The 144,179-nt window shown below is 40.9% G+C and overlaps 5 protein-coding genes, 2 long non-coding RNA genes and 1 pseudogene across 10 annotated transcripts; 4 read left to right on the top strand and 4 right to left on the bottom strand.

Moving 5' to 3' along the window:
* Nucleotides 1-60,749: 60,749 nt before the first annotated feature.
* On the top strand, nucleotides 60,750-67,263 carry LOC131737537 (G2/M phase-specific E3 ubiquitin-protein ligase-like). 2 transcript variants are annotated; one of them, XM_059027256.1, is made up of 10 exons: nucleotides 60,750-61,181; nucleotides 62,465-62,680; nucleotides 62,869-63,025; nucleotides 63,201-63,424; nucleotides 63,660-63,761; nucleotides 64,250-64,548; nucleotides 64,624-64,805; nucleotides 65,343-65,518; nucleotides 66,185-66,399; nucleotides 66,602-67,263. In XM_059027256.1, the coding sequence occupies exons 1-10, from the start codon at nucleotides 60,898-60,900 to the stop codon at nucleotides 66,859-66,861; spliced, it is 2,115 nt and encodes a 704-aa protein (XP_058883239.1). In that variant the 5' UTR covers nucleotides 60,750-60,897; the 3' UTR covers nucleotides 66,862-67,263. The 2 variants fall into 2 exon arrangements, with proteins under 2 accessions (XP_058883239.1, XP_058883240.1); XM_059027257.1 differs by lacking the exon at nucleotides 62,465-62,680 and having other exon boundaries at nucleotides 60,751-61,181.
* Nucleotides 67,264-67,946: 683 nt separating this feature from the next.
* LOC131737536 (uncharacterized) lies at nucleotides 67,947-70,374 on the bottom strand. The gene is made up of 4 exons (XM_059027255.1): nucleotides 70,042-70,374; nucleotides 69,666-69,889; nucleotides 69,260-69,404; nucleotides 67,947-68,968 (listed from the first exon to the last, which is right to left on the bottom strand). The coding sequence occupies exons 2-4, from the start codon at nucleotides 69,841-69,843 to the stop codon at nucleotides 68,197-68,199; spliced, it is 1,095 nt and encodes a 364-aa protein (XP_058883238.1). The 5' UTR covers nucleotides 69,844-69,889; nucleotides 70,042-70,374; the 3' UTR covers nucleotides 67,947-68,196.
* Nucleotides 70,375-71,941: 1,567 nt separating this feature from the next.
* On the top strand, nucleotides 71,942-75,381 carry LOC131737535 (uncharacterized). 2 transcript variants are annotated; one of them, XM_059027253.1, is made up of 5 exons: nucleotides 71,942-72,302; nucleotides 72,916-73,061; nucleotides 73,214-73,437; nucleotides 73,699-73,843; nucleotides 74,131-75,381. In XM_059027253.1, exons 1-5 carry the CDS (start codon nucleotides 72,075-72,077, stop codon nucleotides 74,900-74,902), a joined length of 1,515 nt encoding a protein of 504 aa, XP_058883236.1. In that variant the 5' UTR covers nucleotides 71,942-72,074; the 3' UTR covers nucleotides 74,903-75,381. The 2 variants fall into 2 exon arrangements, with proteins under 2 accessions (XP_058883236.1, XP_058883237.1); XM_059027254.1 differs by lacking the exon at nucleotides 71,942-72,302 and having other exon boundaries at nucleotides 72,317-73,061.
* A 452-nt stretch (nucleotides 75,382-75,833) lies between these two features.
* LOC117421629 (G2/M phase-specific E3 ubiquitin-protein ligase-like) lies at nucleotides 75,834-82,444 on the bottom strand. 2 transcript variants are annotated; one of them, XM_034036120.3, is made up of 10 exons: nucleotides 82,006-82,444; nucleotides 80,403-80,618; nucleotides 80,058-80,214; nucleotides 79,659-79,882; nucleotides 79,322-79,423; nucleotides 78,535-78,833; nucleotides 78,278-78,459; nucleotides 77,565-77,740; nucleotides 76,684-76,898; nucleotides 75,834-76,495 (listed from the first exon to the last, which is right to left on the bottom strand). In XM_034036120.3, the coding sequence occupies exons 1-10, from the start codon at nucleotides 82,287-82,289 to the stop codon at nucleotides 76,236-76,238; spliced, it is 2,115 nt and encodes a 704-aa protein (XP_033892011.2). In that variant the 5' UTR covers nucleotides 82,290-82,444; the 3' UTR covers nucleotides 75,834-76,235. The 2 variants fall into 2 exon arrangements, with proteins under 2 accessions (XP_033892011.2, XP_033892012.2); XM_034036121.3 differs by lacking the exon at nucleotides 80,403-80,618 and having other exon boundaries at nucleotides 82,006-82,443.
* A 6,722-nt stretch (nucleotides 82,445-89,166) lies between these two features.
* Nucleotides 89,167-91,907, bottom strand: LOC117419761 (uncharacterized). Its single transcript, XR_004664042.2, has 4 exons — nucleotides 91,742-91,907; nucleotides 91,254-91,401; nucleotides 90,661-90,740; nucleotides 89,167-90,115 (listed from the first exon to the last, which is right to left on the bottom strand). It is a non-coding gene; the product is annotated as an uncharacterized LOC117419761 (long non-coding RNA).
* A 298-nt stretch (nucleotides 91,908-92,205) lies between these two features.
* LOC131737534 (uncharacterized) lies at nucleotides 92,206-97,866 on the bottom strand. Its single transcript, XR_009329180.1, has 5 exons — nucleotides 97,573-97,866; nucleotides 93,585-93,699; nucleotides 92,897-93,133; nucleotides 92,498-92,585; nucleotides 92,206-92,341 (listed from the first exon to the last, which is right to left on the bottom strand). It is a non-coding gene; the product is annotated as an uncharacterized LOC131737534 (long non-coding RNA).
* Nucleotides 97,867-99,733: 1,867 nt separating this feature from the next.
* On the top strand, nucleotides 99,734-102,198 carry LOC131737533 (TBC1 domain family member 2A-like). Its single transcript, XM_059027252.1, has one exon. It carries the CDS (start codon nucleotides 101,065-101,067, stop codon nucleotides 101,536-101,538), a length of 474 nt encoding a protein of 157 aa, XP_058883235.1. The 5' UTR covers nucleotides 99,734-101,064; the 3' UTR covers nucleotides 101,539-102,198.
* A 7,512-nt stretch (nucleotides 102,199-109,710) lies between these two features.
* On the top strand, nucleotides 109,711-128,936 carry LOC131696817 (TBC1 domain family member 2A-like; annotated as a pseudogene).
* Nucleotides 128,937-144,179: the final 15,243 nt, after the last annotated feature.

Raw genomic sequence — 144,179 nt, 5'->3', positions numbered from 1 at the left:
TTATGCAGTACTCCTGACGAACTTCACCCATTGCCCGCATCGTACCGGCTCTTAAGGTAACTTGTGTTGGAGCAGCAGGACAAGCTCGCCATCCCGCCCGCTGCTTTCCTGCATTAATGCTGACCAAAACACAACGCACCCAGGGGAGAGATACCATGGTAAATAGGTAACCTATTTACCATGGTATCCCTCCCCTGCGGCGGCTGGCTGCTCTTGATCTCCGTGATCGCACCCGCTGTCACATTGAAGCGCTTGAAAACACAGCACAACATTCCCTAATAACACTTGCAATGCATTATGACTTCAAAGGTATGACTTTAAGTCTATGACATTATTATTTATTGATTTTATTTTGTTTTATTTCTTTGATCACCAACTGCCACGACAACACACTCGTTTTTTTATGCAGTACTCCTGACGAACTTCACCAATTGACCGCATCGTACCGGCTCTTAAGGTAGCTTGTGTTGGAGCAGCAGGACAAGCTCGCCATCCCGCCCGCTGCTTTCCTGCATTATTGCTCACCAAAACCGTTCGCCGAAACAAAAATAGGTAAATATGTAACCTATTTACCATGGTATCTCTCCCCTGGGTGCCTTGTGTTTTGCGCCGGCTGCTCTTGATCTCCGTGACCGCACCCGCTGTCTCCAAACCTTGCAGAGCAGCACATTGAAGCGCTTGAAAACACAGCACAACATTCCCTAATAACACTTGCAATGCATTATGACTTCAAAGGTATGACTTTAAGTCTATGACATTATTATTTATTGATTTTATTTTGTTTTATTTCTTTGATCACCAACTGCCACCACAACACACTCGTTTTTTTATGCAGTACTCCTTACGAACTTCACCCATTGCCCGCATCGTACCGGCTCTTAAGGTAACTTGTGTTGGAGCAGCAGGACAAGCTCGCCATCCCGCCCGCTGCTTTCCTGCATTAATGCTCACCAAAACACAACGCACCCAGGGGAGAGATACCATGGTAAATAGGTAACCTATTTACCATGGTATCCCTCCCCTGCGGCGGCTGGCTGCTCTTGATCTCCGTGAACGCACCCGCTGTCACATTGAAGCGCTTGAAAACACAGCACAACATTCCCTAATAACACTTGCAATGCATTATGACTTCAAAGGTATGACTTTAAGTCTATGACATTATTATTTATTGATTTTATTTTGTTTTATTTCTTTGATCACCAACTGCCACGACAACACACTCGTTTTTTTATGCAGTACTCCTGACGAACTTCACCAATTGACCGCATCGTACCGGCTCTTAAGGTAGCTTGTGTTGGAGCAGCAGGACAAGCTCGCCATCCCGCCCGCTGCTTTCCTGCATTATTGCTCACCAAAACCGTTCGCCGAAACAAAAATAGGTAAATATGTAACCTATTTACCATGGTATCTCTCCCCTGGGTGCCTTGTGTTTTGCGCCGGCTGCTCTTGATCTCCGTGAACGCACCCGCTGTCTCCAAACCTTGCAGAGCAGCACATTGAAGCGCTTGAAAACACAGCACAACATTCCCTAATAACACTTGCAATGCATTATGACTTCAAAGGTATGACTTTAAGTCTATGACATTATTATTTATTGATTTTATTTTGTTTTATTTCTTTGATCACCAACTGCCACCACAACACACTCGTTTTTTTATGCAGTACTCCTGACGAACTTCACCCACTGCCCGCATCGTACCGGCTCTTAAGGTAACTTGTGTTGGAGCAGCAGGACAAGCTCGCCATCCCGCCCGCTGCTTTCCTGCATTAATGCTCACCAAAACACAACGCACCCAGGGGAGAGATACCATGGTAAATAGGTAACCTATTTACCATGGTATCCCTCCCCTGCGGCGGCTGGCTGCTCTTGATCTCCGTGAACGCACCCGCTGTCACATTGAAGCGCTTGAAAACACAGCACAACATTCCCTAATAACACTTGCAATGCATTATGACTTCAAAGATATGACTTTAAGTCTATGACATTATTATTTATTGATTTTATTTTGTTTTATTTCTTTGATCACCAACTGCCACCACAACACACTCGTTTTTTTATGCAGTACTCCTGACGAACTTCACCCATTGCCCGCATCGTACCGGCTCTTAAGGTAACTTGTGTTGGAGCAGCAGGACAAGCTCGCCATCCCGCCCGCTGCTTTCCTGCATTAATGCTCACCAAAACACAACGCACCCAGGGGAGAGATACCATGGTAAATAGGTAACCTATTTACCATGGTATCCCTCCCCTGCGGCGGCTGGCTGCTCTTGATCTCCGTGAACGCACCCGCTGTCACATTGAAGCACTTGAAAACACAGCACAACATTCCCTAATAACACTTGCAATGCATTATGACTTCAAAGGTATGACTTTAAGTCTATGACATTATTATTTATTGATTTTATTTTGTTTTATTTCTTTGATCACCAACTGCCACGACAACACACTCGTTTTTTTATGCAGTACTCCTGACGAACTTCACCAATTGACCGCATCGTACCGGCTCTTAAGGTAGCTTGTGTTGGAGCAGCAGGACAAGCTCGCCATCCCGCCCGCTGCTTTCCTGCATTATTGCTCACCAAAACCGTTCGCCGAAACAAAAATAGGTAAATATGTAACCTATTTACCATGGTATCTCTCCCCTGGGTGCCTTGTGTTTTGCGCCGGCTGCTCTTGATCTCCGTGAACGCACCCGCTGTCTCCAAACCTTGCAGAGCAGCACATTGAAGCGCTTGAAAACACAGCACAACATTCCCTAATAACACTTGCAATGCATTATGACTTCAAAGGTATGACTTTAAGTCTATGACATTATTATTTATTGATTTTATTTTGTTTTATTTCTTTGATCACCAACTGCCACCACAACACACTCGTTTTTTTATGCAGTACTCCTTACGAACTTCACCCATTGCCCGCATCGTACCGGCTCTTAAGGTAACTTGTGTTGGAGCAGCAGGACAAGCTCGCCATCCCGCCCGCTGCTTTCCTGCATTAATGCTCACCAAAACACAACGCACCCAGGGGAGAGATACCATGGTAAATAGGTAACCTATTTACCATGGTATCCCTCCCCTGCGGCGGCTGGCTGCTCTTGATCTCCGTGAACGCACCCGCTGTCACATTGAAGCGCTTGAAAACACAGCACAACATTCCCTAATAACACTTGCAATGCATTATGACTTCAAAGGTATGACTTTAAGTCTATGACATTATTATTTATTGATTTTATTTTGTTTTATTTCTTTGATCACCAACTGCCACGACAACACACTCGTTTTTTTATGCAGTACTCCTGACGAACTTCACCAATTGACCGCATCGTACCGGCTCTTAAGGTAGCTTGTGTTGGAGCAGCAGGACAAGCTCGCCATCCCGCCCGCTGCTTTCCTGCATTATTGCTCACCAAAACCGTTCGCCGAAACAAAAATAGGTAAATATGTAACCTATTTACCATGGTATCTCTCCCCTGGGTGCCTTGTGTTTTGCGCCGGCTGCTCTTGATCTCCGTGAACGCACCCGCTGTCTCCAAACCTTGCAGAGCAGCACATTGAAGCGCTTGAAAACACAGCACAACATTCCCTAATAACACTTGCAATGCATTATGACTTCAAAGGTATGACTTTAAGTCTATGACATTATTATTTATTGATTTTATTTTGTTTTATTTCTTTGATCACAAACTGCCACCACAACACACTCGTTTTTTTATGCAGTACTCCTGACGAACTTCACCCATTGCCCGCATCGTACCGGCTCTTAAGGTAACTTGTGTTGGAGCAGCAGGACAAGCTCGCCATCCCGCCCGCTGCTTTCCTGCATTAATGCTCACCAAAACACAACGCACCCAGGGGAGAGATACCATGGTAAATAGGTAACCTATTTACCATGGTATCCCTCCCCTGCGGCGGCTGGCTGCTCTTGATCTCCGTGAACGCACCCGCTGTCACATTGAAGCGCTTGAAAACACAGCACAACATTCCTTAATAACACTTGCAATGCATTATGACTTCAAAGGTATGACTTTAAGTCTATGACATTATTATTTATTGATTTTATTTTGTTTTATTTCTTTGATCACCAACTGCCACCACAACACACTCGTTTTTTTATGCAGTACTCCTTACGAACTTCACCCATTGCCCGCATCGTACCGGCTCTTAAGGTAACTTGTGTTGGAGCAGCAGGACAAGCTCGCCATCCCGCCCGCTGCTTTCCTGCATTAATGCTCACCAAAACACAACGCACCCAGGGGAGAGATACCATGGTAAATAGGTAACCTATTTACCATGGTATCCCTCCCCTGCGGCGGCTGGCTGCTCTTGATCTCCGTGAACGCACCCGCTGTCACATTGAAGCGCTTGAAAACACAGCACAACATTCCCTAATAACACTTGCAATGCATTATGACTTCAAAGGTATGACTTTAAGTCTATGACATTATTATTTATTGATTTTATTTTGTTTTATTTCTTTGATCACCAACTGCCACGACAACACACTCGTTTTTTTATGCAGTACTCCTGACGAACTTCACCAATTGACCGCATCGTACCGGCTCTTAAGGTAGCTTGTGTTGGAGCAGCAGGACAAGCTCGCCATCCCGCCCGCTGCTTTCCTGCATTATTGCTCACCAAAACCGTTCGCCGAAACAAAAATAGGTAAATATGTAACCTATTTACCATGGTATCTCTCCCCTGGGTGCCTTGTGTTTTGCGCCGGCTGCTCTTGATCTCCGTGAACGCACCCGCTGTCTCCAAACCTTGCAGAGCAGCACATTGAAGCGCTTGAAAACACAGCACAACATTCCCTAATAACACTTGCAATGCATTATGACTTCAAAGGTATGACTTTAAGTCTATGACATTATTATTTATTGATTTTATTTTGTTTTATTTCTTTGATCACCAACTGCCACCACAACACACTCGTTTTTTTATGCAGTACTCCTTACGAACTTCACCCATTGCCCGCATCGTACCGGCTCTTAAGGTAACTTGTGTTGGAGCAGCAGGACAAGCTCGCCATCCCGCCCGCTGCTTTCCTGCATTAATGCTCACCAAAACACAACGCACCCAGGGGAGAGATACCATGGTAAATACCTATTTACCATGATATCCCTCCCCTGCGGCGGCTGGCTGCTCTTGATCTCCGTGAACGCACCCGCTGTCACATTGAAGCGCTTGAAAACACAGCACAACATTCCCTAATAACACTTGCAATGCATTATGACTTCAAAGGTATGACTTTAAGTCTATGACAATATTATTTATTGATTTTATTTTGTTTTATTTCTTTGATCACCAACTGCCACGACAACACACTCGTTTTTTTATGCAGTACTCCTGACGAACTTCACCAATTGACCGCATCGTACCGGCTCTTAAGGTAGCTTGTGTTGGAGCAGCAGGACAAGCTCGCCATCCCGCCCGCTGCTTTCCTGCATTATTGCTCACCAAAACCGTTCGCCGAAACAAAAATAGGTAAATATGTAACCTATTTACCATGGTATCTCTCCCCTGGGTGCCTTGTGTTTTGCGCCGGCTGCTCTTGATCTCCGTGAACGCACCCGCTGTCTCCAAACCTTGCAGAGCAGCACATTGAAGCGCTTGAAAACACAGCACAACATTCCCTAATAACACTTGCAATGCATTATGACTTCAAAGGTATGACTTTAAGTCTATGACATTATTATTTATTGATTTTATTTTGTTTTATTTCTTTGATCACCAACTGCCACGACAACACACTCGTTTTTTTATGCAGTACTCCTGACGAACTTCACCAATTGACCGCATCGTACCGGCTCTTAAGGTAGCTTGTGTTTGAGCAGCAGGACAAGCTCGCCATCCCGCCCGCTGCTTTCCTGCATTATTGCTCACCAAAACCGTTCGCCGAAACAAAAATAGGTAAATATGTAACCTATTTACCATGGTATCTCTCCCCTGGGTGCCTTGTGTTTTGCGCCGGCTGCTCTTGATCTCCGTGAACGCACCCGCTGTCTCCAAACCTTGCAGAGCAGCACATTGAAGCGCTTGAAAACACAGCACAACATTCCCTAATAACACTTGCAATGCATTATGACTTCAAAGGTATGACTTTAAGTCTATGACATTATTATTTATTGATTTTATTTTGTTTTATTTCTTTGATCACCAACTGCCACCACAACACACTCGTTTTTTTTATGCAGTACTCCTTACGAACTTCACCCACTGCCCGCATCGTACCGGCTCTTAAGGTAACTTGTGTTGGAGCAGCAGGACAAGCTCGCCATCCCGCCCGCTGCTTTCCTGCATTAATGCTCACCAAAACACAACGCACCCAGGGGAGAGATACCATGGTAAATAGGTAACCTATTTACCATGGTATCCCTCCCCTGCGGCGGCTGGCTGCTCTTGATCTCCGTGAACGCACCCGCTGACACATTGAAGCGCTTGAAAACACAGCACAACATTCCCTAATAACACTTGCAATGCATTATGACTTCAAAGGTATGACTTTAAGTCTATGACATTATTATTTATTGATTTTATTTTGTTTTATTTCTTTGATCACCAACTGCCACGACAACACACTCGTTTTTTTTATGCAGTACTCCTGACGAACTTCACCAATTGACCGCATCGTACCGGCTCTTAAGGTAGCTTGTGTTGGAGCAGCAGGACAAGCTCGCCATCCCGCCCGCTGCTTTCCTGCATTATTGCTCACCAAAACCGTTCGCCGAAACAAAAATAGGTAAATATGTAACCTATTTACCATGGTATCTCTCCCCTGGGTGCCTTGTGTTTTGCGCCGACTGCTCTTGATCTCCGTGAACGCACCCGCTGTCTCCAAACCTTGCAGAGCAGCACATTGAAGCGCTTGAAAACACAGCACAACATTCCCTAATAACACTTGCAATGCATTATGACTTCAAAGGTATGACTTTAAGTCTATGACATTATTATTTATTGATTTTATTTTGTTTTATTTCTTTGATCACCAACTGCCACCACAACACACTCGTTTTTTTATGCAGTACTCCTTACGAACTTCACCCATTGCCCGCATCGTACCGGCTCTTAAGGTAACTTGTGTTGGAGCAGCAGGACAAGCTCGCCATCCCGCCCGCTGCTTTCCTGCATTAATGCTCACCAAAACACAACGCACCCAGGGGAGAGATACCATGGTAAATAGGTAACCTATTTACCATGGTATCCCTCCCCTGCGGCGGCTGCTCTTGATCTCCGGCTGCTCTTGATCTCCGTGAACGCACCCGCTGTCTCCAAACCTTGCAGAGCAGCACATTGAAGCGCTTGAAAACACAGCACAACATTCCCTAATAACACTTGCAATGCATTATGACTTCAAAGGTATGACTTTAAGTCTATGACATTATTATTTATTGATTTTATTTTGTTTTATTTCTTTGATCACCAACTGCCACGACAACACACTCCTTTTTTTATGCAGTACTCCTTACGAACTTCACCCATTGCCCGCATCGTACCGGCTCTTAAGGTAACTTGTGTTGGAGCAGCAGGACAAGCTCGCCATCCCGCCCGCTGCTTTCCTACATTAATGCTCACCAAAACACAACGCACCCAGGGGAGAGATACCATGGTAAATAGGTAACCTATTTACCATGGTATCCCTCCCCTGCGGCGGCTGGCTGCTCTTGATCTCCGTGAACGCACCCGCTGTCACATTGAAGCGCTTGAAAACACAGCACAACATTCCCTAATAACACTTGCAATGCATTATGACTTCAAAGGTATGACTTTAAGTCTATGACATTATTATTTATTGATTTTATTTTGTTTTATTTCTTTGATCACCAACTGCCACGACAACACACTCGTTTTTTTATGCAGTACTCCTGACGAACTTCACCAATTGACCACATCGTACCGGCTCTTAAGGTAGCTTCTGTTGGAGCAGCAGGACAAGCTCGCCATCCCGCCCGCTGCTTTCCTGCATTATTGCTCACCAAAACCGTTCGCCGAAACAAAAATAGGTAAATATGTAACCTATTTACCATGGTATCTCTCCCCTGGGTGCCTTGTGTTTTGCGCCGGCTGCTCTTGATCTCCGTGAACGCACCCGCTGTCTCCAAACCTTGCAGAGCAGCACATTGAAGCGCTTGATATCACAGCACAACATTCCCTAATAACACTTGCAATGCATTATGACTTCAAAGGTATGACTTTAAGTCTATGACATTATTATTTATTGATTTTATTTTGTTTTATTTCTTTGATCACCAACTGCCACCACAACACACTCGTTTTTTAATGCAGTACTCCTGACGAACTTCACCAATTGACCGCATCGTACCGGCTCTTAAGGTAGCTTGTGTTGGAGCAGCAGGACAAGCTCGCCATCCCGCCCGCTGCTTTCCTGCATTATTGCTCACCAAAACCGTTCGCCGAAACAAAAATAGGTAAATATGTAACCTATTTACCATGGTATCTCTCCCCTGGGTGCCTTGTGTTTTGCGCCGGCTGCTCTTGATCTCCGTGAACGCACCCGCTGTCTCCAAACCTTGCAGAGCAGCACATTGAAGCGCTTGAAAACACAGCACAACATTCCCTAATAACACTTGCAATGCATTATGACTTCAAAGGTATGACTTTAAGTCTATGACATTATTATTTATTGATTTTATTTTGTTTTATTTCTTTGATCACCAACTGCCACCACAACACACTCGTTTTTTTATGCAGTACTCCTTACGAACTTCACCCATTGCCCGCATCGTACCGGCTCTTAAGGTAACTTGTGTTGGAGCAGCAGGACAAGCTCGCCATCCCGCCCGCTGCTTTCCTGCATTAATGCTCACCAAAACACAACGCACCCAGGGGAGAGATACCATGGTAAATAGGTACCCTATTTACCATGATATCCCTCCCCTGCGGCGGCTGGCTGCTCTTGATCTCCGTGAACGCACCCGCTGTCACATTGAAGCGCTTGAAAACACAGCACAACATTCCCTAATAACACTTGCAATGCATTATGACTTCAAAGGTATGACTTTAAGTCTATGACATTATTATTTATTGATTTTATTTTGTTTTATTTCTTTGATCACCAACTGCCACGACAACACACTCGTTTTTTTATGCAGTACTCCTGACGAACTTCACCAATTGACCGCATCGTACCGGCTCTTAAGGTAGCTTCTGTTGGAGCAGCAGGACAAGCTCGCCATCCCGCCCGCTGCTTTCCTGCATTATTGCTCACCAAAACCGTTCGCCGAAACAAAAATAGGTAAATATGTAACCTATTTACCATGGTATCTCTCCCCTGGGTGCCTTGTGTTTTGCGCCGGCTGCTCTTGATCTCCGTGAACGCACCCGCTGTCTCCAAACCTTGCAGAGCAGCACATTGAAGCGCTTGAAAACACAGCACAACATTCCCTAATAACACTTGCAATGCATTATGACTTCAAAGGTATGACTTTAAGTCTATGACATTATTATTTATTGATTTTATTTTGTTTTATTTCTTTGATCACCAACTGCCACGACAACACACTCGTTTTTTTATGCAGTACTCCTGACGAACTTCACCAATTGACCGCATCGTACCGGCTCTTAAGGTAGCTTGTGTTTGAGCAGCAGGACAAGCTCGCCATCCCGCCCGCTGCTTTCCTGCATTATTGCTCACCAAAACCGTTCGCCGAAACAAAAATAGGTAAATATGTAACCTATTTACCATGGTATCTCTCCCCTGGGTGCCTTGTGTTTTGCGCCGGCTGCTCTTGATCTCCGTGAACGCACCCGCTGTCTCCAAACCTTGCAGAGCAGCACATTGAAGCGCTTGAAAACACAGCACAACATTCCCTAATAACACTTGCAATGCATTATGACTTCAAAGGTATGACTTTAAGTCTATGACATTATTATTTATTGATTTTATTTTGTTTTATTTCTTTGATCACCAACTGCCACCACAACACACTCGTTTTTTTATGCAGTACTCCTTACGAACTTCACCCACTGCCCGCATCGTACCGGCTCTTAAGGTAACTTGTGTTGGAGCAGCAGGACAAGCTCGCCATCCCGCCCGCTGCTTTCCTGCATTAATGCTCACCAAAACACAACGCACCCAGGGGAGAGATACCATGGTAAATAGGTAACCTATTTACCATGGTATCCCTCCCCTGCGGCGGCTGGCTGCTCTTGATCTCCGTGAACGCACCCGCTGACACATTGAAGCGCTTGAAAACACAGCACAACATTCCCTAATAACACTTGCAATGCATTATGACTTCAAAGGTATGACTTTAAGTCTATGACATTATTATTTATTGATTTTATTTTGTTTTATTTCTTTGATCACCAACTGCCACGACAACACACTCGTTTTTTTTATGCAGTACTCCTGACGAACTTCACCAATTGACCGCATCGTACCGGCTCTTAAGGTAGCTTGTGTTGGAGCAGCAGGACAAGCTCGCCATCCCGCCCGCTGCTTTCCTGCATTATTGCTCACCAAAACCGTTCGCCGAAACAAAAATAGGTAAATATGTAACCTATTTACCATGGTATCTCTCCCCTGGGTGCCTTGTGTTTTGCGCCGACTGCTCTTGATCTCCGTGAACGCACCCGCTGTCTCCAAACCTTGCAGAGCAGCACATTGAAGCGCTTGAAAACACAGCACAACATTCCCTAATAACACTTGCAATGCATTATGACTTCAAAGGTATGACTTTAAGTCTATGACATTATTATTTATTGATTTTATTTTGTTTTATTTCTTTGATCACCAACTGCCACCACAACACACTCGTTTTTTTATGCAGTACTCCTTACGAACTTCACCCATTGCCCGCATCGTACCGGCTCTTAAGGTAACTTGTGTTGGAGCAGCAGGACAAGCTCGCCATCCCGCCCGCTGCTTTCCTGCATTAATGCTCACCAAAACACAACGCACCCAGGGGAGAGATACCATGGTAAATAGGTAACCTATTTACCATGGTATCCCTCCCCTGCGGCGGCTGCTCTTGATCTCCGGCTGCTCTTGATCTCCGTGAACGCACCCGCTGTCTCCAAACCTTGCAGAGCAGCACATTGAAGCGCTTGAAAACACAGCACAACATTCCCTAATAACACTTGCAATGCATTATGACTTCAAAGGTATGACTTTAAGTCTATGACATTATTATTTATTGATTTTATTTTGTTTTATTTCTTTGATCACCAACTGCCACGACAACACACTCCTTTTTTTATGCAGTACTCCTTACGAACTTCACCCATTGCCCGCATCGTACCGGCTCTTAAGGTAACTTGTGTTGGAGCAGCAGGACAAGCTCGCCATCCCGCCCGCTGCTTTCCTACATTAATGCTCACCAAAACACAACGCACCCAGGGGAGAGATACCATGGTAAATAGGTAACCTATTTACCATGGTATCCCTCCCCTGCGGCGGCTGGCTGCTCTTGATCTCCGTGAACGCACCCGCTGTCACATTGAAGCGCTTGAAAACACAGCACAACATTCCCTAATAACACTTGCAATGCATTATGACTTCAAAGGTATGACTTTAAGTCTATGACATTATTATTTATTGATTTTATTTTGTTTTATTTCTTTGATCACCAACTGCCACGACAACACACTCGTTTTTTTATGCAGTACTCCTGACGAACTTCACCAATTGACCACATCGTACCGGCTCTTAAGGTAGCTTCTGTTGGAGCAGCAGGACAAGCTCGCCATCCCGCCCGCTGCTTTCCTGCATTATTGCTCACCAAAACCGTTCGCCGAAACAAAAATAGGTAAATATGTAACCTATTTACCATGGTATCTCTCCCCTGGGTGCCTTGTGTTTTGCGCCGGCTGCTCTTGATCTCCGTGAACGCACCCGCTGTCTCCAAACCTTGCAGAGCAGCACATTGAAGCGCTTGATATCACAGCACAACATTCCCTAATAACACTTGCAATGCATTATGACTTCAAAGGTATGACTTTAAGTCTATGACATTATTATTTATTGATTTTATTTTGTTTTATTTCTTTGATCACCAACTGCCACCACAACACACTCGTTTTTTAATGCAGTACTCCTGACGAACTTCACCAATTGACCGCATCGTACCGGCTCTTAAGGTAGCTTGTGTTGGAGCAGCAGGACAAGCTCGCCATCCCGCCCGCTGCTTTCCTGCATTATTGCTCACCAAAACCGTTCGCCGAAACAAAAATAGGTAAATATGTAACCTATTTACCATGGTATCTCTCCCCTGGGTGCCTTGTGTTTTGCGCCGGCTGCTCTTGATCTCCGTGAACGCACCCGCTGTCTCCAAACCTTGCAGAGCAGCACATTGAAGCGCTTGAAAACACAGCACAACATTCCCTAATAACACTTGCAATGCATTATGACTTCAAAGGTATGACTTTAAGTCTATGACATTATTATTTATTGATTTTATTTTGTTTTATTTCTTTGATCACCAACTGCCACCACAACACACTCGTTTTTTTATGCAGTACTCCTTACGAACTTCACCCATTGCCCGCATCGTACCGGCTCTTAAGGTAACTTGTGTTGGAGCAGCAGGACAAGCTCGCCATCCCGCCCGCTGCTTTCCTGCATTAATGCTCACCAAAACACAACGCACCCAGGGGAGAGATACCATGGTAAATAGGTACCCTATTTACCATGATATCCCTCCCCTGCGGCGGCTGGCTGCTCTTGATCTCCGTGAACGCACCCGCTGTCACATTGAAGCGCTTGAAAACACAGCACAACATTCCCTAATAACACTTGCAATGCATTATGACTTCAAAGGTATGACTTTAAGTCTATGACATTATTATTTATTGATTTTATTTTGTTTTATTTCTTTGATCACCAACTGCCACGACAACACACTCGTTTTTTTATGCAGTACTCCTGACGAACTTCACCAATTGACCGCATCGTACCGGCTCTTAAGGTAGCTTCTGTTGGAGCAGCAGGACAAGCTCGCCATCCCGCCCGCTGCTTTCCTGCATTATTGCTCACCAAAACCGTTCGCCGAAACAAAAATAGGTAAATATGTAACCTATTTACCATGGTATCTCTCCCCTGGGTGCCTTGTGTTTTGCGCCGGCTGCTCTTGATCTCCGTGAACGCACCCGCTGTCTCCAAACCTTGCAGAGCAGCACATTGAAGCGCTTGAAAACACAGCACAACATTCCCTAATAACACTTGCAATGCATTATGACTTCAAAGGTATGACTTTAAGTCTATGACATTATTATTTATTGATTTTATTTTGTTTTATTTCTTTGATCACCAACTGCCACGACAACACACTCGTTTTTTTATGCAGTACTCCTGACGAACTTCACCAATTGACCGCATCGTACCGGCTCTTAAGGTAGCTTGTGTTTGAGCAGCAGGACAAGCTCGCCATCCCGCCCGCTGCTTTCCTGCATTATTGCTCACCAAAACCGTTCGCCGAAACAAAAATAGGTAAATATGTAACCTATTTACCATGGTATCTCTCCCCTGGGTGCCTTGTGTTTTGCGCCGGCTGCTCTTGATCTCCGTGAACGCACCCGCTGTCTCCAAACCTTGCAGAGCAGCACATTGAAGCGCTTGAAAACACAGCACAACATTCCCTAATAACACTTGCAATGCATTATGACTTCAAAGGTATGACTTTAAGTCTATGACATTATTATTTATTGATTTTATTTTGTTTTATTTCTTTGATCACCAACTGCCACCACAACACACTCGTTTTTTTATGCAGTACTCCTTACGAACTTCACCCACTGCCCGCATCGTACCGGCTCTTAAGGTAACTTGTGTTGGAGCAGCAGGACAAGCTCGCCATCCCGCCCGCTGCTTTCCTGCATTAATGCTCACCAAAACACAACGCACCCAGGGGAGAGATACCATGGTAAATAGGTAACCTATTTACCATGGTATCCCTCCCCTGCGGCGGCTGGCTGCTCTTGATCTCCGTGAACGCACCCGCTGACACATTGAAGCGCTTGAAAACACAGCACAACATTCCCTAATAACACTTGCAATGCATTATGACTTCAAAGGTATGACTTTAAGTCTATGACATTATTATTTATTGATTTTATTTTGTTTTATTTCTTTGATCACCAACTGCCACGACAACACACTCGTTTTTTTTATGCAGTACTCCTGACGAACTTCACCAATTGACCGCATCGTACCGGCTCTTAAGGTAGCTTGTGTTGGAGCAGCAGGACAAGCTCGCCATCCCGCCCGCTGCTTTCCTGCATTATTGCTCACCAAAACCGTTCGCCGAAACAAAAATAGGTAAATATGTAACCTATTTACCATGGTATCTCTCCCCTGGGTGCCTTGTGTTTTGCGCCGACTGCTCTTGATCTCCGTGAACGCACCCGCTGTCTCCAAACCTTGCAGAGCAGCACATTGAAGCGCTTGAAAACACAGCACAACATTCCCTAATAACACTTGCAATGCATTATGACTTCAAAGGTATGACTTTAAGTCTATGACATTATTATTTATTGATTTTATTTTGTTTTATTTCTTTGATCACCAACTGCCACCACAACACACTCGTTTTTTTATGCAGTACTCCTTACGAACTTCACCCATTGCCCGCATCGTACCGGCTCTTAAGGTAACTTGTGTTGGAGCAGCAGGACAAGCTCGCCATCCCGCCCGCTGCTTTCCTGCATTAATGCTCACCAAAACACAACGCACCCAGGGGAGAGATACCATGGTAAATAGGTAACCTATTTACCATGGTATCCCTCCCCTGCGGCGGCTGCTCTTGATCTCCGGCTGCTCTTGATCTCCGTGAACGCACCCGCTGTCACATTGAAGCGCTTGAAAACACAGCACAACATTCCCTAATAACACTTGCAATGCATTATGACTTCAAAGGTATGACTTTAAGTCTATGACATTATTATTTATTGATTTTATTTTGTTTTATTTCTTTGATCACCAACTGCCACGACAACACACTCGTTTATGTATGCAGTACTCCTGACGAACTTCACCAATTGACCGCATCGTACCGGCTCTTAAGGTAGCTTCTGTTGGAGCAGCAGGACAAGCTCACCATCCCGCCCGCTGCTTTCCTGCATTATTGCTCACCAAAACCGTTCGCCGAAACAAAAATAGGTAAATATGTAACCTATTTACCATGGTATCTCTCCCCTGGGTGCCTTGTGTTTTGCGCCGGCTGCTCTTGATCTCCGTGAATGCACCCGCTGTCTCCAAACCTTGCAGAGCAGCACATTGAAGCGCTTGAAAACACAGCACAACATTCCCTAATAACACTTGCAATGCATTATGACTTCAAAGGTATGACTTTAAGTCTATGACATTATTATTTATTGATTTTATTTTGTTTTATTTCTTTGATCACCAACTGCCACCACAACACACTCGTTTTTTTATGCAGTACTCCTGACGAACTTCACCCATTGCCCGCATCGTACCGGCTCTTAAGGTAACTTGTGTTGGAGCAGCAGGACAAGCTCGCCATCCCGCCCGCTGCTTTCCTGCATTAATGCTCACCAAAACACAACGCACCCAGGGGAGAGATACCATGGTAAATAGGTAACCTATTTACCATGGTACCCCTCCCCTGCGGCGGATGCTCTTGATCTCCGGCTGCTCTTGATCTCCGTGAACGCACCCGCTGTCACATTGAAGCGCTTGAAAACACAGCACAACATTTCCTAATAACACTTGCAATGCATTATGACTTCAAAGGTATGACTTTAAGTCTATGACATTATTATTTATTGATTTTATTTTGTTTTATTTCTTTGATCACCAACTGCCACCACAACACACTCGTTTTTTATGCAGTACTCCTGACGAACTTCACCAATTGACCGCATCGTACCGGCTCTTAAGGTAGCTTCTGTTGGAGCAGCAGGACAAGCTCGCCATCCCGCCCGCTGCTTTCCTGCATTATTGCTCACCAAAACCGTTCGCCGAAACAAAAATAGGTAAATATGTAACCTATTTACCATGGTATCTCTCCCCTGGGTGCCTTGTGTTTTGCGCCGGCTGCTCTTGATCTCCGTGAACGCACCCGCTGTCTCCAAACCTTGCAGAGCAGCACATTGAAGCGCTTGAAAACACAGCACAACATTCCCTAATAACACTTGCAATGCATTATGACTTCAAAGGTATGACTTTAAGTCTATGACATTATTATTTATTGATTTTATTTTGTTTTATTTCTTTGATCACCAACTGCCACGACAACACACTCGTTTATTTATGCAGTACTCCTGACGAACTTCACCAATTGACCGCATCGTACCGGCTCATAAGGTAGCTTGTGTTGGAGCAGCAGGACAAGCTCGCCATCCCGCCCGCTGCTTTCCTGCATTATTGCTCACCAAAACCGTTCGCCGAAACAAAAATAGGTAAATATGTAACCTATTTACCATGGTATCTCTCCCCTGGGTGCCTTGTGTTTTGCGCCGGCTGCTCTTGATCTCCGTGAACGCACCCGCTGTCTCCAAACCTTGCAGAGCAGCACATTGAAGCGCTTGAAAACACAGCACAACATTCCCTAATAACACTTGCAATGCATTATGACTTCAAAGGTATGACTTTAAGTCTATGACATTATTATTTATTGATTTTATTTTGTTTTATTTCTTTGATCACCAACTGCCACCACAACACACTCGTTTTTTTTATGCAGTACTCCTGACGAACTTCACCCATTGCCCGCATCGTACCGGCTCTTAAGGTAACTTGTGTTGGAGCAGCAGGACAAGCTCGCCATCCCGCCCGCTGCTTTCCTGCATTAATGCTCACCAAAACACAACGCACCCAGGGGAGAGATACCATGGTAAATAGGTAACCTATTTACCATGGTATCCCTCCCCTGCGGCGGCTGGCTGCTCTTGATCTCCGTGAACGCACCCGCTGTCACATTGAAGCGCTTGAAAACACAGCACAACATTCCCTAATAACACTTGCAATGCATTATGACTTCAAAGGTATGACTTTAAGTCTATGACATTATTATTTATTGATTTTATTTTGTTTTATTTCTTTGATCACCAACTGCCACGACAACACACTCGTTTTTTTATGCAGTACTCCTGACGAACTTCACCAATTGACCGCATCGTACCGGCTCTTAAGGTAGCTTCTGTTGGAGCAGCAGGACAAGCTCGCCATCCCGCCCGCTGCTTTCCTGCATTATTGCTCACCAAAACCGTTCGCCGAAACAAAAATAGGTAAATATGTAACCTATTTACCATGGTATCTCTCCCCTGGGTGCCTTGTGTTTTGCGCCGGCTGCTCTTGATCTCCGTGAACGCACCCGCTGTCTCCAAACCTTGCAGAGCAGCACATTGAAGCGCTTGAAAACACAGCACAACATTCCCTAATAACACTGGCAATGCATTATGACTTCAAAGGTATGACTTTAAGTCTATGACATTATTATTTATTGATTTTATTTTGTTTTATTTCTTTGATCACCAACTGCCGCCACAACACACTCGTTTTTTTATGCAGTACTCCTGACGAACTTCACCCATTGCCCGCATCGTACCGGCTCTTAAGGTAACTTGTGTTGGAGCAGCAGGACAAGCTCGCCATCCCGCCCGCTGCTTTCCTGCATTAATGCTCACCAAAACACAACGCACCCAGGGGAGAGATACCATGGTAAATAGGTAACCTATTTACCATGGTATCCCTCCCCTGCGGCGGCTGGCTGCTCTTGATCTCCGTGAACGCAGCCGCTGTCACATTGAAGCGCTTGAAAACACAGCACAACATTCCCTAATAACACTTGCAATGCATTATGACTTCAAAGGTATGACTTTAAGTCTATGACATTATTATTTATTGATTTTATTTTGTTTTATTTCTTTGATCACCAACTGCCACCACAACACACTCGTTTTTTTATGCAGTACTCCTGACGAACTTCACCAATTGCCCGCATCTTACCGGCTCTTAAGGTAACTTGTGTTGGAGCAGCAGGACAAGCTCGCCATACCGCCCGCTGCTTTCCTGCATTAATGCTCACCAAAACACAACGCACCCAGGGGAGAGATACCATGGTAAATAGGTAACCTATTTACCATGGTATCCCTCCCCTGCGGCGGCTGCTCTTGATCTCCGGCTGCTCTTGATCTCCGTGAACGCACCCGCTGTCACATTGAAGCGCTTGAAAACACAGCACAACATTCCCTAATAACACTTGCAATGCATTATGACTTCAAAGGTATGACTTTAAGTCTATGACATTATTATTTATTGATTTTATTTTGTTTTATTTCTTTGATCACCAACTGCCACCACAACACACTCGTTTTTTTATGCAGTACTCCTGACGAACTTCACCCATTGCCCGCATCGTACCGGCTCTTAAGGTAACTTGTGTTGGAGCAGCAGGACAAGCTCGCCATCCCGCCCGCTGCTTTCCTGCATTAATGCTCACCAAAACACAACGCACCCAGGGGAGAGATACCATGGTAAATAGGTAACCTATTTACCATGGTATCCCTCCCCTGCGGCGGCTGGCTGCTCTTGATCTCCGTGAACGCACCCGCTGTCACATTGAAGCGCTTGAAAACACAGCACAACATTCCCTAATAACACTTGCAATGCATTATGACTTCAAAGGTATGACTTTAAGTCTATGACATTATTATTTATTGATTTTATTTTGTTTTATTTCTTTGATCACCAACTGCCACGACAACACACTCGTTTTTTTATGCAGTACTCCTGACGAACTTCACCAATTGACCGCATCGTACCGGCTCTTAAGGTAGCTTGTGTTTGAGCAGCAGGACAAGCTCGCCATCCCGCCCGCTGCTTTCCTGCATTATTGCTCACCAAAACCGTTCGCCGAAACAAAAATAGGTAAATATGTAACCTATTTACCATGGTATCTCTCCCCTGGGTGCCTTGTGTTTTGCGCCGGCTGCTCTTGATCTCCGTGAACGCACCCGCTGTCTCCAAACCTTGCAGAGCAGCACATTGAAGCGCTTGAAAACACAGCACAACATTCCCTAATAACACTTGCAATGCATTATGACTTCAAAGGTATGACTTTAAGTCTATGACATTATTATTTATTGATTTTATTTTGTTTTATTTCTTTGATCACCAACTGCCACGACAACACACTCGTTTTTTTATGCAGTACTCCTGACGAACTTCACCCATTGCCCGCATCGTACCGGCTCTTAAGGTAACTTGTGTTGGAGCAGCAGGACAAGCTCGCCATCCAGCCCGCTGCTTTCCTGCATTAATGCTCACCAAAACACAACGCACCCAGGGGAGAGATACCATGGTAAATAGGTAACCTATTTACCATGGTATCCCTCCCCTGCGGCGGCTGGCTGCTCTTGATCTCCGTGAACGCACCCGCTGTCACATTGAAGCGCTTGAAAACACAGCACAACATTCCCTAATAACACTTGCAATGCATTATGACTTCAAAGGTATGACTTTAAGTCTATGACATTATTATTTATTGATTTTATTTTGTTTTATTTCTTTGATCACCAACTGCCACGACAACACACTCGTTTTTTTATGCAGTACTCCTGACGAACTTCACCAATTGACCGCATCGTACCGGCTCTTAAGGTAGCTTCTGTTGGAGCAGCAGGACAAGCTCGCCATCCCGCCCGCTGCTTTCCTGCATTAATGCTCACCAAAACACAACGCACCCAGGGGAGAGATACCATGGTAAATAGGTAACCTATTTACCATGGTATCCCTCCCCTGCGGCGGCTAGCTGCTCTTGATCTCCGTGAACGCAGCCGCTGTCACATTGAAGCGCTTGAAAACACAGCACAACATTCCCTAATAACACTTGCAATGCATTATGACTTCAAAGGTATGACTTTAAGTCTATGACATTATTATTTATTGATTTTATTTTGTTTTATTTCTTTGATCACCAACTGCCACCACAACACACTCGTTTTTTTATGCAGTACTCCTGACGAACTTCACCAATTGCCCGCATCGTACCGGCTCTTAAGGAAACTTGTGTTGGAGCAGCAGGACAAGCTCGCCATACCGCCCGCTGCTTTCCTGCATTAATGCTCACCAAAACACAACGCACCCAGGGGAGAGATACCATGGTAAATAGGTAACCTATTTACCATGGTATCCCTCCCCTGCGGCGGCTGCTCTTGATCTCCGGCTGCTCTTGATCTCCGTGAACGCACCCGCTGTCACATTGAAGCGCTTGAAAACACAGCACAACATTCCCTAATAACACTTGTAATGCATTATGACTTCAAAGGTATGACTTTAAGTCTATGACATTATTATTTATTGATTTTATTTTGTTTTATTTCTTTGATCACCAACTGCCACCACAACACACTCGTTTTTTTATGCAGTACTCCTGACGAACTTCACCCATTGCCCGCATCGTACCGGCTCTTAAGGTAACTTGTGTTGGAGCAGCAGGACAAGCTCGCCATCCCGCCCGCTGCTTTCCTGCATTAATGCTCACCAAAACACAACGCACCCAGGGGAGAGATACCATGGTAAATAGGTAAACTATTTACCATGGTATCCCTCCCCTGCGGCGGCTGGCTGCTCTTGATCTCCGTGAACGCACCCGCTGTCACATTGAAGCGCTTGAAAACACAGCACAACATTCCCTAATAACACTTGCAATGCATTATGACTTCAAAGGTATGACTTTAAGTCTATGACATTATTATTTATTGATTTTATTTTGTTTTATTTCTTTGATCACCAACTGCCACGACAACACACTCGTTTTTTTATGCAGTACTCCTGACGAACTTCACCAATTGACCGCATCGTACCGGCTCTTAAGGTAGCTTGTGTTGGAGCAGCAGGACAAGCTCGCCATCCCGCCCGCTGCTTTCCTGCATTATTGCTCACCAAAACCGTTCGCCGAAACAAAAATAGGTAAATATGTAACCTATTTACCATGGTATCTCTCCCCTGGGTGCCTTGTGTTTTGCGCCGGCTGCTCTTGATCTCCGTGAACGCACCCGCTGTCTCCAAACCTTGCAGAGCAGCACATTGAAGCGCTTGAAAACACAGCACAACATTCCCTAATAACACTTGCAATGCATTATGACTTCAAAGGTATGACTTTAAGTCTATGACATTATTATTTATTGATTTTATTTTGTTTTATTTCTTTGATCACCAACTGCCACGACAACACACTCGTTTTTTTATGCAGTACTCCTGACGAACTTCACCCATTGCCCGCATCGTACCGGCTCTTAAGGTAACTTGTGTTGGAGCAGCAGGACAAGCTCGCCATCCCGCCCGCTGCTTTCCTGCATTATTGCTCACCAAAACCGTTCGCCGAAACAAAAATAGGTAAATATGTAACCTATTTACCATGGTATCTCTCCCCTGGGTGCCTTGTGTTTTGCGCCGGCTGCTCTTGATCTCCGTGAACGCACCCGCTGTCTCCAAACCTTGCAGAGCAGCACATTGAAGCGCTTGAAAACACAGCACAACATTCCCTAATAACACTGGCAATGCATTATGACTTCAAAGGTATGACTTTAAGTCTATGACATTATTATTTATTGATTTTATTTTGTTTTATTTCTTTGATCACCAACTGCCACCACAACACACTCGTTTTTTTATGCAGTACTCCTGACGAACTTCACCCATTGCCCGCATCGTACCGGCTCTTAAGGTAACTTGTGTTGGAGCAGCAGGACAACCTCGCCATCCCGCCCGCTGCTTTCCTGCATTAATGCTCACCAAAACACAACGCACCCAGGGGAGAGATACCATGGTAAATAGGTAACCTATTTACCATGGTATCCCTCCCCTGCGGCGGCTGGCTGCTCTTGATCTCCGTGAACGCACCCGCTGTCACATTGAAGCGCTTGAAAACACAGCACAACATTCCCTAATAACACTTGCAATGCATTATGACTTCAAAGGTATGACTTTAAGTCTATGACATTATTATTTATTGATTTTATTTTGTTTTATTTCTTTGATCACCAACTGCCACGACAACACACTCGTTTTTTTATGCAGTACTCCTGACGAACTTCACCAATTGACCGCATCGTACCGGCTCTTAAGGTAGCTTCTGTTGGAGCAGCAGGACAAGCTCGCCATCCAGCCCGCTGCTTTCCTGCATTATTGCTCACCAAAACCGTTCGCCGAAACAAAAATAGGTAAATATGTAACCTATTTACCATGGTATCTCTCCCCTGCGTGCCTTGTGTTTTGCGCCGGCTGCTCTTGATCTCCGTGAACGCACCCGCTGTCTCCAAACCTTGCAGAGCAGCACATTGAAGCGCTTGAAAACACAGCACAACATTCCCTAATAACACTTGCAATGCATTATGACTTCAAAGGTATGACTTTAAGTCTATGACATTATTATTTATTGATTTTATTTTGTTTTATTTCTTTGATCACCAACTGCCACCACAACACACTCGTTTTTTTATGCAGTACTCCTGACGAACTTCACCCATTGCCCGCATCGTACCGGCTCTTAAGGTAACTTGTGTTGGAGCAGCAGGACAAGCTCGCCATCCCGCCCGCTGCTTTCCTGCATTAATGCTCACCAAAACACAACGCACCCAGGGGAGAGATACCATGGTAAATAGGTAACCTATTTACCATGGTATCCCTCCCCTGCGGCGGCTGGCTGCTCTTGATCTCCGTGAACGCACCCGCTGTCACATTGAAGCGCTTGAAAACACAGCACAACATTCCCTAATAACACTTGCAATGCATTATGACTTCAAAGGTATGACTTTAAGTCTATGACATTATTATTTATTGATTTTATTTTGTTTTATTTCTTTGATCACCAACTGCCACGACAACACACTCGTTTTTTTATGCAGTACTCCTGACGAACTTCACCAATTGACCGCATCGTACCGGCTCTTAAGGTAGCTTCTGTTGGAGCAGCAGAACAAGCTCGACATCCCGCCCGCTGCTTTCCTGCATTATTGCTCACCAAAACCGTTCGCCGAAACAAAAATAGGTAAATATGTAACCTATTTACCATGGTATCTCTCCCCTGGGTGCCTTGTGTTTTGCGCCGGCTGCTCTTGATCTCCGTGAACGCACCCGCTGTCTCCAAACCTTGCAGAGCAGCACATTGAAGCGCTTGAAAACACAGCACAACATTCCCTAATAACACTGGCAATGCATTATGACTTCAAAGGTATGACTTTAAGTCTATGACATTATTATTTATTGATTTTATTTTGTTTTATTTCTTTGATCACCAACTGCCACCACAACACACTCGTTTTTTTATGCAGTACTCCTGACGAACTTCACCCATTGCCCGCATCGTACCGGCTCTTAAGGTAACTTGTGTTGGAGCAGCAGGACAAGCTCGCCATCCCGCCCGCTGCTTTCCTGCATTAATGCTCACCAAAACACAACGCACCCAGGGGAGAGATACCATGGTAAATAGGTAACCTATATAGCATGGTATCCCTCCCCTGCGGCGGCTGGCTGCTCTTGATCTCCGTGAACGCACCCGCTGTCACATTGAAGCGCTTGAAAACACAGCACAACATTCCTTAATAACACTTGCAATGCATTATGACTTCAAAGGTATGACTTTAAGTCTATGACATTATTATTTATTGATTTTATTTTGTTTTATTTCTTTGATCACCAACTGCCACCACAACACACTCGTTTTTTTATGCAGTACTCCTGACGAACTTCACCCATTGCCCGCATCGTACCGGCTCTTAAGGTAACTTGTGTTGGAGCAGCAGGACAAGCTCGCCATCCCGCCCGCTGCTTTCCTGCATTAATGCTCACCAAAACACAACGCACCCAGGGGAGAGATACCATGGTAAATAGGTAAATAGGTATCCCTCCCCTGCGGCGGCTGGCTGCTCTTGATCTCCGTGAACGCACCCGCTGTCACATTGAAGCGCTTGAAAACACAGCACAACATTCCCTAATAACACTTGCAATGCATTATGACTTCAAAGGTATGACTTTAAGTCTATGACATTATTATTTATTGATTTTATTTTGTTTTATTTCTTTGATCACCAACTGCCACGACAACACACTCGTTTTTTTATGCAGTACTCCTGACGAACTTCACCAATTGACCGCATCGTACCGGCTCTTAAGGTAGCTTCTGTTGGAGCAGCAGGACAAGCTCGACATCCCGCCCGCTGCTTTCCTGCATTATTGCTCACCAAAACCGTTCGCCGAAACAAAAATAGGTAAATATGTAACCTATTTACCATGGTATCTCTCCCCTGGGTGCCTTGTGTTTTGCGCCGGCTGCTCTTGATCTCCGTGAACGCACCCGCTGTCTCCAAACCTTGCAGAGCAGCACATTGAAGCGCTTGAAAACACAGCACAACATTCCCTAATAACACTGGCAATGCATTATGACTTCAAAGGTATGACTTTAAGTCTATGACATTATTATTTATTGATTTTATTTTGTTTTATTTCTTTGATCACCAACTGCCACCACAACACACTCGTTTTTTTATGCAGTACTCCTGACGAACTTCACCCATTGCCCGCATCGTACCGGCTCTTAAGGTAACTTGTGTTGGAGCAGCAGGACAAGCTCGCCATCCCGCCCGCTGCTTTCCTGCATTAATGCTCACCAAAACACAACGCACCCAGGGGAGAGATACCATGGTAAATAGGTAACCTATTTACCATGGTATCCCTCCCCTGCGGCGGCTGGCTGCTCTTGATCTCCGTGAACGCACCCGCTGTCACATTGAAGCGCTTGAAAACACAGCACAACATTCCCTAATAACACTTGCAATGCATTATGACTTCAAAGGTATGACTTTAAGTCTATGACATTATTATTTATTGATTTTATTTTGTTTTATTTCTTTGATCACCAACTGCCACGACAACACACTCGTTTTTTTATGCAGTACTCCTGACGAACTTCACCCATTGCCCGCATCGTACCGGCTCTTAAGGTAACTTGTGTTGGAGCAGCAGGACAAGCTCGCCATCCCGCCCGCTGCTTTCCTGCATTAATGCTCACCAAAACACAACGCACCCAGGGGAGAGATACCATGGTAAATAGGTAACCTATTTACCATGGTATCCCTCCCCTGCGGCGGCTGGCTGCTCTTGATCTCCGTGAACGCACCCGCTGTCACATTGAAGCGCTTGAAAACACAGCACAACATTCCCTAATAACACTTGCAATGCATTATGACTTCAAAGGTATGACTTTAAGTCTATGACATTATTATTTATTGATTTTATTTTGTTTTATTTCTTTGATCACCAACTGCCACGACAACACACTCGTTTTTTTATGCAGTACTCCTGACGAACTTCACCAATTGACCGCATCGTACCGGCTCTTAAGGTAGCTTCTGTTGGAGCAGCAGGACAAGCTCGCCATCCCGCCCGCTGCTTTCCTGCATTATTGCTCACCAAAACCGTTCGCCGAAACAAAAATAGGTAAATATGTAACCTATTTACCATAGTATCTCTCCCCTGGGTGCCTTGTGTTTTGCGCCGGCTGCTCTTGATCTCCGTGAACGCACCCGCTGTCTCCAAACCTTGCAGAGCAGCACATTGAAGCGCTTGAAAACACAGCACAACATTCCCTAATAACACTTGCAATGCATTATGACTTCAAAGGTATGACTTTAAGTCTATGACATTATTATTTATTGATTTTATTTTGTTTTATTTCTTTGATCACCAACTGCCACCACAACACACTCGTTTTTTTATGCAGTACTCCTGACGAACTTCACCCATTGCCCGCATCGTACCGGCTCTTAAGGTAACTTGTGTTGGAGCAGCAGGACAAGCTCGCCATCCCGCCCGCTGCTTTCCTGCATTAATGCTCACCAAAACACAACGCACCCAGGGGAGAGATACCATGGTAAATAGGTAACGTATTTACCATGGTATCCCTCCCCTGCGGCGGCTGGCTGCTCTTGATCTCCGTGAACGCACCCGCTGTCACATTGAAGCGCTTGAAAACACAGCACAACATTCCCTAATAACACTTGCAATGCATTATGACTTCAAAGGTATGACTTTAAGTCTATGACATTATTATTTATTGATTTTATTTTCTTTTATTTCTTTGATCACCAACTGCCACGACAACACACTCGTTTTTTTATGCAGTACTCCTGACGAACTTCACCAATTGACCGCATCGTACCGGCTCTTAAGGTAGCTTCTGTTGGAGCAGCAGGACAAGCTCGCCATCCCGCCCGCTGCTTTCCTGCATTATTGCTCACCAAAACCGTTCGCCGAAACAAAAATAGGTAAATATGTAACCTATTTACCATGGTATCTCTCCCCTGGGTGCCTTGTGTTTTGCGCCGGCTGCTCTTGATCTCCGTGAACGCACCCGCTGTCTCCAAACCTTGCAGAGCAGCACATTGAAGCGCTTGAAAACACAGCACAACATTCCCTAATAACACTGGCAATGCATTATGACTTCAAAGGTATGACTTTAAGTCTATGACATTATTATTTATTGATTTTATTTTGTTTTATTTCTTTGATCACCAACTGCCACCACAACACACTCGTTTTTTTATGCAGTACTCCTGACGAACTTCACCCATTGCCCGCATCGTACCGGCTCTTAAGGTAACTTGTGTTGGAGCAGCAGGACAAGCTCGCCATCCCGCCCGCTGCTTTCCTGCATTAATGCTCACCAAAACACAACGCACCCAGGGGAGAGATACCATGGTAAATAGGTAACCTATTTACCATGGTATCCCTCCCCTGCGGCGGCTGGCTGCTCTTGATCTCCGTGAACGCAGCCGCTGTCACATTGAAGCGCTTGAAAACACAGCACAACGTTCCCTAATAACACTTGCAATGCATTATGACTTCAAAGGTATGACTTTAAGTCTATGACATTATTATTTATTGATTTTATTTTGTTTTATTTCTTTGATCACCAACTGCCACGACAACACACTCGTTTTTTTTATGCAGTACTCCTGACGAACTTCACCAATTGACCGCATCGTACCGGCTCTTAAGGTAGCTTGTGTTGGAGCAGCAGGACAAGCTCGCCATCCCGCCCGCTGCTTTCCTGCATTATTGCTCACCAAAACACAACGCACCCAGGGGAGAGATACCATGGTAAATAGGTAACCTATTTACCATGGTATCCCTCCCCTGCGGCGGCTGCTCTTGATCTCCGGCTGCTCTTGATCTCCGTGAACGCACCCGCTGTCACATTGAAGCGCTTGAAAACACAGCACAACATTCCCTAATAACACTTGCAATGCATTATGACTTCAAAGGTATGACTTTAAGTCTATGACATTATTATTTATTGATTTTATTTTGTTTTATTTCTTTGATCACCAACTGCCACCACAACACACTCGTTTTTTTATGCAGTACTCCTGACGAACTTCACCAATTGACCGCATCGTACCGGCTCTTAAGGTAGCTTCTGTTGGAGCAGCAGGACAAGCTCGCCATCCCGCCCGCTGCTTTCCTGCATTATTGCTCACCAAAACCGTTCGCCGAAACAAAAATAGGTAAATATGTAACCTATTTACCATGGTATCTCTCCCCTGGGTGCCTTGTGTTTTGCGCCGGCTGCTCTTGATCTCCGTGAACGCACCCGCTGTCTCCAAACCTTGCAGAGCAGCACATTGAAGCGCTTGAAAACACAGCACAACATTCTCTAATAACACTGGCAATGCATTATGACTTCAAAGGTATGACTTTAAGTCTATGACATTATTATTTATTGATTTTATTTTGTTTTATTTCGTTGATCACCAACTGCCACCACAACACACTCGTTTTTTTATGCAGTACTCCTGACGAACTTCACCCATTGCCCGCATCGTACCGGCTCTTAAGGTAACTTGAGTTGGAGCAGCAGGACAAGCTCGCCATCCCGCCCGCTGCTTTCCTGCATTAATGCTCACCAAAACACAACGCACCCAGGGGAGAGATACCATGGTAAATAGGTAACCTATTTACCATGGTATCCCTCCCCTGCGGCGGCTGGCTGCTCTTGATCTCCGTGAACGCACCCGCTGTCACATTGAAGCGCTTGAAAACACAGCACAACATTCCCTAATAACACTTGCAATGCATTATGACTTCAAAGGTATGACTTTAAGTCTATGACATTATTATTTATTGATTTTATTTTGTTTTATTTCTTTGATCACCAACTGCCACGACAACACACTCGTTTTTTTATGCAGTACTCCTGACGAACTTCACCAATTGCCCGCATCGTACCGGCTCTTAAGGTAACTTGTGTTGGAGCAGCAGGACAAGCTCGCCATCCCGCCCGCTGCTTTCCTGCATTAATGTTCACCAAAACACAACGCACCCAGGGGAGAGATACCATGGTAAATAGTTAACCTATTTACCATGGTATCCCTCCCCTGCGGCGGCTGCTCTTGATCTCCGGCTGCTCTTGATCTCCGTGAACGCACCCGCTGTCACATTGAAGCGCTTGAAAACACAGCACAACATTCCCTAATAACACTTGCAATGCATTATGACTTCAAAGGTATGACTTTAAGTCTATGACATTATTATTTATTGATTTTATTTTGTTTTATTTCTTTGATCACCAACTGCCACCACAACACACTCGTTTTTTTATGCAGTACTCCTGACGAACTTCACCCATTGCCCGCATCGTACCGGCTCTTAAGGTAACTTGTGTTGGAGCAGCAGGACAAGCTCGCCATCCCGCCCGCTGCTTTCCTGCATTAATGCTCACCAAAACACAACGCACCCAGGGGAGAGATACCATGGTAAATAGGTAACGTATTTACCATGGTATCCCTCCCCTGCGGCGGCTGGCTGCTCTTGATCTCCGTGAACGCACCCGCTGTCACATTGAAGCGCTTGAAAACACAGCACAACATTCCCTAATAACACTTGCAATGCATTATGACTTCAAAGGTATGACTTTAAGTCTATGACATTATTATTTATTGATTTTATTTTGTTTTATTTCTTTGATCACCAACTGCCACGACAACACACTCGTTTTTTTATGCAGTACTCCTGACGAACTTCACCAATTGACCGCATCGTACCGGCTCTTAAGGTAGCTTCTGTTGGAGCAGCAGGACAAGCTCGCCATCCCGCCCGCTGCTTTCCTGCATTATTGCTCACCAAAACCGTTCGCCGAAACAAAAATAGGTAAATATGTAACCTATTTACCATGGTATCTCTCCCCTGGGTGCCTTGTGTTTTGCGCCGGCTGCTCTTGATCTCCGTGAACGCACCCGCTGTCTCCAAACCTTGCAGAGCAGCACATTGAAGCGCTTGAAAACACAGCACAACATTCCCTAATAACACTGGCAATGCAATATGACTTCAAAGGTATGACTTTAAGTCTATGACATTATTATTTATTGATTTTATTTTGTTTTATTTCTTTGATCACCAACTGCCACCACAACACACTCGTTTTTTTATGCAGTACTCCTGACGAACTTCACCCATTGCCCGCATCGTACCGGCTCTTAAGGTAACTTGTGTTGGAGCAGCAGGACAAGCTCGCCATCCCGCCCGCTGCTTTCCTGCATTAATGCTCACCAAAACACAACGCACCCAGGGGAGAGATACCATGGTAAATAGGTAACCTATTTACCATGGTATCCCTCCCCTGCGGCGGCTGGCTGCTCTTGATCTCCGTGAACGCAGCCGCTGTCACATTGAAGCGCTTGAAAACACAGCACAACGTTCCCTAATAACACTTGCAATGCATTATGACTTCAAAGGTATGACTTTAAGTCTATGACATTATTATTTATTGATTTTATTTTGTTTTATTTCTTTGATCACCAACTGCCACGACAACACACTCGTTTTTTTTATGCAGTACTCCTGACGAACTTCACCAATTGACCGCATCGTACCGGCTCTTAAGGTAGCTTGTGTTGGAGCAGCAGGACAAGCTCGCCATCCCGCCCGCTGCTTTCCTGCATTATTGCTCACCAAAACACAACGCACCCAGGGGAGAGATACCATGGTAAATAGGTAACCTATTTACCATGGTATCCCTCCCCTGCGGCGGCTGCTCTTGATCTCCGGCTGCTCTTGATCTCCGTGAACGCACCCGCTGTCACATTGAAGCGCTTGAAAACACAGCACAACATTCCCTAATAACACTTGCAATGCATTATGACTTCAAAGGTATGACTTTAAGTCTATGACATTATTATTTATTGATTTTATTTTGTTTTATTTCTTTGATCACCAACTGCCACCACAACACACTCGTTTTTTTATGCAGTACTCCTGACGAACTTCACCAATTGACCGCATCGTACCGGCTCTTAAGGTAGCTTCTGTTGGAGCAGCAGGACAAGCTCGCCATCCCGCCCGCTGCTTTCCTGCATTATTGCTCACCAAAACCGTTCGCCGAAACAAAAATAGGTAAATATGTAACCTATTTACCATGGTATCTCTCCCCTGGGTGCCTTGTGTTTTGCGCCGGCTGCTCTTGATCTCCGTGAACGCACCCGCTGTCTCCAAACCTTGCAGAGCAGCACATTGAAGCGCTTGAAAACACAGCACAACATTCTCTAATAACACTGGCAATGCATTATGACTTCAAAGGTATGACTTTAAGTCTATGACATTATTATTTATTGATTTTATTTTGTTTTATTTCGTTGATCACCAACTGCCACCACAACACACTCGTTTTTTTATGCAGTACTCCTGACGAACTTCACCCATTGCCCGCATCGTACCGGCTCTTAAGGTAACTTGTGTTGGAGCAGCAGGACAAGCTCGCCATCCCGCCCGCTGCTTTCCTGCATTAATGCTCACCAAAACACAACGCACCCAGGGGAGAGATACCATGGTAAATAGGTAACCTATTTACCATGGTATCCCTCCCCTGCGGCGGCTGGCTGCTCTTGATCTCCGTGAACGCACCCGCTGTCACATTGAAGCGCTTGAAAACACAGCACAACATTCCCTAATAACACTTGCAATGCATTATGACTTCAAAGGTATGACTTTAAGTCTATGACATTATTATTTATTGATTTTATTTTGTTTTATTTCTTTGATCACCAACTGCCACCACAACACACTCGTTTTTTTATGCAGTACTCCTGACGAACTTCACCCATTGCCCGCATCGTACCGGCTCTTAAGGTAACTTGTGTTGGAGCAGCAGGACAAGCTCGCCATCCCGCCCGCTGCTTTCCTGCATTAATGCTCACCAAAACACAACGCACCCAGGGGAGAGATACCATGGTAAATAGGTAACCTATTTACCATGGTATCCCTCCCCTGCGGCGGCTGGCTGCTCTTGATCTCCGTGAACGCACCCGCTGTCACATTGAAGCGCTTGAAAACACAGCACAACATTCCCTAATAACACTTGCAATGCATTATGACTTCAAAGGTATGACTTTAAGTCTATGACATTATTATTTATTGATTTTATTTTGTTTTATTTCTTTGATCACCAACTGCCACGACAACACACTCGTTTTTTTATGCAGTACTCCTGACGAACTTCACCAATTGACCGCATCGTACCGGCTCTTAAGGTAGCTTCTGTTGGAGCAGCAGGACAAGCTCGCCATCCCGCCCGCTGCTTTCCTGCATTATTGCTCACCAAAACCGTTCGCCGAAACAAAAATAGGTAAATATGTAACCTATTTACCATGGTATCTCTCCCCTGGGTGCCTTGTGTTTTGCGCCGGCTGCTCTTGATCTCCGTGAACGCACCCGCTGTCTCCAAACCTTGCAGAGCAGCACATTGAAGCGCTTGAAAACACAGCACAACATTCCCTAATAACACTGGCAATGCATTATGACTTCAAAGGTATGACTTTAAGTCTATGACATTATTATTTATTGATTTTATTTTGTTTTATTTCTTTGATCACCAACTGCCACCACAACACACTCGTTTTTTTATGCAGTACTCCTGACGAACTTCACCCATTGCCCGCATCGTACCGGCTCTTAAGGTAACTTGTGTTGGAGCAGCAGGACAAGCTCGCCATCCCGCCCGCTGCTTTCCTGCATTAATGCTCACCAAAACACAACGCACCCAGGGGAGAGATACCATGGTAAATAGGTAACCTATTTACCATGGTATCCCTCCCCTGCGGCGGCTGGCTGCTCTTGATCTCCGTGAACGCAGCCGCTGTCACATTGAAGCGCTTGAAAACACAGCACAACATTCCCTAATAACACTTGCAATGCATTATGACTTCAAAGGTATGACTTTAAGTCTATGACATTATTATTTATTGATTTTATTTTGTTTTATTTCTTTGATCACCAACTGCCACGACAACACACTCGTTTTTTTATGCAGTACTCCTGACGAACTTCACCAATTGACCGCATCGTACCGGCTCTTAAGGTAGCTTCTGTTGGAGCAGCAGGACAAGCTCGCCATCCCGCCCGCTGCTTTCCTGCATTATTGCTCACCAAAACCGTTCGCCGAAACAAAAATAGGTAAATATGTAACCTATTTACCATGGTATCTCTCCCCTGGGTGCCTTGTGTTTTGCGCCGGCTGCTCTTGATCTCCGTGAACGCACCCGCTGTCTCCAAACCTTGCAGAGCAGCACATTGAAGCGCTTGAAAACACAGCACAACATTCCCTAATAACACTTGCAATGCATTATGACTTCAAAGGTATGACTTTAAGTCTATGACATTATTATTTATTGATTTTATTTTGTTTTATTATTTTTGATCACCAACTGCCACCACAACACACTCGTTTTTTTATGCAGTACTCCTGACGAACTTCACCCATTGCCCGCATCGTACCGGCTCTTAAGGTAACTTGTGTTGGAGCAGCAGGACAAGCTCGCCATCCCGCCCGCTGCTTTCCTGCATTAATGCTCACCAAAACACAACGCACCCAGGGGAGAGATACCATGGTAAATAGGTAACCTATTTACCATGGTATCCCTCCCCTGCGGCGGCTGGCTGCTCTTGATCTCCGTGAACGCACCCGCTGTCACATTGAAGCGCTTGAAAACACAGCACAACGTTCCCTAATAACACTTGCAATGCATTATGACTTCAAAGGTATGACTTTAAGTCTATGACATTATTATTTATTGATTTTATTTTGTTTTATTTCTTTGATCACCAACTGCCACGACAACACACTCGTTTTTTTTATGCAGTACTCCTGACGAACTTCACCAATTGACCGCATCGTACCGGCTCTTAAGGTAGCTTGTGTTGGAGCAGCAGGACAAGCTCGCCATCCCGCCCGCTGCTTTCCTGCATTATTGCTCACCAAAACCGTTCGCCGAAACAAAAATAGGTAAATATGTAACCTATTTACCATGGTATCTCTCCCCTGGGTGCCTTGTGTTTTGCGCCGGCTGCTCTTGATCTCCGTGAACGCACCCGCTGTCTCCAAACCTTGCAGAGCAGCACATTGAAGCGCTTGAAAACACAGCACAACATTCCCTAATAACACTTGCAATGCATTATGACTTCAAAGGTATGACTTTAAGTCTATGACATTATTATTTATTGATTTTATTATGTTTTATTTCTTTGATCACCAACTGCCACCACAACACACTCGTTTTTTTATGCAGTACTCCTGACGAACTTCACCCATTGCCCGCATCGTACCGGCTCTTAAGGTAACTTGTGTTGGAGCAGCAGGACAAGCTCGCCATCCCGCCCGCTGCTTTCCTGCATTAATGCTCACCAAAACACAACGCACCCAGGGGAGAGATACCATGGTAAATAGGTAACCTATTTACCATGGTATCCCTCCCCTGCGGCGGCTGGCTGCTCTTGATCTCCGTGAACGCACCCGCTGTCACATTGAAGCGCTTGAAAACACAGCACAACATTCCCTAATAACACTTGCAATGCATTATGACTTCAAAGGTATGACTTTAAGTCTATGACATTATTATTTATTGATTTTATTTTGTTTTATTTCTTTGATCACCAACTGCCACGACAACACACTCGTTTTTTTATGCAGTACTCCTGACGAACTTCACCAATTGACCGCATCGTACCGGCTCTTAAGGTAGCTTCTGTTGGAGCAGCAGGACAAGCTCGCCATCCCGCCCGCTGCTTTCCTGCATTATTGCTCACCAAAACCGTTCGCCGAAACAAAAATAGGTAAATATGTAACCTATTTACCATGGTATCTCTCCCCTGGGTGCCTTGTGTTTTGCGCCGGCTGCTCTTGATCTCCGTGAACGCACCCGCTGTCTCCAAACCTTGCAGAGCAGCACATTGAAGCGCTTGAAAACACAGCACAACATTCTCTAATAACACTGGCAATGCATTATGACTTCAAAGGTATGACTTTAAGTCTATGACATTATTATTTATTGATTTTATTTTGTTTTATTTCTTTGATCACCAACTGCCACCACAACACACTCGTTTTTTTATGCAGTACTCCTGACGAACTTCACCCATTGCCCGCATCGTACCGGCTCTTAAGGTAACTTGTGTTGGAGCAGCAGGACAAGCTCGCCATCCCGCCCGCTGCTTTCCTGCATTAATGCTCACCAAAACACAACGCACCCAGGGGAGAGATACCATGGTAAATAGGTAACCTATTTACCATGGTATCCCTCCCCTGCGGCGGCTGGCTGCTCTTGATCTCCGTGAACGCACCCGCTGTCACATTGAAGCGCTTGAAAACACAGCACAACATTCCCTAATAACACTTGCAATGCATTATGACTTCAAAGGTATGACTTTAAGTCTATGACATTATTATTTATTGATTTTATTTTGTTTTATTTCTTTGATCACCAACTGCCACGACAACACACTCGTTTTTTTATGCAGTACTCCTGACGAACTTCACCAATTGACCGCATCGTACCGGCTCTTAAGGTAGCTTCTGTTGGAGCAGCAGGACAAGCTCGCCATCCCGCCCGCTGCTTTCCTGCATTATTGCTCACCAAAACCGTTCGCCGAAACAAAAATAGGTAAATATGTAACCTATTTACCATGGTATCTCTCCCCTGGGTGCCTTGTGTTTTGCGCCGGCTGCTCTTGATCTCCGTGAACGCACCCGCTGTCTCCAAACCTTGCAGAGCAGCACATTGAAGCGCTTGAAAACACAGCACAACATTCCCTAATAACACTGGCAATGCATTATGACTTCAAAGGTATGACTTTAAGTCTATGACATTATTATTTATTGATTTTATTTTGTTTTATTTCTTTGATCACCAACTGCCACCACAACACACTCGTTTTTTTATGCAGTACTCATGACGAACTTCACCCATTGCCCGCATCGTACCGGCTCTTAAGGTAACTTGTGTTGGAGCAGCAGGACAAGCTCGCCATCCCGCCCGCTGCTTTCCTGCATTAATGCTCACCAAAACACAACGCACCCAGGGGAGAGATACCATGGTAAATAGGTAACCTATTTACCATGGTATCCCTCCCCTGCGGCGGCTGGCTGCTCTTGATCTCCGTGAACGCAGCCGCTGTCACATTGAAGCGCTTGAAAACACAGCACAACATTCCCTAATAACACTTGCAATGCATTATGACTTCAAAGGTATGACTTTAAGTCTATGACATTATTATTTATTGATTTTATTTTGTTTTATTTCTTTGATCACCAACTGCCACGACAACACACTCGTTTTTTTTATGCAGTACTCCTGACGAACTTCACCAATTGACCGCATCGTACCGGCTCTTAAGGTAGCTTCTGTTGGAGCAGCAGGACAAGCTCGCCATCCCGCCCGCTGCTTTCCTGCATTATTGCTCACCAAAACCGTTCGCCGAAACAAAAATAGGTAAATATGTAACCTATTTACCATGGTATCTCTCCCCTGGGTGCCTTGTGTTTTGCGCCGGCTGCTCTTGATCTCCGTGAACGCACCCACTGTCTCCAAACCTTGCAGAGCAGCACATTGAAGCGCTTGAAAACACAGCACAACATTCCCTAATAACACTTGCAATGCATTATGACTTCAAAGGTATGACTTTAAGTCTATGACATTATTATTTATTGATTTTATTATGTTTTATTTCTTTGATCACCAACTGCCACCACAACACACTCGTTTTTTTATGCAGTACTCCTGACGAACTTCACCCATTGCCCGCATCGTACCGGCTCTTAAGGTAACTTGTGTTGGAGCAGCAGGACAAGCTCGCCATCCCGCCCGCTGCTTTCCTGCATTAATGCTGACCAAAACACAACGCACCCAGGGGAGAGATACCATGGTAAATAGGTAACCTATTTACCATGGTATCCCTCCCCTGCGGCGGCTGGCTGCTCTTGATCTCCGTGAACGCACCCGCTGTCACATTGAAGCGCTTGAAAACACAGCACAACATTCCCTAATAACACTTGCAATGCATTATGACTTCAAAGGTATGACTTTAAGTCTATGACATTATTATTTATTGATTTTATTTTGTTTTATTTCTTTGATCACCAACTGCCACGACAACACACTCGTTTTTTTATGCAGTACTCCTGACGAACTTCACCAATTGACCGCATCGTACCGGCTCTTAAGGTAGCTTGTGTTGGAGCAGCAGGACAAGCTCGCCATCCCGCCCGCTGCTTTCCTGCATTATTGCTAACCAAAACCGTTTGCAGAAACAAAAATAGGTAAATATGTAACCTATTTACCATGGTATCTCTCCCCTGGGTGCCTTGTGTTTTGCGCCGGCTGCTCTTGATCTCCGTGAACGCACCCGCTGTCTCCAAACCTTGCAGAGCAGCACATTGAAGCGCTTGAAAACACAGCACAACATTCCCTAATAACACTTGCAATGCATTATGACTTCAAAGGTATGACTTTAAGTCTATGACATTATTATTTATTGATTTTATTTTGTTTTATTTCTTTGATCACCAACTGCCACCACAACACACTCGTTTTTTTATGCAGTACTCCTGACGAACTTCACCAATTGCCCGCATCGTACCGGCTCTTAAGGTAACTTGTGTTGGAGCAGCAGGACAAGCTCGCCATCCCGCCCGCTGCTTTCCTGCATTACTGCTCACCAAAACCGTTCGCCGAAACAAAAATAGGTAAATATGTAACCTATTTACCATGGTATCTCTCCCCTGGGTGCCTTGTGTTTTGCGCCGGCTGCTCTTGATCTCCGTGAACGCACCCACTGTCTCCAAACCTTGCAGAGCAGCACATTGAAGCGCTTGAAAACACAGCACAACATTCCCTAATAACACTTGCAATGCATTATGACTTCAAAGGTATGACTTTAAGTCTATGACATTATTATTTATTGATTTTATTATGTTTTATTTCTTTGATCACCAACTGCCACCACAACACACTCGTTTTTTTATGCAGTACTCCTGAGGAACTTCACCCATTGCCCGCATCGTACCGGCTCTTAAGGTAACTTGTGTTGGAGCAGCAGGACAAGCTCGCCATCCCGCCCGCTGCTTTCCTGCATTAATGCTGACCAAAACACAACGCACCCAGGGGAGAGATACCATGGTAAATAGGTAACCTATTTACCATGGTATCCCTCCCCTGCGGCGGCTGGCTGCTCTTGATCTCCGTGAACGCACCCGCTGTCACATTGAAGCGCTTGAAAACACAGCACAACATTCCCTAATAACACTTGCAATGCATTATGACTTCAAAGGTATGACTTTAAGTCTATGACATTATTATTTATTGATTTTATTTTGTTTTATTTCTTTGATCACCAACTGCCACGACAACACACTCGTTTTTTTATGCAGTACTACTGACGAACTTCACCCATTGCCTGCATCGTACCGGCTCTTAAGGTAACTTGTGTTGGAGCAGCAGGACAAGCTCGCCATCCCGCCCGCTGCTTTCCTGCATTACTGCTCACCAAAACCGTTCGCCGAAACAAAAATAGGTAAATAGGTAACCTATTTACCATGGTATCTCTCCCCTGGGTGCCTTGTGTTTTGCGCCGGCTGCTCTTCATCTCCGTGAACGCACCCGCTGTCTCCAAACCTTGCAGAGCAGCACATTGAAGCGCTTGAAAACACAGCACAACATTCTCTAATAACACTTGCAATGCATAATGACTTCAAAGGTATGGCTTTAAGTCTATGACATTATTATTTATTGATTTTATTTTGTTTTATTTCTTTGATCACCAACTGCCACGACAACACACTCGTTTTTTTATGCAGTACTCCTGACGAACTTCACCCATTGCCTGCATCGTACCGACTCTTAAGCTAGCTTGTGTTGGAGCAGCAGGACAAGCTCGCCATCCCGCCCGCTGCTTTCCTGCATTAATGCTCACCAAAACACAACGCACCCAGGGGAGAGATACCATGGTAAATAGGTAACCTATTTACCATGGTATCCCTCCCCTGCGGCGGCTGGCTGCTCTTCATCTCCGTGAACGCACCCGCTGTCACATTGAAGCGCTTGAAAACACAGCACAACATTCCCTAATAACACTTGCAATGCATTATGACTTCAAAGGTATGACTTTAAGTCTATGACATTATTATTTATTGATTTTATTTTGTTTTATTTCTTTGATCACAACTGCCACGACAACACACTCGTTTTTTTATGCAGTACTCCTGACGAACTTCACCCATTGCACGCATCGTACCGGCTCTTAAGGTAGCTTGTGTTGGAGCAGCAGGACAAGCTCGCCATCCCGCCCGCTGCTTTCCTGCATTAATGCTCACCAAAACACAACGCACCCAGGGGAGAGATACCATGGTAAATATGTAACCTATTTACCATGGTATCCCTCCCCTGCGGCGGCTGCTCTTGATCTCCGGCTGCTCTTGATCTCCGTGAACGCACCCGCTGTCACATTGAAGCGCTTGAAAACACAGCACAACATTCCCTAATAACACTTGCAATGCATTATGACTTCAAAGGTATGACTTTAAGTCTATGACATTATTATTTATTGATTTTATTTTGTTTTATTTCTTTGATCACCAACTGCCACGACAACACACTCGTTTTTTTATGCAGTACTCCTGACGAACTTCACCAATTGACCGCATCGTACCGGCTCTTAAGGTAGCTTCTGTTGGAGCAGCAGGACAAGCTCGCCATCCTGCCCGCTGCTTTCCTGCATTATTGCTCACCAAAACCGTTCGCCGAAACAAAAATAGGTAAATATGTAACCTATTTACCATGGTATCTCTCCCCTGGGTGCCTTGTGTTTTGCGCCGGCTGCTCTTGATCTCCGTGAACGCACCCGCTGTCTCCAAACCTTGCAGAGCAGCACATTGAAGCGCTTGAAAACACAGCACAACATTCCCTAATAACACTTGCAATGCATTATGACTTCAAATGTATGACTTTAAGTCTATGACATTATTATTTATTGATTTTATTTTGTTTTATTTCTTTGATCACCAACTGCCACGACAACACACTCGTTTTTTTATGCAGTACTCCTGACGAACTTCACCCATTGCCCGCATCGTACCGGCTCTTAAGGTAACTTGTGTTGGAGCAGCAGGACAAGCTCGCCATCCCGCCCGCTGCTTTCCTGCATTAATGCTCACCAAAACACAACGCACCCAGGGGAGAGATAGCATGGTAAATAGGACCTATTTACCATGGTATCCCTCCTTTGCGGCGGCTGGCTGCTCTTGATCTCCGTGAACGCACCCGCTGTCACATTGAAGCGCTTGAAAACACAGCACAACATTCCCTAATAACACTTGCAATGCATTATGACTTCAAAGGTATGACTTTAGGTCTATGACATTATTATTTATTGATTTTATTTTGTTTTATTTCTTTGATCACCAACTGCCACGACAACACACTCGTTTTTTTTATGCAGTACTCCTGACGAACTTCACCAATTGACCGCATCGTACCGGCTCTTAAGGTAGCTTGTGTTGGAGCAGCAGGACAAGCTCGCCATCCCGCCCGCTGCTTTCCTGCATTATTGCTCACCAAAACCGTTCGCCGAAACAAAAATAGGTAAATATGTAACCTATTTACCATGGTATCTCTCCCCTGGGTGCCTTGTGTTTTCCGCCGGCTGCTCTTGATCTCCGTGAACGCACCCGCTGTCTCCAAACCTTGCAGAGCAGCACATTGAAGCGCTTGAAAACACAGCACAACATTCCCTATTAACACTTGCAATGCATTATGACTTCAAAGGTATGACTTTAAGTCAATGACATTATTATTTATTGATTTTATTTTGTTTTATTTCTTTGATCACCAACTGCCACGACAACACACTCGTTTTTTTATGCAGTACTCCTGACGAACTTCACCCATTGCCCGCATCGTACCGGCTCTTAAGGTAACTTGTGTTGGAGCAGCAGGACAAGCTCGCCATCCCGCCCGCTGCTTTCCTGCATTAATGCTGACCAAAACACAACGCACCCAGGGGAGAGATACCATGGTAAATAGGTAACCTATTTACCATGGTATCCCTCCCCTGCGGCGGCTGGCTGCTCTTGATCTCCGTGAACGCACCCGCTGTCACATTGAAGCGCTTGAAAACACAGCACAACATTCCCTAATAACACTTGCAATGCATTATGACTTCAAAGGTATGACTTTAAGTCTATGACATTATTATTTATTGATTTTATTTTGTTTTATTTCTTTGATCACCAACTGCCACCACAACACACTCGTTTTTTTATGCAGTACTCCTGACGAACTTCACCAATTGACCGCATCGTACCGGCTCTTAAGGTAGCTTCTGTTGGAGCAGCAGGACAAGCTCGCCATCCCGCCCGCTGCTTTCCTGCATTATTGCTCACCAAAACCGTTCGCCGAAACAAAAATAGGTAAATATGTAACCTATTTACCATGGTATCTCTCCCCTGGGTGCCTTGTGTTTTGCGCCGGCTGCTCTTGATCTCCGTGAACGCACCCGCTGTCTCCAAACCTTGCAGAGCAGCACATTGAAGCGCTTGAAAACACAGCACAACATTCTCTAATAACACTGGCAATGCATTATGACTTCAAAGGTATGACTTTAAGTCTATGACATTATTATTTATTGATTTTATTTTGTTTTATTTCTTTGATCACCAACTGCCACGACAACACACTCGTTTTTTTATGCAGTACTCCTGACGAACTTCACCCATTGCCCGCATCGTACCGGCTCTTAAGGTAACTTGTGTTGGAGCAGCAGGACAAGCTCGCCATCCCGCCCGCTGCTTTCCTGCATTAATGCTCACCAAAACACAACGCACCCAGGGGAGAGATAGCATGGTAAATAGGACCTATTTACCATGGTATCCCTCCCCTGCGGCGGCTGGCTGCTCTTGATCTCCGTGAACGCACCCGCTGTCACATTGAAGCGCTTGAAAACACAGCACAACATTCCCTAATAACACTTGCAATGCATTATGACTTCAAAGGTATGACTTTAGGTCTATGACATTATTATTTATTGATTTTATTTTGTTTTATTTCTTTGATCACCAACTGCCACGACAACACACTCGTTTTTTTTATGCAGTACTCCTGACGAACTTCACCAATTGACCGCATCGTACCGGCTCTTAAGGTAGCTTGTGTTGGAGCAGCAGGACAAGCTCGCCATCCCGCCCGCTGCTTTCCTGCATTATTGCTCACCAAAACCGTTCGCCGAAACAAAAATAGGTAAATATGTAACCTATTTACCATGGTATCTCTCCCCTGGGTGCCTTGTGTTTTGCGCCGGCTGCTCTTGATCTCCGTGAACGCACCCGCTGTCTCCAAACCTTGCAGAGCAGCACATTGAAGCGCTTGAAAACACAGCACAACATTCCCTAATAACACTTGCAATGCATTATGACTTCAAAGGTATGACTTTAAGTCTATGACATTATTATTTATTGATTTTATTTTGTTTTATTTCTTTGTTCACCAACTGCCACCACAACACACTCGTTTTTTTATGCAGTACTCCTGACGAACTTCACCCATTGCCCGCATCGTACCGGCTCTTAAGGTAACTTGTGTTGGAGCAGCAGGACAAGCTCGCCATCCCGCCCGCTGCTTTCCTGCATTAATGCTGACCAAAACACAACGCACCCAGGGGAGAGATACCATGGTAAATAGGTAACCTATTTACCATGGTATCCCTCCCCTGCGGCGGCTGGCTGCTCTTGATCTCCGTGAACGCACCCGCTGTCACATTGAAGCGCTTGAAAACACAGCACAACATTCCCTAATAACACTTGCAATGCATTATGACTTCAAAGGTATGACTTTAAGTCTATGACATTATTATTTATTGATTTTATTTTGTTTTATTTCTTTGATCACCAACTGCCACCACAACACACTCGTTTTTTTATGCAGTACTCCTGACGAACTTCACCAATTGACCGCATCGTACCGGCTCTTAAGGTAGCTTCTGTTGGAGCAGCAGGACAAGCTCGCCATCCCGCCCGCTGCTTTCCTGCATTATTGCTCACCAAAACCGTTCGCCGAAACAAAAATAGGTAAATATGTAACCTATTTACCATGGTATCTCTCCCCTGGGTGCCTTGTGTTTTGCGCCGGCTGCTCTTGATCTCCGTGAACGCACCCGCTGTCTCCAAACCTTGCAGAGCAGCACATTGAAGCGCTTGAAAACACAGCACAACATTCCCTAATAACACTTGCAATGCATTATGACTTCAAAGGTATGACTTTAAGTCTATGACATTATTATTTATTGATTTTATTTTGTTTTATTTCTTTGATCACCAACTGCCACGACAACACACTCGTTTTTTTATGCAGTACTCCTGACGAACTTCACCAATTGACCGCATCGTACCGGCTCTTAAGGTAGCTTGTGTTGGAGCAGCAGGACAAGCTCGCCATCCCGCCCGCTGCTTTCCTGCATTATTGCTCACCAAAACCGTTCGCCGAAACAAAAATAGGTAAATATGTAACCTATTTACCATGGTATCTCTCCCCTGGGTGCCTTGTGTTTTGCGCCGGCTGCTCTTGATCTCCGTGAACGCACCCGCTGTCTCCAAACCTTGCAGAGCAGCACATTGAAGCGCTTGAAAACACAGCACAACATTCTCTAATAACACTTGCAATGCATAATGACTTCAAAGGTATGGCTTAAAGTCTATGACATTATTATTTATTGATTTTATTTTGTTTTATTTCTTTGATCACCAACTGCCACCACAACACACTCGTTTTTTTATGCAGTACTCCTGACGAACTTCACCCATTGCCCGCATCGTACCGGCTCTTAAGGTAACTTGTGTTGGAGCAGCAGGACAAGCTCGCCATCCCGCCCGCTGCTTTCCTGCATTAATGCTCACCAAAACACAACGCACCCAGGGGAGAGATACCATGGTAAATAGGTAACCTATTTACCATGGTATCCCTCCCCTGCGGCGGCTGGCTGCTCTTGATCTCCGTGAACGCACCCGCTGTCACATTGAAGCGCTTGAAAACACAGCACAACATTCCCTATTAACACTTGCAATGCATTATGACTTCAAAGGTATGACTTTAAGTCTATGACATTATTATTTATTGATTTTATTTTGTTTTATTTCTTTGATCACCAACTGCCACGACAACACACTCGTTTTTTTATGCAGTACTCCTGACGAACTTCACCAATTGACCGCATCGTACCGGCTCTTAAGGTAGCTTGTGTTGGAGCAGCAGGACAAGCTCGCCATCCCGCCCGCTGCTTTCCTGCATTATTGCTCACCAAAACCGTTCGCCGAAACAAAAATAGGTAAATATGTAACCTATTTACCATGGTATCTCTCCCCTGTGTGCCTTGTGTGTTGCGCCGGCTGCTCTTGATCTCCGTGAACGCACCCGCTGTCTCCAAACCTTGCAGAGCAGCACATTGAAGCGCTTGAAAACACAGCACAACATTCCCTAATAACACTTGCAATGCATTATGACTTCAAAGGTATGACTTTAAGTCTATGACATTATTATTTATTGATTTTATTATGTTTTATTTCTTTGATCACCAACTGCCACGACAACACACTCGTTTTTTTATGCAGTACTCCTGACGAACTTCACCCATTGCACGCATCGTACCGGTTCTTAAGCTAGCTTGTGTTGGAGCAGCAGGACAAGCTCGCCATCCCGCCCGCTGCTTTCCTGCATTAATGCTCACCAAAACACAACGCACCCAGGGGAGAGATACCATGGTAAATAGGTAACCTATTTACCATGGTATCCCTCCTCTGCGGCGGCTGCTCTTGATCTCCGGCTGCTCTTTATCTCCGTGAACGCACCCGCTGTCACATTGAAGCGCTTGAAAACACAGCACAACATTCCCTAATAACACTTGCAATGCATTATGACTTCAAAGGTATGACTTTAAGTCTATGACATTATTATTTATTGATTTTATTTTGTTTTATTTCTTTGATCACCAACTGCCACGACAACACACTCGTTTTTGTATGCAGTACTCCTGACGAACTTCACCAATTGACCGCATCGTACCGGCTCTTAAGGTAGCTTCTGTTGGAGCAGCAGGACAAGCTCACCATCCCGCCCGCTGCTTTCCTGCATTATTGCTCACCAAAACCGTTCGCCGAAACAAAAATAGGTAAATATGTAACCTATTTACCATGGTATCTCTCCCCTGGGTGCCTTGTGTTTTGCGCCGGCTGCTCTTGATCTCCGTGAACGCACCCGCTGTCTCCAAACCTTGCAGAGCAGCACATTGAAGCGCTTGAAAAAACAGCACAACTTTCCCTAATAACACTTGCAATGCATTATGACTTCAAAGGTATGACTTTAAGTCTATGACATTATTATTTATTGATTTTATTTTGTTTTATTTCTTTGATCACAACTGCCACGACAACACACTCGTTTTTTTATGCAGTACTCCTGACGAACTTCACCCATTGCACGCATCGTACCGGCTCTTAAGCTAGCTTGTGTTGGAGCAGCAGGCCAAGCTCGCCATCCCGCCCGCTGCTTTCCTGCATTAATGCTCACCAAAACACAACGCACCCAGGGGAGAGATACCATGGTAAATAGGTAACCTATTTACCATGGTATCCCTCCCCTGCGGCGGCTGCTCTTGATCTCCGGCTGCTCTTGATCTCCGTGAACGCACCCGCTGTCACATTGAAGCGCTTGAAAACACAGCACAACATTCCCTAATAACACTTGCAATGCATTATGACTTCAAAGGTATGACTTTAAGTCTATGACATTATTATTTATTGATTTTATTTTGTTTTATTTCTTTGATCACCAACTGCCACGACAACACACTCGTTTTTTTATGCAGTACTCCTGACGAACTTCACCAATTGACCGCATCGTACCGGCTCTTAAGGTAGCTTCTGTTGGAGCAGCAGGACAAGCTCGCCATCCCGCCCGCTGCTTTCCTGCATTATTGCTCACCAAAACCATTCGCCGAAACAAAAATAGGTAAATATGTAACCTATTTACCATGGTATCTCTCCCCTGGGTGCCTTGTGTTTTGCGCCGGCTGCTCTTGATCTCCGTGAACGCACCCGCTGTCTCCAAACCTTGCAGAGCAGCACATTGAAGCGCTTGAAAACACAGCACAACATTCCCTAATAACACTTGCAATGCATTATGACTTATTGATTTTATTTTGTTTTATTTCTTTGATCACCAACTGCCACCACAACACACTCGTTTTTTTATGCAGTACTCCTGACGAACTTCACCCATTGCCCGCATCGTACCGGCTCTTAAGGTAACTTGTGTTGGAGCAGCAGGACAAGCTCGCCATCCCGCCCGCTGCTTTCCTGCATTAATGCTCACCAAAACACAACGCACCCAGGGGAGAGATACCATGGTAAATAGGTAACCTATTTACCATGGTATCCCTCCCCTGCGGCGGCTGGCTGCTCTTGATCTCCGTGAACGCACCCGCTGTCACATTGAAGCGCTTGAAAACACAGCACAACATTCCCTAATAACACTTGCAATGCATTATGACTTCAAAGGTATGACTTTAAGTCTATGACATTATTATTTATTGATTTTATTTTGTTTTATTTCTTTGATCACCAACTGCCACGACAACACACTCGTTTTTTTATGCAGTACTCCTGACGAACTTCACCAATTGACCGCATCGTACCGGCTCTTAAGGTAGCTTCTGTTGGAGCAGCAGGACAAGCTCGCCATCCCGCCCGCTGCTTTCCTGCATTATTGCTCACCAAAACCGTTCGCCGAAACAAAAATAGGTAAATATGTAACCTATTTACCATGGTATCTCTCCCCTGGGTGCCTTGTGTTTTGCGCCGGCTGCTCTTTATCTCCGTGAACGCACCCGCTGTCTCCAAACCTTGCAGAGCAGCACATTGAAGCGCTTGAAAACACAGCACAACATTCCCTAATAACACTTGCAATGCATTATGACTTCAAAGGTATGACTTTAAGTCTATGACATTATTATTTATTGATTTTATTTTGTTTTATTTGTTTGATCACCAACTGCCACCACAACACACTCGTTTTTTTATGCAGTACTCCTGACGAACTTCACCAATTGCCCGCATCGTACCGGCTCTTAAGGTAACTTGTGTTGGAGCAGCAGGACAAGCTCGCCATCCCGCCCGCTGCTTTCCTGCATTACTGCTCACCAAAACCGTTCGCCGAAACAAAAATAGGTAAATAAGTAACCTATTTACCATGGTATCTCTCCCCTGGGTGCCTTGTGTTTTGCGCCGGCTGCTCTTCATCTCCGTGAACGCACCCGCTGTCTCCAAACCTTGCAGAGCAACACATTGAAGCGCTTGAAAACACAGCACAACATTCTCTAATAACACTTGCAATGCATAATGACTTCAAAGGTATGGCTTTAAGTCTATGACATTATTATTTATTGATTTTATTTTGTTTTATTTCTTTGATCACCAACTGCCACGACAACACACTCGTTTTTTTATGCAGTACTCCTGACGAACTTCACCCATTGCCTGCATCGTACCGGCTCTTAAGCTAGCTTGTGTTGGAGCAGCAGGACAAGCTCGCCATCCCGCCCGCTGCTTTCCTGCATTAATGCTCACCAAAACACAACGCACCCAGGGGAGAGATACCATGGTAAATAGGTAACCTATTTACCATGGTATCCCTCCCCTGCGGCGGCTGCTCTTGATCTCCGGCTGCTCTTTATCTCCGTGAACGCACCCACTGTCACATTGAAGCGCTTGAAAACACAGCACAACATTCCCTAATAACACTTGCAATGCATTATGACTTCAAAGGTATGACTTTAAGTCTATGACATTGTTATTTATTGATTTTATTTTGTTTTATTTCTTTGATCACCAACTGCCACGACAACACACTCGTTTTTGTATGCAGTACTCCTGACGAACTTCACCAATTGACCGCATCGTACCGGCTCTTAAGGTAGCTTGTGTTGGAGCAGCAGGACAAGCTCGCCATCCCGCCCGCTGCTTTCCTGCATTATTGCTCACCAAAACCGTTTGCCGAAACAAAAATAGGTAAATATGTAACCTATTTACCATGGTATCTCTCCCCTGGGTGCCTTGTGTTTTGCGCCGACTGCTCTTGATCTCCGTGAACGCACCCGCTGTCTCCAAACCTTGCAGAGCAGCACATTGAAGCGCTTGAAAACACAGCACAACATTCTCTAATAACACTTGCAATGCATAATGACTTCAAAGGTATGGCTATAAGTCTATGACATTATTATTTATTGATTTTATTTTGTTTTATTTCTTTGATCACCAACTGCCACGACAACACACTCGTTTTTTTATGCAGTACTCCTGACGAACTTCACCCATTGCACGCATCGTACCGGCTCTTAAGCTAGCTTGTGTTGGAGCAGCAGGACAAGCTCGCCATCCCGCCCGCTGCTTTCCTGCATTAATGCTCACCAAAACACAACGCACCCAGGGGAGAGATACCATGGTAAATAGGTAACCTATTTACCATGGTATCCCTCCCCTGTGGCGGCTGCTCTTGATCTCCGGCTGCTCTTGATCTCCGTGAACGCACCCGCTGTCACATTGAAGCGCTTGATAACACAGCACAACATTCCCTAATAACACTTGCAATGCATTATGACTTCAAAGGTATGACGTTAAGTCTATGACATTATTATTTATTGATTTTATTTTGTTTTATTTCTTTGATCAACAACTGCCACGACAACACACTCGTTTTTTTATGCAGTACTCCTGACGAACTTCACCAATTGACCGCATCGTACCGGCTCTTAAGCTAGCTTGTGTTGGAGCAGCAGGACAAGCTCGCCATCCCGCCCGCTGCTTTCCTGCATTAATGCTCACCAAAACACAACGCACCCAGGGGAGAGATACCATGGTAAATAGGTAACCTATTTACCATGGTATCCCTCCCCTGCGGCGGCTGCTCTTGATCTCCGGCTGCTCTTGATCTCCGTGAACGCACCCGCTGTCACATTGAAGCGCTTGAAAACACAGCACAACATTCCCTAATAACACTTGCAATGCATTATGACTTCAAAGGTATGACTTTAAATCTATGACATTATTATTTATTGATTTTATTTTGTTTTATTTCTTTGATCACCAACTGCCACGACAACACACTCGTTTTTTTTATGCAGTACTCCTGACGAACTTCACCAATTGACCGCATCGTACCGGCTCTTAAGGTAGCTTGTGTTGGAGCAGCAGGACAAGCTCGCCATCCCGCCCGCTGCTTTCCTGCATTAATGCTCACCAAAACACAACGCACCCAGGGGAGAGATACCATGGTAAATAGGTAACCTATTTACCATTGTATCCCTCCCCTGCGGCGGCTGCTCTTGATCTCCGGCTGCTCTTGATCTCCCTGAACGCACCCGCTGTCACATTGAAGCGCTTGAAAACACAGCACAACATTCCCTAATAACACTTGCAATGCATTATGACTTCAAAGGTATGACTTTAAGTCTATGACATTATTATTTATTGATTTTATTTTGTTTTATTTCTTTGATCACCAACTGCCACGACAACACACTCGTTTTTTTATGCAGTACTCCTGACGAACTTCACCAATTGACCGCATCGTACCGGCTCTTAAGGTAGCTTCTGTTGGAGCAGCAGGACAAGCTCGCCATCCCGCCCGCTGCTTTCCTGCATTATTGCTCACCAAAACCGTTCGCCGAAACAAAAATAGGTAAATATGTAACCTATTTACCATGGTATCTCTCCCCTGGGTGCCTTGTGTTTTGCGCCGGCTGCTCTTGATCTCCGTGAACGCACCCGCTGTCTCCAAACCTTGCAGAGCAGCACATTGAAGCGCTTGAAAACACAGCACAACATTCCCTAATAACACTTGCAATGCATTATGACTTCAAAGGTATGACTTTAAGTCTATGACATTATTATTTATTGATTTTATTTTGTTTTATTTCTTTGATCACCAACTGCCACCACAACACACTCGTTTTTTTATGCAGTACTCCTGACGAACTTCACCCATTGCCCGCATCGTACCGGCTCTTAAGGTAACTTGTGTTGGAGCAGCAGGACAAGCTCGCCATCCCGCCCGCTGCTTTCCTGCATTAATGCTCACCAAAAAACAACGCACCCAGGGGAGAGATACCATGGTAAATAGGTAACCTATTTACCATGGTATCCCTCCCCTGCGGCGGCTGGCTGCTCTTGATCTCCGTGAACGCACCCGCTGTCACATTGAAGCGCTTGAAAACACAGCACAACATTCCCTAATAACACTTGCAATGCATTATGACTTCAAAGGTATGACTTTAAGTCTATGACATTATTATTTATTGATTTTATTTTGTTTTATTTCTTTGATCACCAACTGCCACGACAACACACTCGTTTTTTTATGCAGTACTCCTGACGAACTTCACCAATTGACCGCATCGTACCGGCTCTTAAGGTAGCTTCTGTTGGAGCAGCAGGACAAGCTCGCCATCCCGCCCGCTGCTTTCCTGCATTATTGCTCACCAAAACCGTTCGCCGAAACAAAAATAGGTAAATATGTAACCTATTTACCATGGTATCTCTCCCCTGGGTGCCTTGTGTTTTGCGCCGGCTGCTCTTGATCTCCGTGAACGCACCCGCTGTCTCCAAACCTTGCAGAGCAGCACATTGAAGCGCTTGAAAACACAGCACAACATTCTCTAATAACACTGGCAATGCATTATGACTTCAAAGGTATGACTTTAAGTCTATGACATTATTATTTATTGATTTTATTTTGTTTTATTTCTTTGATCACCAACTGCCACCACAACACACTCGTTTTTTTATGCAGTACTCCTGACGAACTTCACCCATTGCCCGCATCGTACCGGCTCTTATGGTAACTTCTGTTGGAGCAGCAGGACAAGCTCGCCATCCCGCCCGCTGCTTTCCTGCATTAATGCTCACCAAAACACAACGCACCCAGGGGAGAGATACCATGGTAAATAGGTAACCTATTTACCATGGTATCCCTCCCCTGCGGCGGCTGGCTGCTCTTGATCTCCGTGAACGCACCCGCTGTCACATTGAAGCGCTTGAAAACACAGCACAACATTCCCTAATAACACTTGCAATGCATTATGACTTCAAAGGTATGACTTTAAGTCTATGACATTATTATTTATTGATTTTATTTTGTTTTATTTCTTTGATCACCAACTGCCACGACAACACACTCGTTTTTTTATGCAGTACTCCTGACGAACTTCACCAATTGACCGCATCGTACCGGCTCTTAAGGTAGCTTGTGTTGGAGCAGCAGGACAAGCTCGCCATCCCGCCCGCTGCTTTCCTGCATTATTGCTCACCAAAACCGTTCGCCGAAACAAAAATAGGTAAATATGTAACCTATTTACCATGGTATCTCTCCCCTGGGTGCCTTGTGTTTTGCGCCGGCTGCTCTTGATCTCCGTGAACGCACCCGCTGTCTCCAAACCTTGCAGAGCAGCACATTGAAGCGCTTGAAAACACAGCACAACATTCCCTAATAACACTTGCAATGCATTATGACTTCAAAGGTATGACTTTAAGTCTATGACATTATTATTTATTGATTTTATTTTGTTTTATTTCTTTGATCACCAACTGCCACGACAACACACTCGTTTTTTTATGCAGTACTCCTGACGAACTTCACCAATTGCCCGCATCGTACCGGCTCTTAAGGTAACTTGTGTTGGAGCAGCAGGACAAGCTCGCCATCCCGCCCGCTGCTTTCCTGCATTACTGCTCACCAAAACCGTTCGCCGAAACAAAAATAGGTAAATAAGTAACCTATTTACCATGGTATCTCTCCCCTGGGTGCCTTGTGTTTTGCGCCGGCTGCTCTTCATCTCCGTGAACGCACCCGCTGTCTCCAAACCTTGCAGAGCAGCACATTGAAGCGCTTGAAAACACAGCACAACATTCTCTAATAACACTTGCAATGCATAATGACTTCAAAGGTATGGCTTTAAGTCTATGACATTATTATTTATTGATTTTATTTTGTTTTATTTCTTTGATCACCAACTGCCACGACAACACACTCGTTTTTTTATGCAGTACTCCTGACGAACTTCACCAATTGACCGCATCGTACCGGCTCTTAAGCTAGCTTGTGTTGGAGCAGCAGGACAAGCTCGCCATCCCGCCCGCTGCTTTCCTGCATTAATGCTCACCAAAACACAACGCACCCAGGGGAGAGATACCATGGTAAATAGGTAACCTATTTACCATGGTATCCCTCCCCTGCGGCGGCTGCTCTTGATCTCCGGCTGCTCTTGATCTCCGTGAACGCACCCGCTGTCACATTGAAGCGCTTGAAAACACAGCACAACATTCCCTAATAACACTTGCAATGCATTATGACTTCAAAGGTATGACTTTAAGTCTATGACATTATTATTTATTGATTTTATTTTGTTTTATTTCTTTGATCACCAACTGCCACGACAACACACTCGTTTTTTTATGCAGTACTCCTGACGAACTTCACCAATTGACCGCATCGTACCGGCTCTTAAGGTAGCTTCTGTTGGAGCAGCAGGACAAGCTCGCCATCCCGCCCGCTGCTTTCCTGCATTATTGCTCACCAAAACCGTTCGCCGAAACAAAAATAGGTAAATATGTAACCTATTTACCATGGTATCTCTCCCCTGGGTGCCTTGTGTTTTGCGCCGGCTGCTCTTGATCTCCGTGAACGCACCCACTGTGTCCAAACCTTGCAGAGCAGCACATTGAAGCGCTTGAAAACACAGCACAACATTCCCTAATAACACTTGCAATGCATTATGACTTCAAAGGTATGACTTTAAGTCTATGACATTATTATTTATTGATTTTATTTTGTTTTATTTCTTTGATCACCAACTGCCACCACAACACACTCATTTTTTTTATGCAGTACTCCTGACGAACTTCACCCATTGCCCGCATCGTACCGGCTCTTAAGGTAACTTGTGTTGGAGCAGCAGGACAAGCTCGCCATCCCGCCCGCTGCTTTCCTGCATTAATGCTCACCAAAAAACAACGCACCCAGGGGAGAGATACCATGGTAAATAGGTAACCTATTTACCATGGTATCCCTCCCCTGCGGCGGCTGGCTGCTCTTGATCTCCGTGAACGCACCCGCTGTCACATTGAAGCGCTTGAAAACACAGCACAACATTCCCTAATAACACTTGCAATGCATTATGACTTCAAAGGTATGACTTTAAGTCTATGACATTATTATTTATTGATTTTATTTTGTTTTATTTCTTTGATCACCAACTGCCACGACAACACACTCGTTTTTTTATGCAGTACTCCTGACGAACTTCACCAATTGACCGCATCCTACCGGCTCTTAAGGTAGCTTGTGTTGGAGCAGCAGGACAAGCTCGCCATCCCGCCCGCTGCTTTCCTGCATTATTGCTCACCAAAACCGTTCGCCGAAACAAAAATAGGTAAATATGTAACCTATTTACCATGGTATCTCTCCCCTGGGTGCCTTGTGTTTTGCGCCGGCTGCTCTTGATCTCCGTGAACGCACCCGCTGTCTCCAAACCTTGCAGAGCAGCACATTGAAGCGCTTGAAAACACAGCACAACATTCCCTAATAACACTTGCAATGCATTATGACTTCAAAGGTATGACTTTAAGTCTATGACATTATTATTTATTGATTTTATTTTGTTTTATTTCTTTGATCACCAACTGCCACCACAACACACTCGTTTTTTTATGCAGTACTCCTGACGAACTTCACCCATTGCCCGCATCGTACCGGCTCTTAAGGTAACTTGTGTTGGAGCAGCAGGACAAGCTCGCCATCCCGCCCGCTGCTTTCCTGCATTAATGCTCACCAAAACACAACGCACCCAGGGGAGAGATACCATGGTAAATAGGTAACCTATTTACCATGGTATCCCTCCCCTGCGGCGGCTGCTCTTGATCTCCGGCTGCTCTTGATCTCCGTGAACGCACCCGCTGTCACATTGAAGCGCTTGAAAACACAGCACAACATTCCCTAATAACACTTGCAATGCATTATGACTTCAAAGGTATGACTTTAAGTCTATGACATTATTATTTATTGATTTTATTTTGTTTTATTTCTTTGATCACCAACTGCCACGACAACACACTCGTTTTTTTTATGCAGTACTCCTGACGAACTTCACCAATTGACCGCATCGTACCGGCTCTTAAGGTAGCTTGTGTTGGAGCAGCAGGACAAGCTCGCCATCCCGCCCGCTGCTTTCCTGCATTATTGCTCACCAAAACCGTTCGCCGAAACAAAAATAGGTAAATATGTAACCTATTTACCATGGTATCTCTCCCCTGGGTGCCTTGTGCTTTGCGCCGGCTGCTCTTGATCTCCGTGAACGCACCCGCTGTCTCCAAACCTTGCAGAGCAGCACATTGAAGCGCTTGAAAACACAGCACAACATTCCCTAATAACACTTGCAATGCATTATGACTTCAAAGGTATGACTTTAAGTCTATGACATTATTATTTATTGATTTTATTTTGTTTTATTTCTTTGATCACCAACTGCCACGACAACACACTCGTTTTTTTTATGCAGTACTCCTGACGAACTTCACCAATTGACCGCATCGTACCGGCTCTTAAGGTAGCTTGTGTTGGAGCAGCAGGACAAGCTCGCCATCCCGCCCGCTGCTTTCCTGCATTAATGCTCACCAAAACACAACGCACCCAGGGGAGAGATACCATGGTAAATAGGTAACCTATTTACCATGGTATCCCTCCCCTGCGGCGGCTGGCTGCTCTTGATCTCCGTGAACGCACCCGCTGTCACATTGAAGCGCTTGAAAACACAGCACAACATTCCCTAATAACACTTGCAATGCATTATGACTTCAAAGGTATGACTTTAAGTCTATGACATTATTATTTATTGATTTTATTTTGTTTTATTTCTTTGATCACCAACTGCCACCATAACACACTCGTTTTTTTATGCAGTACTCCTGACGAACTTCACCCATTGCCCGCATCGTACCGGCTCTTAAGGTAACTTGTGTTGGAGCAGCAGGACAAGCTCGCCATCCCGCCCGCTGCTTTCCTGCATTAATGCTCACCAAAACACAACGCACCCAGGGGAGAGATACCATGGTAAATAGGTAACCTATTTACCATGGTATCCCTCCCCTGCGGCGGCTGGCTGCTCTTGATCTCCGTGAACGCACCCGCTGTCACATTGAAGCGCTTGAAAACACAGCACAACATTCCCTAATAACACTTGCAATGCATTATGACTTCAAAGGTATGACTTTAAGTCTATGACATTATTATTTATTGATTTTATTTTGTTTTATTTCTTTGATCACCAACTGCCACGACAACACACTCGTTTTTTTATGCAGTACTCCTGACGAACTTCACCAATTGACCGCATCCTACCGGCTCTTAAGGTAGCTTGTGTTGGAGCAGCAGGACAAGCTCGCCATCCCGCCCGCTGCTTTCCTGCATTATTGCTCACCAAAACCGTTCGCCGAAACAAAAATAGGTAAATATGTAACCTATTTACCATGGTATCTCTCCCCTGGGTGCCTTGTGTTTTGCGCCGGCTGCTCTTGATCTCCGTGAACGCACCCGCTGTCTCCAAACCTTGCAGAGCAGCACATTGAAGCGCTTGAAAACACAGCACAACATTCCCTAATAACACTTGCAATGCATTATGACTTCAAAGGTATGACTTTAAGTCTATGACATTATTATTTATTGATTTTATTTTGTTTTATTTCTTTGATCACCAACTGCCACCACAACACACTCGTTTTTTTATGCAGTACTCCTGACGAACTTCACCCATTGCCCGCATCGTACCGGCTCTTAAGGTAACTTGTGTTGGAGCAGCAGGACAAGCTCGCCATCCCGCCCGCTGCTTTCCTGCATTAATGCTCACCAAAACACAACGCACCCAGGGGAGAGATACCATGGTAAATAGGTAACCTATTTACCATGGTATCCCTCCCCTGCGGCGGCTGCTCTTGATCTCCGGCTGCTCTTGATCTCCGTGAACGCACCCGCTGTCACATTGAAGCGCTTGAAAACACAGCACAACATTCCCTAATAACACTTGCAATGCATTATGACTTCAAAGGTATGACTTTAAGTCTATGACATTATTATTTATTGATTTTATTTTGTTTTATTTCTTTGATCACCAACTGCCACGACAACACACTCGTTTTTTTTATGCAGTACTCCTGACGAACTTCACCAATTGACCGCATCGTACCGGCTCTTAAGGTAGCTTGTGTTGGAGCAGCAGGACAAGCTCGCCATCCCGCCCGCTGCTTTCCTGCATTATTGCTCACCAAAACCGTTCGCCGAAACAAAAATAGGTAAATATGTAACCTATTTACCATGGTATCTCTCCCCTGGGTGCCTTGTGCTTTGCGCCGGCTGCTCTTGATCTCCGTGAACGCACCCGCTGTCTCCAAACCTTGCAGAGCAGCACATTGAAGCGCTTGAAAACACAGCACAACATTCCCTAATAACACTTGCAATGCATTATGACTTCAAAGGTATGACTTTAAGTCTATGACATTATTATTTATTGATTTTATTTTGTTTTATTTCTTTGATCACCAACTGCCACGACAACACACTCGTTTTTTTTATGCAGTACTCCTGACGAACTTCACCAATTGACCGCATCGTACCGGCTCTTAAGGTAGCTTGTGTTGGAGCAGCAGGACAAGCTCGCCATCCCGCCCGCTGCTTTCCTGCATTATTGCTCACCAAAACCGTTCGCCGAAACAAAAATAGGTAAATATGTAACCTATTTACCATGGTATCTCTCCCCTGGGTGCCTTGTGCTTTGCGCCGGCTGCTCTTGATCTCCGTGAACGCACCCGCTGTCTCCAAACCTTGCAGAGCAGCACATTGAAGCGCTTGAAAACACAGCACAACATTCCCTAATAACACTTGCAATGCATTATGACTTCAAAGGTATGACTTTAAGTCTATGACATTATTATTTATTGATTTTATTTTGTTTTATTTCTTTGATCACCAACTGCCACCACAACACACTCGTTTTTTTATGCAGTACTCCTGACGAACTTCACCCATTGCCCGCATCGTACCGGCTCTTAAGGTAACTTGTGTTGGAGCAGCAGGACAAGCTCGCCATCCCGCCCGCTGCTTTCCTGCATTAATGCTCACCAAAACACAACGCACCCAGGGGAGAGATACCATGGTAAATAGGTAACCTATTTACCATGGTATCCCTCCCCTGCGGCGGCTGGCTGCTCTTGATCTCCGTGAACGCACCCGCTGTCACATTGAAGCGCTTGAAAACACAGCACAACATTCCCTAATAACACTTGCAATGCATTATGACTTCAAAGGTATGACTTTAAGTCTATGACATTATTATTTATTGATTTTATTTTGTTTTATTTCTTTGATCACCAACTGCCACCATAACACACTCGTTTTTTGATGCAGTACTCCTGACGAACTTCACCCATTGCCCGCATCGTACCGGCTCTTAAGGTAACTTGTGTTGGAGCAGCAGGACAAGCTCGCCATCCCGCCCGCTGCTTTCCTGCATTAATGCTCACCAAAACACAACGCACCCAGGGGAGAGATACCATGGTAAATAGGTAACCTATTTACCATGGTATCCCTCCCCTGCGGCGGCTGGCTGCTCTTGATCTCCGTGAACGCACCCGCTGTCACATTGAAGCGCTTGAAAACACAGCACAACATTCCCTAATAACACTTGCAATGCATTATGACTTCAAAGGTATGACTTTAAGTCTATGACATTATTATTTATTGATTTTATTTTGTTTTATTTCTTTGATCACCAACTGCCACGACAACACACTCGTTTTTTTTATGCAGTACTCCTGACGAACTTCACCAATTGACCGCATCGTACCGGCTCTTAAGGTAGCTTGTGTTGGAGCAGCAGGACAAGCTCGCCATCCCGCCCGCTGCTTTCCTGCATTATTGCTCACCAAAACCGTTCGCCGAAACAAAAATAGGTAAATATGTAACCTATTTACCATGGTATCTCTCCCCTGGGTGCCTTGTGCTTTGCGCCGGCTGCTCTTGATCTCCGTGAACGCACCCGCTGTCTCCAAACCTTGCAGAGCAGCACATTGAAGCGCTTGAAAACACAGCACAACATTCCCTAATAACACTTGCAATGCATTATGACTTCAAAGGTATGACTTTAAGTCTATGACATTATTATTTATTGATTTTATTTTGTTTTATTTCTTTGATCACCAACTGCCACCACAACACACTCGTTTTTTTATGCAGTACTCCTGACGAACTTCACCCATTGCCCGCATCGTACCGGCTCTTAAGGTAACTTGTGTTGGAGCAGCAGGACAAGCTCGCCATCCCGCCCGCTGCTTTCCTGCATTAATGCTCACCAAAACACAACGCACCCAGGGGAGAGATACCATGGTAAATAGGTAACCTATTTACCATGGTATCCCTCCCCTGCGGCGGCTGGCTGCTCTTGATCTCAGTGAACGCACCCGCTGTCACATTGAAGCGCTTGAAAACACAGCACAACATTCCCTAATAACACTTGCAATGCATTATGACTTCAAAGGTATGACTTTAAGTCTATGACATTATTATTTATTGATTTTATTTTGTTTTATTTCTTTGATCACCAACTGCCACCATAACACACTCGTTTTTTTATGCAGTACTCCTGACGAACTTCACCCATTGCCCGCATCGTACCGGCTCTTAAGGTAACTTGTGTTGGAGCAGCAGGACAAGCTCGCCATCCCGCCCGCTGCTTTCCTGCATTAATGCTCACCAAAACACAACGCACCCAGGGGAGAGATACCATGGTAAATAGGTAACCTATTTACCATGGTATCCCTCCCCTGCGGCGGCTGGCTGCTCTTGATCTCCGTGAACGCACCCGCTGTCACATTGAAGCGCTTGAAAACACAGCACAACATTCCCTAATAACACTTGCAATGCATTATGACTTCAAAGGTATGACTTTAAGTCTATGACATTATTATTTATTGATTTTATTTTGTTTTATTTCTTTGATCACCAACTGCCACGACAACACACTCGTTTTTTTATGCAGTACTCCTGACGAACTTCACCAATTGCCCGCATCGTACCGGCTCTTAAGGTAACTTGTGTTGGAGCAGCAGGACAAGCTCGCCATCCCGCCCGCTGCTTTCCTGCATTACTGCTCACCAAAACCGTTCGCCGAAACAAAAATAGGTAAATAAGTAACCTATTTACCATGGTATCTCTCCCCTGGGTGCCTTGTGTTTTGCGCCGGCTGCTCTTCATCTCCGTGAACGCACCCGCTGTCTCCAAACCTTGCAGAGCAGCACATTGAAGCGCTTGAAAACACAGCACAACATTCTCTAATAACACTTGCAATGCATAATGACTTCAAAGGTATGGCTTTAAGTCTATGACATTATTATTTATTGATTTTATTTTGTTTTATTTCTTTGATCACCAACTGCCACGACAACACACTCGTTTTTTTATGCAGTACTCCTGACGAACTTCACCCATTGCCTGCATCGTACCGGCTCTTAAGCTAGCTTGTGTTGGAGCAGCAGGACAAGCTCGCCATCCCGCCCGCTGCTTTCCTGCATTAATGCTCACCAAAACACAACGCACCCAGGGGAGAGATACCATGGTAAATAGGTAACCTATTTACCATGGTATCCCTCCCCTGCGGCGGCTGCTCTTGATCTCCGGCTGCTCTTGATCTCCGTGAACGCACCCGCTGTCACATTGAAGCGCTTGAAAACACAGCACAACATTCCCTAATAACACTTGCAATGCATTATGACTTCAAAGGTATGACTTTAAGTCTATGACATTATTATTTATTGATTTTATTTTGTTTTATTTCTTTGATCACCAACTGACACGACAACACACTCGTTTTTTTATGCAGTACTCCTGACGAACTTCACCAATTGACCGCATCGTACCGGCTCTTAAGCTAGCTTGTGTTGGAGCAGCAGGACAAGCTCGCCATCCCGCCCGCTGCTTTCCTGCATTAATGCTCACCAAAACACAACGCACCCAGGGGAGAGATACCATGGTAAATAGGTAACCTATTTACCATGGTATCCCTCCCCTGCGGCGGCTGGCTGCTCTTGATCTCCGTGAACGCACCCGCTGTCACATTGAAGCGCTTGAAAACACAGCACAACATTCCCTAATAACACTTGCAATGCATTATGACTTCAAAGGTATGACTTTAAGTCTATGACATTATTATTTATTGATTTTATTTTGTTTTATTTCTTTGATCACCAACTGCCACGACAACACACTCGTTTTTTTTATGCAGTACTCCTGACGAACTTCACCAATTGACCGCATCGTACCGGCTCTTAAGGTAGCTTGTGTTGGAGCAGCAGGACAAGCTCGCCATCCCGCCCGCTGCTTTCCTGCATTATTGCTCACCAAAACCGTTCGCCAAAACAAAAATAGGTAAATATGTAACCTATTTACCATGGTATCTCTCCCCTGGGTGCCTTGTGTTTTGCGCCGGCTGCTCTTGATCTCCGTGAACGCACCCGCTGTCTCCAAACCTTGCAGAGCAGCACATTGAAGCGCTTGAAAACACAGCACAACATTCCCTAATAACACTGGCAATGCATTATGACTTCAAAGGTATGACTTTAAGTCTATGACATTATTATTTATTGATTTTATTTTGTTTTATTTCTTTGATCACCAACTGCCACGACAACACACTCGTTTTTTTATGCAGTACTCCTGACGAACTTCACCCATTGCCCGCATCGTACCGGCTCTTAAGGTAACTTGTGTTGGAGCAGCAGGACAAGCTCGCCATCCCGCCCGCTGCTTTCCTGCATTAATGCTCACCAAAACACAACGCACCCAGGGGAGAGATACCATGGTAAATAGGTAACCTATTTACCATGGTATCCCTCCCCTGCGGCGGCTGGCTGCTCTTGATCTCCGTGAACGCACCCGCTGTCACATTGAAGCGCTTGAAAACATAGCACAACATTCCCTAATAACACTTGCAATGCATTATGACTTCAAAGGTATGACTTTAAGTCTATGACATTATTATTTATTGATTTTATTTTGTTTTATTTCTTTGATCACCAACTGCCACCACAACACACTCGTTTTTTTATGCAGTACTCCTGACGAACTTCACCCATTGCCCGCATCGTACCGGCTCTTAAGGTAACTTGTGTTGTATGAGGGGCCGTTTCGGACAAAAGTCTGTCAAAATCGGCGAGTGATGGGTCACGTTTCTGCGCGCAGGGAATCAGGTTTCTGCGCGCAGGGAATCACGTTTCTGCGCGCAGGGAATCAGGTTTCTGCGCGCAGGGAATCACGTTTCTGCGCGCAGGGAATCAGGTTTCTGCGCGCAGGGAATCACGTTTCTGCGCGCAGGGAATCACGTTTCTGCGCGCAGGGAATCACGTTTCTGCGCGCAGGGAATCAGCAGGCTATGCTGCTAGAGGGGAGGGGTTACTTTTGTCGTCACACAAACGTATTTTGCCAGAGGAGGCGATAAAAAAAACTAAGGAGCTAGACATGTCTTCACATTCGAATAGTAATGTAGCCCGGGGAATCGCCGAAGAAATAATTAACAACCCGGAAATCCTTCAACGCCTGGAAAGTGCCCTGAATGGTAAAAACAATCGTATGCCTACTACAAGACAGGAGACATCAACTATTGATGAAGAAGTTCGTCAATTGTTTCAAGGGCGGAATGTGGTCGCTGATCGTCCCGCTCAAAATAATTCCCCTGCATTCAATATGCAAAGAAACTTTATCACAGCCGGAGCAGTTCCAGGGATTTTAAATAGAAGGGCCAGGTAATTATTATTATTTCTAAAAACATATATGCAATTCATTTCTTAGGTTATGCTGCTAAGGACTATTTTAATTTGATTCAGAAATACATACCTCCAACTCATGATTAATACTTCTACTCTAGTGAAAGTCTACTCATTAGTATATGCAAAAAGATAAATAAAATAAAATAAATAAATAAATAAACGATGTAAAAGAACCGATTTAACATCCCGTATTACACAGAATAATGTACAAATGCAATGTTTTGGACACAGTAGTAATAAAGTAATTAATACCCATTATCTTTGCTTTGTAGTCGCCCTGGGTAAGGGCATCTTCTAGTACTACTAATAATAACAAATGTAGGCCTATTATTCTTTCTTTTATTTGTATTTATTATTTACGAGCTGTATTTGTATTTTAGTAGCTGTATTTACATATTACAAACGGAAGGTAGGATTACAATGGCACCAACAATTGTAAAGCTTTTAGTAAGTTAATTTCTAATAATGAGGCCTACTGTTCAATTTAATTCAACTGCTAACTGCAACCCCCCCCCCCAAAAAAAAGGCCTCCATGAAAGCAAATATTTTGTCCAGGGCGACTTATAATTATTGTATTATTTTTACATACAATTACCCAGTACTACTGCAGTGAATTATATTTGGGGGGGGGGGGGGGGGGGGTTAATATAGGCTATATTAATATTAAGTGAATATGAGGCAAATGTAACCAGATCTTCATTTCCTGCAATGCAAAAAAATTAAAAATCTGCTCATGGAAGTAATTTATGGGCATTGTCATATCATTGTAGTTTGTACAACTGCATGTCCGTTTGCTTTAGGAACAGATGAGAAATAAACGAGTTGCCATTAAGTGATATATGTTAAATCTACTGGGTTGATGTTTTGCTTTTACTGTATATATTTTAATTAATTTCTTAGCTGACGTCCTTATCCAGGGCGACTTACAATTGTTACAAGATATCACATCATTTTTATATACAATTACCCATTTATACAGTTGGGTTTTTACTAGAGCAATCTAGGTAAAGTACCTTGCTCAAGGGTACAGCAGCAGTGTCCCCACCGGGGATTGAACCCACGACCCTCCGGTCAAGAGTCCAGAGCCCAGAGCCCTAACCACTACTCCACACTGCTGCTCTTTCCTTATAGGTATATCATGAATTATACTAAACAATATACTATTTTGAGTAGATAATCCTATTTTAAGGCTAGTTAGTCCTGAGTAATATAATGAATGCAGTGGTCATAACATTTTTAAATATATATATTTTGCACAGAAAGAGACCCAGAAATGTTTGTGGCCCTTTCCACAAAGATGTTTGTCTACTAACGGGTCCCAATGACACAGACATCCCGAAAGGCAAAATACGCTTATACCTGGCAGAGCAAGGGCATCTGGTTTTAGGTGTGAGATTTATGAAGGAGTGGGAGCCACATGAGGTGCAAAACCACTTGCACACAGTCTTTGAAAGAATCCTGACAGAAAACATTCAGTGAGTAAAGGAAGGCAGTCTTTGTAAACATAAGCACTTCATCATTTGTGTTAATATAATGATAATTGGTAGTTAAGATTTAAATATATATTATAATGTTGCATTTTGAAGAAGTGTGCTTTAGCTTATGATGTATTCGGTTTCCTAAGACCATGATATATTTTAGCTTGCATTCTCTATTCTTGTAGATTTGAAATAATGGTGACACTCCACAACAAATTAATAAAGCCAAGTCTGGAGCGAGACCAAAAGATGAATGGACTGTTACTAAATAACATTTTCAAGGACAAAACTGTGTACCTTCGTCCATCTTTACAACTGCTGGTCGTTCCTGCAAATGCAAAGGTAACAGTCAATGACTGTTTCTATTTGTTCGAATGTACAGTATATAGAAATAGCAATTGTTAAAGATTGTAGTCATTCATTCACAGTCTTACTGTATTTATTTTTAAAAGCAACTAATTCAGGCACTTTAGTTTTCTAAACTTAATTCACTACAGGAGATTTTTTTTTTTTGCAGAAGAACAGAGGTACTCTGTCAAATAATGATGATGATGATATTGAAATAGATTTGACTGATTCCAGTCCACCAATGAACAGCCTGAATGTAACAGTTCTTCAGGTCATTGAGGATGCTCCTTCAGAACTCATAGATGCTCCATATTCGACAGCAGGTTCAGATGGGCCTCTTATCATAACAGAAGAAGAAAATGCCACAGTTTCCAGGGTTCTTGATTGTCCAAGGTAAGAAATCACAACTATAGTAATGTGCTTACACTTTATTTGATCCAGATTGTGTATTATGTCCCAGTTGTACGATAAAAAAAAAGTGCTAGTTTTTTATTTTTACAAATATTAAGACTTTAGCTATTAGTATATCACAACAGGTCATAGTTTTTCTTGAATAGCAACAGATTTGCAGGTCATGCTGTGAAATCGGTGCCACAATACCTGGACTCCTATCAAATCTATTTTCTAGTGAATGGCAGTATGCTGCTTTATTTGTTGATGAAGAGCTCAGCGAAAGCTTTGAAGATCCAATACCCCGTTCCACTGGTATTGAAACATCCCACCATGAACGGTAAAGTTGCATTTGTGTTTCATACTTCCTTCCTTATAATCAGGGCCCTGTGTTTTTCGCTACTTGTTTTTTTAAACCGTGTTTCAGTTGATTAAAGTAACGCAATGGGGTGAGTGTTAATAATTGCTTAAGTGGTAGTTTCATGAGGACACTGTATCGGCATCTTGCGGTGCAGGTTGGAATAAAACGCAGGGCTCTACTTGTAATACATTCAAATTTTAACTGTTAAAAGGGGGACCATTGTAGCTTTTATCTGTAAACCATTTAAAATTAAAGACAACTTTTTATTATCTTTCCTTTTATAGGCATTTAGTTTGATGTATAGGTATATATTCTTATGAGTTAATGTAGTTTTATTTGTCAGGTATTTCTTTGATTTTTACATTTATAGTATCACAGTCAAGTGTTTCTGACAAGATATTTGATACAATAATATCTGCTAAAAATAAATAATTATTTTCTTTTAATATTTCTTATTATTTCACCAGAGACATTGGGGATATTCTCTGTGAGCTGGCCTCCCAGATTGATACAGAAAATGTCTCCCTGTTTAATATCAGCCGGAATCACCTATGGGACGGAGTGAAACGAGGCTTTAAAAAAAAAACTTTCTTACCTTGCAAAAGGCTTTCGGTGAAATTTATGGACGATATAGGAGTGAGCGAAGGAGCCGTCGACCTCGGAGGACCAAGGAGAGAATTTTTAACCATGCTAATGGAGTCCTTGCACCAAGGAAGCCTCTTTGTGGGACCAGACCATGCCAAGTTCCTAAACTACATTAGTGGATGTAATGAATCCATGCTTTTTTAATTCTTTATCATTAAGTTTTCAGTCTGTCTAAGTCTAACATTCTTTATTTCAGTGATGGTCTCGGATGACTATTTTTATGCGGGTATGACTATTGCAACATCACTGGTTCATGGTGGACCTGGCCCACAGTTCTTATCACCAGTACTTTTTGAGGCGCTTTCAAGTACACCCGAGTCCACATTTGTGGCAGTGCAAGATATCCCTGATATGGACATAAGGAACTATCTGGAGAAGGTAAATATTTGCCAATTGTGTTTGCAAAAGTAATCTACCATCATATTTACAGCTTTTTCTAATCTTATTCATCAATGTATCTATTGATTAGAACAATTATTCACGTTATATTGCACAGGTATGGAGTGAGATTACTGTAAAATAGTATGTACTTGTATTTACCATTATGAATAAAAAATACGACTATGAATCGTAAATACGACCACAAAAAAAAAAAAACAGGAGTGCGAGTAAAAAAAAACAAAAAACTACATTTTGGATGAAGATTATACGCTCAGAAGTCCTAATCAATTGTTCCCACCATTAACAATCTGTGGCTTCTGTGATGTATTTTTGACAGTGATATCACACTCCATCCAACTCGTAGCTTTTTTGATTCATAGTCATATTTTTTTTTATTCTTGTAAATAGTACAAAATATTTGACAGTAATCTCACTCCATAACCGATTGCCTGGAAATGAATATAAGTAGTCTTTTCTTTGCAAAATGTAATATGAAAGATTTATAAAGACAAATTGCATTTTTATTTTTTACAGCTTCTAACTTACCAGGAAGAACATTCAAACACAGCAGACTTATTTGAACCAATCCAAACTCTGATGCAGCTGGCTGGAACACACAAAGTTATCCGTAATGCTGATGATTATCGCAAGATTGCTGAAGAAACTGCACATTGGTACATTTTTGGAAGAACACGGGCAGCATTTGAGAGGTACACTCATTCTGCTCGGCCCTGCCCTGTCCTGCTCGGCCATCCCCGGCCATGTGCACTTGGCCCCCTACGTGGCTCTGTTCTGCCGTTCTGCCCTGCTCTGCCCCGCTCTGCTCGGCCATGCCCTGCGTTTGGCCCTGCTTTTAATTCTTATTAAACAATGCAAAGCTGCAATGTAGATTTTATGTTTGTTGGTTAACTTTGCTTTGCATTATAAATGAAAGGTAATTGGTTTTTAATTAATGTTTAATTCATTTTGATGTTTATTTTTCATTTTTAAGAGGGCTGTAGTGGGGTCATTAAAAACAATGTGCTTGTTCAGGCTCGGTTTATGGTTGGGCTCTTTGTTCTCTGGCACTGTACGATATCCATATTTCACACAGACTTCACTCCAGTGGTCTGCTCTTTTTATCTTGTGATTTTGTACGAAATGATTGTTTTAGTAATTGTTATTTTTAACACACAGTAAGGCAACTGTGGAAGGAAGCACCCTTCTGAATATTAAATACCTCCCTCCTAGTGTCATTTGCATACATTTCAATGGCATTTGTCCCCGGTATATAGTCCATGTGTTAAAAAGCAGATAGAGCATGGAAAGCAGATAGCACATGGTAAGCTGAATCAGGCCCTATGTTTTTAATTCTTAAAATGTCCATTCTTTTTCAGATTAAAGGAAGGGCTGAAAACTCTAGGTGTACTGGATGCTATGACCAAGTATCCCAATGCATTCAAGCATGTCATGTGCTACACAGAAGACACCCTCACAGCCAAGACATTTGATAATATCTTCCGCCCTGTTCTACACCCATTGGGCTCCAATAAAAGGGGAACAGAAAATCTTGTATTGTCTCACTGGAAAGACTTTATACAAGAACTACAAGGTGACTGTACTACTGTTGTTCACTAGAAAAAAATACATACTTCTTTGTAGTTAGGTTACTTTTCTAACTTGTTTAGGGGATTCATCTTTCACTCAGCTGGGCACACTGTCTTTGGAAGTATTTTGATTATGTTGATGTTGGCCACACAAACACAGTAAGTAACAAGCTTGCTTTATTTATTTATTTATTTTATTAATTTCAGATGAGCCATCAGATGTCACATTGAAGTCACTACTATTCTTTATTACTGGCTGCAAGACCGTACCACCACTGGGATTCAGACCAGAACCCACTGTAGATTTTTTACATGATGCTGAGGACAATGGAGAGAAATCAAGATTTCCAAAGGCAAATACATGCAACTGCACGCTGTTTTTACCAACTATACATGTAGTTTATGAAGAATTCACTGAAGCCATGAGATATGCTGTTCTAAATTGTCAGGGCTTTGGCTTTGCATAGTCAACTATTGATCTTCTGGTGTGCTGGATGGTAGGGACGCTCCAGATAAAACCAAAGAAAGGAAAAATCAAAAAAAAATGAGAAAAAAAATACAGTATACTTGGGATTTCTTGTTTTTCCTGGTCCTGGGGAGATCTGTGTGTTCTGTTTTTTTTCCCCCAACTCAATGATTTAATTGCACCCTTCATTTAACTAATACTTTACCTAATCTGAGCTTTTTCTTTTCTTTGGAGCTCTTAAAGTTAATTTGAAGTTACAGGTATAGAAAAGAATTGTGAAACACTGCTTTAACCAATTCATCAGTTTCAAACAACAAACACTAAATGGGCAACTGATTTGATCATTTATTATTTCCATGGCAAATGCAAATTTATTTATATTAAATATTATTTGTATTAAATATATTTGGCTCAGCACTACTTTTTATTATTAGTCATAACACAAAATTGAATGTTTAATAATGGTTTTGAAAAAAAAACTGACAAGCAGGGGTGTGCTCTAAATTACTTAAGTGGGCCAATTATGTATGTATTTATTTATTTATTGATATTTATATAGCGCTTTTATCAAAGTGCTTTACAAAGTGTAACAGTACAGTATAGGATAAATGAAAATTGTATTAAACAAAGGAAACTGACAAATATGTAAATAAATGAATGCTGGGAAGGGCAGGAGAGGACAATAGACAAACAAAAAGACAACAACAAATCTAATTGGAAAGATGGTATGGAAGGATTCGGAGGAGAATTAGGGTAGGCCACAGAAAATAGGTGGGTTTGAGGGAGGAACGGAATGTCATTGGGTTGGGAGACTGCTTAATATTAAGGGGGAGCCTGTTCCATTGAAGGAGGGAGGGGGGGGGGGGGGGCAAGAAGAGAAAAGAGAAACCACAGTAGTACGTTAACAGAGGTAAGATTGAATCCAAGATAAAGGTGTACCAGAAATACCAAGATTAGACAGAGTGGTAGAGAGGACAGAATGATCCACGGTGTTGAAGGCTGGCGAAAAATCAAGAATAAGACTAGAGGAAAGGTTTGCATGCACAGCATTAGCAGATGGTTGTAAGTGATCAGGTAGAGGAGAGAGATGTGGCAGAGATGGAGTTGAAGATAACAGAAAGGAATTATTGGAAAAAGGAAGAAGAAAGAAAGAGGACAAACAAAGGAGGTTTGCTAGGAACTATGGGGATTGAAGCTTTTGACCTGGACAGGCTACTAACCCAACTTAAAAGGGACAGGGGGATGAGTATCCACCCACATATGTAGCATCGGGAGTGATACAACAACACCATTTTTGCAATTAATTGAGTTGGAACGTAATTATTTGTATACAACACTATCTAACATTGTTTATCACATAATCCAAAACAAATAAATAATGATTAATACCACTATTGTCATCATCTGATAATGGATCACAAAGAGATAGAAGCTCCCTGTGGTTTTCAGCGCTCATTTGTACTGTATTATGTGGAACATGAATGTATGTGTCTGCCTCATTTGCTGTAATTGGGCCTGCATGGTCAATTCCATAATTATCTATGCCACTCAGAAGATCTTGTGAATTTACTGTAGTAAGATCTGAAAGTATTCCAGAATGCCATAATGCTAAGGGAGACATTGACTGAACAGTGCTAAGTCGATGGTAATTCCACTGGCGAGTGAATTCTTGCACAGAATTTCCTATTCTTGGAATGTAAACAAAGTGTAATGCACATAAATCAACTTCATTTGTAGAATCTAAGATTCCAATGTTTTCCATGTACATAAACAATTGCCTATAAAACTCAGAAACCACTCTGTTCACTTCACCCCAAAGACGCTCTATTCTCTGGTTGTGAACACTTCTGCCTGCAATAAAACTTCCTCTGTTTCTGCCACGGCTCATAATCATGTATCTAGCAACATCAATGTTTTCACCACCTCGATCCCCTCTAACTCTCAGTGGTAACCCATACCTTGATACACCCTCTTCAAAGAAATGCAAAACAGTAGCTGCACAATTGTTTGTGCAGCATGTCAGGTATATAATCATTCTACTGTAACCATCAATGCATCCATGGTACACAAATCTCCATGAAATAAGCTTGTGATTTGAATCAATGTGCCTGAAATGACAAAAGAAAAAATAGAAGTTTTAAGTATTAGGTTTCCATGGTTTCCAATAAAACAATTTACACATAATGTACACAATGGACCTTGTGAATCCACAACCAAATAGTGTTATTTTTATATATATATATATATATATATATATATATATATATATATATATATATATATATAATTTAAAATCCTTAATCCCTAGCAGTACATGACTGCTGGATTTATAATTTACCTTAAACTTTATTTTTACCTTAAACTTTCCTTAATCATTATATAAATGTTTAAGTTCCTACCATAAATGATTAGGTCCTCTGACATTATATATTCTCCTTCTAATTGTATGCCGTCTTCTAAGGGCTCTGCCAACTGGGTCCAGGGCATTTAATCGATCTCTAATTCTCCTTCTCTGAACTCTTAATCCTCTGGCTAGGACACCACCTTAGAATAAGAGCAATAGTTCATAATGTTGTTTAGTTCGAATTAAATAAACCTAATCATAACTACATGCAAGTACACTTTCACCTGTATTGCCTAAAATAACATGCAATATATATAACAAATAACTATTGAAATGTGTATTTTTTGTGAAACCTCTAAGTTGCACTGGGTAAGAGGATATGCACTGATTGAGACCTATGCTTTATTACACACCTTTGATGAACAAATACCAAAAATTCTACAGCGAAAAATTTATTTTACCTTGAACATAGTTGCCTCCTGCATTTGGCGTTTCTCTCAGGATTTCCCTTATAATATTATCCAGTTCACTATTTGAGATGTTGGCATAATTTTCTCCTGTCATTCCATATTGCTGCCTTCTGCGAAACAGTGTCCGCTCACTTGTGCAGAGGCAAGCTGCAATTGAACACCATGGCATTCCTGTTGCACGTAGTTGCTGTAGTTGATCTTTGGTTATGCAGTATCTGCAACATTAAATGTAATTTGTTTAATAATAAAATAACACATATTATTATTACTCTGATTAAATATGGTAGTGCATTTTCTCAGCATAAAATGTAGCAATAGCAATACAATAAGCATTTAAATCAATATACTTTAATGCTTTTAACCATACCTTGGGCGACCTCTTGTGCTTTCAAGGGGACTGTTGAAAAGAAATTCAAATTGGGATCGAGGAGCCAATCTTTGGTCAACTTCACCATACACTGTCCTCACAGCGTCAAATAATCTATTTATCAGCAAACATACTTGATCCACTCCCTGTTGAAAAATCAAGATTAAAATTAGTTATTTGTTTGAAATAAATGCAAGGAAAGAAAGCCAGAAAGAAAAACATGTTTCCTTGTGTCCAATGTTTGTATTTATTTTTAAGTCTTAAATGAAGTCCTTACTGCGCCTTAAAAATGATGTCCAAACAAACACAACCAGGTGTGTAGATCTCCAAATGCATTTTGAAGAATGGCGATGAAAAATCACTGATCAAAACCATGTGAAAAAATATTATTTTATTGATTAAAGAGCAGGCAAATAAAGTGATGACGTGCAGAAAGTGCTCAGTCCAAACTGATTATTAATTAAGGACAAATATCGGTCAGGTGTTCAGATAAAATACCATGTAAAACAGTCCAATTCAGTTAAATACCATGTAAAACAGTTTTTTTTTCTGTAACTTGTCCTATAATGAAATCCTGCAATAGTATTTACTAGTGTATTCCTTTTAATGTCTGTCAATGTATGAATTGGTCTGTGTACAGTCATCCAGCTCCAAAAAATATAAATTTAGATCCTCGATATTGTCAGTAACGGAACAGATAGCGCACAATACTATAATGAAAAAATGTATACAAGTAGCCATTTTTCTTCTGTTTATGACGATTTACTGATTTCCTTGTGTCAATTCATAAAGGCGACTCCTCCCTCAAAGAAACCTGATTCCCTGCGCGCAGAAAACCTGATTCCCTGCGCGCGGAAACGTGATTCCCTGCGCGCGGAAAACATGATTCCCTGCGCGCGGAAACGTGATTCCCTGCGCGCGGAAACCTGATTCCCTGCGCGCGGAAACCTGATTCCCTGCGCGCGGAAACCTGATTCCCTGCGCGCGGAAAACATGATTCCCTGCGCGCGGAAACCTGATTCCCTGCGCGCGGAAACCTGATTCCCTGCGCGCGGAAACCTGATTCCCTGCGCGCGGAAACCTGATTCCCTGCGCGCGGAAAACATGATTCCCTGCGCGCGGAAACGTGATTCCCTGCGCGCGGAAACCTGATTCCCTGCGCGCGGAAACCTGATTCCCTGCGCGCGGAAACCTGATTCCCTGCGCGCAGAAAAGTGACCCATCACTCGCCGTTTTTGACAGACTTTTGTCCGGAACGGCACCCTATCGTGCAACCTGATTCCCTGCGCGCGGAAACGTGACCCTTCACTCGCCGTTTTTGACAGACTTTTGTCCGAAACGGCCCCTCATAATTCCCTGCGCGCAGAAAAGTGACCCATCACTCGCCGTTTTTGACAGACTTTTGTCCGGAACGGCACCCTATCGTGCAACCTGATTCCCTGCGCGCGGAAACGTGACCCTTCACTCGCCGTTTTTGACAGACTTTTGTCCGAAACGGCCCCTCATAGGGAATCAGGTTTCCGCGCGCAGGGAATCAGGTTTCCGCGCGCAGGGAATCAGGTTTCCGCGCGCAGGGAATCAGGTTTCCGCGCGCAGGGAATCACGTTTCCGCGCGCAGGGAATCATGTTTTCCGCGCGCAGGGAATCAGGTTTCCGCGCGCAGGGAATCAGGTTTCCGCGCGCAGGGAATCAGGTTTCCGCGCGCAGGGAATCACGTTTCCGCGCGCAGGGAATCATGTTTTCCGCGCGCAGGGAATCAGGTTTCCGCGCGCAGGGAATCAGGTTTCCGCGCGCAGGGAATCAGGTTTCCGCGCGCAGGGAATCAGGTTTCCCGCGCGCAGGGAATCAGGTTTCCGCGCGCAGGGAATCAGGTTTCCGCGCGCAGGGAATCAGGTTTCCGCGCGCAGGGAATCAGGTTTCCGCGCGCAGGGAATCAGGTTTTCTGCGCGCAGGGAATCACGTTTCTTTGAGGGAGGAGTCGCCTTTATGAATTGACACAAGGAAATCAGTAAATCGTCATAAACAGAAGAAAAATGGCTACTTGTATACATTTTTTCATTATAGTATTGTGCGCTATCTGTTCCGTTACTGACAATATCGAGGATCTAAATTTATATTTTTTGGAGCTGGATGACTGTTTAGAACAAGTTCAACAGGCATTAGATACTAATGATTTTAATACATTTGACCATCTACATCGTTTACTCGAAGAACATGTAAGGATTTTGTCAACTTTAGCATCCGTCCTGGACAGTTGTGAAGTAAGAACAATACCTTAAACTGGTTGTCTCAAAAATCTACTCTTTATTTGATGAATAGAGAAATGTAATGCATTTCTTAAAAAAAAAATACATTAAGTAATAATACCAAAAAAATAACATGTACACAGACCAATTCATACATTGACAGACATTAAAAGGAATACACTAGTAAATACTATTGCAGGATTTCATTATAGGACAAGTTACAGAAAAAAAAAACTGTTTTACATGGTATTTAACTGAATTGGACTGTTTTACATGGTATTTTATCTGAACACCTGACCGATATTTGTCCTTAATTAATAATCAGTTTGGACTGAGCACTTTCTGCACGTCATCACTTTATTTGCCTGCTCTTTAATCAATAAAATAATATTTTTTCACATGGTTTTGATCAGTGATTTTTCATCACCATTCTTCAAAATGCATTTGGAGATCTACACACCTGGTTGTGTTTGTTTGGACATCATTTTTAAGGCGCAGTAAGGACTTCATTTAAGACTTAAAAATAAATACAAACATTGGACACAAGGAAACATGTTTTTCTTTCTGGCTTTCTTTCCTTGCATTTATTTCAAACAAATAACTAATTTTAATCTTGATTTTTCAACAGGGAGTGGATCAAGTATGTTTGCTGATAAATAGATTATTTGACGCTGTGAGGACAGTGTATGGTGAAGTTGACCAAAGATTGGCTCCTCGATCCCAATTTGAATTTCTTTTCAACAGTCCCCTTGAAAGCACAAGAGGTCGCCCAAGGTATGGTTAAAAGCATTAAAGTATATTGATTTAAATGCTTATTGTATTGCTATTGCTACATTTTATGCTGAGAAAATGCACTACCATATTTAATCAGAGTAATAATAATATGTGTTATTTTATTATTAAACAAATTACATTTAATGTTGCAGATACTGCATAACCAAAGATCAACTACAGCAACTACGTGCAACAGGAATGCCATGGTGTTCAATTGCAGCTTGCCTCTGCACAAGTGAGCGGACACTGTTTCGCAGAAGGCAGCAATATGGAATGACAGGAGAAAATTATGCCAACATCTCAAATAGTGAACTGGATAATATTATAAGGGAAATCCTGAGAGAAACGCCAAATGCAGGAGGCAACTATGTTCAAGGTAAAATAAATTTTTCGCTGTAGAATTTTTGGTATTTGTTCATCAAAGGTGTGTAATAAAGCATAGGTCTCAATCAGTGCATATCCTCTTACCCAGTGCAACTTAGAGGTTTCACAAAAAATACACATTTCAATAGTTATTTGTTATATATATTGCATGTTATTTTAGGCAATACAGGTGAAAGTGTACTTGCATGTAGTTATGATTAGGTTTATTTAATTCGAACTAAACAACATTATGAACTATTGCTCTTATTCTAAGGTGGTGTCCTAGCCAGAGGATTAAGAGTTCAGAGAAGGAGAATTAGAGATCGATTAAATGCCCTGGACCCAGTTGGCAGAGCCCTTAGAAGACGGCATACAATTAGAAGGAGAATATATAATGTCAGAGGACCTAATCATTTATGGTAGGAACTTAAACATTTATATAATGATTAAGGAAAGTTTAAGGTAAAAATAAAGTTTAAGGTAAATTATAAATCCAGCAGTCATGTACTGCTAGGGATTAAGGATTTTAAATTATATATATATATATATATATATATATATATATATATATATATATATATATAAAAATAACACTATTTGGTTGTGGATTCACAAGGTCCATTGTGTACATTATGTGTAAATTGTTTTATTGGAAACCATGGAAACCTAATACTTAAAACTTCTATTTTTTCTTTTGTCATTTCAGGCACATTGATTCAAATCACAAGCTTATTTCATGGAGATTTGTGTACCATGGATGCATTGATGGTTACAGTAGAATGATTATATACCTGACATGCTGCACAAACAATTGTGCAGCTACTGTTTTGCATTTCTTTGAAGAGGGTGTATCAAGGTATGGGTTACCACTGAGAGTTAGAGGGGATCGAGGTGGTGAAAACATTGATGTTGCTAGATACATGATTATGAGCCGTGGCAGAAACAGAGGAAGTTTTATTGCAGGCAGAAGTGTTCACAACCAGAGAATAGAGCGTCTTTGGGGTGAAGTGAACAGAGTGGTTTCTGAGTTTTATAGGCAATTGTTTATGTACATGGAAAACATTGGAATCTTAGATTCTACAAATGAAGTTGATTTATGTGCATTACACTTTGTTTACATTCCAAGAATAGGAAATTCTGTGCAAGAATTCACTCGCCAGTGGAATTACCATCGACTTAGCACTGTTCAGTCAATGTCTCCCTTAGCATTATGGCATTCTGGAATACTTTCAGATCTTACTACAGTAAATTCACAAGATCTTCTGAGTGGCATAGATAATTATGGAATTGACCATGCAGGCCCAATTACAGCAAATGAGGCAGACACATACATTCATGTTCCACATAATACAGTACAAATGAGCGCTGAAAACCACAGGGAGCTTCTATCTCTTTGTGATCCATTATCAGATGATGACAATAGTGGTATTAATCATTATTTATTTGTTTTGGATTATGTGATAAACAATGTTAGATAGTGTTGTATACAAATAATTACGTTCCAACTCAATTAATTGCAAAAATGGTGTTGTTGTATCACTCCCGATGCTACATATGTGGGTGGATACTCATCCCCCTGTCCCTTTTAAGTTGGGTTAGTAGCCTGTCCAGGTCAAAAGCTTCAATCCCCATAGTTCCTAGCAAACCTCCTTTGTTTGTCCTCTTTCTTTCTTCTTCCTTTTTCCAATAATTCCTTTCTGTTATCTTCAACTCCATCTCTGCCACATCTCTCTCCTCTACCTCTGATCACTTACAACCATCTGCTAATGCTGTGCATGCAAACCTTTCCTCTAGTCTTATTCTTGATTTTTCGCCAGCCTTCAACACCGTGGATCATTCTGTCCTCTCTACCACTCTGTCTAATCTTGGTATTTCTGGTACACCTTTATCTTGGATTCAATCTTACCTCTGTTAACGTACTACTGTGGTTTCTCTTTTCTCTTCTTGCCCCCCCCCCCCCCCTCCTTCAATGGAACAGGCTCCCCCTTAATATTAAGCAGTCTCCCAACCCAATGACATTCCGTTCCTCCCTCAAACCCACCTATTTTCTGTGGCCTACCCTAATTCTCCTCCGAATCCTTCCATACCATCTTTCCAATTAGATTTGTTGTTGTCTTTTTGTTTGTCTATTGTCCTCTCCTGCCCTTCCCAGCATTCATTTATTTACATATTTGTCAGTTTCCTTTGTTTAATACAATTTTCATTTATCCTATACTGTACTGTTACACTTTGTAAAGCACTTTGATAAAAGCGCTATATAAATATCAATAAATAAATAAATACATACATAATTGGCCCACTTAAGTAATTTAGAGCACACCCCTGCTTGTCAGTTTTTTTTTCAAAACCATTATTAAACATTCAATTTTGTGTTATGACTAATAATAAAAAGTAGTGCTGAGCCAAATATATTTAATACAAATAATATTTAATATAAATAAATTTGCATTTGCCATGGAAATAATAAATGATCAAATCAGTTGCCCATTTAGTGTTTGTTGTTTGAAACTGATGAATTGGTTAAAGCAGTGTTTCACAATTCTTTTCTATACCTGTAACTTCAAATTAACTTTAAGAGCTCCAAAGAAAAGAAAAAGCTCAGATTAGGTAAAGTATTAGTTAAATGAAGGGTGCAATTAAATCATTGAGTTGGGGGAAAAAAAACAGAACACACAGATCTCCCCAGGACCAGGAAAAACAAGAAATCCCAAGTATACTGTATTTTTTTTCTCATTTTTTTTTGATTTTTCCTTTCTTTGGTTTTATCTGGAGCGTCCCTACCATCCAGCACACCAGAAGATCAATAGTTGACTATGCAAAGCCAAAGCCCTGACAATTTAGAACAGCATATCTCATGGCTTCAGTGAATTCTTCATAAACTACATGTATAGTTGGTAAAAACAGCGTGCAGTTGCATGTATTTGCCTTTGGAAATCTTGATTTCTCTCCATTGTCCTCAGCATCATGTAAAAAATCTACAGTGGGTTCTGGTCTGAATCCCAGTGGTGGTACGGTCTTGCAGCCAGTAATAAAGAATAGTAGTGACTTCAATGTGACATCTGATGGCTCATCTGAAATTAATAAAATAAATAAATAAATAAAGCAAGCTTGTTACTTACTGTGTTTGTGTGGCCAACATCAACATAATCAAAATACTTCCAAAGACAGTGTGCCCAGCTGAGTGAAAGATGAATCGAAAAGTAACCTAACTACAAAGAAGTATGTATTTTTTTCTAGTGAACAACAGTAGTACAGTCACCTTGTAGTTCTTGTATAAAGTCTTTCCAGTGAGACAATACAAGATTTTCTGTTCCCCTTTTATTGGAGCCCAATGGGTGTAGAACAGGGCGGAAGATATTATCAAATGTCTTGGCTGTGAGGGTGTCTTCTGTGTAGCACATGACATGCTTGAATGCATTGGGATACTTGGTCATAGCATCCAGTACACCTAGAGTTTTCAGCCCTTCCTTTAATCTGAAAAAGAATGGACATTTTAAGAATTAAAAACATAGGGCCTGATTCAGCTTACCATGTGCTATCTGCTTTCCATGCTCTATCTGCTTTTTAACACATGGACTATATACCGGGGACAAATGCCATTGAAATGTATGCAAATGACACTAGGAGGGAGGTATTTAATATTCAGAAGGGTGCTTCCTTCCACAGTTGCCTTACTGTGTGTTAAAAATAACAATTACTAAAACAATCATTTCGTACAAAATCACAAGATAAAAAGAGCAGACCACTGGAGTGAAGTCTGTGTGAAATATGGATATCGTACAGTGCCAGAGAACAAAGAGCCCAACCATAAACCGAGCCTGAACAAGCACATTGTTTTTAATGACCCCACTACAGCCCTCTTAAAAATGAAAAATAAACATCAAAATGAATTAAACATTAATTAAAAACCAATTACCTTTCATTTATAATGCAAAGCAAAGTTAACCAACAAACATAAAATCTACATTGCAGCTTTGCATTGTTTAATAAGAATTAAAAGCAGGGCCAAACGCAGGGCATGGCCGAGCAGAGCGGGGCAGAGCAGGGCAGAACGGCAGAACAGAGCCACGTAGGGGGCCAAGTGCACATGGCCGGGGATGGCCGAGCAGGACAGGGCAGGGCCGAGCAGAATGAGTGTACCTCTCAAATGCTGCCCGTGTTCTTCCAAAAATGTACCAATGTGCAGTTTCTTCAGCAATCTTGCGATAATCATCAGCATTACGGATAACTTTGTGTGTTCCAGCCAGCTGCATCAGAGTTTGGATTGGTTCAAATAAGTCTGCTGTGTTTGAATGTTCTTCCTGGTAAGTTAGAAGCTGTAAAAAATAAAAATGCAATTTGTCTTTATAAATCTTTCATATTACATTTTGCAAAGAAAAGACTACTTATATTCATTTCCAGGCAATCGGTTATGGAGTGAGATTACTGTCAAATATTTTGTACTATTTACAAGAATAAAAAAAAATATGACTATGAATCAAAAAAGCTACGAGTTGGATGGAGTGTGATATCACTGTCAAAAATACATCACAGAAGCCACAGATTGTTAATGGTGGGAACAATTGATTAGGACTTCTGAGCGTATAATCTTCATCCAAAATGTAGTTTTTTGTTTTTTTTTACTCGCACTCCTGTTTTTTTTTTTTTGTGGTCGTATTTACGATTCATAGTCGTATTTTTTATTCATAATGGTAAATACAAGTACATACTATTTTACAGTAATCTCACTCCATACCTGTGCAATATAACGTGAATAATTGTTCTAATCAATAGATACATTGATGAATAAGATTAGAAAAAGCTGTAAATATGATGGTAGATTACTTTTGCAAACACAATTGGCAAATATTTACCTTCTCCAGATAGTTCCTTATGTCCATATCAGGGATATCTTGCACTGCCACAAATGTGGACTCGGGTGTACTTGAAAGCGCCTCAAAAAGTACTGGTGATAAGAACTGTGGGCCAGGTCCACCATGAACCAGTGATGTTGCAATAGTCATACCCGCATAAAAATAGTCATCCGAGACCATCACTGAAATAAAGAATGTTAGACTTAGACAGACTGAAAACTTAATGATAAAGAATTAAAAAAGCATGGATTCATTACATCCACTAATGTAGTTTAGGAACTTGGCATGGTCTGGTCCCACAAAGAGGCTTCCTTGGTGCAAGGACTCCATTAGCATGGTTAAAAATTCTCTCCTTGGTCCTCCGAGGTCGACGGCTCCTTCGCTCACTCCTATATCGTCCATAAATTTCACCGAAAGCCTTTTGCAAGGTAAGAAAGTTTTTTTTTTAAAGCCTCGTTTCACTCCGTCCCATAGGTGATTCCGGCTGATATTAAACAGGGAGACATTTTCTGTATCAATCTGGGAGGCCAGCTCACAGAGAATATCCCCAATGTCTCTGGTGAAATAATAAGAAATATTAAAAGAAAATAATTATTTATTTTTAGCAGATATTATTGTATCAAATATCTTGTCAGAAACACTTGACTGTGATACTATAAATGTAAAAATCAAAGAAATACCTGACAAATAAAACTACATTAACTCATAAGAATATATACCTATACATCAAACTAAATGCCTATAAAAGGAAAGATAATAAAAAGTTGTCTTTAATTTTAAATGGTTTACAGATAAAAGCTACAATGGTCCCCCTTTTAACAGTTAAAATTTGAATGTATTACAAGTAGAGCCCTGCGTTTTATTCCAACCTGCACCGCAAGATGCCGATACAGTGTCCTCATGAAACTACCACTTAAGCAATTATTAACACTCACCCCATTGCGTTACTTTAATCAACTGAAACACGGTTTAAAAAAACAAGTAGCGAAAAACACAGGGCCCTGATTATAAGGAAGGAAGTATGAAACACAAATGCAACTTTACCGTTCATGGTGGGATGTTTCAATACCAGTGGAACGGGGTATTGGATCTTCAAAGCTTTCGCTGAGCTCTTCATCAACAAATAAAGCAGCATACTGCCATTCACTAGAAAATAGATTTGATAGGAGTCCAGGTATTGTGACACCGATTTCACAGCATGACCTGCAAATCTGTTGCTATTCAAGAAAAACTATGACCTGTTGTGATATACTAATAGCTAAAGTCTTAATATTTGTAAAAATAAAAAACTAGCACTTTTTTTTTATCGTACAACTGGGACATAATACACAATCTGGATCAAATAAAGTGTAAGCACATTACTATAGTTGTGATTTCTTACCTTGGACAATCAAGAACCCTGGAAACTGTGGCATTTTCTTCTTCTGTTATGATAAGAGGCCCATCTGAACCTGCTGTCGAATATGGAGCATCTATGAGTTCTGAAGGAGCATCCTCAATGACCTGAAGAACTGTTACATTCAGGCTGTTCATTGGTGGACTGGAATCAGTCAAATCTATTTCAATATCATCATCATCATTATTTGACAGAGTACCTCTGTTCTTCTGCAAAAAAAAAAAATCTCCTGTAGTGAATTAAGTTTAGAAAACTAAAGTGCCTGAATTAGTTGCTTTTAAAAATAAATACAGTAAGACTGTGAATGAATGACTACAATCTTTAACAATTGCTATTTCTATATACTGTACATTCGAACAAATAGAAACAGTCATTGACTGTTACCTTTGCATTTGCAGGAACGACCAGCAGTTGTAAAGATGGACGAAGGTACACAGTTTTGTCCTTGAAAATGTTATTTAGTAACAGTCCATTCATCTTTTGGTCTCGCTCCAGACTTGGCTTTATTAATTTGTTGTTGAGTGTCACCATTATTTCAAATCTACAAGAATAGAGAATGCAAGCTAAAATATATCATGGTCTTAGGAAACCGAATACATCATAAGCTAAAGCACACTTCTTCAAAATGCAACATTATAATATATATTTAAATCTTAACTACCAATTATCATTATATTAACACAAATGATAAAGTGCTTATGTTTACAAAGACTGCCTTCCTTTACTCACTGAATGTTTTCTGTCAGGATTCTTTCAAAGACTGTGTGCAAGTGGTTTTGCACCTCATGTGGCTCCCACTCCTTCATAAATCTCACACCTAAAACCAGATGCCCTTGCTCTGCCAGGTATAAGCGTATTTTGCCTTTCGGGATGTCTGTGTCATTGGGACCCGTTAGTAGACAAACATCTTTGTGGAAAGGGCCACAAACATTTCTGGGTCTCTTTCTGTGCAAAATATATATATTTAAAAATGTTATGACCACTGCATTCATTATATTACTCAGGACTAACTAGCCTTAAAATAGGATTATCTACTCAAAATAGTATATTGTTTAGTATAATTCATGATATACCTATAAGGAAAGAGCAGCAGTGTGGAGTAGTGGTTAGGGCTCTGGGCTCTGGACTCTTGACCGGAGGGTCGTGGGTTCAATCCCCGGTGGGGACACTGCTGCTGTACCCTTGAGCAAGGTACTTTACCTAGATTGCTCTAGTAAAAACCCAACTGTATAAATGGGTAATTGTATATAAAAATGATGTGATATCTTGTAACAATTGTAAGTCGCCCTGGATAAGGACGTCAGCTAAGAAATTAATTAAAATATATACAGTAAAAGCAAAACATCAACCCAGTAGATTTAACATATATCACTTAATGGCAACTCGTTTATTTCTCATCTGTTCCTAAAGCAAACGGACATGCAGTTGTACAAACTACAATGATATGACAATGCCCATAAATTACTTCCATGAGCAGATTTTTAATTTTTTTGCATTGCAGGAAATGAAGATCTGGTTACATTTGCCTCATATTCACTTAATATTAATATAGCCTATATTAACACCCCCCCCCCCCCCCCCCCCAAATAGGCCCATAAACCATACATTTAGTTCCACATTTCAATATGTATACATATACATTATAATAGTCATATTTACTGTATTATACAACCAAAAGATAAATATTGTATAATTCACTGCAGTAGTACTGGGTAATTGTATGTAAAAATAATACAATAATTATAAGTCGCCCTGGACAAAATATTTGCTTTCATGGAGGCCTTTTTTTTGGGGGGGGGGGGTTGCAGTTAGCAGTTGAATTAAATTGAACAGTAGGCCTCATTATTAGAAATTAACTTACTAAAAGCTTTACAATTGTTGGTGCCATTGTAATCCTACCTTCCGTTTGTAATATGTAAATACAGCTACTAAAATACAAATACAGCTCGTAAATAATAAATACAAATAAAAGAAAGAATAATAGGCCTACATTTGTTATTATTAGTAGTACTAGAAGATGCCCTTACCCAGGGCGACTACAAAGCAAAGATAATGGGTATTAATTACTTTATTACTACTGTGTCCAAAACATTGCATTTGTACATTATTCTGTGTAATACGGGATGTTAAATCGGTTCTTTTACATCGTTTATTTATTTATTTATTTTATTTTATTTATCTTTTTGCATATACTAATGAGTAGACTTTCACTAGAGTAGAAGTATTAATCATGAGTTGGAGGTATGTATTTCTGAATCAAATTAAAATAGTCCTTAGCAGCATAACCTAAGAAATGAATTGCATATATGTTTTTAGAAATAATAATAATTACCTGGCCCTTCTATTTAAAATCCCTGGAACTGCTCCGGCTGTGATAAAGTTTCTTTGCATATTGAATGCAGGGGAATTATTTTGAGCGGGACGATCAGCGACCACATTCCGCCCTTGAAACAATTGACGAACTTCTTCATCAATAGTTGATGTCTCCTGTCTTGTAGTAGGCATACGATTGTTTTTACCATTCAGGGCACTTTCCAGGCGTTGAAGGATTTCCGGGTTGTTAATTATTTCTTCGGCGATTCCCCGGGCTACATTACTATTCGAATGTGAAGACATGTCTAGCTCCTTAGTTTTTTTTATCGCCTCCTCTGGCAAAATACGTTTGTGTGACGACAAAAGTAACCCCTCCCCTCTAGCAGCATAGCCTGCTGATTCCCTGCGCGCAGAAACGTGATTCCCTGCGCGCAGAAACGTGATTCCCTGCGCGCAGAAACGTGATTCCCTGCGCGCAGAAACCTGATTCCCTGCGCGCAGAAACCTGATTCCCTGCGCGCAGAAACCTGATTCCCTGCGCGCAGAAACGTGACCCATCACTCGCCGTTTTTGACAGACTTTTGTCCGAAACGGCCCCTCATAGTACTCCTGACGAACTTCACCAATTGACCGCATCGTACCGGCTCTTAAGGTAGCTTGTGTTGGAGCAGCAGGACAAGCTCGCCATCCCGCCCGCTGCTTTCCTGCATTATTGCTCACCAAAACCGTTCGCCGATACAAAAATAGGTAAATATGTAACCTATTTACCATGGTATCTCTCCCCTGGGTGCCTTGTGTTTTGCGCCGGCTGCTCTTGATCTCCGTGAACGCACCCGCTGTCTCCAAACCTTGCAGAGCAGCACATTGAAGCGCTTGAAAACACAGCACAACATTCCCTAATAACACTGGCAATGCATTATGACTTCAAAGGTATGACTTTAAGTCTATGACATTATTATTTATTGATTTTATTTTGTTTTATTTCTTTGATCACCAACTGCCACCACAACACACTCGTTTTTTTATGCAGTACTCCTGACGAACTTCACGCATCATACCGGCTCTTAAGCTAGCTTGTGTTGGAGCAGCAGGACAAGCTCGCCATCCCGCCCGCTGCTTTCCTGCATTAATGCTCACCAAAACACAACGCACCCAGGGGAGAGATACCATGGTAAATAGGTAACCTATTTACCATGGTATCCCTCCCCTGCGGCGGCTGCTCTTGATCTCCAGCTGCTCTTGATCTCCGTGAACGCACCCGCTGTCACATTGAAGCGCTTGAAAACACAGCACAACATTCCCTAATAACACTTGCAATGCATTATGACTTCAAAGGTATGACTTTAAGTCTATGACATTATTATTTATTGATTTTATTTTGTTTTATTTCTTTGATCACCAACTGCCACGACAACACACTCGTTTTTTTATGCAGTACTCCTGACGAACTTCACCAATTGACCGCATCGTACCGGCTCTTAAGGTAACTTGTGTTGGAGCAGCAGGACAAGCTCGCCATCCCGCCCGCTGCTTTCCTGCATTAATGCTCACCAAAACACAACGCACCCAGGGGAGAGATACCATGGTAAATAGGTAACCTATTTACCATGGTATTTACCTATTTACCATGGTATCCCTCCCCTGCGGCGGCTGCTCTTGATCTCCGGCTGCTCTTGATCTCCGTGAACGCACCCGCTGTCTCCAAACCTTGCAGAGCAGCACATTGAAGCGCTTGAAAACACAGCACAACATTCCCTAATAACACTTGCAATGCATTATGACTTCAAAGGTATGACTTTAAGTCTATGACATTATTATTTATTGATTTTATTTTGTTTTATTTCTTTGATCACCAACTGCCACCACAACACACTCGTTTTTTTATGCAGTACTCCTGACGAACTTCACCCATTGCCCCCATCGTACCGGCTCTTAAGGTAACTTGTGTTGGAGCAGCAGGACAAGCTCGCCATCCCGCCCGCTGCTTTCCTGCATTAATGCTCACCAAAACACAACGCACCCAGGGGAGAGATACCATGGTAAATAGGTAACCTATTTACCATGGTATCCCTCCCCTGCGGCGGCTGGCTGCTCTTGATCTCCGTGAACGCACCCGCTGTCACATTGAAGCGCTTGAAAACACAGCACAACATTCCCTAATAACACTTGCAATGCATTATGACTTCAAAGGTATGACTTTAAGTCTATGACATTATTATTTATTGATTTTATTTTGTTTTATTTCTTTGATCACCAACTGCCACCATAACACACTCGTTTTTTTATGCAGTACTCCTGACGAACTTCACCCATTGCCCGCATCGTACCGGCTCTTAAGGTAACTTGTGTTGGAGCAGCAGGACAAGCTCGCCATCCCGCCCGCTGCTTTCCTGCATTAATGCTCACCAAAACACAACGCACCCAGGGGAGAGATACCATGGTAAATAGGTAACCTATTTACCATGGTATCCCTCCCCTGCGGCGGCTGGCTGCTCTTGATCTCCGTGAACGCACCCGCTGTCACATTGAAGCGCTTGAAAACACAGCACAACATTCCCTAATAACACTTGCAATGCATTATGACTTCAAAGGTATGACTTTAAGTCTATGACATTATTATTTATTGATTTTATTTTGTTTTATTTCTTTGATCACCAACTGCCACGACAACACACTCGTTTTTTTATGCAGTACTCCTGACGAACTTCACCAATTGACCGCATCGTACCGGCTCTTAAGGTAACTTGTGTTGGAGCAGCAGGACAAGCTCGCCATCCCGCCCGCTGCTTTCCTGCATTATTGCTCACCAAAACCGTTCGCCGAAACAAAAATAGGTAAATATGTAACCTATTTACCATGGTATCTCTCCCCTGGGTGCCTTGTGTTTTGCGCCGGCTGCTCTTGATCTCCGTGAACGCACCCGCTGTCTCCAAACCTTGCAGAGCAGCACATTGAAGCGCTTGAAAACACAGCACAACATTCCCTAATAACACTTGCAATGCATTATGACTTCAAAGGTATGACTTTAAGTCTATGACATTATTATTTATTGATTTTATTTTGTTTTATTTCTTTGATCACCAACTGCCACGACAACACACTCGTTTTTTTTATGCAGTACTCCTGACGAACTTCACCAATTGACCGCATCGTACCGGCTCTTAAGGTAGCTTGTGTTGGAGCAGCAGGACAAGCTCGCCATCCCGCCCGCTGCTTTCCTGCATTATTGCTCACCAAAACCGTTCGCCGAAACAAAAATAGGTAAATATGTAACCTATTTACCATGGTATCTCTCCCCTGGGTGCCTTGTGTTTTGCGCCGGCTGCTCTTGATCTCCGTGAACGCACCCGCTGTCTCCAAACCTTGCAGAGCAGCACATTGAAGCGCTTGAAAACACAGCACAACATTCCCTAATAACACTTGCAATGCATTATGACTTCAAAGGTATGACTTTGTGACGACTGTCACACAATGTGTTGTAATAAGCACAACACCTGTTTAATTCGTACCTGAATTGCAGATGGTCTGGACGTGTTACTTCTTTACTTTCTATGTTCTATATTCTGTGCTTCTAACAAATTAAATATACTTTTGAATATCATCCATGGCTAAAAAATATATATATAATCTGTCAAGTATTTTATTTGATCAGATTTTCTAATATATATGACGTGGTGTGGTTAGCAGTAGTTATTTGACTAAGATTGCCTTGCTTAATTTTTTCACTTGGAATTACTGCTACGCTTTTTTCAATTCTGTCCCTTTCGGCTTGCCATACTTTTTTTTACACAGGTCTCGTTTCCTGACTGGTAGCCGGGTAATTTAAAAGATGGTAGAAAATTATTTTAGAGAGTTCTTTGTTCTCAGCTGGTGCTCTCAGGACTTGCCATTCTTTTGGAACCTTTGGCTAAGTTTATTTACTTCTTTATCTATTTCGTTAGTCTGGGTTTTAGTATGTCTATTGATTTTTAAGATGTAGTTTCCTTTGTTTAGGATTAGATATTCAGTCTTTTTCATGGACATTATCTTTTACTCGGCTTTACTAACGTTTGTTAATAGTAAGTTTAATGTTTTGTTTTGCTTTGATACTTTCGTGTTTGCTAGTCGTGTTCTTTTTCTATATTTGCGTTGGATTTGGTGTGAACGCACTATTTTCAATCGCTGGTGCGAGTTTTCTTTTTTCTCAAGCATGGATTAAAAGGAACATTGCAGCTCTATTAAGAAGTTTCATCACCGTGGACCTGAACAGTAGAATTGGGTGAGATCAATCCTTTTGGGGTTTTGTTTTTTTTCTTTTTTCTGCTGCTATTGGATTACAATTTTTTGAATGGCCATTTTTTGTTTTGTTTTCTGGGACATTGTTTTTTTTTCTTGTTTGAGTTTTATGGATCTTTGGATTAAGACTGTGTTTGTTTTTTGTTTTTGAACATTATTTTTTTTTTCTCTGTGCTATCTCTTGAGTGGATTATATTATTGGGTCTCTAACCTGTAATTGTTAGTTACTCTTATTGTTGGGTGAAGGGATATCAATCTCTAAAATCTGTATAAGTGATTGTTTTTCTCTCGGTGGTGTTAACATCTAAAGGGTGCATATAATTGTTAAACTTTGCCAATTTAGTCAATATACTCCTGGGTTGTGATATTATTGTCTTATATATCCCTAAACAAATAGTATTTTCTGAGTTACTTATATTTATATAGCTAACTCAGAAAAATATGAGTTACCTTTCTTTGTAGTGGATTTTGTTTATCTTTTGTCAGGGGTTGCCAGACTTATTAATTACTATTTACATAAGATCTGAGGGTTAATTGTATAGTTTCGCTATTGGCTGGATAAGTAATAAATCTTATATTTTGCTTCTATCTGTTACTTGCCCTGGATTCCCTTTTTTTGTGCTGTGGCTGATTTCTGACTGAGTTGTTTTATCTTTTTTGTAAAGAGAGATTTTTAACTTCTGTTAATTCTTTGGAACAAAGTGTTTTAGCAATTCAGTTTAAGAAATCTGTTACAACTTTAAGTCTATGACATTATTATTTATTGATTTTATTTTGTTTTATTTCTTTGATCACCAACTGCCACCACAACACACTCGTTTTTTTATGCAGTACTCCTGACGAACTTCACCAATTGACCGCATCGTACCGGCTCTTAAGGTAACTTGTGTTGGAGCAGCAGGACAAGCTTGCCATCCCGCCCGCTGCTTTCCTGCATTAATGCTCACCAAAACACAACGCACCCAGGGGAGAGATACCATGGTAAATAGGTAACCTATTTACCATGGTATCCCTCCCCTGCGGCGGCTGGCTGCTCTTGATCTCCGTGAACGCACCCGCTGTCACATTGAAGCGCTTGAAAACACAGCACAACATTCCCTAATAACACTTGCAATGCATTATGACTTCAAAGGTATGACTTTAAGTCTATGACATTATTATTTATTGATTTTATTTTGTTTTATTTCTTTGATCACCAACTGCCACCACAACACACTCGTTTTTTTATGCAGTACTCCTGACGAACTTCACCAATTGACCGCATCGTACCGGCTCTTAAGGTAGCTTGTGTTGGAGCAGCAGGACAAGCTCGCCATCCCGCCCGCTGCTTTCCTGCATTATTGCTCACCAAAACCGTTCGCCGATACAAAAATAGGTAAATATGTAACCTATTTACCATGGTATCTCTCCCCTGGGTGCCTTGTGTTTTGCGCCGGCTGCTCTTGATCTCCGTGAACGCACCCGCTGTCTCCAAACCTTGCAGAGCAGCACATTGAAGCGCTTGAAAACACAGCACAACATTCCCTAATAACACTGGCAATGCATTATGACTTCAAAGGTATGACTTTAAGTCTATGACATTATTATTTATTGATTTTATTTTGTTTTATTTCTTTGATCACCAACTGCCACCACAACACACTCGTTTTTTTATGCAGTACTCCTGACGAACTTCACGCATCATACCGGCTCTTAAGCTAGCTTGTGTTGGAGCAGCAGGACAAGCTCGCCATCCCGCCCGCTGCTTTCCTGCATTAATGCTCACCAAAACACAACGCACCCAGGGGAGAGATACCATGGTAAATAGGTAACCTATTTACCATGGTATCCCTCCCCTGCGGCGGCTGCTCTTGATCTCCAGCTGCTCTTGATCTCCGTGAACGCACCCGCTGTCACATTGAAGCGCTTGAAAACACAGCACAACATTCCCTAATAACACTTGCAATGCATTATGACTTCAAAGGTATGACTTTAAGTCTATGACATTATTATTTATTGATTTTATTTTGTTTTATTTCTTTGATCACCAACTGCCACCACAACACACTCGTTTTTTTATGCAGTACTCCTGACGAACTTCACCAATTGACCGCATCGTACCGGCTCTTAAGGTAACTTGTGTTGGAGCAGCAGGACAAGCTCGCCATCCCGCCCGCTGCTTTCCTGCATTAATGCTCACCAAAACACAACGCACCCAGGGGAGAGATACCATGGTAAATAGGTAACCTATTTACCATGGTATTTACCTATTTACCATGGTATCCCTCCCCTGCGGCGGCTGCTCTTGATCTCCGGCTGCTCTTGATCTCCGTGAACGCACCCGCTGTCTCCAAACCTTGCAGAGCAGCACATTGAAGCGCTTGAAAACACAGCACAACATTCCCTAATAACACTTGCAATGCATTATGACTTCAAAGGTATGACTTTAAGTCTATGACATTATTATTTATTGATTTTATTTTGTTTTATTTCTTTGATCACCAACTGCCACGACAACACACTCGTTTTTTTTATGCAGTACACTCTTAGAAAAAAGGGTACAATATAGAACCCTAAAAGGTTCTGTCTGCTGGTATAGATTTGGAACCATTTTGAAGTGCTATATGGAACCTTTTAAAATGGTTCTTTGGAAGAACCCTGCATTAGAGGTTTAATAAAGTACCACCATGGTTATTATATTAATGGCATAATACAGAACCATATTGGTTCCTCTGAAGAACCTTCTATTGAGGTTTAATATAGAACCATAAGAGTTACACTATTGAACCTTACAATTAACATTCTATGGAGGGTTGTTTGGTTCATCTGAGAAAAAACAAATGTATACCTTTAAGAGCTCTTCACATCCTTTAGAATCCCCCAACCTCAGAAGTGTAAGTGCTTTGATAAATCACTCAATTCAGGATGCCAACAATTTATTTATTAAACATTTATATAACAATTTATTGTTTTTACAGGTTAAACCATTAGAGTAGTTTCAGTTTCAGGTTTAGTTATATACAGTTTTACACAGTTTTATTCAACCTGTGTGTTTTTAATAATTAAACCATATTATTTACACAGTGAAAAAAAGGGTCTCGCAGCAAACTGGAAAATAAATCTATGCATCCTACAGATTTTCCTGAAACTTACACAAAATGCATTTTCAAGAACATGTAATAGACCTTGAAAAAGCTGAGAAAATGTATATTGAAACTGATGAACGTGGGTTTCTTTTTTCTTATACATTTTTTGGTGGCACAAATTAGAAGAGCTACAGTACAGTATTTAGATCAGAGCTTATTATGAGTTTATGATATCTATAAATTAAGACTGAATGTTTATTAGTTTTTTGAGATCAAAACTTCTATTAAAAACAATTTACATTTGTTATAAACAATTAATTTTCTAATCAGCCATTTACATTTAAAATAAATACTTTTTTTGATATGTACAATTACATTTTTATATCAAACATTCTGTTTTTGTAATCAAATTAAATAGTTGACATAATAAATTCATTTAATTTCAGATTAAATTTAAAATGGCATTCCATCAGATCAATATAATTATTCCCCAAGTAAAAGTGCAGTTATTTGACTGTACATCTTTAACACTGGCAAAGGTACTTTGTCAGAGGTACTCAGCTTCATGAAGTACCTTTCCATGAAAGTCAGAACATTTTTTAGAGCTTTAGGATACTCAATGCCCAAGGAAAAATAAAGATAAAAAATACATTCAACAGCAAGGGTGATATCCATTCCTGGATAATCACTGAGTATCTCAATTCCATCAACACAAACAGAGATGTCATCTGCTGCCAATGGGCTTGTTGTTCCCTTGAAAACGATAGTTGGCGTAGGTGATGGTGGTACCTGTATAGATTTTAAAATAATAATTAATAACTTTATTCAACAATAAATTGTGTGAAATTGTACTTCAGCAGCATCTCACCATACCTACAAGCAGTGGCGGCTCGTGTGGTGGGGCTGCGGCTACTTTAAAGGGATTTCGTAATATTCCTCCCTTTAAAAACATTTTAACTGTCGGATCTCACTTAAAACAGCGAGGAACATCTTAAACTCCTGTTAATTGCCTACAAGTCTCCCTCATAATTCATTAAGTACACATTTATGGCAAGCCAAATTAAGAGATACCTTTAAATATTTAACAGATATCTTTAAATATTTCAAAATATCCTTAAATCAGTTGAATATATCTTAAAATATTTTGAAATAATTAGAGATATCTTAACATATTTTAAGATATCTCAAAATGGTTTACAGATACCAGGAATTAATTTGGAGATATCTCAAACTCATTTTGAGATATCTCTAAATGATAATTTGACTTTGTATTTAACATTGAAAACATCAATTCAGTTAAGCTACATTTAAAAAGTAGAGCTCAATTAACTTACTTGGTCAACAACAAACAACAGATTTTCCCTCTCTCGAAACAAAGTTGGCAACAGCAACAATGCAGCATTCATTCTCAGTCCTACAAATAGGGTATCAGATCATATACAAAGTATAAAGCAAACGGAAGAATGTTGAGCAACCCTGGTCTGAGAGGTACAGGATCTTTGGCTTTGCATTCCACCAGTGCTCTCAGTCACATTCATGAATTCATTATTTGCTAAACTGCACAGATAAAGAATAGTTTAAATGATTTAAAGGTACCTAAAAAAACACACACACGACTGTAGCTCTCCAGGACCAGGACTGACCACCACTGATACAAACGTTATTGTGGATTGGAGCAAAAAAATGTTAAGAACAGTATCAACAAAGTTTCTAAAAATCTGTTCATGCAGGTTTTTCGCATTGGTTTTTATGCCCCTGTGAGAGTTAAATACCAGCTATCTTCCCCATGAAATATTATGCTCTAAGTGTATGAAATGAAGTTGCATCATTTTCTGAAATGAAGTTGCATCATTTTCTGATCTTATAGATCCTATTCTGAGATAGGTCAAAACAATTTGATGTACAATAAATATTTCTTATACATTACCATTTTCCTGTGTCTTATCTGAGGACATCACAGTAGTTAGAAGATGCCCACTAGAAAGTCTGAAAATCGGATCTACCATTCTGGATAGGCCACTCATTAGGTTCCGTTCCAAGTTTACTCCAAAACGTAGTTCTAATTCGTGCAACAGCTAAAATACAGATGCTAAAGTTATTATTATATTTATTTATTTATCATATGCCTTTATCCAAGGCGATATACACAGCTGTAAAAAAGAGTTGAATACTTACAAATAATGTAGTTGTTAAAAAAATCAATAAATAAAACAAAATCAAACTAAACTGAATGCTAGCAGAAAGAAGTTGCATGGGAAAAACCAGGAGCAGTGGAGTTTTGTAAAAGCTGGAGCAGGTGGATTGCTGATGCAGAAAGGCCACCTAAGAGGACTAATTAAAGTGATTATACATGCTTATAACTAAAAATATTAATTTCTGATCAATCACCATAGTAGAATAAAAACTAGTACCTACCAGTTTAGGATGCTTTAGGAATGGAAACAGACCAAGGACTTCTTCAGTGGACTTCTTCTCCATCATTCTTTCCCGAGTGTGTACAGTTCTATTCATGCTGTCACATATGGCTTCAATGTTCGGCCTCAATTTCGTTATTTCTTTTCTTATGGAGTCCAAGTGTTTGGCAATACTATGCTCGTCTTCTCCTGGGAACCCCTCACTTTGCAGCTGCAATATGTATCATAACGTTAAGTAATTCAATACTTATGATCAGGCATTTACTGCATGTATTCTCTGTGCTTTTCTTTACTCTGGAAAAATGCTAAAGATCAAGTACTCTCCATGAAAGCCAATTAGCTAATAAACTACACAATCGCATGTATGTACATATATAAAGTATGTAATTCTATTTCAATCTATTTCTGTCAATGCAGATCCAAGAGTTAGGCTTACAGATTCTCTTCTCTTTTTCATGAGCGGTTGCTGTTGCTCTGGTGCACGCTTCCTTCCTCGACCCACAGCACCAAACTTTTTTTTCATGTCTTCTACAGTCTCCACTGAAATAAGTGTCTTTCTCTCTTTTTTGAATTTATTTCTCAGTATTTCAAGTAGAGTAGCCTGAAACAATGATAGAAAGTTAAACCTATGTCCATTATCTGGCTATAAAAAATACATATCAACTAGTAAAAATATATTTAACGTTGCATAATTTTGACAAATTAATGTTTATTCGACTATTTCTTTTATGAATATAACTACCAAATGTATACTCACATATCCAGTTTGGCTGTCATCCCTTAGAAATCTGTACTTACAGCACAAAGTACTTAGCACAGTACTGTACATTATGTGGTCTGGATACCTAAATATACAGATTAGAAAATAATATAGGCATATGAATTGTAAGTGAATTGTAAAATATATATTTGAGAAATAATGTCATGAAATACAGTTGCATTTTACAATTGCTTTAATTTACAAAAAAACATGCTGAAAAGCATAATCAAAATGAATTTAATAAAACTTTTTCTCTTGAATAAAATATTGCTGTTATGATAGATTTAAAAAAAATAGTAATCCTTTTAAAAATGAATATGCTATTTTATGTTATGTAATTATTCTAAAATTGGTTGCCTATGTATCTAAAACAAACACCGAAATCTCAGTTCTTACAGCGTATATTTGCTGAGGTCATCAAACAGAGTCTGTATTAGAGCTGCACGAAGGGCAGATTTGTCTTTTGATTTGAAACCAATGTCCTTTCTATCAAGGGCCATCTGTACAACTGGAGGAAATATAGGCAATGTATAACATGCGGTCCAAACATGAACACTTGTTGAGGTTTGTGGCACTTCTCTGCATTCTACTGGTAGCACCTTCTCTGAAACAATATGCTCATTTGCTTTTGTTCTATGAAAATACAAAAAACAACAAAAAAAAACAATATTTCATAATTTTAATCACCTGAAAATATCTAAAGACTTGATATTTAAACAGAGCCTTATAATATAACAGCCATATTAATTTTCTACACAGAAGTTTAAAACCATACATTCCCAGTCCTCATTTTCAGGAATTAAACTAGTGAAAATACCTCTCTCTCTCTCTCTCTCTCTCTCTCTCTCTCTCTCTCTCTCTCTCTCTCTCTCTCTCTCTCTCTCTCTCTCTGTGTTTCCATAAAGAAATGTACTCCCATAATATACATCTTTCTTACAATACAACATTTCAATACAAAAAGCGTACTGGTAGTAGTAATTTATACTTTTCAAAGTGATTCCTGTATAGTATGTGGTATTTAAATGTAAATACTAAAACACAACAATAGACTAACATAATGTATAATATATTTGTCATTACATACCTTTTAAGGTTCTCGAGAGCCTTTAAAAATTTGACTTGGTCCTTCATAGTTCGGAAGATTTTTCCAATCATATGTTCTGTCAGACCTAAAAGAGTCTCACCATCTATTTCTTCACCTAATGAACAAAAAAACATAAAATTAATCAGAAAAATAAGCACCAATGTTAACCTGCCATTGTAATTAATATCACAGTTTTAAATGCAAGCAGTACCTTATACACAGTATGATGAGGTGCAATATATAAACATCCATCACTGTCTTCATAAGCATCGAGTGCATGGTAGTCAACTTCATTGCCAGGTGTTAATGTACACCACTCATGTAAAGCCTCTATTTTGAAGGCATGAAGGTGAGAATTAAATTCCAGAGCAAAATACAGTTTCCCACACAAAATCCATGTACACCTAAACTGAATGATATGCAAGATTTTGAAAAAAATGGGTAAATCCTCATGGACTACATCGACAATGAAGTAATCCTTGACTTCGTATTTCACGTGATCCACAGTTAGTTTCTTTACTTTCAGTATGGTTTCATCAGCTTCAAGTTCACTGGCTTGAATATTGCATTTTTCAAGAATAATGTCTTTCAAAGATGTAGATGATAGCTGAACAACACAAGACCCTTCTTGCTCATATGACTGATGCAAAGCATCTGCACAACAAAAATCCCAACACTGTCTTTGTTGATGTCTTTTTGCTAAAGTAAAGCAGATGTTCCGGAAGTTGCACACATTTCTTGCAAGCCGCTTAAAGTACTGGTGCTTTCCTTCAAAACGTAAGCACCAAAGTGATCGAAGTGGTCCAAATTCAGCTAGCAATCTGGGGTAGTGTACCAAGTAATGCAATTTTGGTATAAAATTACCAGGATACAGTCTATTAAATTCACTGAGAATAAAATCTGCAAATGTGAAAGTGACGACTTTTTCACAACAGGAGACATTACAAAGTCTACTATTTCACGAAACAGAAGGTAGTGCTGCCAGTGTTCATCTTCTGTTGGGACAAAATGGCCAATTAGAAATGGAAGAAATTTAAACATGCACCATTTTTGAATGGCAGTGCCAGGAAAAGTACCAGCATTTAAATGCTTTAATGACAATTTAACTGCCTTTCCTTTCTTGTCATTTTGTCCAAAGGAAAATAAATCAAGTTCAGTGTTAATGTTTTGAACAGAAACAATTTGTCTTGAATGCAACGTGAGCAAAAGTTGTCGTAAAAGTAATGGAATAACTCCTTCAAGGATATCATGCATAACATCTGGAGGGAAAGAAGTTGTAGTGTCAAAATACGGTAGCTGTTCAAACGTACATTCAGCAACAACTCCATACTGGCAACTTCTGCATTAACCTCCCGTGAATGCAAATGTGATCTGTGAGCATCAGATGCTCGAATTATCAAATCATCCTCAGAGTACTTGTCTGAAATCTCTTCATGCAATATCATGCAAAATCTGCATATACGCCCACAGTTAAATGAACGTTTAAATCCTGCCAAAGCATGAGATGAAAGGTTGTCCCCTGATATAGTTACTACAGCTCCACAAAAATGTCTAGTTTCACCATTTACTGTTACTTGAATACCATCTGTGAACAACACTTTTAGGTCATTTATTAAAGGTTATAGTATGTCACTATAACTGTATTTTGTCTGCAAAAGTTTGTATTTTACTAGAACACACAAATAAATGTGACTTAGTTGTGATCTGTATTTCACAGATGCATTTCCTAAAGTAAAATAGAAAGCACAAACTTTATGAATTGTTTTTTTTGGAGCCCAAGGGGTTAACAACCTCAAATTCATCTGTATATAGGTGAATCCTAAGAAAGTGAGAATTTCGGGGAAATTGTTTCTGAAAAATGTCACTGTCACAGAAGTCACATAAGTAATCGCCAGGTTTTGATTCAGTTTCTCTGTTTACACATTCCCAGATGTCTTCCTGTTTAAGAAGGTCCAAGATCGGTACATAATAAAAGGAAAATGTGATACAGGTTCAACAAGTCCCAGAGTTTCTTTGCAAAACTCAACCAATTTATAGTCTGTGGCAACAAAGTCTACTGCTTTGTTCAGGACATTTTCTTCAGCTAATAGTTTGCTAAGCTGTTCATAACCTGGCGTGGAGCAACCTCCACACCTCACCCTCTCTTAACTGGAGTCCCCCAAGGGTCAGTCTTGGGTCCTCTCCTGTTCTCTCTCTACACCCGCTCCCTGGGCCCCCTCATCGCATCCTATGGTTTCTCATACCATTTCTATGCTGATGATGCTCAGATTTTCCTCTCCTTCCCCACCTCTGACTCCACCATCTCCTCCCGTATCTCTACCTGTCTGTCTGCTATTTCCTCCTGGATGCACTCGCATCACCTCAAACTCAACCTCTCTAAATCTGACCTCCTTTTCTTTCCCTCCTCCTCCCCCCTCCTCTGATCTCTCTATCTCTGTTCCTCTGGAATCTACCACACTCTCTCCCTCTTCCTCAGCTAAGAACCTTGGAGTCACCCTGGACCCCTGCCTCTCTTATTCCCAGCACATCTCCACTCTGGCACGCACTTGCCGATTCTTCCTGAGCAACATCCGAAGAATCCGACCCTTCCTCACAAACTATGCTACCCAGCTCCTGGTCCAGGCCCTGGTACTCTCCCGCCTAGACTACTGCAACTCCCTCCTGGCTGGCCTCCCTGGGTCCGCCACCCGTCCGCTCCAGCTCATCCAGAACTCTGCTGCCCGCCTGGTGTTCTCTCTGCCTCGCTTCGCCCACGCTACTCCACTACTCCGCTCGCTCCACTGGCTCCCGATCACCGCTCGCATCCAGTTCAAGACTCTTGTACTAGCCTACAGATGCCTTGATCAGACTGCACCCAGCTACCTCCAGACCCTCATCTCTCCCTACACCCCCACTCGACCTCTCCGCTCCGCCTGCACTAGAAGACTGGCTCTACCTCCGCTACGCTCCCCTGCCTCCCGAGCCCGCTCCTTCTCCACCCTTACTCTGCAGTCGTGGAACGACCTTCCTACAGATGTCAGGACTGCCCAGTCCCTGACCACATTTCGGCGCCTCCTTAAGACTCACCTCTTCAAACAGCACCTGTAGAACTCCTCTGTTGTATCCTGGGACACTATCACCCTTCATTTAAATATGCTTTATTTTGCTCTTATCTGCCCCCTATTTTACTGCATTTAATCCTGTACCTCAGAATATTGTAATCTGCCAAGTGTTTAATCTGTAGTATTTTGTACTTAATCATATCCTGATGTAACTATCACTATTTAATCATATCCTGATGTAACTTTCACTATTATCTGCTGTATTATTGAATTGTGGTTTGTCACACTTGAAAAAATTATTGTATTTCTTGTTCTTATTGTATGACTTGTATTGTAACACTTTAATGTATTTGTATTTGCTTGCGATTGTAAGTCGCCCTGGATAAGGGCGTCTGCTAAGAAATAAATAATAATAATAATAATAATAATTCTCTTCAACACTGAAGCCTGCTTCATTTAAACACTGTCTAATTAGTTGTGAATAATTTTCATGAAAATAATCTAGAATTAATTGTAAATTATGAACCAAGCTGTCCTGGAATACTTTAGGTAGTAAATGCTTTTCTTAGATTTTTAAAATAAATGTGGCAATATTTTTTGTTAGCTCAAACTGGAAGTCATGCACAGACACCTGACTGAAATTTTCACTACAGACAGAAAGCAAAGCAGTGTCAGAGTCTCTATTAATTTCTGGATCTGCATAATCATTGTTACAATCCAAGGATGTTGACTGCTGTCCTCTGATGTAATTTGTGTGATGTTTATAATAATGCTTTCTCAAAGAATTGACGGTTCCAAACTGTTTTCTGCAGTTTTCCACACTACATCTGATAGTGAAATGAGGAATGTGTTGGTGAGCAAGCTCTAAATGAGACAAATATTTTTTAACTGTGTACTTTATGACACTACAATAAATACATTTGTAGACTGGCATATCAATTTTGCACCTGTAAATGTTGCCGTGAAGTTGCCCAGACCTAAGCCAGAAATCCACTCCACTACATTTTCAACAGTTCATTCCTCCACAGCTGACTTTTCCATATTGTGCTACCAGGCATTCACCTTTGAATCTGAAAAAAATGACAAAACCGTTTACATGAGTATTATGTTGGAAAGATACATCTTATAAGTTTTCAATTAAAAGTTTTTTCAAATTTGGAAATACAGTTTTATTGTAAGCTTACATTCTGTGTTATTATTAACTATGATCATTATGCAGTTTAATGGCTTTTTTGAGACCGATATAACCGATTTTCTATGAGTTTTCAACTCTTAAGTCTAATAATAATACTGTAATTATTACTGCTGCTCTTCAGTTTGAGATTATATATATATATATATATATAACTGCTCATTGCTAATTGGTGTTGAACAAGGCTAGCCTACATACGACTCCTCCCCTTCAGTCGCTTCAAAATGTAAAACCCGGACTTAAAATATGTGAATTTTTTTTTTTTTTCTCAAAAAACATTAAAATGACAAATATGAAATAAATAATAAAAATAGGTTTAGAATTTACCCGCAACCACCACAGCGAGCCGTTAGCCTTTTTGAAAGTGAACGTTCTCCAGCTCTGAAACTGGAGCGGCCAGTGTGCTCGAGCGCTCCGAAATTCAACGGTTTAGGAACGGTTAGACTGCGCTCTGGCACAGATTGAGTTTACGAACGCATTTATATATATATATATATATATATATATATATATATATATAATATTTTTTAAAGAAACGGGCTAGTCCTAACTAATGAATGTCTTATATAATATATATATATATATATATATATATATATATATATATACATTACATCACTACCACAAATTAAGCCACACTCTACAGTACAGTATCTTAACGTTATTATTTTACAATATTACAAAGTAAATACAAGTAATGGGAAGCTATCGAAGATTGTTTCAGATTGTATGGGTGACAAATTAAACAGTGTAGCTTTAAAAATTCATCATTAAAAAGTATATTTTCCCCCTAAAAAACACAGTAATTTGTGTGTGCCTCACTGACTTTGTAACATAACAGAGGTTGAATCTTTAATCGTAGTCTACTTACAGTGAAGCCATTAAAGTTACAATATTAGATACAATATTTTTCTCTATGCATTCTTTTCTGTTGAGCACTCCTGACACCGTTGAAACGGCGAGTCTCAGGTCGCCTGCGGATACATAAATCCAATCATTGCGTCTGAACCTGGTGTGTAATCCCAAAGTAACTGCTCACTTTTAACACGATTTAAGACGTTAATTCACGTTTTAAGTAATACACTGTCCCCTTCAAACATGGAGAGATTCGGAAATAACATTCAAAACTATGCGCGAGTAAATACCATCCTAACTCCTAACATCCAAAAAAAAAAAAGATAAAAGAAAAAAAATAACAATTATATATATATATATATATATATAATTGCATGCCCCGCTAGCTACGATATGGAGTCTTTCCATCCACCTCCGGTTGCTTCATTCCGGAGGTGCATGCAATATATATATATATATATATATATATATATATATATATATATATAATTTTTTTTTTGCATACCCCGGTAGCTAAAAGCTTAGTTACGGCTCTGGGCAAAACCAAAGCCCATGGCCAGTATACAATATTTTTCTCTATGCATTCTTTTCTGTTGAGCACTCCTGACACCGTTGAAACGGTGAGTCTCAGGTCGCCTGCGGATACATAAATCCAATCATTGCGTCTGAACCTGGTGTGTAATCCCAAGGTAACTGCTCACTGTTGTAATTGTTTGCCACAAAGGTCAGTGGTGTCTGGGATTACGCAAGCACGGAAGACGTGACATTGCTAAAATTCCCAAAACACTATCAGCAAGGAACAAAGAAACAGATTTGTAATAAGGAAGACCCTTTAAATAACCCTCCCAAAGGAAATGCATATACAAAACCATCGTCAAAGAGGAGATAAAACAAGTCCATTGACCTAAACTGTCACCATAGCACGGGGAACAAGTTTAAACTGTCGTTGTGAAACATTGAGGAGCACAAAGTTCATACGAAGTTTCTAGTATTACGACAACACGAAGCTTCTAGTATTACGACAATGAAGAAGTCGTTTCTGTAAGTGAATGAGGTAAGAACCAAGAGAAGTGTTATTCATTTATAAGTGCTCTCTCAAGTTACGGGATTCAGAGGTTGTTTACTGAAGAAAAAAACGAAAGTTGAATATATTGAAGCTGCAGTTGATAGTAAATGTGTACTTGCAATGAAGAATGATCGTGGTTAAGACGTGAGCTGTTTTGTATTACTGTACATGAAGGGTGTGTGTTCTTGTTAGGAGTATGTATCGTAATTGCACAAGTGGAACTGTACTGTGTCTTGTAATTAGTGAAACTAAAACATTATTCCCAACACTCTGATACGTCTAACCATGGTCAGTTTACCAAATAAGTCTAGGAAATGCCAATTGTTTTCACAATATTTCAGTTTTAGATCCCAAATTCATTTTCTGAAGGAGTCTAATAATAGCTGGGATCAAAGCCCACTCCAGTAAAGTATTAGGGCAAGGGCGTTTATGCTGAAGTATCCAATGCGTACAGTTCACATTGTCAGGCAGCTTTAAACCCTTTTTTTGATAACAGGACAGTAGCCTGCTACACATTAATACGCTTTGTTCCTTGTCATTGGGCTTTGGTGTTTTTTCCTTATGGAGGCCACCTTCAGTCTTAACTACATCAGAACACTCCAATTGTCTATTGCTGATTCAAGATTTGGTTTATTTATTTAATAAAATGAACTGTGCTACTGCAGCATTTTACTCCAGTATTTTGCTGTAAACACTATACTTTAAAGTGGTAATTTTTATTATACAACAGTAAACTGTAGTGGCCATACTTAGTACTGTAGTCTACTATAACATCCTTGAATAGTGCATACTTCAGTGGTTATAGAAATTTTCAGAATTTACTATAGCATACTTTCAAGGAGGTGTAATTGCCAGTAGTATTTACTACAGTGCCTGTATGTTATACAGTATTAAAAAAAGCATTTACAGCAAATTTACTCATTAACAATAGAATCCTGTATTAAAATATGTGTTTTAAAAAAGTTGCAATAATTTAAAGTTGTGTGAAGTTTAGATTTTATTTTTCATAGAACATAATCCTGAATAAGGGACACTGCAATCACCACAGAGAGCATAGGGAAACTAGTACCTCTTCTGCAGACCTTCATAGCTGATAGCTTCTTTTTTTTGTACTAATTGTTACTCACATGGGACTGTAAGGATGTAACATTTTATTTACAAATTCGTCCCTCGCTGAAGCTGGTGTTTGTGAAAGTTTAACTAACTGACAAGGGGCAGGGAAAAGCTAATAAAGGGAATGAAAATTGATTATACCATACTACACCTCTTTTTAATAGCCAAAGACAAACCAGTTAACATCTTTTCTTTGAAATCTGGTGAGGACACATGGTGAGGACTGTTAAGATGGAGCAGGACTGTCAAGTCGGAAAACCCATGCCTGCAGCTGATCCCAATCTGTCAAGCCCAGACAATCATCATGACCTCACTGCCAGTGCAAGAGAGGAAGTGGAAAGCACCAAGGAGAACGAGGGTGATTCCACACACATGGACCAGAGCAATGCCCAAGAGAAGCCAGTCATGAAAACTAAGATGGAACCCTCCTCCACAAAACTGTGTGGGTACCTGAACAAACTGGGGGGGCCCTTGAAGGCCTGGAAAGCCCGCTGGTTTGTTTTCGAAGAGAAGAAGTGCCAGCTGTACTACTACAGAACGTCACAGGATGTCAATCCCTTGGGAAGCATTGACCTGGCTAACGCTACCTTTGTCTATCCAGCTCAAGCTCAGGAAGGGACCTTTCAAATTCAAATCCCAGGATGGGTTGTTGTGGTGAAGGTATGTCTTTTTAAAATTAAAGCATAGGAAATCCCCTAATCTGTGAAGGTACGTGAAGCAGTAACAAGCCAGCCAATAAAACTTAATCATATACATCTTGCACTTCCATTCGTTGAGTAGAACACACAAGTGCAGTTCTGAGTTGAAACAAACACAAGTTACAGCAAACATGTATTTTCATTAACAAAAAAAAAAAAAACACTATTTGTGCCTATACTGATGTCTTAATTAAGTTATTTTGTTAGATACAACCGCTTTGGTTGAGGATACACTAATCAGTTTGGACATCCACTTACTGTCATTTTTTTTTCAAATAACCTTAAAAAACAATGTATCATTTTAAGAAAGTGCCCTTGTGCAATACCAAGGGTTCCCTTATAAATTTAACCACAGTAAATTTAATGCAGGAATTTAGCATTTTTCCCATGGTTCTACAATGCATTTACTGTAGTTTACCATGGTATATTAATGTTCTTTACCATACCTCTGTGTTCCAGGGATGGAAATAAGACTTCCATTGCATAGCAGTTTGATCCATTCCTGGTTTTACTTTGAGTTTAATATGACACATCGGAACTTGTTACTTATACACTGTGGCTAATCAGGCTAATTTTAACTGCAATGCAATAGGGGTTTGAATGTCTGTCATTTGGTGCAGGGTGTAAAATTAGCTTTTGAGCACTGGGAACCTGAACGTTTTATATATATATATATATATATATATATATATATATATATATATATATATATACAGACGTGCTCAAATTTGTTGGTACCCTTACAGCTCTTTGAAATAATGCTTCATTCCTCCTGAAAAGTGATGAAATTAAAAGCTATTTTATCATGTATACTTGCATGCCTTTGGTATGTCATAGAATAAAGCAAAGAAGTTGTGAAAAGAGATGAATTATTGCTTATTCTACAAAGATATTCTAAAATGGCCTGGTCACATTTGTTGGTACCCCTTAGAAAAGATAATAAATAATTGGATAATAGTGATATTTCAAACTAATTAGTTTCTTTAATTAGTATCACACATGTCTCCAATCTTGTAATCAGTCATTCAGCCTATTTAAATGGAGAAAAGTAGTCACTGTGCTGTTTGGTATCATTGTGTGCACCACACTGAACATGGACCAGAGAAAGCAAAGGAGAGAGTTGCCTGAGGAGATTCAGAAAGAAAATAATAGACAAGCATGGTAAAGGTAAAGGCTACAAGACCATCTCCAAGCAGCTTGATGTTCCTGTGACAACAGTTGCAAATATTATTAAGAAGTTTAAGGTCCATGGAACTGTTGCCAACCTCCCTGGGCGCGGCCGCAAGAGGAAAATCGACCCCAGATTGAACAGAAGGATAGTGCGAATGGTAGAAAAAGAACCAAGGATAACTGCCAAAGAGATACAAGCTGAACTCCAAGGTGAAGGTACGTCAGTTTGTGATCGCACCATCCGTCGCTTTTTGAGTGAAAGTGGGCTCCATGGAAGAACACCCAGGAGGACTCCACTTTTGAAAGAAAAACATAAAAAAGCCAGACTGGAATTTGCTAAAATGCATATTGACAAGCCACAATCCTTCTGGGAGAATGTCCTTTGGACAGATGAGTTAAAACTGGAGCTTTTTGGCAAGTCACATCAGCTCGATGTTCACAGACGAAAAAATGAAGCTTTCAAAGAAAAGAACACTGTACCTACAGTGAAACATGGAGGAGGCTCGGTTATGTTTTGGGGCTGCTTTGCTGCGCCTGGCACAGGGTGCCTTGAATCTGTGCAGGGCACAATGAAATCTCAAGACTATCAAGTCATTCTGGAGCGAAATGTACTGCCCAGTGTCAGAAAGCTCTGTCTCAGTCGCAGATCATGGGTCCTCCAACAGGATAATGACCCAAAACACACAACTAAAAGCACCCAAGAATGGATAAGAACAAAACATTGGACTATTCTGAAGTGGCCTTCTATGAGTCCTGATCTGAATCCTATCGAACATCAATGGAAAGAGCTGAAACTTGCAGTCTGGAGAAGGCACCCATCAAACCTGAGACAGCTGGAGCAGTTTGCTCAGGAAGAGTGGGCCAAACTACCTGTTAACAGGTGCAGAAGTCTCATTGAGAGCTACAGAAAACATTTGATTGCAGTGATTGCCTCTAAAGGTTGTGCAACAAAATATTAGGTTAGCGGTCCCATCATTTTTGTCCATGCCATTTTCATTTGTTTTATTATTTACAATATTATGTTGAATAAAAAATCAAAAGCAAAGTCTGATTTCTATGTGGAATAAACAATAGTGGATGCCAATTACTTTTGTCAGTTTCAAGTTATTTCAGAGAAAATTGTGCATTCTTCGTTTTTTGTGGAGGGGTACCAGCAAATTTGAGCACGTCTGTATATAAATGTAATTTACACACGCATACAATTCCATTAAATTAGCCATTGTATGGTCTCATGTTATGCTTTACCTAAAATAAATACATTCATCCTAAACTGGTATAGAAATGTATTCCCTGTATCTACTGGCATACATTTCATCAAATGGGCAGCAGTGTGGAGTAGTGGTTAGGGCTCTTGACTCTTGACCGGAGGGTTGTGGGTTCAATCCCCAGTGGGGGACACTGCTGTTGTACCCTTGAGCAAGGTACTTTACCTAGATTGCTTCAGTAAAAACCCAACTGTATAAATGGGTAATTGTATGTAAAAATAATGTGATATCTGTATAATGTGAAATAATGTATAATGTGATATCTTGTAACAATTGTAAGTCGCACTGGATAAGGGCGTCTGCTAAGAAATAAATAATAATAATAATAATAATAATAATCAAATGCTCTTGGTTGTGAACACAAAAATAAGCATTACAGTTCTAGTTTTGTTGTTCTCAGTCTTTAAAATGTATATTAACAATCTAACAGCTTGCAGCTAACATGCTTAACACTGTGCGTAATAATGATCTACGGATAAGCTTGATCAATTATGAAAGAGATTGTTGAATTAATTTGAAGCAGTAGCAATTTTATATATAATGTATGTTCCGTTCTAATATCCCAATATATAGTCACTTATAAGTTACGTTGCAGTACTCCACACCATTCTTCCCATGGCCTGAACTCAGAATAAACCAGCTAACAAGTTATAAATTGTTCATTGGCTATGAAAGAAGGGGTTCTTACTAACTTTTCACTTGTAATCTTACATGAGCATCATCCAGCCAGTTGTGCAAGAAAAGGCTCTGATTGTTGTATGATAATGTGGGAGAGGAATGTTTCCAAAGAAAAGACAAAAACTTAGTGTATGGTGTATTGAGGGTTTAGTAAGTTGAAGGTAAAAGATTAAACTTCAAAGTATATTGAATTTGGTATTTGACTGCATTGTGACCACTTTAAAATCCACAGCCTTCCTTTATAGTTTGAGTTAAGCGAACAGAGCAAGGCTATCATTTTAATCTTTTTTTTTTCTTATAAAGCTATAAAATAGCAGCTCTGTAAGTGTTTGCTGTAAAAAGGTTGTCAGTATAACAAAGGGAATCCTTTTCAGATGCTGCTTTGATAATACACAATAGCATCCCCCAAGCAGGTTTCCCTACATCTAAAATTTGTGCAATGATAAAAATGGATTACTGTGAAGGAATGGTTTGCAGTGTGCAGGTGTAGTGATGATGCAGTGCTCCAGAACAAACACACACAAGACAGTTCACAATTAACAGCTCTTTATTTTCAGCTGGGTTGCGTGCCAACAACACTTTAAATAATAAGCATGGGCTCTACCCATCAATGTGTATTGCGCCATGCAAAAGGAGGGTTACAGTCCCGAAATAATAAAAACACTTTTTAAACACACAATACACAGACACAGACATGTCTCCTGACAGTGGGTGCTCTAGTGCAAGTGAATGGTGAAAGACAAACACAGAGGTAACAGTAGGTCAGTGTAGTCCGGGGTTTGGTGCTGGCGTGCAGCGACAGCTCCCGGTTCATGTTAGCCGTCTAGCCAAACAAACAATGACAGTTAGCTGACAAACAAACAAAACACAAAACACTCGCAGTACTTTTAATTCTCCTGTGCATACAGTCCTTATAGTTTAACCATCAAAACTAAGGAACAGATCACTGGGGCCACTTCCCCTTAAAACCCTCCGTCATGCCCTCTTTCGGTGGCGCAGCCAATCACGTCTCCTCCAATCCGTGACTGACACATCACCTACCGCATTAAGGCGCTGACTTCAGGTATCGTGGCCCCACCCCCTTCCTGAATGTCTGGCTTCCGACTGACCCTGGAATGAACTGCAAAAACATCCATTCTGGGGCACTCTGTTCTGGTTATACAGCGCCCTCAGAGATTGAGAGGGAGATTGTTGACGAGGATTCATTCATTCTTTGTCACAATTACTAACCATTTTTATTAGTGGAGCTTGCGAAGCAAGAGTCCCCACATTAAATCTTCAACGTACTTCTTCTTCTTATTATTCTTTGGATAATAGTCGTTCAAACTTTAAAACGTGTAGACCGGTCTGGAATAGTGTGCTTGTATACAACTTTTTGATATCTTTTATACTTTTTAAACTATTAAGCTTTTTATCCTTTTTTTGTCCATCTTCATTCACTTTAATGGGACTTTTTTCAACATTCTAAAGCTCCCCATTGTTTAAAACCCCCCAGACTTCCAACATTCTATTTACTGTAAACGATGTAACTTTTGACACAAATCAGCTACTTTGACCACTTTCCCAACAAGTAAGACAAAAAGTTAGAGCATATGGAATCTTCCTCTGCTTCTCTGCTATTCAAAACAGAAATAACTTTTACCAATCAAGAGATACATCTGTTTTAGTAACCGCATCAACTAAAATTCTCTAACTTTTTATAAACAACTGAAATTTTGACCACTTTCCCAACAAGCTAGACAAAAAGTTAGAGGGTATGACATCTTTCTCTACTTCTCTGCTATTCAAATTTGAAATCAAAACAGAAATAACTTTTACCAATCAAGAGATACATCTGTTTTAGTAACCGCATCAACTAAAATTCTCTAACTTTTTATAAACAACTGAAATTTTGACCACTTTCCCAACAAGCTAGACAAAAAGTTAGAGGGTATGACATCTTTCTCTACTTCTCTGCTATTCAAATTTGAAATCAAAACATAAATAACTTTTACCAATCAAGAGGTACACCTGTTTTAGTAAGTGCACCAACTAAAATTTTCTCTAACTTTTTATAAACTGCCATTTTGACCACTTTCCCAACATGTTAGACAACTACTTAGAGCAAATGAAATCTTCCTCTACTTCTCAGCTATTCAAATATGAAATCAAAACAGGAATGGCGTCTACCAATCAAGAGGTACAGCTGTTTTAGTAACCGCATCAACTTCTTTCAGTAGGCTACTTCCCACTGTTGAATTAACTGTCATAGAACTTTGAGAAATATCAAATTCTAGCACATTCTAAGCATGAGACAATTAATAAACAATGTGACTTTTGACACAAATCAGCTACTTTGACCACTTTCCCAATAAAGCAAGCCCCACAACTTGTAAAGTTACAATCTAGTTTGTTTTGTTTTTGTTTTACAGGCATTAAACAGCCAAGCCATGCTGTATTGGTTGCAGCAGCTGCAAATAAAACGGTGGCAGCACAATACCAGCCTGGTGAAAATACCTGCAGAGCCCTCCACTACCTCCACACAGCTCTGCCAGCTGCCTTCTGCACCTTGGGAAGGTAAGCTCACTGACAGCCCAGTTTTAATTCTAGCTCAAGTCGACCAAATTGTGTGTGGGGTGGGGTTCTTCAGTTTGTGATCTGATGGAGAAAAGGGTTCCAGGGTAGGTGTTGTGTGCATGCAAAACAAAAGAGCTGAACCGGAATAACCCAATTTAAATTATTTATTCTAAACGCTTACAAAGTGTTGCTATACTCTTGTAACCACCACATATTTTTTCATGTTTTGCCCTTTATTGTAATTATATCTAAGATATTTTCATGAGGTGTAATGTGAAGCAAGAAATGCAATGCTTTAATTAGGTGAGGTAACAAAAGTACCAGGACTTTGTTTATTGTGTCTGGTGTCAGATATCTTAATGAATTCAAACAATCAAAAATGATGATCATACAGGAGAATGTTGGTGCTGTGTGGTGGAAAGAACTCAAAATAACAAAAGGGTGATTTCAATTCTGCCCCATACCCATGCTGAGAATGTTCACAGTGAGACAGTCTCATTTCTGCCGATGACTCACCGGCTCTGTTGTGCTTGAAGCCTTGAAGCAGGCTTAGTTGCTGAGAACACAAACATGGTAACTAGACAGGGATTCACTTTGTGATGTTATCTTCTGCCTTGTTTCCATTTTTATAACAACAGCGTTGTGTGGAGGTGACTCTGGCTGTTCATCTGTCCATCTGTATGTCACCAGGGCCGTGTTAAGCCAATGGGCTACATGGGCTGAAGCCCAGGGCCCCGCCTCCTAGGGGGGCCCCCGCCGTCCCTGTAAAGCAGTGGTCCTCAAAGTGGTGCCCGCTGGCAAATTCAGTGCTGCTCGCTTATGCTGTGCTTGTACGTACTAGACTTTTTTTTTTTTTTTCCTGAAGGATCTCTGCGATACGATCATCCAACTGAATATCTGCATTTTCTCTGCGGTAGCCCAATCATAAATTAGCTGGGTGGGACATTAACTGTGTCTGTTTCAGTTGCAGGTACTGACAGTAAGTTTAACCAATAGGAGAGTCAAATATCTGCCAAGTTTACGCAGTTGTCCAATCATAATTAAGCAGAGGCCGTTCACGGTATTCTGCATGAAAATTGAAGGCGAGCGAGTAGCCAATGGGAAAGTGAAAGATCCGACAGCTGTCCAATCATTCGTGAGTAGAGGCGGGTTGTTAATATGCCGGGTAAACACTGAATTTGGCCGACTGTTATTGAGAAAAATAATACATTTCAGTATTTAGAATTGAATTTTCTCTATATATATTTTTTAATTTCACCAGACAAGGGAAACACCGTAGTGGATTTAGTTACAAATCCACTTTCTCTGAATAATTGTACTGGGAGATGAGCGATCTTTAAAACAGAGTAGTGTTGATTTGACAAATTGACACAAAGCGAGACGCTATCTATCCTCTTATTTTAGTTTATTCATGGTTATCTATGTAAACATGTTATTTAAAAATATTTGCATTGCGTATTTTATATGAATTATTTAAAAAATAAGCGCAGCACACACAATTCCTGCCTTATCACAGTAAACAAAGAATAACTCCGACTAAAACTCTCTATATAACGTTATACTATAAGAACCTGTGCAATAGTCAGCGTGCCCGCAAACAGCCAAGTAAGATCAATTTATGCCCGTGCCCAAATTACTTTGAGGCCCACTGCTGTAAAGTCAAACTGATAACGGTTGGCTAATAAAAAAGCACGTACTAAACTAAACAAATTGCCTATTTTTTAAAACATCTTGTGTCCTTTTGGCATGCCGTAGTTATTTGACGAAATAAAAAAATCTTATGCTAACTCAAATAAGAAAAGATGAGTAGCGGTGCGAAAAAAAGAAAAATCACTAAACTCAAACTAGCTAAATCCGAGGAGGTTATAAATAGTACCCCAAAACTCACTAAACTCTTTAAAAGTCAGTGTCAGAAGAATGAAAGTGAGGAAGAGCCACATGAGTCAGAGGAGCAAGCAGAGAGCAGCGAGTCGGTTAGCGCTGAGTGCACAGCCACTAGTACAGCAGAGGAGAAAAACGAGAGCCAGCCATTGAACTGCCAATTTAAGGCGAGAGAAACTGACGAAACAGATAATGCTATTGCTAGCTCTGATACGGCATGTTGGGGTCCGATAACTGAGGAGGTGAGGTCGCACTAGGTGAGCAAGTGTCCCTTATTTGCCAGTAAGACAGTAATTTTTCCGCCTCAGAGAGAATTTAATGAATTACTGAATTTAATGACTCAATCATTTAACTCTCATGTTCACTGAACATGACCTGCTTCGCCAACTGGACTTCACGGACATTAGTAAGGAATTCTTTTTTTAAGTTTTAAGGCAAGAAAGCATAAGATCTAGCAATGGTCAGTCAAATGTGTCTTTATACTTTGCAATGTTAAGGAGGCTTGAGAGTAGCGCCGATTACACTATGTTTTTGTCTAATGTCATATCATGCTGCGCTGCCTGATAACATGGTCCCACCGACTACAACTCGCGTTGATTTAATTCGAAACGATGCAGTCGGTAATGAGAGCTAGTGGTAGTACCGACTACCATACTATTTTGCATGCCATAGCTACTGTGATGTGAGTGGTAACGCTGTCCACTGTCTATTCGAATGACATGATTGTGTTGGTATTGTATGAGTTTGTGCTTGGGGGGGGGGGGGGGTCTCCAAGGGGGCCCCTGAAATGTCAGTAGCCCTGGGCCCCCAAATACCTTAATACGGGCCTGTATGTCACACCTGTCTAATTCTGGTTAAACTAGGTGTACACATTCTGTGGTAATATTTATTGTGCGTCCATTCATGTCTTGGGACTTTTCAGGAAACTGCATTGCCATTTCATAATGCTTATGTCATGGTCATGAATTTACAGTCATGGTGGGGAATGTATGTTAATGAAATACTTGGTTCATACTTGGATTCAGGTTAACCAAATTGGGTTAATATTGCTCCCTCCCAATGCTGTTTTATTTATTTTTTCTCAATTTACTGCTGTGATAATAAAATTGTCAATTTTTATATTTTACAGTCCTTTTGCCTGTCCAAACTACTCACAAGACAAGCTGTAAAAATGTCTTAACAACACCAGATTTAAATACCACTGAACTCTTTATTAACAACACCCAGTAGACTTACACTATTTTAGATCTGGTGCTGTTTTAGACTAGGTACTGTATACAGGTTTAAAGCTGGCAAGATGTATATGCACCTCCGTATGTATAATAAAATAGACCCAGTATTTACAGCTGACTCTTGTCTTCTGGTATAAGAATGACATATACTTTTAACCTGTACTTTCTTAAGACAGCAGCTTAAACAACACAGCCCACAAACACCGTTTCTGACAGCTGTTGTGAGTGAGACTCTCTAATGTTGCCAGAAACTTTCCCAAGCAAAAGGTGCAGGGAAGGAAATTTTCATTTCACTAAAACATACATATATCTACAGCTTTTGGAAATACGGAGAATGGAACCAAATAATACATTTGTATATCTAATCATTTAATTATATTTACTCCATGAAGTCCAGCAAGTAAGTACAAATGTATTACAGTACATTAGAATGGCATTTCCACATGATAAATGAATATGTATGAAATGTGTACTTTGTTTGAAGGAATGGGCAGTTGAGATGCTTGTGCTCTTTTTCAGGAAGGACAGAGGACTTCCTCCCAGCAGTAAAGACCCCCAAGGGCCTAGTCGGAGAAGCCGCAGCCTGTCTGCCAGACCCTGGCAACAAAATGCACTGCAAAAGCTCTCCCTCAAGCACCCCATCACAGAGATACAGTAAGACACTACCTGCATACCTTGTTTTTTATGTGCCTCTTAATGGGAAAACACACTGAATTAAATGGCTCTCTTACGTACAGTGTAAGTACCAAAATCACGGCAATGGCTGGGTGTCACAAAGACGGCCAGAGTGGGTGGCGTCAGACCGGAAGCAGGAAGGAATACAGAGCATTTAATAAACAGAACAGAAAATAAAAAGGTTTTAAACACAAAAACACGGGACACGGCACTATACGCCAAAATAAAGAGACAAACAAAACAGACTAAACAGTGAACATACAAACGGACAAACACGGTGAGTGAAAACACTTTAACTATTATTCTTCTTATTATTATTATTACCTCCGTCTCCAATCCCGTTCTCCACTCACCGAACACCTAACCCTGACTGAATGAAATGTGCGTCTATATATACTGTTGTGCTGGGATTCAATTACTAATTAATTATTCACTTGAATCCCAGCACGTGAATTAATTCTGTGCAACCCTGTGCTCGCATATTATATTTTAAATGCACGTGTGTGATGTGCAATCCCGTGCCTAAATACAAATACACAATTTACACACGTGAAACACAGACCCGTTTATATCCCATGTACCAATCTATACACCGACATTAACACACGCAACATCCAACATACAACACAGATCACACAAATGCACACAGGGGCGGGGCACTTTGCCACACTGGGGCAATGTCAGTTGCTCATGATTTGCTAGCACCAAATATTTTGTAACCAAAATATATTCCTTGGCTTCTATTTAATAACAGCAAAGTTTTCACTAGTGGGAAGCAACATATGCTTTTATCCTAAGGTCATTTTGTATTTGAAAATTTACAGAAGTTATTCAAACCTGTTATGTAAACTAGTCAGCCCTATCCAGGCAGCTGCCTGTAAGCAAGAGAAGCAACCAGTTGAGCTTTGGATTTTGTTATTTGTTGTGTACTACTTTAGTTTGTGTGTGTGTGTTTGTTTCTATGCATTTAGTTTCGTTTTCTCTGTACTTTGCCTTCAGAAGTCAGTTTGTGTTTCCTCTGCCTTGCCCTTACAGGAACACAGTCCTCAATATCTGTGGAAACAAGCCAGCTCAGGAGCTGAGGCGGAGTGTGTTCAACTTTGACAAGATTCAGCATACTGGGGGAAACAACAGGTGCGTCCTTCAGTTGACAGGAAACTGCCCTGCAAAGTCTGTGTCTCTGCTTAGTTCATGTCTGGATCAGTTCAATGTGGGGACCACCACAGTGGCTCTGAAACTATTACATTCTTCTCATGCAGGGTAAGAACTCTTTCTGCTGTTATAAATGTGCAGAGGTTTCCTGTTCCTAAAAGGTGAACCATGCAGGAGTAAAGCTTGTTAATAAGATAAAGAATGAGTGTCAATAAAGCCTTTTTTGGCACTATGGGTTCTATGATGATTTTTGTGTGTATAACAAATTTGAATTCCAGAAATAATCATTATTTTCTTTTTTTTGTTTAATGATTATGAAGGGTATATTGTCAGGTAGCTGGCTCCAGAATAAAATAAAGAACCAGCAAGTTTAAGAAAAAAAAAAAAATATATATATATATTAAATAAATATTCATGCGTTTCAAATGCTTTCTTTGCTTGCTCTCTTTCCTAGCACCTCCAGCACCGCCTGTACCTCTGACACCCCCAGCACCTACAGTCCTTTCAGCTCCTTCAGTTTCTTCAGTTACAAACGAGTCTGCGCAGGAAGCAAAGACTGGAGGAAAGAGTTCTCCATCAAGCAGCATGAACAAGAGGGAGAAGAAAATGACCAGTTCTCTTCAGCCTTCTGGGGAGAAGGTGTCAGGAAAGGAGGGGAGCCCCATGGACCGTGCATGAGAAAAATGTAATAGTTTGAGCCACTGTGGTGGTCCCCACATTGAACTGATCCAGACATGAACTAAGCAGACTATCCAGACTCCAGCACGAGGTGTTCACGCTCACTGAGGAGCTCAAGTCACAAAAGGTATTTGTTTGGTTTGGGTGACTGAAGTATATTTAAGCACATAACAACTGATAACTGAGTTATTAAATAATATGTCTTGTGAGGCACTTGTACAATGAATGATTGAACCTTATAAATGTTTCCCATAGTAAAATCATAAAGCATAGTGGTACAGCATAGGTCAGCATTGTAAAGACCAGCTAGGTATGGTAAAGCATATTAATAAACATGGAAAGCCAGGGTACACTGTGGGAAAATAACAGTCTAATCACGGGGAAAGCATGGGAAAACTGTAAAAAATACTGTGCAAAAACACAGTGGTAAACCTTTATAAAGTTGTATGATAGTATTTAAATATGATGTTGTATCTATAATAAGCATGGTATGAACGAACATAAGACAGAAACAGTGGATTTAGTCAAGCAGTTACACAAAGTAATACACACTCAAATCCAAGACCAGCAATAATTTTGCCCAAACTGATTAAAGTACTGATCTACTGTATTTACTGTGTGATGTCTTAACTCTTTTTCTATGCAAGTCAGAAACCTGCATGCTGACCACAAATTGGTTGCTTTACTGTGCATTTTCTTTCCTCTTTGGCTAAGGTGTCACTGGGTGTGAAGGCAAACGCATTTAGCAAAATAACTCATGCATTACCTAACAGGAGAGCTTTTTAAAAGTGTGATAACTGTATTGCTGATAATCCAAATTGTTATAAACATGGTGGTATGATGTTCTATAGTAGCTGTGTATGTAAAATAGGGTTGAAGGGCACTTCTGAAACAGTGAAGAGAGTCTGTTGTTGCTTCATTGTCTATAACTGAAACTCTTGTGCTGTACTACTGTTCCTATGAATCCATAAAGGTTACAATGTAGAATTTTTTTATTATTTTGTCATCAACACATACAGTACAAGTGTATTAAAATACAAAATCTCTGGGGCCCCCGAGGGGCTCAGCTGGTAAAGGCATGAGTGCATGGTGTACAGGGTGAGTCAGGAAGTCAAGGGTAATTTTGTGCCCTGTGCAGGGACTGTTTCTGCAGGGCTAGATCTAAACAGTCACAATAGAGCTCCTGAATGCAATTCTGGGTTTTCGCTCATGACTCCTCTGTATCTTATGATGATAAAAAGACAGCTTACATTTTTGCCTGTATGGTCACAAAACTTCCTTTTACATTTTTATGAGCTTCAATAAGCATATTTTATTGCTTCCCAAACATAAACTTTAATCTTGCATCGCCGCCTTCTTGTTTCCTGTTAGTAACCCATACGACTTTTAACACGGTGCTCAAATGCACCTGATCTGCAACATGCAAGAGTTTGTAGCTAATTGTATATTTGATCTAAAATTAGACCAACAGACACAATCTTTATTTGTGCACAGAATTTATTGTGCATGTGCATTTTGACTTATTTTATCATTTGTTTTTGTGTCTTGATTAAAGACACGGTTATCCTTATGAAACCACTTTACAAGACACCATTGCTCATTATTATTGTAATACTGGGACAGTATTTCCAGTGTTTGGTACTTTTATTGCATTATCATTGTTTTCTTCTTTCAGAGTACAAAGAACAGAGCTGCAAAAACAAGGTCTTTTTTGAGCCTGTTAAAAACACACAAGTTAAGCTGATCTCCTGAATGGTTTGAAAAATGACCACCAGCAGGCAGTGTGCAGAATTTTCAGTCATTTTGCTGGTCTTTTCTAAAAACACTTCACTGAATTCATCTTTTATAATTGGTTAAAAAAAAGGACATTGTTATTGAAATAGTAGGCTGTGTGGTCCAGTGGTTAAAGAAAAGGGCTTGTAATCAGGAGGTCCCCGGCTCAGATTCCAGTTCAGCCACTGAGTCACTGTGTGACCCTGAGCAAGTCACTTAACCTCCTTGTGGTCCGTCTTTCAGGTGGGACGTTGTTGTAAGTGACTCTGCAGCTGATGTATAGTTCACACACCCTAGTCTCTGTAAGTCGCCTTGGATAAAGGTGTCTGCAAAATAAACAAAATAGTAATAATAATAATGTCTGATAATTGGTTTTAAGGCCACTGACGTATAATATAGGGCAGAGCTTCAGAGCCTTTTCTCATATGCACTACTAATAAATACTGCAACAGGCTGTTTTTTAGGGAAAATTGCATTGTACAGTAGACTATTGCATTGTACAGTAGACTATTTGAATTTACCTGTAGTCATAACTGTAATTAAATGCATGATGTTAACAGCTGTTCTTATATGATAAGTAAAACTGTATTTTTTTATTCAAAGGGATATTACAGATTTTTCAGGAAATGCAAGAATCAAAAACCTAAAACAAATACTATACCAGGCATTTTTAGTATGGTACAGTTTATTATCAGTACTCCAAACAAATCACTAATCTGAACAGGTCTGATCCCACCTGGTTCAGATTACAAAGAAAGTACAGGTGCATTATTCAGGGACCACCTACAGTATAATTTATTTACGGGACCTCCAACACAGCTCATGAAGCTTCACCTTTAAGAGTAAATGACCATAGTGTTTTTGTTTTGAAATCAGGAGCTGGTGCGACTCCTTCACAAGGCCCTGGAGGCAGCACAGCAGGAGAAGAGGACCAGCAAACAGTTCCTGGCAGCAGCAGGGGAGCAGGAGCGGCTGGAACTGGTGCGGCACAAAGAGAGGTGTATCGCGGACCTGGACGGCCGCCTGGAGGCCCTGCTCAAAGACAAGGAGGAGCTGGAGCAGCGGCTGGCCATGCAGGACTGCCAAGTGAATGAGCTGCAGCAGCACGTGCAGCTCATGATGGAGAAGAACAACGCCAAGCAGGAAGTCATCCTCAAGCTCTCTGAGCAGGTGGCCGCCTGCATGGCTGACCCTCAGCGTACCGTAGCCAACTCCATGGGCACAGAGACCTTCTGCAGGCTGCAGGAGAAGATTGAGCACCTCAAGATTATTTTAAAAGTTACTTTTACATTACAGCCATGGGAAGTACGTCAACTCTTGTTTCAAGAAACACGGATAAAACCGCACTCTTTTTTTTGGTTTTGTTTGACCACCATGTAATCCTGCATGATGTGAAAAAGCAGTAAAGTAACTGATCCATGTTTTCACTGCTGGGGTGTCACATACGGTATTCTGCACCTTCTCTGCATCCAATAAGCATTACAAACATGACATCTTAACTAGCTTTTATTAGCATTGGAGCAGACACACAATTACTGTTTGCCACTCCAGTCTAAGAATGATTCATTTATAGTAGAACCGGTCCAGTGGTCCAGCGAATATATACTAATATTGTATCTCAGAGGAAGACGTTTTAGTATATTGTAGTTTCTTTATTAACGTCAGGGCATTATAAATGAACAACATCAGGTACATCAGTGTGCCTAAAACACCAAAGTACGACACAGCATGTATTCTATACAAAAAAATCTGTGAAAATGACTGCACAAGCACTGAAGTACAGTATTTCTCAGTTTACAAAACAGCATTCCAAACAGTTCTTAACGTGCTTTCTCAGTGTATGCCAAAGTAATCTGACAGGTTTTTTTTACATTGTATGTGTGTGTTAACCTGAGACATAAACAACAACAAGGATGCACACTTTTTAACAGTACAGTAATTTTATGAATCCTTTAATTTTCTTTTATTTACTATGGTTAAACTGGGCAGTTATGTGAAGTGACAGCGTGTACAAATTCTGACCTGCTAAGAGCTGAATTTACTGTTTTAGACCCATAATAAAATGTGCATTGGTCAGTTTCCATCAGTACCATTCAGTTGGTAGCAGCATATGTAAGTCACACATGGCACAGGTCCATTGGGTAATGATGGTGTCATATCTTACAGGATCAGATACGACAGGTTCGACTATACTTTGTATCACGTTACTGTGATTTTGTACTCTATAGGTCAGGCTTGCACAGTGTTGATGTGATGTTACAATGAACAGCAAAAATTATTATAATAACATAAACATACTGTATATAAAAAAAAAGATCCCTGTGTAACCCCAGGCTACTAGGCATGAGGGGGTACACTGCTCTCTGATAAATGTTAGGAGACCAGTTATCTGCTTATTAGCAAAACTTAAATCCACTAATATAAAGTCAAATAATAATTCCAGACACGTGATCAGTTGGCCAACTATTTTTTTCTTCTATTTCTTTGTTATTAGAACAAAACAAGTATATTGTTTTTGTACAGTGTATTAATTGACATTAGTTAGCCACACTTTTTCAAACAGTGTTTTATAGGGTACAAATGAGTACAATTATGAAAGCAAAGAAAAGCAGTGATCAGTCAGGACTAGGTCAAACCTGTGCTCTTAATAAGTAGAGCTCACAGTAGAAATGTTTTAAGTACAACCACAGATTGTGTTCTGATTTCATTCGTTTACTGTGTTTACTAGGACGATATAGAGGTGCACAAGATCCAAAACAAGTTCCTCAACTGAAATCTACCAGCTTACTAAGCTGTGGAGGAACAGTTCAGAAGAGGAGAAGGGCCTCCTGATGAAGGTATGTGCTTTACAGCTTGCTGTGTGACAGATCTGTACCCATTTAACCATTGTGAAAAAACATATATGTTCAAAAAATATATTATCCTTACCTACAAGTCTTTAATGCAGTATCGTCACTGTGTAAGGCTAATATATAAGTGACTTTATTTAATACTAAACATCTTATTTTCAGCTTTTATAGCCTAGGCCCCAGATTAATAGTAATAGTAATGAGTTTCGTTTATTTCTTTTTTCTTATAGCTTTAACCACAAAACCACAATGAGATCTGTGATTTCGCCTAGAGACATCTCTGTCTGCACTAAGAAGCCAAAGTAAATTAAAGAACAACTAGCATGCTGGTACATTATGATAAAGCAAACTGCTTAGTGACACATGGATTGCAAGTGGTTCTAATGTAGTGACGCAAGCTGGTGACCTACTGGGCACTATTCTTACACAGTCTAATGCAAAAAACAAAACAAAATAAAAAAAACAACTTTAGATTCACTTTGTATCATTTTCACATCCTGGTAACTTTTTAAAAGTTTAAAGCATTCCTTTGGCCTCCTGTTTAACCACAGTATTTCTGCAGTTTTACCCATGCTTTTCCCATGGTTATACAATGCATTTATAATAATTTACCTGGGTTTACCATGTTTATTAATATACTTTTATTATTATTATTATTTATTTCTTAGCAGACACCCTTATCTAGGGCGACTTACAATTGTTACAAGATATCACATTATTTTTACATACAATTACCCATTTATACAGTTGGGTTTTTACTGGAGCAATCGAGGTAAAGTACCTTGCTCAAGGGTACAGCTGCAGTGTCCCCTACCAGGGATTGAACCCACGACCCTCAGGTCAAGAGTCGAGAGCCCTAACCACTCCTCCACATACCTTCTTACCTAGGCAGTCAGTATTTTTGGTCAATTATTTTGCAGAGATACTTCCTCTGTTATGTTTCTCTTTAGTAATTTGTGGTTTTTCTTTTTTCATTTTATACTGTACTTCCCTTATTTTTATAATTTTCTTTGTACTCCTACTTGGTTTCACTCCTTGTTTCTTCTTCTTAGTTGACTGTCATAGTAGTTCTGACTGGCTGACTGTTAGCCTGGTCAGCAACCTCGGGTGTGTTCATGCATTACTAATTAAAACCACAGAGAAGTTAGCAACTGAGCCAGCTCCAGTCTCCCAGAATGAACAGATCAGACTGACTGGGATGTTTCCCTTTCATCTCCAAATCTAGGTCTTCTCTAGATGCAGAAAGCAAATTGGAAAGATATGTAGTGAATTCTAAATACAAGTACAGTGCTGTGAATGTAGGGCACTGTTCACAAAAACACAAATGCCTGGTTTGCAAATTAAATTAATGTTTAATCTTGTTGACCCCAATGTGTTCTTTGGGGTGGGTCAAGTTGTAGCTGTTTCTGTATCAGTGCTTGATCTGTCCTAGTGCCTGCGTCATGGCTCCATATAGTGATATCCCCTGAGTGCACTGTGCAATGAAACAGCTACTGGCTGGTATGATTGCAGCAAATTAGATGTTTTATCTATCTGGTCTGATTGGCAATGGTTTTAAATTATTTTAGATATATTTAGGATCAGACCATTTTTGTGACATGAAAAACTATTGTACTACAGTAGAGATGTTTCAGGATTTCTGGGAGCACTTGAATTAATAGGTATCACATTTGATACCAGGGTGACTCTGGTTTAAAGAAGAACCAAATAGCAAAAATTGTAAAAATAAATAAATAAATATAATTTCAGTTGCAGGTTATGCTAAAACTGCTAAAATTGCCAAAAACATAAACGCTTTGATTTCCGAATCGTAATCGAAAAAAAACATGTATTGTACACAACAGTTTAACTTTCAAAGAAATGACCCTTCACAGCCACAGTGTCCATAAGCACTCGGGTGACACACATATTGCACTGTAGGAAATAGCAGTCTTGTAATTAATATAAGCAGCACAAGGGAACAAGTGAACACTGCAGCGAAGAGGATTTTTAAATAAAATTAATTTAAGGAGCAGAAGCAAGATTATAATTGGAATGGCTCCATCAGAACTGTAAAATTAGTTATTTGGAAATGTACTAGGTTCATTTTTACATTTTAATAAACAAGTTCAACCCAGTTAAAAAGTAACAGGGTGTAGAAACCCTCTGCCTTTGGACTGCCCTGTCTTGGAAATGAGTGGGAGGTTGTGGGAGGGTTACTGCTTTTCACCAGCTGCTGTGTTTTGTTTTAATCCTAACCCTAAACCTCTCTTTTGTGTTGCAGTGTGCCTACCTGGAAGCCAAAAACTGCCAGATTGAGAGCAAGTACCTGATCGTGCTGCGCAGGCTGCAGGAGAGCAAAGGGCTGGACAGCAGTCAGCAGGAGATGGTGAAAAGGCTCATTGAGGACTCACTGCAGGGAGACAAGAAGGATGGCTTTAAACTCAACCCTGTCAGGTAAGACAGTACTGACATTTCCATACCGGGGTTTCACAGCGAAAACTTTTTCCCCCCCCGGTTACTTTCTTGTTTTTTTGTTACTAAGTATATTCAAATATTTAAAATGCATTTCTATTGCTAAACTGATGATGTGATTGCAAGCTACACCAGTTCCATTTTCATATAATACCCTCATATCCCGAACTGAAATACCAAAACATGCAAAGGATCAAAATGTTAATGTTGGTTTGTTGCAATTGTGATCTAATAGGTGTGCAAATGAAAAGCCAAAAAAGAGCTGGAACTTACAGTAGTTTCTGGGCTTTGCTGTCTATGAATTTCTATGTCATGTGCCCTGCTCTTTTAATGTGATCATTTAATAATTGAAAAAAATATATATTTTGTTTATGTCACTTCTTTAAAACAAAACAAAACAAAAACTCTTTGTTTTGTTGCATGGTCTGTTTAGAACAGAAGTGCAAATTATATGCATTTCCTATTTTTCATGATTATTTTCTCAGTTTGTTTTTGTCAATATTATAGAAATTCCTTCCGTAGAGTTTACTGTAGTCTTAACAGCTGCACAGGAACTCAGATTGAATAGTATTGATTGTAAATTGAACAGAAAATATTTGTTCTGCTGTTTGAGCGATTGATGCAAGCAGCTGAAATGAGCTTGCTGTTAACTGTATAGTAATCCACATCACAATACCACTGCACACCTTAGCAGGCAAAAAGAAAGGTCAAAGATTGGATTGACATTGAACTGCTCCCTAACCAACCACATAAAGAGCAATATGCGTCAATAAACACTGCAATTCCAGGACCATATATAAGGGTTGATGTTAGGCAGTGAAGGTGTATATATGCCCAAAAAGAAGTCAGAGGCTGCAGCAAGTCTACAGTTTATTTAGAAAACTCCAGGATCCTTTGTTCATACATAAGGCCCTGTGAAAACAGTGTGTGTTTTTTTTTTTTTTTTTTTTAATTCAAGGCAGTATCATGGGTAAAGTGTCTTATTTTGCAGATTGTGCACAGAACTATTTTATATATTATGTGTACAGATTATTATTATTTTTTTATACAGCAAATAGATTGATAAATGCACTGACATCTTCAAAATCAACGTCAAAGTTATTCAAGCACTTTACAATAGCTTGTGAAACGGTGTGTCATTAACAGCCTGTAGGTAAAGTGTATCTGCAAGGACAGCTTTCAGTTCTATGTCAGATGCATGTTCACCATTTAGGCCCTGCAAAACAAATACAATGTGAAACACATATTGCTATTGGGCATCAGTCGACTCGTCAGTGACCATTGACAAGCAACCAGACTGTTTTACTAATTCCATAATCTCCTGCTTGTGATAGTCGGCAACTTTAGGTAAGTATTCACGTCTCAGCTGGGCTGATGAAGGAATCACTCCACCATTTGCTACACTCAGTATGAAGAAATTACGTAACTTTTGGTTGTCCAGTTTTTCAAGAGGGATATTTGCGCAAACAAACATCCCTGTCAGGTCAAAATTTAATGTGTTTCGTGCTTCACGGTTTTCAGTGGACTTTTGGAACATGGAAGTTCACGTTTTTGGTTTCTTGGATTTCCGCCTTTCTCTTTCAGTGAATACTTGAATCTAAATGCCTGTCAAGAGATGATTTGCAGTAACATTGCAGGACATACAGAATAGCTTACCTCCGTCGTATGAAATACAAATAATAATTATAAGAATATTGAAAAAATCACGGTATTGGGCTAAGTTCACAATTTCTGCGCAGTTCGTGAAATCTCGATTTACACAGGGCCTTATACATAACCCTAGGCAGGTTAGTTTCAGGCACATATACCATTTACACATAACCCTTTCCTGGTTCTTGTACTGGCTTCCAAACACATTTACCTCCTCCTAACCGTCAAACTTCAGCCCACTCCCTTCTCTCCCTCTGTCTCTCTCCGCCAACTGTTCCAACTCAACTAACTAACTCAATGCTCTCCTGCAGCGATGGGGAGGAATACGCTGGCAGAGGGGACTGATTAGAAATATAACAGTACAACTTAACATAGAGGTTCATTACACATAACTAAATCACAAAAACCTGGAGCCATGCACCTACTATACAATGTTGTATGATAATTTAGGGAATATGTGAATACTGCATGTTACCAACATCCTTGTTTAACTTTCTGTTCCTTCCCAGTGAGTAAGACGACTATGGATTCAAGACCATTCCTGATTATGAAGTAGAGGACGTGAAGCTCCTGGCCAAAATCCAGGCCCTGGAGATCCGTTCCAACAACCTGCGCAACAATGAGATGGAGGACAAGCCTTTGCGGACCAGGTGGGCTAACTACCTGGCCAGCCGTCCCTTGAACCAGCTGGCTCCCTCCCCGGAGCTGAAGGGCCTGATCCGGTGTGGGATCCCTGTGGAGTACTTGGAGCAGGTGTGGCGCTGGATCGTGAGGACACGGACGCAGGTCTATAGGAAGCGGAATCCCAATCGCTACCAGGAGCTGAGGAAGCACTGCGAGGTGTCGGAGCACCCGGCCTCGCGGCAGATCAGGCTGGACCTGCACCGCACCCTCACCAGCAATAAGCACTTCTCCTCGCCCACCTCCGACGCAGTCCAAAAGCTGCAGCGCATTCTGCTAGCCTTCTCCTGGCAAAACCCCACCATCGGCTACTGCCAGGGCCTCAACCGGCACTGTACCATTTGTATTGAAAGTTCTTAATGCCATTCGCTCATTTTAAGTAGTAAAAGGTGTTGCCAAAAAAGACAAAACACTTTCTTGTACTTCTTGGACGTGGACTAGCATAACTTATCCTTTTCTAAAACAGAGAATAATGCCTATTACCGGTAAGCAGTGCCACAGGTAATGGCAGCATTACCGGTGTTTAACATTTTAGAGCACTTCGTTGGAGGTAGCTATGCCAGGACACTATACTAGAGCAATGTGTTGTTGTATTATAAATAGCAATAAGAATACACATGCAAACAGTGTTTATTTATTGATTTGAGAAATTATGACACCTAGTGGTTGTTAACTGTGTTGTGTATTCTTAGCTACTCATCCCTCCCCTGTACAATATATCTTTTTCTGGAATCACAAATATACTGGCCCAGATATGTTCTTTAATATTCTACACAACTGTAAAGACAACTGTGGTGGAAAGCACGAGTGGCCATATTCAGGCTGATTAAAAATAATTCCGGCGCCTCCTCAAGACTCACCTCTTCAGACAGCACCTGTAGAAACTCCTCTTTTCCATCTGGACACTTATCACTCTTCCTTAAATGCACTTTACTTGCTCTTATCTGCTCCCTATTTTACTGCATTTAACCCTGTATTTTAGAGTACTGTAATCTGTCGAGTGTCATTTAATCTGTAGTATTTTGTATTTAATTATATCCTGATGTAACTATCACTGACACTGTTATCTGTTCCGTTATTGAATCGTAATCGTATTAATACTTATACTGATTCTTGAAATGTATTTTTGTCTACGACTGTAAGTCACCCTGGATAAGGGTGTCTGCTAAGAAATAAAATAATAATAAATACAAATAAGTGTATAATTTACATAATTTCTTGCTAGTTTCATACATCAAATTCCTCTGAAAATTTATTTCAAAATAGGGCCTAAAATGTGTAAAAATGTGGCTTGGCACACCTATGTGTCCCCCTTTTCTTCTGAATATTAGCAGCACACTTCCAGTGGAGTCATGTGGTGTGTGTGTTTCCTCTTGCAGGTTGGCAGCTATTGCACTTTTAGTTCTGAAGGATGAAGAGGATGCCTTCTGGTGTCTGGTGGCTGTTGTTGAAATCATAATGCCACAAGACTACTACAGCAAAACCCTCACTGCCTCTCAGGTACAGTATGTACAACAACTGATTTTAAATCAGTGAACCCTCTTCTTCCCTCCAGGGACACAAGGACGCAACAAGCCCTTGCCACCTCTCGATCTTAGGCAACTTTCTCTGCCTTTCTTTTCCCTTGCGGTATCCATTGTAGAGCTACCTTCTGGATATGGGTTTGTTCTAACCTGAGTACATGGCCTATACACCTCAGTCTTCTTCTTCTTTTTGTATATGTGATGATTTGGTCTTCTCGTGGAGGTCTTTATTTGAGATTTTGTTTGACCAGTTTTTGCCTATTTTCCAAAGGCACCTGTTATGGAAATTGGCTAATTTGTCCATGTCTCTCCGTTATTACTAAGAAAATGTTAAAATATTTGTGACATTGCTCGTCAGCCTATAGCTGAGTTTTAATGCTATCCCCTTTGCTTCACCAGTAAGTACTGTGGATGTGCTAATTCAGGCAGTCATAGTCCCTGTTTGTTCTAACAGCTGAGCAACTCCTGCTGCTCTAAGCAGAGCTCTTTGTTCCTTGCAGGCTGATCAGAGGGTGTTCCGTGACTTTCTTGCTGAGAGGATGCCTCGCCTGACGGCCCACTTCAAGGAGCACAGCATCGATCATTCCCTCATCACCTTCAACTGGTTCCTGGTGGTCTTTGTGGAAAGTCTGGTCAGCGACATCCTGCTCAGAGTGTGGGACGCTTTCCTCTATGAGGGCACAAAGGTACAGCGCCGGCTGTGTTAGTAATTGATCCTTTAATACCCACCCCCCCACCACCAACACCACCCACACCACCCACACTTACCCAACTGTGTTGAAACGTGCTTAATACATTTTTCAGCACAAATTGTTGAGAAAAATTGTCTTAACTTGCAAACATGTGCACAGTATGTCACACTTACATTGTAACAGCTTATCCAATTATTTTAAATTATAGTAATGACATTTTAGAGAGTTATAGAGAGTAAAAATGAAAAACATGGAAATAAGTAAAATATAATTAATTATAAAAGGGCTCAGTCCAGTGACGACTTGATGAGCGAAAGTATCCTTCTTTTTTAACCTGAACAGTATTTCCTTCTTTCTGTTTCCAGGTGATATTTCGCTATGCACTGGCCCTCTTTAAGTACAATGAAGAGGACATTCTAAAAATTCACGACAATCTGGAAATCTACCAATACCTCCGTTTTTTCACCAGAACTATCTCTGATGGCAGGTGAGGCAGAATGAGGATGATGATAATGTACAGCAGACGCATCAGACCAGTTGCTGTCAATCACAGACTGTATAATCAGTTCACACTCATCTCACTCACTCCAGTGGCCATGCTTTTAACCACTAGTAAAGTTAGTGATTTCAGTAAACTGTCTTGTACCATTTTGATGATGGTAAATGTGAACAGTGATTTTGCAGTTTACTGAGCTTTACCATGCATCCACTATGAAACCGTAAGTCCTTCTTTACCATTCACTTCCTACAGGTAATGGAGCCCCCACCTCACAGACCCACATAATGTCCTCTTTGCAGCTTAGAAAACAGATGTACTGTATGTATAGCTGTTTAATGAACAGTTTGCAAGCAGATTATTAAAGTGTTGAACAATTTAACTGGTAGGTCAATTGGCTGGTTTCACAGGCCCTGATTAGCACTAATCCTGGACTACCTATTTTTATCTTAGGTAAGGTAGTCCAAAATTAGTGCTAATTGTAGTTTGTGAAACCAGCCGTTTAAGATCCTATTAAAAACAGAATTTTCTTGCCATTAGGTCTTAGTAGTAAAAATAAGTTATCCTAAGGATGAATAATTCCAAGGTTCTGTTGCCTTTTATTTACTGAAAACATTTATTTTCTGTTATACTGTATTACGGAACTGGATCAATCAGTCTGCTTTCTCTTGATTTTCAGTGAAATAACTGGGATTATATGATAATTTGTTTTTGCCTACGATTGTAAGTCGCCCTGTATAAGGGCGTCTGCTAAGAAATAAATAATAATAATAATAATAATAATTTGGCAGAGCTTTCTCACAATGACTTTAAAGCAGCAGAAATATGTTTCCATTTAGTTCTCAAAGCCTTTTCATTGGAATTATTGATCCAATCACCATGTTTCTCCTCTGTCCAGCCACTAAACCTGAAATACAAACACATTCATTTAGATGCAGCCATTCATGCTTCAGTATTAGACAAGAATCCAGGCAGTGCCGGCTGTGCAGAGACAGGGGGCCATTGACTGATTTGGACCACCTGAAGATTGATACACTGTAGAAGTAATGGGTTCAATCTCTAAACAATTATGTTAGAAAATTAGCAAGCAACAACTTTGTATGTCAGACTTACATTTTTTGTTCCTGTTAGAACTGTGCATTGTTTCTCAAGTGTGTATGTTTGTCTTTTTGTCTTTTTATGAATTTAATTTTGGCAGGCCCATATTTTGTTGTTTATTTATTTATTTATTTATGTATTTTTTGAAAGGGAAAAATGCAGAGTCACCAGGTCCTTTTAACTTTGCAGTTGTTTCATCAGTGGCATTTTGTTTTCTCTGTATCTTCTGTCTTTAGGAAACTAATGACCATAGCGTTTAATGATATGAACCCCTTCCCTATGAAGCTGCTGAAGAACAGACGAGAGTTTCACATGGAGAGGCTGACAGCCGAGCTGCAGGAGCTGGAGAGGATACAGGAGGAGTTTGTGAAAGAACAACAAGTGGAGCGCAAAGACAAGGTCCTGGACACTGCTGTCAGCGAAGACGAAGAAGTAATACAGACTGCAGTTAGCTTGCATCACACGTCCTGACGTTATTGAAAAATTACACATCACTGATACTATTTAAACTAATTTGTTTGCTTTATTATTGCCTGCTGTGGAATATAGTGTGGCTTACATACTGTGTATGTCACACATACATCTAACTGTTATCCTTTGTCTGTTGTTGAGTATATAGGTATGTCAGACTTACATTTTTATATGTACATACTGTTTATCGTAGGTCATGGCTCTTATTTTGTAATGGCGGGCGTTATCTTAGGTAAGGTAGTCCAAGATTAGTACTAATTGTAGTTTGTGAAACCAGCCGTTTAAGATACTATTAAAAACAGAATTTTCTTGCCATTAGGTCTTAGTAGTAAAAATAAGTTATCCTAAGGATGAATAATTCCAAGGTTCTGTTGCCTTTTATTTACTGAAAACATTTATTTTCTGTTATACTGTAGCACGGAACTGGATCAATCAGTCTGCTTTCTCTTGATTTTCAGTGAAATAACTGGGATTATATGATAATAATTTGGCAGAGCTTTCTCACAATGACTGTAAAGCAGCAGAAATATGTTTCCATTTAGTTCTCAAAGCCTTTTCATTGGAATTATTGATCCAATCACCATGTTTCTCCTCTGTCCAGCCACTAAACCTGAAATACAAACACATTCATTTAGATGCAGCCATTCATGCTTCAGTATTAGACAAGAATCCAGGCAGTGCCGGCTGTGCAGAGACAGGGGGCCATTGACTGATTTGGACCACCTGAAGATTGATACACTGTAGAAGTTAATGGGTTCAATATCTAAACAATTATGTTATAAAATTAGCAAGTAACAACTTTGTATGTCAGACTTAAATTTTTTGTTCCTGTTAGAACTGTGTGGGGCTCCCGAGAGGCGCATCCAGTAAAGGCGCTCCACGTGGAGTGCAGGATGTGCCCTATAGTCTGGACGTCGCAAGTTCGAGTCCAGGCTATTCCTTTGCCGACCGAGGACAGGAGCTTCCAGGTGGCGACGCTCAATTGGCCGAGCGCCGCCCGGGGGGAGGGAGGGTTAGGTCGGCCAGGGCGTCATCGGCTAACCGCGCACCAGCGACCCCTGTAGTCTGGCTGGGTGCCTGCAGGCTTGCCTGTAAGCTGCCCAAGAGCTGCGTTGTCCTCCGATGCTGTAGCTCTTGGGTGGCTGCATGGCGAGTCCGCAGTGTGAAAAAAAGGGGTCGGCTGACGGCACACGCTTCGGCCATTCCAAATTGGGGAGAAAATAATAAAAAATAATTGGCAATGACTAAATTAAAAAAAAAAAAACTGCATTGTTTCTCAAGTGTGTATGTTTGTCTTTTTGTGTCTTTTTATGAATTTAATTTTGGCAGGCCCATACTTTATTGTTTATTTATTTATTTGTGTATTTTTTGAAAGGGGGAAAAATGCAGAGTTCCCAGGTCCTTTAACTTTGCAGTTGTTTCATCAGTGGCATTTTGTTTTCTCTGTATCTTCTGTCTTTAGGAAACTAATGAACATAGCATTTAATGATATGAATCCCTTCCCTATGAAGCTGCTGAAGAACAGACGAGAGTTTCGCATGTAGAGGCTGACAGCCGAGCTGCAGGAGCTGGAGAGGATACAGGAGGAGTTTGTGAAAGAACAACAAGTGGAGCGCAAAGACAAGGACCTGGACACTGCTGTCAGCGAAGACGAAGAAGTAATACAGACTGCAGTTAGCTTGCATCAGACGTCCTGACGTTATTGAAAAATTACACATCACTGATACTATTTAAACTAATTTGTTTGCCTTATTATTCCCTGCTGTGGAATATAGTGGGGCATACATATTGTGTATGTCACACATACATCTAACTGTTATCCTTTGTCTGTTGTTGAGTATATAGGTATGTCAGACTTACATTTTTACATGTACAGTTCGGCTCTTATTTTGTAATGGCGCGTGATGTACCGACATACTTGTTTTAGAGTCAACAAATTAAGTTTACCAAACCTGTCAAAATGCAGACTATTAATGGAAATAGGTGTGTTGGTAATACAATGCTTGACTTCAAATCCAGTTTAAGTCACACATGAAAGGAGTATGGTGGTCCTAAGCCCTCGGCTTCCACATCACAAAACCAACACACAGTGCAGCACAATTGGCACAAAGGATAAACCTGTTTCTTATCTCATAAAACAGCCTTTTACTATAATTATCATCTGTCAGTCTCTGAATTTCTTCAATCAGCAGTTCCATTCCACTCAGATCAGTTCAGTAAATTAATTATTTTGTAGTTTCCCAAGAAAACAAAAACTCATTGGAGATCTTGAAAATTAATGTCTTGAAATGTGATTAATTTAGGCCAGGCTAATCTGAACAAGTACAGATATTCCAGTTACTTTTCAGACCGGCAACCAGGTTCCAGATTTTCTAAACGAGACTATCTCTGAAATAAACTTATTTTTTATGCATTGGTTGTTTGTTTATATTCCTGTAAATTGCATAGTTCAGTTATTGCTAAGTTAAGAGGAAGACGTTGCTTTGTTTAATTATGTTAAATTGTATGGCAATCCTTCATGATTTGCATGAATTCACTTAGGTTTAGAGGTACAGTTTTAATTCATGTACCTCTGATAAACCTAAACTAAGTGACGAAAGCAAAAACACAAACGTTTTTTACTTGAGCTTGAAAAGGAAGAAATAGGATGAATACAGTGCTATATATACTCTGTGTGTGTATATATATATATATATATATATATATATATATATATATATATATATATATATATATATATATATATATATATATATATATATATATATATATATATATATATATATAATTGATCACTACATATAGATTTTTCAACGCTGGTAAAATGTTTAATTCAGTAATGATTTTAAAAATGTTTATTTTTTAATTTTTTAGGGATGCAAGACATGTAACAACTTTGTGTCTAAAGTTTTTAAATGCCAACTGTTAAATAAATAGGATTATGGATATTAATGTGTTGATAGTAGGGATAGCTTTTGTGACTGGAGCATGGCTGCATTGTCTATTGCGCTGAATTTTAACCAATTTTAACAAATTGTTCCCATTATTCTTATTTTTTATTTTAGCTTTTCTCTTCAAATATTTTTTAGAAAACAAAAAAGCACAAACAAAATCTCAGCGCGTTTCGTCTTATTCATGAGTAGACTTAATTTGATACAGAGGAACACCCCTTTTTTATACACTCAATTTTCCACAGGTGATTAATCACCTTTTAAGAGATGGCTCAGCTGACAAACAACTCTTGAGAAGGGAAACTTTTGTGATATTATTTTTAATTCTGTTCCACCACATGGCCTTAATGAAGACTTTAAATATGGGTATTTTTTGTAGAATGTATGTTTGTATGTATACAGTATATACCTCTGTTCATTATTCAAGTTGCAGAGTAAAAAGAAAAAAAGTAACTTAGTAAAAGAATATTTAGTGGTATGAAAAGTTTTGTGTTGACGTACAGATTGAGTGTTTAAAATAATTTAAAAAGTATGGTCTTCTGCCTTCTGTTGTCATTTCTGTACCTAATTACTTATTAATTTCAGTTGTTTTTCATTGTTCTGATTGTCAATTGAAGGTTTGTGACGTAAAGGTGATTAATCGCCTGTGGAGAATTGAGTGTAAAAAAAAGGGGTGTTCCTCTGTATCAAATTAAGTTTACTCATGATTAAGACTCTGTCGAAACACGTTGAGATTTTGTTTGTGCTTTTTTTGTTTACTAAAAAATGTGAAGAGAAAAGCTAAAATAAAAAAATAAGAATAATGGAAAAATGTGTTGTGGAAGGGTGGTGGGTAATTCACTGACACAGGACACAGAGAGATGAGTCTGAAAACACCGCACAGGTGTCCAGTTTTATTAGAAGCTGATTCTGGGTTCAGCCCGCAGAGGGCGCTGTTGTCTGTGGCTTGCCGTACCAGCTATGGTAGCGACAGAGCCACAACTATACCAGAGCGGTACAGGGTACAGAGGTTAAAACAAAACAAAACACTAATCAAAAGGCGAAAGGAACAGGGAAAACAAAACACAGTAAACAAAACTACAAAATAAAGAGTGCTGCGCTCGGCAGCTTCACCCCGACCGTCGCTACCCGCACGGTCCGGGTCTCCGTCCTACTCTAGCAGCTCCCTCAGCCTGCTATACACTTTATCGGGGTCTGCCCAAGAGTTCTCCCCGCTACCGCTAGTTCTTTGGTTTCTGTCTTTTAGTATTTCTTTATCTTGCTGGGATTTTTCCTCCCGGCTAATTGTCCTCCAGCGCTTCCGCACGCCGGTTACATCTCCGTGGGCAGACCTGAGGGAACAGCAGAATAAAACTTATAGGGTCAGCAATTCTCCCAAGACCCGCCTCCCAGCCACTCGGAGAGAAGGAAAGTTCGCACACCCACTCTCCCCCCTCTCCGTGTCACCGCCATGCCTGACAGGCGGATATTGACGAGCTGCTGCCCTCTCCCTGCAGCACTATGAACACGCCAGACGAGTCAGCACAGATCTCCCCTGTTACATGTGTTAAAATAAATTATTTTTGTGAAGAATGGGTTGTCTTTTTCACTCGAATCACTGTATAAGGGCCTGTTGGCAACCAATACAAGCTGCCTTTATTTTCTCAGGTGTTGCCAGGTTGATTACCTGGTCAAAGACTAAACACATACATGTAAAACATTTAGAACATATTTGTATTCTGTATTTGTATATTATGATATTTGATTGGATTTTTTATGTACGTATTACTGCACAATAGGGAGAATTAACGAGAACATTTCTAATATTTAGGCGTTCATTTTTGTATTGCTGTTTTATAATGTGATGGCAATCTGAACTATAGTCAAAGTCTCTCAAAGTGAATTATTATTTTAGGAAAGTATTACGGCACAAGCACTTATATATTACCAGTGTCACTCTCCTCACAAGGTTAAACTGTGAAACCCAGAACATACTTTAACTGGCTGAGATGAGCCCTTTTCAAGGCATTTTCTCTGCTGTATAATATAACAGAACTCGTTTTTTGATGAAATGGTGTGCATTTTTTGCATCCTTTGTGTAAGGTATTTGAACTGAAAAACATCAAATACTGGTATTATCATTGTGTTGTTTTAGATTTGTTAAACAAAATCTTATTCTACTGAAAATATTTCTCTTTTGTTTCTATAAAGGATTATATAAATACAGTAATAACATTTGCTGACACTGCAGTGGAGAAACACTTCATTTATTAATTTGTCCCACATCAAATTCAGAAAAGATTGTTCTACAACAGTGTTAACACCTCCCTTTAGTTTACTGATAATAAATGTTAATAAAAAACATTAACTAATATTAAACTGCTGAAACGTCTGTATTTCTTTTCCCCAATATATTTCTGTTTTACTCAATGACATTCCAGTTAATTATTCAACAGCCAAGCTTTTATGTTGTGTATCCTGATGCAGTCAACATTTTAAAATCATAATTTTTTCATCTATGTTTGGAAAAGGAGACCATATAGAAAAAAGGTAGTCGAGGATCAAATGATGATATATGAGCCTCTAATACAATCACTAATAATATATATTGTAACAAAAGGCTGTCACTGGGACTTTGTGCATGCGTCTGTGCTTGAAGTGCTTTGCAGAGCAAAGTTGCATGGTCTGCGACCGTGCTTCCCATGCGTAGGAACGCTTACCCTGCTGCAGACACTGTTCCCCTATATTGGATTATTGGTGCAACCTTGCAGGATCATTATATGTACCTTGAAGGAGCCAGAGGGAGTGGAGCTGATAGTGGCCACTGATTGGTCGTGGTTAACCTGCAATGTTGTACGGGTTGTGGGCTGTAAGAGGCAGCTTGCATGCTAGACAGGAGTGGAGAGTTGGAGAAGTAACCTGTCTTGCTAAGAAGTATGTAGCCTGTTCTTTAAAGCAAAATAAAAGTGATTGCTGCTTTTGAAGAACGCCTGTTTCACACTTCCATATATATATATATATATACAGTGCCTTGCGAAAGTATTCGGCCCCCTTGAACTTTGCGACCTTTTGCCACATTTCAGGCTTCAAACATAAAGATATGAAACTGTAATTTTTTGTGAAGAATCAACAACAAGTGGGACACAATCATGAAGTGGAACGAAATTTATTGGATATTTCAAACTTTTTTAACAAATAAAAAACTGAAATATTGGGCGTGCAAAATTATTCAGCCCCTTTACTTTCAGTGCAGCAAACTCTCTCCAGAAGTTCAGTGAGGATCTCTGAATGATCCAATGTTGACCTAAATGACTAATGATGATAAATAGAATCCACCTGTGTGTAATCAAGTCTCCGTATAAATGCACCTGCACTGTGATAGTCTCAGAGGTCCGTTTAAAGCGCAGAGAGCATCATGAAGAACAAGGAACACACCAGGCAGGTCCGAGATACTGTTGTGGAGAAGTTTAAAGGCAGATTTGGATACAAAAAGATTTCCCAAGCTTTAAACATCCCAAGGAGCACTGTGCAAGCGATAATATTGAAATGGAAGGAGTATCAGACCACTGCAAATCTACCAAGACCTGGCCGTCCCTCTAAACTTTCAGCTCATACAAGGAGAAGACTGATCAGAGATGCAGCCAAGAGGCCCATGATCACTCTGGATGAACTGCAGAGATCTACAGCTGAGGTGGGAGACTCTGTCCATAGGACAACAATCAGTCGTATACTGCACAAATCTGGCCTTTATGGAAGAGTGGCAAGAAGAAAGCCATTTCTTAAAGATATCCATAAAAAGTGTCGTTTACAGTTTGCCACAAGCCACCTGGGAGACACACCAAACATGTGGAAGAAGGTGCTCTGGTCAGATGAAACCAAAATCGAACTTTTTGGCAACAATGCAAAACGTTATGTTTGGCGTAAAAGCAACACAGCTCATCACCCTGAACACACCATCCCCACTGTCAAACATGGTGGTGGCAGCATCATGGTTTGGGCCTGCTTTTCTTCAGCAGGGACAGGGAAGATGGTTAAAATTGATGGGAAGATGGATGGAGACAAATACAGGACCATTCTGGAAGAAAACCTGATGGAGTCTGCAAAAGACCTGAGACTGGGACGGAGATTTGTCTTCCAACAAGACAATGATCCAAAACATAAAGCAAAATCTACAATGGAATGGTTCACAAATAAACATATCCAGGTGTTAGAATGGCCAAGTCAAAGTCCAGACCTGAATCCAATCGAGAATCTGTGGAAAGAACTGAAAACTGCTGTTCACAAATGCTCTCCATCCAACCTCACTGAGCTCGAGCTGTTTTGCAAGGAGGAATGGGCAAAAATTTCAGTCTCTCGATGTGCAAAACTGATAGAGACATACCCCAAGCGACTTACAGCTGTAATCGCAGCAAAAGGTGGCGCTACAAAGTATTAACTTAAGGGGGCTGAATAATTTTGCACGCCCAATTTTTCAGTTTTTTATTTGTTAAAAAAGTTTGAAATATCCAATAAATTTCGTTCCACTTCATGATTGTGTCCCACTTGTTGTTGATTCTTCACAAAAAATTTCAGTTTCATATCTTTATGTTTGAAGCCTGAAATGTGGCAAAAGGTCGCAAAGTTCAAGGGGGCCGAATACTTTCGCAAGGCACTGTATATATATATATATATATATATATATATATATATATATATATATATACAGACGTGCTCAAATTTGTTGGTACCCCTCCACAAAAAACAAAGAATGCACAATTTTCTCTGAAATAACTTGAAACTGACAAAAGTAATTGGCATCCATCATTGTTTATTCCATATTTAATAGAAATCAGACTTTGCTTTTGATTTTTTATTCAACATAATATTGTAAATAATAAAACAAATGAAAATGGCATGGACAAAAATGATGGGACCGCTAACCTAATATTTTGTTGCACAACCTTTAGAGGCAATCACTGCAATCAAACGTTTTCTGTAGCTCTCAATGAGACTTCTGCACCTGTTAACAGGTAGTTTGGCCCACTCTTCTTGAGCAAACTGCTCCAGCTGTCTCAGGTTTGATGGGTGCCTTCTCCAGACTGCAAGTTTCAGCTCTTTCCATAGATGTTCGATAGGATTCAGATCAGGACTCATAGAAGACCACTTCAGAATAGTCCAATGTTTTGTTCTTATCCATTCTTGGGTGCTTTTATCTGTGTGTTTTGGGTCATTATCCTGTTGGAGGACCCATGACCTGCGACTGAGACAGAGCTTTCTGACACTGGGAAGTACGTTTCGCTCCAGAATGCCTTGATAGTCTTGAGATTTCATTGTGTCCTGCACAGATTCAAGGCACCCTGTGCCAGGCGCAGCAAAGCAGCCCCAAAACATAACCGAACCTCCTCCATGTTTCACTGTAGGTATGGTGTTCTTTTCTTTGAAAGCTTCATTTTTTCATCTGTGAACATACAGCTGATGTGACTTGCCAAAAAGCTCCAATTTTGACTCATCTGTCCAAAGGACATTCTCCCAGAAGGATTGTGGCTTGTCAATATGCATTTTAACAAATTCCAGTCTGGCTTTTTTATGTTTTTCTTTCAAAAGTGGTGTCCTCCTGGGTCTTCTTCCATGGAGCCCACTTTCGCTCAAAAAGCGACGGATGGTGCGATCACAAACTGACGTACCTTCACCTTGGAGTTCAGCTTGTATCTATTTGGCAGTTATCCTTGGTTTTTTTTCTACAATTCGCACTATCCTTCTGTTCAATCTGGGGTCGATTTTCCTCTTGTGGCCGCGCCCAGGGAGGTTGGCTACAGTTCCATGGACCTTAAACTTCTTAATAATATTTGCAACTGTTGTCACAGGAACATCAAGCTGCTTGGAGATTGTCTTGTAGCCTTTACCTTTACCATGCTTGTCTATTATTTTCTTTCTGATCTCCTCAGACAACTCTGTCCTTTGCTTTCTCTGGTCCATGTTCAGTGTGGTGCACACAATGATACCAAACAGCACAGTGACTACTTTTCTCCATTTAAATAGGCTGAATGACTGATTACAAGATTGGAGACATGTGTGATACTAATTAAAGAAACTAATTAGTTTGAAATATCACTATAATCCAACTATTTATTATCTTTTCTAAGGGGTACCAACAAATGTGTCCAGGCCATTTTAGAATATCTTTGTAGAATAAGCAATAATTCATCTCTTTTCACAGCTTCTTTGCTTTATTCTATGACATACCAAAGGCATGCAAGTATACATGATAAAATAGCTTTTAATTTCATCACTTTTCAGGAGGAATGAAGCATTATGTCAATGAGCTGTAAGGGTACCAACAAATTTGAGCACGTCTGTATATATATATATATATATATATATATATATATATATATATATATATATATGTGTGTGTGTGTGTGTGTGTGTGTGTGTGTGTTCTAGTGCACTGATGGTGAATTAGGATCACTAACCACATTGTCAAACAGGTTATACAGCAATAACGATCCATGATGTGGTACGGAACAGAAAAGCCAGCGCTCTTCCTGCAGTGATTTAGAGGACAGATCTCAAACCCCAGTGCACTAGAGTGGCCATTTATAAAAGAGTTTTGAAACAGACTTTACATTTATAAGTGTAAAAAGTTGTCAGGATGTTAACAATGAAAACAAAAATTAGAGGTACCTTATTTAAACAGTTGTAGCAACAAGTGGGGACATATTTTTTCGGAATACAGCTACTCTTTAAGATTGAGCTTTATGTTAATTAGCCATGAGGTTTTTGAATGCTCTGCACAGCACAACACAGAAGCACATGTGTGTGCAAATATATTTTTCTTATGTGTTTACTTTTCTACCTTAATAGAAAAGTGTGTAATGTGTAAATGTGAAATGATCTTAAATGACCAATTGAAAGGTATTGTTTTTTCTGATATTCATTTATTATACCAGTATTTTTTTTTCTTTACATGGCCCCAGACATCGTTTAAATGGTGCAGTTGAGTTTACCACAGGTTATATGCACCTTTACAAAAGAAAATGTAAAAGTAGCAGCCTTAATATAGAGAGGAGTGTTCTCATTAATGGTTTAAGATTGTAATACCTCATTAATACTTAGAAACAACAGCCATCATAGAATCAATAAGGGACAGGGCCGCCATGGGAAGCCAGGATGACACTGGACCATCCACAATGATTAGTTGAAGTTCTTGAGGAAAGCTGGCGGTGAAAATCTGCTGGTCCTGAATGACTCATAATTTTTTTTTTTTTTCAGTTTAGTAGTCACCAATTGTTTTTATTATTTTTCTCCCCAATTTGGAATAGCCAATTATTTTTAGGCTCAGCTCACCGCTACCTCCGCCGCGCTGACTCGGGAGCGGCGAAGACGAACACACGCTGTTCTCCGAAGCGTGTGCCATCAGCCGACCGCTTCTTTTACACACTGCAGCCACCTCAGAACTATAGCGTCGGAGGACAATGCGGCTCTTGGCAGCTTACTGGCAAGCCCGCAGGCGTCCGGCCAGACCCAAGCCCCCCCGGGCGGTGCTCTGTCAATTGTGCGTCGCCCCCTGGGAGCTCCTGTCCACGGTCGGCAGTGGAATAGCCTGGACTCGAATTGGCGACGTCCAGGCTATAGGGCGCATCCTGCACTCCACACGGAGCACCTTTATCGGATGCGCCACTCAGGAGCCCCAAAATGACTCATCATTTCTGAGACTTCCTTATGAAACATAAACTTGTGCAGTCTTTGGAATATAATTGCCTGCCAGTTAAATACTTGTTCTCAGGCCTCTATCAAAGTCACTGACATGTATTATGTATGAAAGCAAACCACCGTACATTCATTTCTGAAACCTTTTCTTTCAACACAATAAGCCCAATTAAAAGTGAAAATTATATTTATTTTCCCCAACAATAATATGAGATTAAATATTGTAATGTCCACTAGGCGGAGACATAATTCAGTTTCTAACACATCAGTACGTTATTTTTATACAGTATGCACAGTCTTAAACATAAATAATGTTATCTGCAAAAGTGGGTTACCATTGTGATATCTTAATCAATATTTCTTGATGAAACTGTTCTTGTTATAAAGTGTATTCTAATAACATTTGTACTTCTTTTTCACATTTTGTATTGTACTACGTTTAGTATTAGATAGTAACTTTGCCTTTGCCACTTGTGTGATATTAGGCTAGTCTTGAGTGATAGTATTATTCCATAATGAACGATGCAGTATATAAATTGCATATATATATATATATATATATATATATATATATATATATATATATATATATTTGCATGCCCCGGTAGCTAAATGCGTAGTTACGGCTCCTGGCAAAACCAAAGCCCATGGCCAGTATACAATATTTTTCTGTATGCATTCTTTTCTGTTGAGCACTACTGACACCGTTGAAACGGTGAGTCTTAGGTCGCCTGCGGATACATTAGTCCAATCAATGCGTCTGAACCTGGTGTGTAATCCCAAGGTAACTGCTCACTGTTAACACGTTTTAAGACGTTAATTCACGTTTTAAGTAATACAGTGTCCCCTTCAGACATGTTAAAGGAGAGATTCGGAAATAACATTCACAACTATGCGCGAGTAAATACCATCCTAAATCCTAACATCCAAAAAAAAAAAAAAAAAAAATAAATAACATATATATATATATATATATATATATATATATATATATATATATATATATATATATATATATATAATTGCATGCCCCGGTAGCTACGATATGGAGTCTTGCATGCCCCGGTAGCTACGATATGGAGTCTATGCTTCAACCGGAGGTGCATGCAATTTATATATATATATATATATATATATATATATATATATATATATATATATATATATATATATATATATATGCATGCTCACACTGAAACATGTGTAAGAAATTGCAATATTGTTATATTTTTCGCTTCCCATTATAGCGGGGCGGACGTGGCATGGGCGGCGCTGATTTTTCTTTTCGCTCACGGAAAGATCTTTTTATTTACCGCGTTGCTATCAACCAATGAGAATACATAAGCAAGCTGTACTTGCTCAACCCCAAACACAGATGCATGAAACATATAGCCTATGATTACTGTATATGCTATGTAGCCTAGCTACTACACACATAGATGTGGTAGAGGACATCTACTATGTAATGAGTAGCCTATGTATTTACATAGAATGCACTCGCCTACTAATAAGATTATCATTTTTCAGGGATTGTGCAGCCAGCGTCATCAAGGGACGGTAAGCAAGTCCATCCAGGTCTTGGAGATGGAGTGGTAAATGTACAACCTGTTATTAATTGAATAACTAAAGAAATAAATCAGAACGAAAACAGTTCTGGACGCTGCTGAGAGAAAACCGGCAAAACTGTTTCAATTCCTGAGTTCGGTTACCTACTTGTTTTCATTCTGATTGTTTGTTTAGGCTACAGCGTGTCCGTCAGCTCAACTAGCGAATGTCAGTGCAGTGTGATACCAAAAACAATGAGTGGTTGGATTTGCTGTCAATCAACCCAAGTTTTTTGTTGGATCAGCTGTTTGTACATTTTTTTTTTGTTTTTAAAGGCGCTGTAGTTAACAATGTAGTTAATGCAACTGTGTGCACAAGTCCTGCATCGGCAGTCCTGCGTCAGTCAAAGAGTAATTACATTAGTCAGGATTTGTGAAATTAAATAAAATGGTTTGCTTTGCTTTGAACACCAAATGTGAAATGAATAACCATAAGTACGAATGAAATTATATATAGTTATTTATTATCTTAATGTGAAATTGAAATCTGATGCGCATGTTAAAAGTTCAAGTCCTTTGCTTCGTATTTCCTTTTTTGTTTTTAAACGGAAGTGTTCTGAACTGAATCTCTCTTTTTAACTATTTTGCACAACAGTGTATTTGGTTATTGGATCTTCTGTTAAAAAAAAAAAAAAGTTCTTTATTTTTCGAAAATAAAACGTCAATGCACTAATAAGAAATCAGGTTGCCAATTTCACCACTGTGATTACGCCACTGTTGCCAGGGTTAAAAATGCGCAGTTTATTTCAAACTTTCAAAACATAACATAACAAAGAGTGTCTAAGACCCTTCACCGTTATATTTGTTCTCGTGTGAGACACTCACTTTTTCAGTCAGCGAAAATATGTGCTAAAACGGAGTGAATTTGAGCCCTGTTAAAATGGCAAAAAGACAGCTACGTTTGGAGTTTTTATACTACAAAAAAGCTAAACCTCCAACGCCAGAGACATCAACAGAAACCGAACCTGACTGTTCTGTAGTTCAGAATGTTACGAACAGCACAAGAGTGTGACGATCCTTCCATTTCAAATGCTCAGGTTAGTGCAGGTGTAGGTGTCTGTCGATAGAGACTCTTGCCTGTAAAGTGTTGTTTGCAGCTCTCTCGATTGTGACAATCTGGCGCAGAACTGTTTGTGATGAAATATCTGGTAATGTTAGAAAGCGAGCTTAATGTTTACATAAAAATGGTTAAAATCGGGCATCGGGTTTGAGCACGTTTTTTGGGGGGGGGGGGGGGGGGGGGGGGGGGGGGGGGGGGACTGTCCCCCTCCAGTTTTTCAAGCCATGAGTCGCCAATGACAGGAGGTGATATACGGTATGGTACCAGGAAGGATGAAGTGTAAACAGTCCTTTGCTACAGTGTGGTGCTTGAAAAATATGCAAACCCCCAATTAAAATAAAAAAGCAAAGAAAAGATATTCATGACAAAAATAGCTACTGATAAAGCTAACAAGACATAAAAAATGTATTTTTAATAACCAGTCTGTTATGGTGAGTCAAAGTTAAATATGATATGAAAGTTAAATAGATTTTTCTATGAGCTAAAGCAGTCTTTTCTTGAGTTATATGAATCAATTGAGCTGATGTACAGTAGTTATCATTACTATTGTATGGTAAAAATGTACTATGCACCCTACATTTCAGCAATTGAACTACACAATTAATTTTTTTAGTAACTACATGTCTAGTTAAATATTATCTATACCAATACAATACAGACACTCTTGTCAAAATCCGCCCACCCACTGCGAACTAATGTGTATCCTAGTTAAGACCAAGATTGTTAAAGCTACTACAGGAAATCCAGGGCTGAAGCAGCCAAGTGTCCCTTCCTGAAACATATTAATGGTTTTAATGGACTATCCTGCCATACAGTTCAATATTATCAGTTGTAAACTAATATAAATAAATAAATAAATAAATAAATATCATTAACATGAGACATTTAAGGATTGTTTCCAAAGATGTTCAGCTTGCCAGTGTGAGAATGGCTATCTAGTGGATAGCTGCATCACAAACAGGGCTGGAGTTTTTATTTTTATTTTTTATAAACCCTGGTCACATTTCACAAGCTGAACAAAAATGAAAAGGAGGTTTAATTAATAAGATGCCTTTTGATTTGTAGAGCAAAACTGCCAGAGCAGATGTACCAGGAAAGAGGATTAGATTGTCCCTTCTATGATGCACACAAAATGTCCTTTTTTCCCCTAAGAAACCTCCATTGAAGCAAGGCCTCCTTTGGTGTTAAGCTACAGAGATGCCAAAGAAACTGTTGTACGAGGTTACAATGGACAGCTCTCAGCAGACCAGACAGAGTATGTGAGAAGGGAGCTAATATTCTTCAGGGTCTATAGCTGTTGGATCCTCACACTCAGAAGCTGAATATATTTGCAAATTTAGCTGCAGTCATTAGCAATTGTAGAATTAATTAAATACCCTCAGTAAAAAAAAGATTTCAGTATTTTAAAAAAACAAGAAAGCATAATGTTGTGAATACAGTGAAGGTGTTACTTTTATGGTCGTTTAATAAGTTAATTCACTCTTTATTACCATACAGTTTCATATATTAAGCTACTTTGCAAGAGGAAATGCTGTAAAATGTAAACATTGTATAAGCATTTACGAACCTACCAGGTTGCTATAAGGCTTCTTATTATAGGTGTACTAAATCAACAGAAGCTGGTTACTTTCTTATGTGTTTGTGTGTGTCAAAGGAAGGGGGTTGGGGACATCTCTAACAATGAAAGAGAATCAAAAGAGTTTCTGCACTATCACAATATGTAGAATTTCAACTTGGAAGCCCTACCACAATTAAGGTATTTTTGAATCAGCAGCAACTTGTGTAATAAATGGGATCAACTTAGGTTAATTTTATAACCATATGCAGCAGTTAACTCAGCTCTACCACAGTGATATGCCTACACTCTGTCAGTTGCTAGGCAACACAGGAACATTTTTTATGTGCTACACCCGCGCTTCGTTCATCGTAATCTTGAATGCTACATTTCTCTTAATGAGGGTCATCTTATAAATTAAACAGTAAACCTATTCAGTGGACAGAATCGTGAATCTAAATACAAGTTTACAGGCATTTTAAGCTCTTCCAACCTTCTGCGCCATGTAATTTAACTTAATGAGAAACAGAGAAACAGTCAATATGCATGTTCTAATTAGATTGTAATATTTTCTGTACTAATATTGATGATACTGCTTAAAACATACTTATAAAAGCACAGTAATAGGAACCCAGGATCCTGTATACATTAATTTAAAAAAATAGAGAATTAACTCTTCATAAACTAAAACAAAGTCATAAAGTATTTCAAAATTACACCTTTAAATGCAACTAGTAGGTTCCTAGTAAAAATGACCACTTTTCATGGGTAATCTCACAAAAACCTTAAAATATTATGAAATGTTAATCGAAGAGGATATAATGTAGAGGATTGTTACAGTATACAGCCTTGGGTACATCAATTCACAGTTTCTTGAATGCATTCTGGTTACCTAGGCATCAGAGTAAATAAGTATTAACCGTAAAATAACCAAGGGCACTTGTAAAAAAAAAAGAAAAAAAAAAAAAAAGAAGTAGCAGACATTAAAAACATCAACTTTATGTGCCTATAATTTAATAAGCTGCATACACAATATAGGATTTACTCGTATTTAAGTTCAGAAAATCAGAATACAAAGTCATTTATTTCATGCATTGTTTGTTGTATAAAAGGCTGGAATAGCTTGTATTTGAAGAGCTCAGTTCATTTTGGAACCATTTCTATTATAAAGTCTAAAGTGTAAAGCTGTTTTTTTTTGTAAAACTGTATAATATTGATATTATAGATGCTTAAATTAATATTCAAATTGAATCATTAAAAAAGAGAAAGTAACAAGCAAGGCTATTTTATTGTAATTAATTGAATCTGTTGTCATGGCACTGAAGCTCATGCTGAATAGCAGCTAGCTCTATACTCTTAATAATCTGTGGGATCCTTATGTTGTCTCATGTTATTGTACTGCCAGTTTTGTTGTCTGGATAAATTTATGCAAAATATGCTTGCACACTGCTGATCCCCGTACTCCTCATATATATCCAGGGTGATTAGAAAGTAAGTTTACCAAATCAGCACACCATATCATTGATGTGGTAAACTTACTTTCTAGTCACCTTGTATATATATATATATATATATATAATATATATATATATATGAAACAGGTGTTTGTTGTTGTTGTGAAGCAGAGAGAAGCGAATTAGCAGAGACAGAATTGTTTTACCGAGATTCGTTTTAAAAATGAATTTAGCGGCATATGTTGTGGACCACAGCAACGTGTTAATTGTTAGTTAACAATTGGCAGATTGTCTTTGATCATTTATTAGTGTAATAAGCTCGAGTTTGGCTCTGAATCAACTGAAGGCTCATTCTTATAGCGTTAAGGATTTTTGTTACAATATACACACACTGTCAACATCCTGGTTAATTTAATAAGAAACCCGTGCTGTGTAACTGCCTCTGAAATGAAAATCATTTTATGTTGCAACAAAGCTGGAAACTATATTGATCGTTTTAAAAAAAGTAGTAACGCGGGCATATCTCTGTCGTGAATATAGGCTGTCAAAAAGCATTCAGTTTTTTGGCTTGTTCAGCAACCATGCGGCAAAGCAAAATTGATTAAAGAAAAAAAAAAACTCAGTTTGGGATTCTTGCATGTTGTATTAAGATTTGGTGCACTTTGAAACGATTCACGTCAGATTGATTTTGAATAAAAATTAATTCAGGATTTGTGCTTTTTTTGTACAGTGTTTTAATTCTTTAACGAATTGGATAAAGCAAAAGCAGAATATACTGCATACATGAAACAAACAGGTACATGTAATTGTACTTTTATTCAAAATATCATCTCATTAACTTACTCCAACAGTTTATCCTTCATTTAAATATAATGAACAAAAAGCTGGGACCCCAACAGGTTTGTTATAGAGAGGGTGTACTGTGTATAGTGACCAGACCCGTGCATGCAGAATAACCAGACCAGGTAGTTCAAACAAACGTCAAGGTTTATTGTGGGGTTTTCACATGTAGTTTCAACACTGGAATTAGATTCCAGTACACAAAATACAGTTCATAGTAGGTTACCCCATACAGTTCCAGGGTAAGGAAAACAATAAATAAAGAAATATTCACAATGGTGTCAAACTATAAGTAGGAGGAGATTGTAGATCCAGCACAGCCGGTTCGAAGAATCTACACAGCCTCCCCATAGGACGAAAGTACAGCGGACAGGGCATAGATAAACTACAGCTAGGCCTTCAGGTCAGAGAACCGACCTTAATGACTGGAGTGGTGCTCTTTTATAGGGAGCTAACTAACCAGGTAATTGGTTTCTACAGATGTGTGGCCAATCTGGCCTGATTAGGCTTAAATATCTTCAAAG

The sequence above is a fragment of the Acipenser ruthenus genome, chromosome 7 (genome assembly GCF_902713425.1).
Source record: "Acipenser ruthenus chromosome 7, fAciRut3.2 maternal haplotype, whole genome shotgun sequence".
Classification (NCBI taxonomy): Eukaryota; Metazoa; Chordata; class Actinopteri; order Acipenseriformes; family Acipenseridae; genus Acipenser; species Acipenser ruthenus.
The sequence above is the reverse complement of the archived record's forward strand: the minus strand, read 5'-3'. Positions and strand labels throughout refer to the sequence as shown.

What these genes read in the sequence shown, in the direction of transcription:
- LOC131737537 (XM_059027256.1), top strand. Translation starts at nt 60,898, where the DNA reads ATGTCTTCACATTCGAATAGTAATGTAGCCCGGGGAATCGCCGAAGAA. An exon ending in AGGGTTCTTGATTGTCCAAG is followed by an intron (nt 63,425 to 63,659) that starts GTAAGAAATCAC and finishes TCTATTTTCTAG; the next exon opens with TGAATGGCAGTATGCTGCTT. An exon ending in GAAACATCCCACCATGAACG is followed by an intron (nt 63,762 to 64,249) that starts GTAAAGTTGCAT and finishes TTATTTCACCAG; the next exon opens with AGACATTGGGGATATTCTCT.
- LOC131737536 (XM_059027255.1), bottom strand. Translation starts at nt 69,843, where the DNA reads ATGCCATGGTGTTCAATTGCAGCTTGCCTCTGCACAAGTGAGCGGACA. An exon ending in AGGAGGCAACTATGTTCAAG is followed by an intron (nt 69,405 to 69,665) that starts GTAAAATAAATT and finishes TCTTATTCTAAG; the next exon opens with GTGGTGTCCTAGCCAGAGGA. An exon ending in AGAGGACCTAATCATTTATG is followed by an intron (nt 68,969 to 69,259) that starts GTAGGAACTTAA and finishes TTGTCATTTCAG; the next exon opens with GCACATTGATTCAAATCACA.
- LOC131737533 (XM_059027252.1), top strand. Translation starts at nt 101,065, where the DNA reads ATGGTGAGGACTGTTAAGATGGAGCAGGACTGTCAAGTCGGAAAACCC.
- LOC117421629 (XM_034036120.3), bottom strand. Translation starts at nt 82,289, where the DNA reads ATGTCTTCACATTCGAATAGTAATGTAGCCCGGGGAATCGCCGAAGAA. An exon ending in ATCCTGACAGAAAACATTCA is followed by an intron (nt 80,215 to 80,402) that starts GTGAGTAAAGGA and finishes CTATTCTTGTAG; the next exon opens with ATTTGAAATAATGGTGACAC. An exon ending in AGGGTTCTTGATTGTCCAAG is followed by an intron (nt 79,424 to 79,658) that starts GTAAGAAATCAC and finishes TCTATTTTCTAG; the next exon opens with TGAATGGCAGTATGCTGCTT.
- LOC131737535 (XM_059027253.1), top strand. Translation starts at nt 72,075, where the DNA reads ATGGCTACTTGTATACATTTTTTCATTATAGTATTGTGCGCTATCTGT. An exon ending in AGGAGGCAACTATGTTCAAG is followed by an intron (nt 73,438 to 73,698) that starts GTAAAATAAATT and finishes TCTTATTCTAAG; the next exon opens with GTGGTGTCCTAGCCAGAGGA. An exon ending in AGAGGACCTAATCATTTATG is followed by an intron (nt 73,844 to 74,130) that starts GTAGGAACTTAA and finishes TTGTCATTTCAG; the next exon opens with GCACATTGATTCAAATCACA.